The sequence below is a fragment of the Neomonachus schauinslandi genome, chromosome 11 (genome assembly GCF_002201575.2).
Source record: "Neomonachus schauinslandi chromosome 11, ASM220157v2, whole genome shotgun sequence".
Classification (NCBI taxonomy): domain Eukaryota; kingdom Metazoa; phylum Chordata; class Mammalia; order Carnivora; family Phocidae; genus Neomonachus; species Neomonachus schauinslandi.
Genome location: NC_058413.1, coordinates 46,958,653 through 47,102,831, shown reverse-complemented (window position 1 = coordinate 47,102,831; position 144,179 = coordinate 46,958,653). Strand labels below are relative to the sequence as shown.

The 144,179-nt window shown below is 41.1% G+C and overlaps 3 protein-coding genes and 2 non-coding genes across 8 annotated transcripts in view; all 5 read left to right on the top strand.

The window, feature by feature from the left end:
* Positions 1-15,112, top strand: part of IPO7 (importin 7) — a 57,183-nt gene extending 42,071 nt beyond the window's left edge. Inside the window, exons 14-25 of one of the 2 annotated variants that reach the window (XM_021685298.2) lie at positions 371-536; positions 718-878; positions 3,019-3,147; positions 5,081-5,147; positions 5,231-5,356; positions 5,804-5,901; positions 7,673-7,768; positions 8,480-8,700; positions 8,793-8,998; positions 10,177-10,383; positions 12,560-12,676; positions 13,530-15,112. In XM_021685298.2, the coding sequence (XP_021540973.1) occupies positions 371-536; positions 718-878; positions 3,019-3,147; positions 5,081-5,147; positions 5,231-5,356; positions 5,804-5,901; positions 7,673-7,768; positions 8,480-8,700; positions 8,793-8,998; positions 10,177-10,383; positions 12,560-12,676; positions 13,530-13,627 (1,692 nt within the window). In that variant the 3' untranslated portion in view covers positions 13,628-15,112. The remainder of the gene's footprint in view (positions 1-370; positions 537-717; positions 879-3,018; positions 3,148-5,080; positions 5,148-5,230; positions 5,357-5,803; positions 5,902-7,672; positions 7,769-8,479; positions 8,701-8,792; positions 8,999-10,176; positions 10,384-12,559; positions 12,677-13,529) is intronic. The other variant, XM_044919161.1, reaches the window with a different exon arrangement.
* Positions 105-288, top strand: LOC123326311. Its single transcript, XR_006541015.1, has one exon. It is a non-coding gene; the product is annotated as a small nucleolar RNA SNORA23 (small nucleolar RNA).
* Positions 15,113-24,110: 8,998 nt separating the features above from the next.
* On the top strand, positions 24,111-91,227 carry ZNF143 (zinc finger protein 143). Of its 3 annotated transcripts, none has more exons than XM_021685763.2 (16): positions 24,111-24,429; positions 47,954-48,072; positions 48,287-48,379; positions 49,218-49,301; positions 49,822-49,905; positions 51,554-51,750; positions 52,524-52,598; positions 63,311-63,430; positions 65,443-65,518; positions 66,208-66,333; positions 70,380-70,559; positions 75,869-76,096; positions 80,234-80,382; positions 83,022-83,183; positions 88,692-88,838; positions 90,089-91,227. In XM_021685763.2, the coding sequence occupies exons 2-16, from the start codon at positions 47,961-47,963 to the stop codon at positions 90,170-90,172; spliced, it is 1,917 nt and encodes a 638-aa protein (XP_021541438.1). In that variant the 5' UTR covers positions 24,111-24,429; positions 47,954-47,960; the 3' UTR covers positions 90,173-91,227. The 3 variants fall into 3 exon arrangements, with proteins under 3 accessions (XP_021541438.1, XP_044775747.1, XP_044775748.1); XM_044919812.1 differs by having other exon boundaries at positions 49,825-49,905; positions 90,089-91,084; XM_044919813.1 differs by having other exon boundaries at positions 24,367-24,429; positions 49,825-49,905; positions 66,208-66,250; positions 70,387-70,559; positions 90,089-91,084.
* A 14,026-nt stretch (positions 91,228-105,253) lies between these two features.
* Positions 105,254-105,417, top strand: LOC123326283. Its single transcript, XR_006540988.1, has one exon. It is a non-coding gene; the product is annotated as a U1 spliceosomal RNA (small nuclear RNA).
* Positions 105,418-114,340: 8,923 nt separating this feature from the next.
* Positions 114,341-129,566, top strand: WEE1 (WEE1 G2 checkpoint kinase). Its single transcript, XM_021685764.2, has 11 exons — positions 114,341-114,916; positions 116,367-116,572; positions 117,276-117,339; positions 117,541-117,713; positions 118,201-118,322; positions 122,775-122,921; positions 125,804-125,899; positions 125,988-126,073; positions 126,907-127,077; positions 127,173-127,318; positions 128,235-129,566. The coding sequence occupies exons 1-11, from the start codon at positions 114,341-114,343 to the stop codon at positions 128,386-128,388; spliced, it is 1,941 nt and encodes a 646-aa protein (XP_021541439.1). The 3' UTR covers positions 128,389-129,566.
* Positions 129,567-144,179: the final 14,613 nt, after the last annotated feature.

Genomic DNA, 144,179 nt, shown 5'->3' with positions numbered 1-144,179 from the left:
TGAATGACTGCTTATGTAAACTTTTATGTGGAACCTTTTTAATGCTCATCTTAATAAAAGACTTATTTCATTTTAGACTTTTTCATGTAAATATTTAAATGGCTGTTGTAATGTGTGCATAGTTTTCATCTGTGTCTGATAGCAGTGTCTGTCTGTGTTTTGCATTCAGATCTCGCTATCCACACAAACGTCATGCAGCCAAAGAATAAGTTGGGATCATAGTACTGGTCTAGTGTTGTCTCTTTGGACATATCTACCACTGGCCAGCCTCCAAATTCCCATACACAGAACTTTTGGAATAGATATACTGTAGCTTGGGGCAATTTAATGTAGGATATCTGTAGTAACTCACTGCATTTTTTAATAAAAGGCTTGCTGGGTCCTTCACTATTTTTGTGAAGTAAAGTTCAAAAGTGACCAGAACCTGCAAACGGCCTTAGAGCTGACACGAAGATGTCTGATTGATGATAGGGAAATGCCTGTGAAAGTGGAAGCTGCCATTGCACTTCAAGTGTTGATCAGCAATCAAGAAAAAGGTAAAGGATTTATATCTCATAAATAGTGTAGTGTTTTTACAAATAATTGTACAAGGCATAATCCTAGAAACTTGATACATTGTCTTCCCCTTTATGGGAAAGTATTTTTTATTTTTTGATGTACGTTATATCAGGTTTTAGGAGGTTTTGGCCAAATTTTTTTTCTCTCTTTTTCTTACAGCTAAAGAATATATTACACCATTCATCAGACCTGTAATGCAGGCTCTTCTTCATATAATAAGAGAAACAGAAAATGATGATCTTACCAATGTAATTCAGAAAATGATCTGCGAGTATAGTGAAGAAGTTACTCCTATTGCAGTAGAAATGACACAGCATTTGGTATGTTATTTGAACCAATCATTTATTCATTACTTAACCTTATGACAAGTATTTTCATAGAGCTTACTGTATATTGGGTACTGTTCTAAGCCCTATATATATATATATTTCACATATTTAGCTCATTTAATTCTCACACAGTCCTATATGAAGAATATTCATACACTGAGAGAAAATGTGAGCTATAAAAAGGTTAAGTAACTTGCCCAAGCTAGAATGGATGGAGCTGGGATTCGCACCTGAAGTATATGCCTCCACAACACACATTCTTAACTACTGTCTATGTTGATCATGACTGCTTTGTTTGTGTGGTTTTCTGGACTACTTTGGATGACCAACTTAAAGATGAAGTAGGGAAAAAAAAGATGAAGTAGAAATAATAGTTATAAATAGGTATTTTCAAAAAAAATTGAAATTTCTTTTTTTAAAGATTTTTTTTTTTTTTTTTAAGATTTTATTTATTTATTTGACACACAGCAAGGGAGCGAGAGGGCACAGGCAGGGGAGCAGCAGGCAGAGGGAGAGAGAGAAGCAGGCTCCCCACTGAGTGGAGAGCCTGATGCGGGGCTCAATCCCAGGACCCTGAGATCATGACCTGAGCCGAAGGCAGATACTTAACTGACTGAGCCACCCAGGTGCCACAAAGATTTTATTTTTTTAAGTAATCTGTACACCAATGTGGGACTCGAACTTACAACCCTGAGATCAAGAGTCACATGATTTGCTGACTGAGCCAGCCACGTGCCCTAAATAGTTTTTTTAAGAGAGAGAGTAGAGCACAAACGGGGCAGAGGGAGAGGAGAGAGAATCTTTTTTTTTTTTTTTTTTTTTTAAGATTGATTTATTTAAGGGCGCCTGGGTGGCTCAGTTGGTTAAGCGACTGCCTTCGGCTCAGGTCATGATCCTGGAGTCCCTGGATCGAGTCCTGCATCGGGCTCCCTGCTCGGCAGGGAGTCTGCTTCTCCCTCTGACCCTCCCCCCTCTCATGTGCTCTCTCTCATTCTCTCTCTCTCAAATAAATAAATAAAATCTTTAAAAAAAAAAAAAAAAAAAGATTGATTTATTTAAGAGAGAGAACACAAGCGGGGGGTGGGGGCAGAGGGAGCGGGAGAAGCAGACCCTCCCCATCCCCCGCTGAGCAGGGAGCTGGATGCGGGGCTCCATCCCAGGACCCTGGGATCATGACCTGAGCCAAAGGCAGAGGCTTAACAACTGAGCCACCCAGGTGCCCAGGGAGAGATTATCTTAAGCAGGCTCCATACCCAGCGTGGAGCCCCGATGCCAGGCTTCAGCTCACAACCCTGAGATCATAACCTGAGCTGAAATCAAGAGTGATATGCTTAACCAACTGAGCCATTTAGGCGCCCCTAGATAGTTTTTTGTTTTTTTTTTTTAATGAAATTTATAAACAGTAGTTATTCAGTAGTTGGCCTTTGTTTGCTGTACATAGCCCCAAACTTCTGAGAATTAATAATGTAAATTATTTAAGGGTAATAGAAAATATGAACATGTCCACAATTACCATTCATAATCCCTATACAGTGATTTATTTGATGCAGTTTATATTCCTCCTGAGTATTGAGGTTTCAGGAATCTAGCTCTTGGTATTTGCTTTGGATTTAAGCAAAAGCAAAGAGTTTTGTGAAAAACTGATTTTGAAATGGGGAAGGATATTTGAATAACTGTAACAGCATTCTTTAAATATGTATATTGCATTTATAATAAGCTGATTATTAGTTAAGACTCCATCCTTTACTTTTCACAAGTTTGAAAACAATTGAATTTTGTAACAAAAAATTGTGATTAATATACCTGTGTTTGGGCATTGTAAAATGTTAGCCAGTAATATTAATAAGAATATTGATAATATTAAACACTTTGTATGCCTTTCCTCATTTAATCCTCAAAGTATCTCTATGATAAAATTCTCAAATGAAATGTCAGGAAACAGATCAAATAACTTAAGGTCACCTAGTAAGTGGCAGTACCATTTGATTATAGAGCCCAGAGACTCTTAATTATTATTAATCAGTGGTGACATTGATTGGTTTTGCTGTCCCTGTGAGAACATTTTTAAAAATTAAGTTAATGTGTTTATACTGCTATAACGGCAAGTTTAAATTTATTCTCTTGAATCTAGGCAATGACATTTAATCAGGTAATCCAGACTGGGCCAGATGAAGAAGGAAGTGATGACAAAGCAGTTACTGCTATGGGAATCCTGAATACCATCGACACACTTCTTAGTGTAGTTGAAGATCATAAAGAGGTAAAATGATTCAGTGTTAGAAGGTTTTGATCCAGGTAATGATCCAAGTTTTAGGGAATTTAAAGCCATTTTTCAGCAACTGTTCTAATGCTTTTTTGGAAGGCTCTGGCTTATCTAATTCTCTGATTATCTTCGACATTCACCTTGATTATGCCAGCTTTTAACTAGTTCCCTTTTGTAAGGAAAGATTGGTATCTTATAAATATTTTAGGTTCTTTAGTACTAGAAGGAATGGAAGGAGGTAAGAAGGAATAGGAAGGAGGTATTTCTATTATACCGTATCTTACCTCAAGGCTCTGGATTTTGGCTGCCTCTTAGGTTACCTTTCTCAGATCCAGATCCAATAGTGTGGTGGTTCCTAGGAAAACCTTCCTAGTTTTCCTTTTTTTAAATGGAAGGTCAGAGGGAGAGAGAGAATCTTATGCAGGCTCCATGCCCAGCGCAGAGCACGATGCAGGGCTTGATCCCACAACCCTGAGATCTTTTTTTTTTAAGATTTTATTTATTTATTTGAGAGAAAGCATGAATGGAGGGAAGGGGCAGAGGGAGAAGCACACGGGGCTTGGTCTTGGGACTCCAGGATCATGACCTGAGCCAAAGGCAGACGCTTAACTGACTGAGCCACCTAGGTGCCTTTCTAGTTTTTCTTTTTAATTAAAAAAAATGTTTCTTAATGATAGTAAACTACACATAACATAAAGTTTATCATCTTAACCATTTTCAAGTGTACAGTTCAGTGGTGTTAGGTATACATTGTTGTGCTATCATTACTATCATCTTTCTAGTTTTCTCACAGTTGTCTTTCAGAAAGAGAATTGTAATCATGAATTTTTAAAAATGAAGTAATTTAAGACATACAAAAAAGGGTAAAGAACAGAAAACTATAACCAATACCCTTTAACTGCCACCTAAATTTATTGGGGTTTTAACATTTTATAGTATATCCTTTAGACTTTATTTCCAGTAAGAAAACAATTTCAGATACATGTAATTGAAGCCCTTGGAGGACCACTTCCTGATCTCATTTCCCTCCTTCTTTCCCTTAGAAGTGACCAGGGTCCTGAATTTGGTGTTTATAATTCCATGCAGATATTTATATCCATAAATCATATTTTCAGATTATCTGCAAATTGCCTTTGCCACAGGAGATTTTTGGTAAACTATTTGTATTCTGCATTATAATTGGAAATAGGTAGACACCATGAAGAATTCTGTAGCTGTCTGTGGTTAACAAATCAGTTGTTACTATATTTGAAGAGTTGAAAATGTTTTAAGTATATATAATTGAAGTGGATGTCCTGGTTCTATATCCAGTTAGTAAACTTTATCTTGTCTCTCCTCCCCACTCTTTAAACATTCTGATGGCTTCCAGGGATTTGGGATCTGATTGAGTATCATACTGACAATTAAAGAGGAATTTGTATTTTTGGGCTTGGGGTGTGGTTCACTATATCTAATAATTATATAAATAGAGGTGACTTAAGAATTAGTGGGAGTGGTAGGAATAATGCCTTCTTTCAAATAATTTTTCTGTAAGCCATTGACAGTGACTTTTCAATTACATCTGGGCTGAGTTGATCTATATTTAAACACAAAAAGGTCTGTAATCTGCAGAATGATGTGGCTCCTTTATTTTCATAATTATTTACATTTTTCCAAGATACTATTTTTTCCTTTACTTTTTAGGTAAACTGTGCAAGTGATTTCTTGTGTGTGTTTCATTGTAATAGTATTTCATTAAATTATAGTGGTATTTCATTAAATTTCAATTCCACATTGACCCACAATTTTATAGTGAGTCACTTCAAAACAAAGACTTAAAATGATTTAAGATATTGACCTTATATTTCAATAAGCAGTGAATTGCGTTATACATTATTAATTAATTCACTGGTGTACTGTAGTAACATACAACTTTTTTCTTCTCTTTTAGATAACCCAGCAGCTTGAGGGAATCTGCTTACAGGTCATTGGAACTGTTTTACAACAGCATGTCTTAGGTATATACCTCTAATTGTGCTTAGAATTTCCTGCTATTTCATATCAGCAAGCATTGTCCTAATGACTCCATACTCTCCTTTAGAATTCTATGAGGAGATCTTCTCTTTAGCACATAGTTTGACGTGTCAACAAGTGTCTCCGCAAATGTGGCAGTTGCTACCTCTAGTATTTGAGGTTTTTCAGCAGGATGGCTTTGATTACTTTACAGGTAAGTCAAGTCAACATAGAAATACTGAAGATTTCCCCCCGTTTTGATTTATTTTTAGTATACAGTTGAACATAATATTCTAAATGCTTCTTTATTTAGATGTTTTCACTTGTAGTTGATGCTCAAGGATGATACCATTGATTTCCATTATATATTTTGATTTAGTTACCCTTTTAGATTTGTTTCCTTTAACACATATTCTCACCCTCCTGCTCCTGTCAGTCTTTTTTGTACAATATATAATAATACCCTTTGCATTACACACACACACACACACTCTCTCTCTCTCTCTCTCTCTGTTACAGACCAATCTCACATTTGCTTTCATTTTCTAAGGAAATTTTTCAGAAACAGCATTTATATTAGTAAAGATATTTAACTTTTATTACTTTTTTATGTTTTAGTTTAATTCATTTTTTAATGTTTTTATGTTTTTTATTAATACAGATATGATGCCTCTGCTCCATAATTACGTAACAGTTGATACAGATACACTTCTGTCTGATACCAAGTATCTTGAAATGATATATAGTATGTGTAAGAAGGTAGGTCATTTTTAGTTAATATAAGGATATATGTCATGAGGCTGGTGCTGTGATAAGTATGAAATTGTGAAGAGTGAAGATACATGACACATTATAGTGAACATATTATATGGCTCTGACAGAATAAGGGCTTTAAAAGCTATAAACTAAAAGACTGATTCCTATATGCCACAGTAATGCCTTTGACAAATATTTGTCTTCTGTCTGCCCTGACATTTTTTTTTTTTTAAAGATTTTATTTATTTACTTCAGAGAGAGAGAGAGAGTGGGCATGAGAGGGGAGAGGGGCAGAGGGAGAAGCATACTCCCAGCTGAGCAGGGAGCCCGACATGGAATTTGATCCCAGGACCCTGAGATCATGACCTGAGCAGAAGGCAGATGCTTAACCAACTGAGCCACCTAGGTGCCCCTGTCTGCCCTGACATTTTATTATAGTTATAAATGTTTTTGATGTTTAGAGTGCCTGGAGCTTACCTTAGCCTACTAGTTCTTTGCTAGCCTTTGAATCAAAACAAGGAAAGAATCAAGAACTTATTTGAGAGATTATTTGAAAGGCTCAAAAATAAAGATGTTTTATAAAGAAAATTTTTGTAGGTTACAGGTTTATGGAGGCTTTACAGAAATTATTTAGTAAATAGCAAGATTGTAAAAACCAAGGGTTTACTTAAAATGAAAGTCAAAAGTACTGTGCCATTTCTTGGAAAATCACAAGTAAATGTATGCTGAATTTTTTTTTTTTAATGATTTTCTTACACAAGAGATAGGGGATACAGTTGTTGAATTGGGGTCCTTCAATATCAAAGTCAGTATAATTGGGTAATATTTGCATTTCTAACAGTGCTGAGAGACAGCTAGCTGTTTAACACCAGGCATTTTAGGGGGCGCCTGGGTGGCTCAGTTGGTTAAGTGGCTGCCTTCAGCTCAGGTCATGATCCCAGGTTCCTGGGATCGAGCCCCACATTGGGCTCCCTCCTTTTCCTTCTCCTCCCCACTCATGTTCTCTTTCTTTCTCATGCGCACGCTTACTTGTGCTCTATCTCAAATAAAATCTTTAAAAAAAAACATGGAATTTTTAGAAAGGCTTGTCTTCATTAATATCTTTTCTTTCTGAACACTTAGTCACAAAATAATCATCTGGTATACTATTCATTATTTATTGTCAATTATATAGTTTATGTTAATACTCTGGGAACGGTGATATCTGTCTATAAGATCTACTTTCTTTTCCAGAAGTTACCTATAACACTTAAGAGTACTCTAAGTAGCAGGGCGAGTCCATGTTTTTTATTTCTTGTTTGGGAATAGCATTTGCCATCAACAAGCTGCCTCTTCTTCCAGGGACACTATTTTTTATTTTATGAGACTTGTGTAGAGAAAGGGCTTTCCTAGCAATGTCAGCTTATTATTATTATTTATTTTTTCTTGTACTTCTTTACATAAGAGCCTTCCCTAAGAAAGGTAGGGTGCTTTAGCTATGATGGTCGTATGAGAAGATAGTGATTTTCAACATGGCTGTAGTTCAGAATGGCACTGCAGGGGAGGTGATTTGCTTATACTGTAGACCAAGATGTGCGATTGAGGAGATACAGCTAACCAGCGACTCCAGATCCTCATTGTTGCATTATAGTCTGTACAATGAATATTGTAATCATTTATATTAATTAACTATAATATTTTAAAAACTCCAAAGACTATAGACGGAGGACAGATATTCTCTGATTTAAAGGTTTCATGATGCCTCATTGCAGTTTTATATTTCCGTGTTGATCAGGTTCTTACAGGAGTTGCAGGAGAAGATGCAGAGTGTCATGCAGCAAAATTGTTAGAGGTCATCATTCTACAATGCAAAGGGCGTGGCATTGACCAGGTCAGTGAGGCTAACTATTAATAATTCCCGTTTGAGGCTTCATAGAGAGAATCTTTCCCTCCACCTTTTTTTTCTTTGGGGACAGCTGTGTATTTTGTATATTATTGTTTATTATGATACTAGATAACATTTTTAAATTATTGGTTTAAAATTTAACCAATATATAATGATCATTTGTTTAATGTGTATGAAAATACACATAAAACTGGCAAGTTTTATGGCTGTTATCATGCAAGGTAAGATTTTTTTATAGTAGGCTGTGAGAGTATTGTTTGTCACATAATCACTTTGCAGTAAGATAGATTTAGTTGTTAAATTTCCGTGGTCAGTTTCCAGCTTTATTGATATAATTGAAATACAACATTATAAGCTTAAGGTGTATAATATGAATTGATACAGATGTATATATTGTGAAATGATTACTACAATAAGGTTAGTCAATAAGAATATTGTGAATCCAGCTGGCTATTGTGAGGCTCTAATAGCCCCGTGAAGAAGAAGACTTCCTCTGCCTCTGGAGGGGCAGAGGAAGGGGCAGAAAGAATGTCTTCTCTAAAGTTAGATTTCTCAGTGAATGCCTCAACAGTAAAAACTATTAGGTCATCTGATGGAGAGAAAAAGAGGTTAGTTGAGGCAACAAGTTAATATGGGTAGGATGGTTAGACTGCTGTTACTTAAGGTTTTGGAATACTTTGCTGTCTTTCTTTCTAGTGCATTCCCTTATTTGTGGAAGCCGCTTTAGAGAGACTGACAAGAGAGGTGAAGACAAGTGAACTTCGGACAATGTGCCTGCAAGTTGCCATTGCAGCTTTGTATTATAACCCACACCTACTTCTCAACACCTTAGAAAATCTTCGCTTCCCTAATAATGTTGAACCAGTTACAAATCATTTTATTACACAGTGGCTTAATGATGTTGATTGTTTCTTGGGGTAAGTGACATATATTGGATCTTTGTTTATTTAACTTTGTGAGAAACTCTGCTTATTAAAAACAAGAAGAAAATCTTTATTTTATTTTTTAGGCTTCATGACAGAAAGATGTGTGTTCTGGGCCTTTGTGCTCTTATTGATATGGAACAAATACCACAAGTTTTAAATCAGGTTTCTGGACAGATTTTGCCAGCTTTTATCCTTTTATTTAATGGATTAAAAAGAGCATATGCCTGCCATGCAGAACACGAGAATGACAGTGATGATGATGATGAAGCTGAAGATGATGATGAAACAGGTAAGGGATTTGTGGTGGAGAAAGCCAAACTTACCTAGTTAGAAATCGGTGGACTTTTTTTTTTTTTTAAGATTGTATTTATTTATTTGACAGACAGTGAGAGAGGGAACACAAGCAGAGGGAGTGGGAGAGGGAGAAGCAGGCTTCCCGCGGAGCAGGGAGCCCGATGCGGGGCTCAATCCCAGGACCGTGGGATCATGACCTGAGCCGAAGGCAGATGCTTAATGACTGAGCCACCCAGGTGCCCCTGGACTTGTTTTTTTAACCCTTCTGAAGAAATGTGGAATCATACCCAAATGCTTTTGTGTTAATTCATTCATAGAAAGACTGCCTTACTTCCTGCTAGAGTGTAAGGTCTGCGAAGGCAGGAACTTTGGCTAGATCTCCCGACATGTAAAGCAGTTCTAGGCATTTATGGTTTTTGCTGTTGGCAAACATCTATCATCTGTTAGTGCTAAAACCTAAGTATACCTGCACTATAAAAATAATTTGATCAGCTATTGGCTAATACATTTCACCTGTAGGACACTATAGACTACAAGAGTATAAATTGATAGAATGTTGGTTAAGAGAAATTATTGTAATGGTTTCAGAATAAGATAGGTATTGCCATTTTTTTTTATGATTCACCAACTTAGCCTTAAAAAAAAAAAAACTCACAGAAAATGATATAACATAAACTATATTATTTTACTGTTGGTGTTTGGTTTGGTATATCCCATAAGGCCCAGAGCACAAGTGCTGAATCTCATATTATGTTCAAACCTCTGGTATTAGGAATTGTGGTTGGGTTTCTTGGATTTCTATGAGAATTTTTTACTCTATTTATTGCTTAATATTGTATTTATTTATTTAAATATTTATTAGAGAGAGAGAGCAGGAGTGGGAGGGGCAGAGGAAGGGGCAGAAAGAATCTCAAGCAGACTCTGCGCTGAGCACAGAGCCCAGCTTAGATCTTGATCTCATGATCCTGAGATCACGACCTGAGCCGAAACCAAGAGTCAGACGCTTAGCTAACTGCACCAGCCAAGTGCCCCGCTGAATATTGTATTTAAACACCAGTTCCTGGAACTTGAATTTATTCAGTTGTGATTTGTAATTTACTGACTGTGATCACTGTCAGTTTGTTGAGTAAGAGAATACTTCGGTTAACAAATGCACCTATTTATGGCTTGCAGAGGAACTGGGGAGTGATGAAGATGATATTGATGAAGATGGGCAAGAATATTTGGAGATTTTGGCTAAGCAAGCAGGTGAGGATGGAGATGATGAAGACTGGGAAGAGGATGATGCTGAGGAGACTGCTCTGGAAGGCTATTCCACAATCATTGATGATGAAGATAACCCTGTTGATGAGTATCAGATATTTAAAGCTATATTTCAAAGTAAGTCAACTTGTTATATGTAATTCATATAGCTCTATATGATCCATTTCCCTGAACCTTTCTGTTCTTACTTGTGTCTATCACTTAAAGAAGGCTTTTTAGGGATATCAAACCCAAACTCGACTGTGATTGAAGAGTTGGTAGCTAAAGTATCCAAAGTTACTACTGTTGCCATAGAGTCATAGAGTATTTCCTCATTTTATTATTTTATTTAGATTGTCATATTGAAATATGCACATTATAGGAAAATAGTAGTTCAAAATTTATACAATGACAATTCCTCTTTCCCACTTCTTTTTTTTTTTTTTTTTTTAAAGATTTTATTTATGTATTTGAGAGAGAGAATGAGATAGAGAGCATGAGAGGGGGGAAGGTCAGAGAGAGAGGCAGACTCCCTGCTGAGCAGGGAGCCCGACGTGGGACTCGATCCCGGGACTCCAGGATCATGACCTGAGCCGAAGGCAGTCGCTTAACCAACTGAGCCACCCAGGCGCCCTCCTCTTTCCCACTTCTGATTTCTAACCTTTCAGCATTCTCCAGAAGTATCCACTCTTAAATGTTTGTTGCATGTTTATGTATTTGTGTATCTTTTTTTTTCCCTCCGGCTAAAACCACAGTTAACTTCTGAGAATTTGACCATTTTGAACATTAATGGTCTTGGAATCCCTTTTGTTTTTTTCCTGTAACACATTGTATGTGGCTTTACCATCCTTTACTTGGACTTCAACAAAATAGAACATCTCTGTTCTATCCAACTTAAGAAATTAAAATTGGCACTATATTTGAAACACCCTTTTCTCCAGAGTTACAACTGTGCTATCATTTCTATGTATTATGAGAACTTTGTTGTAGAATAAATTCTCTGATAACCAAGGCATTAGTCTTCCAAACCCATGACAAAGCAATTATGATGCAAGGTTACAGAAACACAAAGGAGTGGTTTCTGAGCTACATGGCAGGCAGCAAGAATTGATGGAGGTGCCAAGAATTACTGACTTGTTTTTGTCTGTGACTTTGTATTTTATAGACTTAAATACATGTTAATCCCAAAGGATGGTTTATATTAGAGGGCCTGTGCATAGTAAATGCAATAAAATAGAAATAGAAAAGCATGTGATGGGTTGTCAGATCCCCGCCCCCCAATACCTCAAAATTACTGTGTTAAAAACTTCTTTTGTGGAAAGTCTTTATAGAGAACTTTTTTCTCTAACTCAGCACACACCTACCCCTTTGTATAGGTACTTAATTGAAATAGGGAAATACATGGTCGGACTCGATACCCTTATACGTCAGTTTATCTAGTGCATGTTTTTATGAAACACTGAGATTTTATTTTTTTATTTTTTAAGATTTTATTTATTTATTTGACAGAGAGAGACACAGCGAGAGAGGGAACACAAGCAGGGGGAGTGGGAGAGGGAGAAGCAGGCTTTCCGCCGAGCAGGGAGCCTGATGCGGGGCTTGATCCCAGGACCCTGGGATCATGACCTGAGCCGAAGGCAGACACTTAATGACTGAGCCACCTAGGCGCCCCAACACTGATATTTTAATACCTGGTCTTGTCACATGCTGGGAAAATTTGTTATCCACTTATTACAGATGGGGTTTGACCATTATTTTAGGCTGTGATATAAAACGTGAGCATTATAAGTACTGCAGAGCTACCATTGGAAAAAGACAGATGTTTTTAAGAAAGATTTTTGACGGGGCAGTACAGAACAAAATAAGGCATTTATTTTGTACCATTCACTTCTTTCTTGGTCTACTTAATGTTTCTGATTTTTGTTTTTTAATTTCGGGATTTGAGAATTCTAACCAAAGTAGCCTTGATCAATTGCTTTTAACTGTGAATCTTTTATACAGGTTGGGTTACTTTTTAAAGTTTCCCTACTTTGTTAATTATATAAGTACTGGTTTCAGCTCTTGATTTCTTGAAAGCTAGAGATATGAAGTATGAGAATGATTAGATTTTTTCAGCATAAAGCCAAACCAGAATTTTTTTCTCCCTATATCTTTTGTTTTCACAAATAACTTAAAGTAACTTAAATTATTTTTGGGAAAATATAAAGTAGATTAGAATTTCAGTACTGGAGGTGAAGTAGAAGGAACATATTAGAAAGGAACTACCAGGCCTCTCATATTATTGCCCTTTTCCCCCTTGTTTTCTTTTTGATAGCTATACAAAATCGTAATCCTGTGTGGTATCAGGCTTTGACTCATGGTCTTAATGAAGAACAAAGAAAACAGTTACAGGATATAGCAACTCTGGCTGATCAAAGAAGAGCAGCCCATGGTATGTCAGTTGACCACAACCCCTCTTTAATGCAATTGATGACTTGATACAGCTTTAACATTTTATATTAAATGATTCAAAATTATATAAAAGGTACAATTGTTGCAGGTGACAGGAATTATGAAGGAATAAAGGAATGAAATGAAGAAATGAGTTCTGTTTTTTGGCCATAGTTGACTGATTTTAAGTGTAGTCAAAGACTGCTTTCAGTGTGTAATAGCTTTGATAAAGTTGCTCAAGCTCATGGTGATGGCTTGTTAGTGGAAAATTCTATTAAAAGTATAAAAAAATTTTTAGGTTAGAAAAACTATGCTTTTTCTTAGAAATATTAAAGGAAATCCCAGACATCATCATATCTTACCATCTTTAAACATTTCAGTATGCATTTCAGGAAAGGACATTTTAGATAATACACAGCCTAACAATTTTCTATAGGTCTTAGTACCATTAGTCAGATTAGTTTAATATTCAAAAAAGTATCCTCCTTACAGAAGGCACAACTTTCTATTATATTTGGATTTCCCTGCACTAGATTCATTAGCTGTTACTCCCTTTGTTGAAGACTTGAGTTCTGATTCAGTATTTGACTCAGAAAGGTGTATTTAAAGATTTTTTTTGTAACATCAGAAAGTGAAAGTTGGCCAAGAAGTCTGCAGCATACAACATGAGGGTTTATCGTCTCTCTATAATGTACCCCTTCCCCTCTCTTACTCCTGTACAAGAGAAGGAGGGAGAGGACAACTTTGGAACTAGTGGGTTTAAGCTTTTGTTAATGTCTGTCAATTCCTTCTCTTCTCCAAAGTAGTAAAATGATCAAATACTCTATTAAACTTTCACTTACTTGTTTTTTTAGAATCCAAAATGATTGAGAAGCATGGAGGATACAAATTCAGTGCTCCAGTTGTGCCAAGTTCTTTCAATTTTGGAGGCCCGGCACCAGGGATGAATTGAGTTATCACTTTCTTTCCTGCTGTGTGATTGTAGTGAAGAGCTTGTGTTCCTCCTAGTAGTGGTTCCAGAACTGGTTCATGTTATCTACTCTAAACTAATTGATCAATAGATGGACAAAAAAAACCCAGGAGGTTGGACCTGATCATGCAACTTGGCACTGAAAAAGAAACCAGAGGGATTTCGGGGGGGAGGGTGGTAATTTGGGGGTGGTATTTTCTTTATTTTTTGAAGAAAGTAAGATTCTGACTGAAAGTTCAAGTGACACTGTGGAAATCTGAAACGAGGGGATGTCATGAAGGCAGCTTTTCTTTTTCTGAGGAAAAAATAGGCATGGGCTACAGGACTATTTAAAATGTCTCATTTACAGTATAAGCTCAAAGGTAGATGTAATTTTTACACCTATGAGTATTTGTCCGATTTCTGTCTCTTCCTCACCATTGGGTATCTATTCTTTATATGTAAATAAGATAAGGTAATCGATAGCCTTATTCAGTCTTCATCATTTTCATTCATCAAAGATTGTTCCTATGTAGATTATTGGACATTTATTGTAGCACTACATAACTAAAAAAAAAATCTGTAAATGAATTAGCACTTTCATATTGAAACAAGCCTGCTAGCCTATGTATAAAATAGCAAAATGTTTGCTGTTTATAAAAAGAAGGGATGTAATGGGGTGGGGGGCAGGGTAATTTCAGGTTATTAATTTAAAAATGAACTAGCAATTTTGTACCTGGTGACTTTGTGGTGCACTCACCTCTGATAGTGACTTGAATTCGGTATGTTAAAAGGGGTTAGTGATATTTCATTGCTGCTAAAAAATGGCAACTCCCTCTGTGTCCTGTTTTTCTTAAAGCTCTCAGTGTACAAGTGGAGACTTGGATACAAGACCTTACTGTATCAAATAAGAAAGGTGATATTTGAAGCATGTAAATTGGATATAAAGTTCTACTCTTAAAGAGTTGATCAAAGAGTATGGCTAAACATCTATATATGCAATCTATTAAAAGAACTTAATTCGGCTATTATGTCTTGATTTGATTGCAGTTTTTTCCTAATTATAAAACTTTTCCCTCATTGGCCTGTTTTTATCCTGTACCTAGAAAGAGTGCAAAATGCACACTTTTAAAATTTAACACCTGCCCATATTCCCCTCCCCCCATATCCCCTACCCCTCTTGTTGGTGGTATCTGATCTTAAATAGCTAGGCTGAAGGCACACGGTTCCCTCCAAAACCACTATTGATACCACTGCAAAAACAAGCCAGCAACAAAGACAATGTGGAGAGGTTGCCTTGCTTCTCTCCTAACTGCATGTTGAAAAATAAGCCTTTATTGATCTTAAACATCTGTCAGATGAGTCATACATTGGGTTATTTTTTTATATACATGTATACACACAATATTTCAAATTGAAAGCAACATCTCAATGGATTCAAAACTATTAAATGCTGTTGTCTATAACAGACTAGGAAATTTATAACTGTAAAAATGAAACAAATGCACATATTGATATTTAAAATGCATAATGAAGAAAACCCATTGGTGTTGTGTTTTTCTTGTATGCCAATAATTAAGCCACTACTGTTGGCACTGTTTGGTTTTCTATTTTAACACTGAAGGAGTGAAAGTATTTCCTATATTTATGAATTTACTATGAAAATCTTGGCAAAAAAAAAAAAGTTGTCTGTCTAAAATGTGTGGGTGAAAACTGTTAATCAAGTGTGTTTCTACTTTTTTTTCCCCCAAGTTGGACACCATCTGTATACCCTAGGTTGCTTAAGGGGATTTCACTATTATATAAAATCAATAAAATTAAAATGGAGTAGTTGTATATATGCAACATTGTGTACAGAGGGGATATATTGAATAGTATTAAACATTTTCGTCTTCCTTTACCTTTTATCCCTTAATATCTAGTCTACTTTTTTAAATTTCAGACTTCAATGCTCTTTGAATTGATAATTCCAATTTTCATATTGTTATTGGAAAACCATATCTAATAAAGGTTTTAGTTATTCCCATGCACAGTATGAAAATTCTCATTTGCTTAGCTTTTATTCTAAGGAAATGTATTGGTATGTCTTTGAGAATAAGTTTTATTGTCTCCTCTGTCATACAATCCAAACTAATCTCCATTTATAGATTTTAATTGAAATTAAAGACCTTAAAATTAGTTTTCAAGTGTTAGTTTTTAATGTATCATATATATATATATCAGTGGTTTACAGTATTCCCTTAAATTTAACATCAAATTATAGTTTCATACAGATTGTGCACCTTGATATTTGTCAGTGCTTCTGGATAAGGTTGTAGGACTTTGGATAAAAGTATTTACAGACTTGTAATTGGTTGCATGTAGATATTATTTAATATACAGCCTTTCCCACAGTTTCACTAACCTGTAACTTATTTAATTTATAGAAGTTAATTTTGATTTTGTTTGGGTTTCAGTTTTTGTTTTGTCAAACAAAGTGTAGAATCTTAACTTTTTGTTAAACTTAAGCCTTCTTTTTTTTTTTTTTTCAAAACATACTCATTTATCACCATTAAAGGAAGTTAATCTGTTTCTCTCCAGGTAATAAAATGGTGATTGCTAAGCTAACACACCTTATCAAGATAGTGACTGCTGTCCTCTCCTCTGGAAGAGACCAGAGTGTAGAGCAGGGGTGGCCAAACCACAGCCCTACGTGTAGGCCCTGAAGCAAGAATGAAGAAAAAGTCATTAAGAACTGTATTAGTATGACTAAACCATGTCTTTGGGAAGATCTAACACAATGCCTTAAGCATAGTAGTGTTTGTAAAATGAATGGCCTAAAATTACATTAAAACATCCATCACAAAAATGTCATTTCTGTTTTATATAATTTAAAATTTGGTGAAGATTGTGAGTTTTTTTTTTTTTAAGCATTCCTGAATTCTACGTTTTACCCTTGATGAGGTTGGCCACTCTTGCAGTAGCACTTTGGTGAATGTGGTTCTTACAAAGGGAAACTAGGTGTCCAGCTAGAAATCCAGGATTTTACTAATATGTAGGGAGAAACTGTCTTTTAAGTAACTTTTTTAGAAGTAACACACACACACCTCCCTTCCAGGTTTTTTTAAAGCATAGGTGACCACTTCTTTATATATGTCTAGATTCTGCTTTCATGTATAGATTGACATTTGTCAGTACTCATATTGTTATACTCAATATTTGGATCCTGTATTTAAATGCTTCCTATCTGAGTCTTAAGATTTCTTTTAAAATCCTTTAATAAACTCAAACTAGAAATACAAGGGAACTCCTCAAACTGAAAAAAAGCATTACCGAAAACCTAAAGCTAATTAATGGCCCATGATGATGAGAAACTAAAAACTTAACCCCTGCAATCAAGAACCAGACAAGCAAGTTCCCTGTTGCCACTTCTATTCAGCATTGTACATATAAGGCTCTAGCCAGGGCATTTAGGCAAGAAGAAATAAAAGGCTTCCTTCTAGATTAGAAAGGAAGAAGTGAAACTATTTGCAGATGATGTGATCTTGTAGAAAGCTTATAGGAATCCCCACACAAAAAAGCTGCTGACTTCATCATGATTGCAAGACACAAGGTTAATACTCAGTTGTATTCTATACAACAGCAGTGAAATTAAGGAAATTCCATTTATAACCCATCAAAAAGTTTAGCAAAACTGAAAACCTACTGTGAAAATTATAAACACTATTGAAAGAAGACCTAAATAGATGGAAAGACATCCCATATTCATGAATTGGAAGACAGTATCATGAAGATGGCCATCCTCCCCAAATTGATCTATGGTTCTGTGCAATCCCTATAAAAACAGCTACTTTTTTTTTTTTTGGAGGAAATGACAAACATAATTTGGATATGCAAGGGACTCAAACTAGTCAAAACAATCTTGAAAGCTGACATGATTTTGTAGTCATGACAGGGTCTTGGTGTAAGGATAGACATCTTACGCAGACTGATGGAATAAAATTGAGAGTCCAGAAATAAACCCTTAAGTTTATTTTTGACGAGGGTGCCAAGACCATTCAGTATAAGAAAGAATAATCTTTTCAACAAGTGGTTCTGAGACAGATATCTGAGGTATCTACCTTCACACCATACACACAAATTAACTCAAAGTGGTTCAAAGATTTAAATATTAAAACTCCAAAACTCTAAAAATATTGGCATAAATCTTTGTGACTGAATTAGGCAACAGTTTCTTGGATCTAACACCAAAACACAAGCAACAAAGGTTAAATGGGTAACTTGAATTTCATCAAAATTTTAAACTGCTTCAAAGGACCAGAAAGTGAAAGTTAAAAAACCCAGAGAATGTGAGAAAATATTTGCAAATCCTGAATATATAGAGGACTCTTAACACTCAACAACAAACCCCAATTTAAAAAGGAATCAAGGGGTACCTGGCGGGCTCAGTCAGTAGAGCATGTGATGATGGGTTCTGGCCCCATGTTGGGTGTAGAGCCTACTGAGAAAAAGAATTTCTCCAAAGATAAATGGCCAGTATCCTACAAAAAGATGTTGAACATCACTAGTCACTAGGGAAATCACAAGGAAATATATCACACCTACTAACATGTATGAAATAAAGGTGATCATTACAAGTTTGGTAAGGATGTGGAGAAATTGGAACCCTCATACATTACTGATAAGATGAAAATGCTTATCTGTCATAGAAAAGTTTGGCAGTTCCTCAGATTGAAAATAGTGTAACCCAGAAATTCTCCTAGATATACATAATGAAGAGAAATGAAACACATGTCTGCACAAAAACATGGACACAATTGTTCATAGTTGCATTATAGTCAAAAGGTAGAAACAACCCAAATAACCATTAACTGATGGATGGATAAATAAAACGTATGGCCATACAATCAGTTGGATATTAGGCAATAAAAAGTAATGAAGTATTGTTTGTTACATGCTACAATGTGGATGAGCCTTGAAACAGTGGAAGAAGTCAGACAAAACATTCCATTTATATGAAATGTCTAGAATTGTCAAGTCCAGAGACAGAGTGGTGGCTGTGGGGGTGGAGAAGGAATGAAGAATTACTGCTAATGGGTGGCACAGGGTTTCTTCTGGGGATGATATTTTGGATTAGACAGTGGTGATGGTTTGTACAGCCTTGTGAATATACTAAAAACTACTAAAGCGAACACTTTAAAATGGTGAATTTTATAGACTATCTCAATTTTCAGTTTTTTCTTAAAAGTCAAATTTGGTTAAAATTCTCTAAAAAGTAACCTGAAATGTTTCTAAATTAAAAAGTTTTACTCATGGTTATTCAGTTGTAAATGGTCTATAGAGTTTGGGAGTAAATAATTACAGAGATTGTATCTCCCCATATTTTGTTTTGCTACTAGTTCCTGTTTTTTTATTTTTATTATTAAGTAACTCTAAGCCCATTGTGGGGCTCAAACCCATGACCCCAAGATCAAGAGTCGCAAGCTCCACCAACTGAGTCAGCCAGGTGCCCCATTCATATTTTAAATCCCATCACCCTGTCAAACAGCCCTATTACTGTAATTGGTGCCAAAGTTTTGGAGGTGGATCCTTAAAATTTTTTTTTCCTGTAAATGTTGCATCACTGTTGTATCTTTTTTTTTAAGATTTTTATTTGTCAGAAAGAGCACAAGCAGGGGGAGTGGCAGGCAGAGGGAGAAGCAGGCTCCCCTCTGAGCAAGGAGCTGGCTTGGGACTCCATCCCAGGACTCTGGGATCATGACTTAAGCTGAAGGCAGACACTTAACCAACTGAGCCACCCAGGTGTCCCACTATCTTTTGATATAATACATAGTATTAGGAATTTAAGACTGAGCCAAACTTTTTTTCTCAAAAAAATTACAGCACTTAGTGTTTTTCTATAAAATAGTACCAATCTTACTGCTTATTTGGAGACATGAGCTTCACTTTAAAAAAAGTTCTTGGGGCACCTCGATGGCTCAGTTAAGCATCTGACTCTTGATTTTGGCTCAGGTCCTGATCTCAGGGTCATGAGATTGAGCCCCCTGTCAGACTCCACACTTATTGGGGAGTCGGCTTGTGATTCTCTCCCTCTCCCTTTGCCCCTCCCCCAGGCCCATGTGTGCATGCTCACTCACTCTCTAAAAAGTAAAAAAAAATTTTATTTTATTTTATTTATTTATTTGACAGAGACACAGTGAGAGAGGGAGCACAAGCAGGGGGAGTGGGAGAGGGAGAAGCAGGCTTCCCGCTGAGCAGGGAGCCCGATGCAGGGCTCGATTCCAGGACCCTGGGATCATGACCTGAGCCGAAGGCAGACGCTTAACAACTGAGCCACCCAGGCGCCCCTAAAGTGAGAATTTTTAAAAATTTTTATTTTTTAGGGGCGCCTGGGTGGCTCAATCGTTAAGCATCTGCCTTCGGCTCAGGTCATGATCCCAGGGTTCTGGGATTGAGTCCGCATCAGGTTCCCCGCCTTGCGGGAAGCCTGCTTCTCCCTCTCCCACTCCCCCTGCTTGTGTTCCCTCTCTCTCTGTGTCGCTCTCTGTCAAATAAATAAAATCTTAAAAAAAAAAATTGTCACTTTGTCCCAAGATTATGTTTTCCCAGGAGCACCCGGGGGGCTCAGTCCGTTGAGCATCTGACTTGTTTTGGCTCAGGTCATGATCTCAGGGTCCTGAGATCCAGCCCCATATCAGGCTCTCTATGGAATTCTGCTTCTCTCTCTCCCTCCCACTTGCGTACTCTCTCTAAAATAAATAAAATCTTTTTTTTTAAAGATTATTTTCCCAGAAAAATAAAATGATGTTAAAACCAGTGGTTTCATTCCTGGACTAACTACTTATTCTGCTGAAATCCTGCAGATTTATTATGCGTATTAAACTGGTTTTCCTTCTGTCTGTAATGCTCTACTTTAAATTTAAGTAAATGTTAATTAGAAGCCAAAATGATAGCTAGAACGTCATTGAGGTAGCCAGTTTCAAAGGAACACCTGAAATCTTAAGAGGCTTCAGAAGATTTATATTTTTTGAATGAAAAGTGTATTTTCTTTTTAGTTTGCCACTAAACAACACACACTAACCACAACTGGTAAACCTTGAAGCTATTTGGGTGATTTTTTTTCAAGTAGGGTTAATAAATTGGTCCAAGAATAGAGTTGGTAAAAAGAAAAAATTGCATTCATATTGCATAATATTGGCATTATTATTGATCAGCGTGAAGTAAGGGAAATCATGCAATTAGTCATAACATTACCAGTTTTATGATACCTATGCTTACGTCAGCATATATACTGAGAACTGAGATTGGAATGTTTTAAATAACCTAATCATACACTTCCTAAAATGTTCTAATTAAACCTTGATTAATGTGGAAGCTGAATGAGGTTAATTCAATGAGTTTATTACAGACCAAGGATTCAGCTCTGGGTCCATGAGCCCTATGGAATTTCAAACCTTTTTTTTTTTTTTTAGAGATTTATTTATTTATTTTAGAGAGTGTGAGCACGAAGGGGGGAGGGGCAGAGGGAGAGAGAATCTTGAGTGGACTCCCCACCGAGCAGAGCCCAAGGCTGGACTAGATACCAGGACCCTGAGATCATGACCTGAGCCAAAACCAAGAGTCGAACGCTTAACCAACTAAGCCACCCAAGTGCTCCAGAACTTCATTTTTAAAAAATTTTTATTTTCTTGGGACGCCTGGGTGGCTCAGTCGGTTAAGCGTCTGCCTTCAGCTCAGGTCATGATCCCAGGGTCCTGGGATCGAGTCCCGCATCGGGCTCCTTGTTCCGTGGGGAGCCTGCTTCTCCCTCTGCCTCTCTCTCTCTATCTCTCATGAATAAATAAATAAAATCTTTAAAAAAAAAAAAAAAATTTTTATTTTCTTTTTAAGATTTTCTTTGTCAGAGAGAGCACAAGCAGGGGGAGCTGGAGGCAGATGGAGAAGCAGGCTCCCCTGCTGAGCAAGAAGCCCAATGCAAGACTCGATCCCAGGGTCGTGGGATCGAGCCCCGCATCGGGCTCCCTGCTCGGCAGGAGGCCTGCTTCTCCCTCTCCCACTCCCCCCGCTTGTGTTCCCTCTCTCGCTGTCTCTCTGTCGAATAAATAAATAAAATCTTAAAAAAAAAAAAAGAACCACTGCTGTATACCATTAAGGTGAGAATTAGAGACAGGCTAACATTAAGTATGTGAGAAACATCTCTGATAAGCAGTGTGCTACATTTATCTACATTATCATAAACCTCCCAATTACACTGAAATTAAGTGGTTTTACCTTACAGATGAGTTAACAGGTTCTGAGACAAGTGACTCATCCATAACTACAACTCCTAATGGAGAGCAAGCTACTAGTTTGGTTTTAAATTCTTTAGTATTGAAAAAAAAAATCTACAAATTCATGATGAAAAAATCAAATTTATTACAGAAATAATTTAATAAATCAAAGTGACCTATAACATCTTCTCCCAGACATACTTTTAAGAGTTTAAGGCATCCTTTCTCTGTATCTTTTTTCTGTGCATGTAATACTTTAATGGTCATGTCATTATACAAATATGCCAAAACCGACCATTCCCTAGAAAGTTTTGAGGTACTGAATGTTTTTAAAAACCATGATGTAACAGTTTTTAAAGGGCGCTAGAAATGTTAGCCTATTTATAAAATTGAGGAAATGGTTCAGCCTTTATCTAAAAGCCTAGACCAGCACTGATTGGAAGTATTCAATAAGCCATTAATTTGACAAAATGTATTAAGATATGAGACAGGAAGTGATCTGGGGAAAATCTGAGGTTTATGAATGGCCCTGAATACTATGTACACTTCACTGTTCTATAGTCACTGGTAAATACTGTTTAACACAAAGTTCCATTACCTGTGACAAAATCAGAATTAAGGTTTCTCTGAATCATTAGAATTATAGCACCCTATCCACCACCATTCAATTTTTACAACCACTCAGAAGGTTCTGGGGACACAAAGATGTTCTGTAATTGCAATCTATAACTACAGGATAATTTTTAAATTCTTTTTGAGATTTTATATTTATAGTGTTTTAATAAGTAGACTAAAGGCATGGAACTCAGTAATAACTGGCTAAACTACATAAAAGTATTTTGATTAATGACATTTCTGTTTATAAAATGCAGATGGAAGGGACTGAAAGTAATAAATTAAAACACCTTGTTTTTCATCTGAACTTTACTTCTCTCTGACAGAAAATGTATCCATTGGGTACATATCTGTTTTGTAAGCCAATTACTTCAGCTTCAAGTAACCCTAATCCAGTTTTGTGTCACATTTTTCATCTTTATAAGGCGTAAAAAATAGAAACTACTTTAAACTCCTAAAGAATATGTATTCAAAAGAAATTCAAAGTCCTACTTGCCTTCCAATGGAGTTTGGGCACCAATTATGCAACTATGTTTTGGTTAGGGTTAGTCGACCCTCACTCCCCACCAAAAAGAAGGTAACGTTAAAATCTCAAACCAGACTGTTAGTAGGCTGGCTATTTTTAACATCCTTTTGCTTTAATCTTTTGGCAGTTCCATAATCACCTAAAATGCAAGTCACTAAATCAAACGCCATCCAGCTCTCCGGTTTTTCTAAGCAGGTCACAAATGTGTTGAAGCGATCAACCTCATTCTCTTACTGGAATGTCCTACTGAATCAATCTTGTCTCCACACTATCTCACCTTTACTCAGCCTGATGTCAAAGCAAATGAACAATGAATATTCCTGAAAAGACTAGTATTTCCAATAGTTTAGAAAAAGTCTGGGTGAGAGTTACAAGAAACTATTACCTAAACTTCACAACTAATTTGTAGCCATTCTTAATAGTTTTGGGGAGCCCAAGTCAATGCTTTTCCCGCCCTCTTCACTTTCCTTTAATTCGCAACACAAAGAATAGGGAAAGTAAAAAACGAAGGCAGCGACACCATTACAGCCCACTTCAAATTTAGAACCTAAGCAACATGAAAGCACGAAAATATCCGCAGAGTCTCCCAGCAGAGACTAAGACAGACGACCGCCCTGCTGCCAAGCTCCGTCGTTGTTTCGTTAGGGGCAGGAGGCCCACTCCCCCACCAAATGATGCCCTGGCGACTTGAAAAGCGCGGGCAGCCTTGGCAGCCAGTGACCGGCATACAGCAGCTCTTGGGAAAGCAGAGCCCTCTCCCCAAACCAAAGGCCTCGGCTGGCACCGGGAGCCCCCAGGGAGCGGTCAGGCGTCTTTTTCTGTCCTAGCCCTCCCTACCACTTTCCTCCCAACGGGGCGACACTCGGCAATCCCTAGGCAAAGCCCAACCAATCTCCAGAACGCGCTCCAGGAAGCCAACCGGGAGACCCAAGGCCAACTCCTAGCCCCTGTGGGGAAAATGGCGCCTGTCACTCCATCTCCCTCCCGGCTAGTCACAAGGACCAGCCTCCCTCCCTCACTACAAAATGGCGCCTCCCGCTGGGGCCCCAGAATCGGCATAAATCACTTGTCAGCGAGGCGGTATCTCTCTAGGATGAGCGGTTCTGCCAACCAGTCAGACAGAGGAACTTTGATTCCGCCCTTTGCACAAACCATTCAGGCGCTGGCTGCAAGGCCAAACGAGGCTAACGTCACGGAAAGGGGGCGTGAATGAGGCGGTCTCCTTTCGCGTCGCCTAAATTTGAGCCAATCGCAAGCAGGAAGCGTCTCGTGAGTGACGTAATGACCGCCCAATGGAGGCTGGGGGCGGGCCTCAGACTCGCTATGCGGGTTGCGGGGCCTGGGGGCCGGGCGGCTGTTTCCTGTCCTGGTGCATGGTGGTCGGACGAAGGAATTGTTGGAAAATTTTCTCGGAGGTTCGTATATAAATGTGTTTTTACCCAGTGTGCATTATTCTCCGCCCGGCCGCCGCCCTCAGCGCGGCGGCGCGGGCCCGCTCGGGCCCGGGCTCTGACTCCGGCTCCTCAGCCTTCGCCGCAGGCCCTGCCGATCCTACGGCCGGCCTCGGTAGCGGCGCCTGGGCAGAAGCGGAGTTTATTAATAACCCGCGGCCGCCACTCTGGGGCGGCGGAGCTTTTCTCGCTGAGGACGCACCCTCCCCCCCTTGTCTCTGCGCGTTGCGCCCCGCCTGTTCCCCTCAGGGGACCGCCGAGGGGAGGGAGTGAAAGAGGGGAGGGTGGAGCCCTCGGGAGCCTGGCGGCGCTTCTCGGCTTGACCTCCGCGCGGGGCGAGTCCCCAGACGCCGCCGAGGCAAAGCTCCTCCGGCCGGGACGCCGACGCCGGGCCACGGTCCGCACCAGGCCCCATCCCGACGTCGGCGGCAGGACTGGCCCAGGGCCCGCTCAGGATCCCGTCTGCAGATCGCACCCAGAATTTCCTCCCACCCATATCGTGCACAAATTTCTTGTTTCTCTCACTTTTTTTTTTTTTTTTTAATTTTTAGGTTACTGGGGCCTAACATCGAATATTAGAAGTTGTCAGTTTTATCATTGCCCCTTTTTCTCGGTTTTGGCCAGAGTTAACGAATCTTTCAGTTGCTTTGTACTATATTACTGTGGAACGTGAACCGATTTTTATTCCCTCCCCTGTTGCTTCTTTTAAAGCATTTTTTTTCCCCATTAACGAAGCTAAGCAAAAAATAGGAAGAATACCATTGGTAAACCCATTATTTGTTTAAAATACGCTTCAGCCTTTGAGGTGTTTAATCAGCTGGTATGATCAAGTAGGGGTGTGATGAAAAATTGTAGGTTCAAGGTTGTGGTCGTCTTTTTCCTGAGTGTTGCTAGAAGATACACGTTTTGCTGAGTTAAAAATCTGTGCAGTATTTAATGTTTGCTCTTACTGGATGCCTAGTTTAAGTTCATTATTAAAGTGTTTAGTAAGAGAACAGGTGATGAGATCATGAAGATAAGATGCATAACTAATTTTATCCAGGTGTATCTTGACTACTTTGGAAATTATTGGCGGTTTACAAATACTTGAGTGGCTATTTTTTCTATAGCACCCTTTTATTTTTTAAAAATAATATCTTTATTGATATAATTTACATACCTTACAATTCACCCATTTGAAGTATATAATTAGGTAGGTTTAATAAATTTTGTTGTGCCCCCATCACCACAGTCCATTTTAAAACATGTTCATCACCCCTAAAAGAAACTACCGGTTAAATTACTCCCCATTTACCCTTAAATCTGCCCCCTTCCCCAACCACTAATCTACAGATTTGCCTATTCTGAACATTTCATGTAAATGGAATCACACAGTATGTGGGCTTTGTGACTGGCTTTTTTCACAGCATATTTGCAAAGTTCATTAATGTTATAGCTTGTGTTAGTACCTCATTTCTTTTTATTGCCAAATAATAGTTCATTGTATGGACCTAAGTTTTATTTAAACATTCATCTATTGATGGACATTTGAGTTTTCACTTTTTGTCTGTTACGCTGCTGTGAACATTTGTGTACAAGCTTTTGTGTGGACATACGTTTTCTTCTCTCTGAGATATTTTTATATACCTAGGAGTAGAATTTCTTGGTCATACAATAACACTATGCTCAACCTTTTGAGGAACTGTCAAATTTTTCCAAAGTGGCCGCACCATTTTGCATGCCTCTCAGCAATGTGAGAGTTCTCATTTCTCCATTTCCTTGCCAACACTCGTTATTATCAGTCTTTCTGATGGTAGTCCTCCTAGTGGGTATGAAGTGGTATCTCTTGTGATTTTGACTTGCATTTCCCAATGTTGTTAAGCATGTTTTTCATGTGTTTGTTGGCCATTTGTATGTCCTTCTTTGGAGAAATGTCTATTTGGATCTTTTCCCCATTTTGAAATTGGATTGTTTGTCTATTATTGAGTTGTAAGCCTTCTTTGTGTAAAAGTCTTTATCAAATAGATGATTTGTAAAATGTCCATAGCCCTTTGCTGCAAGCTGGGATATTACAGTGGAATATGCATTCATCATGTTCTTCATGGAATGATGACCTAGCTAGATTGGGGAATTATGCCTCCACCATTACTTTAGCATTATTACTTATGATGCATATGCAGTTTATGATCATGTTAGGAGAACTTTCTTTCTTGGTTGACTGAATGATTGATTTTAAGGGGCACCTGGGTGGCTCAGATAGTTAAGCGTCTGCCTTCGGCTTGGGTCATGATCTCCAGGTCGTGGGATCGAGCCCTGTGTCGGGCTCCCAGCTCAGCAGGGAGTGTGCTTTTCCCTTTCCCTCTGACTCTCCCCATTTGTGCTCTCTCTGTATCTCTCTCTGTCTCTTAAATGAATAAATAAAACCTTTTAAAAAAATAAAGATTTATTTATTTGAGAGAGAGCATGAGAGAGCGCAAGCAAGGGGGAGAGCGAGAAACAGACTCCCCACTGAGCAGGGAGCCCCATGCTGGGCTCAGTCCCAGGACCCTGAGATCATGACCAGAGCCAAAGGCAGATGCTTAACGGACTGAGCCGCCCAGGTGCCTCAGGAGAACTTTCTGAGTCCTGAGGTTTTTGTGATTACTTAATTTTGAAGTTTTTATCTAGTTCTTGTTTTTGTTTAAATCTGAGGTTTTACTTAGTACTGAGTCTTTTTGCCCCTGGCTTGATTTCAGGACATAATGATTTCTTAAAGAGTTGTGTTGTGTCGCTGCTCCTTTCTGTGCTTAGTTTGCATTCATTTTATTTTTATTTATTTATTTACTTATTTTTAAAGATTTTATTTATTTGACAGAGAGAGATACAGTGAGAGAGGGAACACAAGCAGCGGGAGTGGGAGAGGGAGAAGCAGGCTTCCCGCGGAGCAGGGAGCCCGATGCGGGGCTCGATCCCAGGACCCTGGGACCATGACCTGAGCCAAAGGCAGACGCTTAACGACTGAGCCACCCAGGCGCCCTGTTTGCATTCATTTTAAAGGATGGCCTTTATAGGACAGTGTTTTAAACTTTATTGTACTGTCAATCAAAATGATTTTGTTTTTAAGATGGATTTAGACTGAGAAATCTCCCTCTCCCTCATAGAAAAAAAATTGAAAGCAGTGATACACTTTTGTGCACATTTTCCCATAAATCTAATCCCAGTTTAAAACTGTGCTGCAGGGGCACCTGGCTGGCTGTCAGTAGAGTATGCGACTCTTTTTTTTTTTTTTTTTTTTAAAGATTTTATTTATTTATTTGAGAGAGAGAGTGAGAGAGAGAGCACAAGAGGGGGGAGCGGGAGAGGGAGAAGCAGACTCCCTGCTGAGCAGGTAGCCCGATGCGGGACACGATCCTGGGACTCCAGGATCATGACCTGAGCGGAAGGCAGTCGCTTAACCAACTGAGCCACGCAGGCGCCCGAGTATGCGACTCTTGATCTCTAGGTCGTGAGTTCAAGCCCCACATTAGGTGTAGAGATTATAAATAAATAAACTTTAAAATCCCATTATCAACTATTTCATGAAATAAATTATATTAAAACTATGCAGCAGTGGGAACTCTACACTCTGGGGAAATAACTTGTCCATTAATGTGTAGACACAGGCATTTAATGCCACAAACTACTTTTTTTTTTTTCTTGTGCTTAAAATACCACTTTACTTAGCACTTAATTTCCACTGTTGAGTGGTTTACATATATACATAAAACTATTATCTTTGTTATGAACCTAAGTCAAGTACTAGCGTTATCCCTGTTTTACAGTAAGTCAACTGAAGTTTGGAGTAACTTGTCCATTTATTATACAGCAAAGGTATGACTTGAACCAATGATTGGCTCAAGCCTAGTCTCTTAGCTGAGTTATTCAGTAACATACCACATACCTAACTTCTTTAACTTCTTTAACTTTTAAAATATGAGTCTGTAGTTCCTAGAAAGATACAGTATTTTGAATCTGTACATAATATGGGATAGCAGGGAAGTTTTTGTGTTATTTATGCACATCTTTAAATAACAATGAATGCGTTTGGGCTTGTATTGCAAAATAGAGATTTTTTTTATATAGTGCAGATGTAATGGTCACAAGAAGTTGGAATCATTTAAATGAATGGCAGTTTATATATGCTATATACGCACAGTACAATAGCATATTATAAAAGGTGAGGCATGATGAAAAGAGCATTGGAATAAAAGAAGACCTAGTCTTAGACCTGTCTCAGGCAGTTAATTAGCCATGTCCTCTTTTTCTTTTTAAAGATTTTATTTATTTATTTGAGAGAGAGAGAGACAGCGAGAGAGGGAACACAGCAGGGGGAGTGGGAGAGAGAGAAGCAGGCTTCCCGGGGAGCAGGGAGCCTGATGCGGGGCTTGATCCCAGGACCCTGGGATCGGATCATGACCTGAGCAAAAGGCAGACACTTAATGACTGAGCCACCCAGGCGCCCCAATTAGCCATGTCTTTATACGAATTGTATTCATTTGTTCAACAAATATTTAGTAAGTATATACCATGCGTCAGGCATTCTTGTAGGCACTGAGAATTCAGGGGTGAACAACAGATGGGGGCCCAGCCATGATGGAACTTAGAGTTCACTTAGAAATTCTGATAAGTACTATGAAGGAGATAGAGTTCTGTGGTAAAGAATAAGGGAATGGTGGTAGAATGGATATTTTATTTATTTATTTGACACAGAGAGAGTGAGCACAAGTAGGTAGAGTGGCAGGCAGAGAGAGAGGGAGAAGCAGACGCCCCGCTGAGCAGGGAGCCCAATGCTGAGCAGGGAGCCCAATGCGGGGCTCGATCCTAGGACCCTGGGATCAGGACCTGAGTTGAAGGCAGACGTTTAACCGACTGAGCCACCCTAGAATGGATATTTTAGATAAGTGACACAGAACAGTATGTGCTAAAGCAGGAAAGTCAGCATGACTGGATGTATACAATGGAGGACATTTATAAAGCACTCTGCAACATGAGTTATGTTAAACTCATTAGATATTCACTGAGTATATAATCTTAGGTGTCGGGTGCCTGGGTGGCTCAGTTGGTTAAGCGACTGCCTTCGGCTCAGGTCATGATCCTGGAGTCCCGGGATCGAGTCCCGCATCGGGCTCCTTGCTCGGCGAGGAGTCTGCTTCTCCCTCTGACCCTCCCCACCTCATGCTTTCTCTCTCAAATAAATAAATAAAAATCTTAAAAAAAAAAAATCTTAGGTGTCAAAATTTTAAAGACCCATAGAACACAGTACCTACCTTAGAAGGCTTATAGTCTAATTGGGCAGACTGGACGTGGGATTTTAAGGACTGCTAAGAGGAGAGAGGAGCAGTAGATATCAAGAATCAAGCCATTCAGCCACAAACGAAGTTTGTAAACCTCACTTTCCTCACCTGCAGAAAGAAAACTGGCAGGTTTTGAGTACATCTTGAGTGCTAAGGTCTTTATGTATTTATTTCCTTTCTTACGATAGCCCTATCAGGTGGATATTCTCCCATTTTTTCAAAAGAGAAAACGGAAGCTCAGCAGCAGGTTAATTGCCCGGGAACTGAGCAAGATTCAAATGCGGAGCATACCAGCAAATTATTAAGCCATATACAGATGAAACCTATGATAATAAAAATGTGATTCGTAATTCCCGGTGACCTGGGCTACAAGCCAAATAGCAGCAAATACTGTAGGATTGAAATGATGACTGAGATCCAGCTAGTGAGGGCCAGAGGCACCATGGAAGAGCCAGTGAGAATTACAAGCTGTTCCCTGAGCCTAGACTGCCCTTTCTACTTCTCCTACCCCTAGGAATTGTTTACTTGTGTTTTTATGCCCAGATTTACATATCGTCATCTTTGCATCCCTGAGGCAAAGTTAGGTGCTCCTTACTCTGTTAATGCTTTTCTTTATAGTAACTTTTTAAAGTAGTTTTATTTATTTTTTATTTTTAGGATTTTATTTATTTGACAGAGACACAGCAAGAGAGGGAATACAAGCAGGGGGAGTGGGAGAGGGAGAAGCAGGGTTCCCGCTGAGCAGGGAGCCAGATGCGGGACTCGATTCCAGGACCCTGAGATCATGACCTGAGCCCAAGGCAGAAGCTTAACCGACTGAGCCACCCAGGCCTCCCACCACTTGAGTTTTTAAATGTAAATACTAGCATATACATATATTTATGTACATTTTTAAAAACAGTACAGTCATACCATAAATACTCTTCTGCAATTTGCTTTTCCCCCACTTGCAATATGTCTTGTATGTATTTCCTACCATTTCATATTTATCCCATTCTTTTTCATGTCTGCATGTTTCATTTATGGATGTCCTATAATTTATTCTTTTGGGTGCACTTTTATTTTTTTAAAGATTTTATTTATTTATTTGACAGAGAGAGACACAGCAAGAGAGGGAACACAAGCAGGGGAAGTGGGAGAGGGAGAAGCAGGCTTCCCGCTGAGCAGGGAGCCCGATGTGGGGCTCAAACCCAGGACCCTGGGATCATGACCTGAGCCGAAGGCAGACGCTTAACGACTGAGTCACCCAGGTGCCCCTGGGTGCACTTTTAGATTGTTGACTATTTTTTACTATTGTAAATAATACTACAATGAACTTTGCACACTTGAGAATGTCTAATAAGTCCCAAGAAGAATTACTTGGTTGAAGATTTGCATTTAAAATATTGATAGTTGTTCTAATTGTTGTGGGGTTCCCCCCCCACATTGTGTTTTAATGACCTTTTTTTTTTAATTTTATTTTTATTATTTATTTGAGAGAGAGCGCGAGTGAGAGAGCATGAGCAAGGGGAGGGGCAGAGGGAGAAGCACACTCCCTGCTGAGCAAGGAGCCTGACATAGGGCTTGATCCCAGGACCCTGGGATCATGACCTGAGCCGAAGGCAGACTTAGCAAAGCTTAACTGTCTGAGCCACCGAGGCGCCCCTAATGACCTGTTTTCACTTGTGTCCCACCATGGAATGAGTTTCTTAGAGTCAAACACCCCTTCTTTTTTACCTCTCTGTATCTCTAAAAGCTTGTGTGTGCACGCACACATACTTAATACATATACATGTGTGTATAACACAGTCACATGTATGTATAACACATACACGTGTACATGTATACATATACTACTCAAAATATCAGTCCTAGATATTTATCTAACATATTTTTTTTAGTACTTGATCATGGTAAATGTAAAGACCTAAAGGAAAATAATAGGAGATGAAATTCAAAAAGTACATGGGAGCCAGATTGGAAAGTAGCCTGAATGTCAGACCAAGGAACTGGACTTAGACCTATAAGTAGTACAACTATAAGCGATCATAGGGGAAAATGTTCAGATCTGGAGGATTCTGTCTCAGGATTCATTTGAAAGGATCTTAAGTTCTTGCTCTTCTTTAAAGTAACCCAGACTTGGGGCACCTGGATGGCTCAGTCGGTTAAGCGTCTGCCTTCAGCTCAGGTCCTCATCCCAGGGTCCTGGGATCGAGTCCCACAAAGGGCTCCTTGCTCCTCAGGGAGTCTCCTTCTCCCTCTCCCTCTGCCCCTCCTCTTGCTGCTTCTCTCTCTCTCTCAAATAAAATCTAAAAACGAAACAAAACCCTTTAAAAAAAAAAAAGTAACCCAAACTAGAATGCATCATGCTAGTGATTTTTGTAAAAAAGTTGATACTGAATAGATCCACACACCCAATTCTCAGAGAAAGGGCCTTGGCCTTCTATCAAAAATTGGTGAATGAATATGTTTATTTAAAATATTTAAAGTATGCATCATTTTATGCTTCCCTTTAGTCTTTTTGACTAATCATCCATCTGTTCTTGGAGCATCCAGTGTAATAGCCAGGGCCAATAAGATGTGGTAAAATGAGCATAGTCATTATGTTACTGGTGGCAGGGCAGTCAGTGCAACACTTATAAAAAGTAATGGCAGCAAATTTTAATAGTCATAAAAAGGCTCACAGTTTTTGATCCAGTAATCTTAAACCTAGAATTTAAGGATGTAATCTACTTCATACCCCTAGCCCAAAAAACTATATTTATTTATAAACACGTTAATTAAAAGAGTGCTTTTTAAAATATTATTTATTATCTTTTTAAGAGATTTTATTTATTTATTTGACAGAAACACAGCGAGAGAGGGAACACAAGCAGGGGGAGTGGGAGAGGGAGAAGCAGGCTTCCTGCTGAGCAGGGAGCCCGTCACGGGGCTTGATCCCAGGACCCTGGATCATGACCTCAGCCGAAGGCAGACGCCCAACGACTGAGCCACCCAGGCGCCCTAAGAGTGCTTTTTATGACAAAATGATATGTGCCTAGCATGTAATGAGAAAAATGCTAAATGTCTTGAGAGGAAAATTAATTTGTTAAATGTGAATTAAAAGTAATCACTGTGAGGATTATTTGGCAACTTGGAATACTTTACAGAAATGAAAAGAACTGAATACAAAATGTTATCTATACTATAATTACAATGCTATAAAAATTATGTATGCATATGGATAGCAAGAGTTAGAGTAGAAAACCAGTAAAAATGAAAAGATTTGATTTGTTAAGCTATTGGAAATAATTCTTTTTAACTTTTAAATTTATATTACAGTGTTGTATGCAATGAAAATTTTAATGGTGTACAAAAACAATATAAGACAGTTGGCAGTGTTATTAGACTGGAAGGATGAGATTGGAGCAAAGAGAGTGGTAAAGAGCTTATTGCAATAGTTAATGTGTGAGGAGATGGAAAAGAAAGGTTTGAAGTATAAAAGTCATGGAGTTAGCAATTGCCCTGTTGCAAATTTAAGAATGGGTTTAGGGGCACCTGGGTGGCTCAGTCAGTGAAGTGTCTGACTCTTGATTTCAGCTCAGGTCATGATCTCAGGGTCATGATCTTAGGGTCTTGAGATCGAGCCCCACATGGGCTTCATGCTCAGCACAGAGCCTGTTGGTCCCTCTCCCTCTCCCTGCTTGTGTGCACACACACTGTCTCTCCTGGTCTCTCGGTCTCTCTCTCTCTCTCTGTAAAACAAATAAATAAAATCTTAAAGAAAAGAGCAATCCCTTCTTACAAAATGAACTTAAATTTCTATTTTTTTAACATAAGGTTGTGGTGGTGGTGGTTGCTGTTTTGCTTTAAACTACTTTTAAACAAAAGAGATTGAAATAGGTACATAATTATTTTGTGAGAACAAATGTGTGTAGTTTCTTTAAGTTGGCATTTTTTTCTAGAGAAAGCACACAAGCAGGGGGAGCTGCAGGCAGAGGGAGAAGCAGGCTTCCTGCTGAGCAGGGAGCCCGATGCGGGACTCGATCCCAGGACCCTGGGATCATGACCTGAGCCAAAGGCAGACGCTTAACCGACTGAGCCACCCAGGCGTCCATGGCATTTTATTTTTTACAGAAATTAATGAAAGAGTCCTAAAATACATTTCTAGTATATCTAATCACTCCAGTAGGCTACAACTGGTAGGCTGTTTTTCTTCAACCCTAGTACCCTGAGGTTGTCTTCAGTTTTCCACTCTCAGGTTTGAATAGATAATATGAGACTAAGAAAATCTAAATATATATAGAAACGTCATGCCTTTTCTACTTATATGTTCAGTGAAAGTAGAGTTGTTTTCCACAAAAAGGATATACCTAAGGCCTCTATACTATATGTTCCCTCTATCTTTTACAACTAGTGATTCAACTTGAAACATTAACTGATACTGTTCTTTAACGCTGATAGATCAGTTAAATAACTGAAGCATAGTATGAGAATTTTAAAAACCTGGTTATCCTCTGAACTAATCTTGTGTGAATCATGATTGTCTTTCTGTTTCTTTTGGTTATTCAGTATGTTGGGTGCATAAACCTGCTATTGGCATCTATTACTTTGATTTGAAATTTTGAATTTAAGCAGTCTTATTCTCATTGAGTGAATAAAGTCAAAGGGTTGTACTTAAAAATGCATTTATAGGGACACCTGGGTGGCTCAGTCGGTTAAGCGTCTGCCTTCGGCTCAGGTCATGATCCCAGGACTGGGATTGAGTCCTGCATCGGGCTCCTTGCTCAACAGGGAGCCTGCTTCTCCCCCTGCTTGCCACTCCCTCTGCTTATACTCTCTCTTACTCTCTCTCTAGCAAACAAATAAAATCTTAAAAAACAAACAAACAAACAAAACATTTAATAGGGGCGCCTGGGTGGCTCAGTTTGTTAAGAGTCTGCCTTTGGCTCTAGTCGTGATTGCGGGGTTCTTGGATCCAGCTCCCTGTCAGGCTCTCTGCTCAGTGGAAGTCAGCTTCTCCTCTGCCTCTCCCCCTGGCTCGTGCTCTCTCCCTCTCTGTCAAATAAATAAATAAATAAATAAATAAATAAATAAATAAATAAAATCTTTTTTAAAAATGCATCTATAATAAAATGTCACTTTTAGCTGTTTCTTATATTTGGGTTCAAGATAATATTTAGTTTGAAAAAAAGACACTAACTGCTAATAAAAATTTAAAAGCTTCCATAATATGCACTGAATTTGAAAATGGAGTCTGTTTCCAGACTGAAATGGTGGTTTGGAAAATGAAGTATACCAAGAGTAGAAGTATATCCCTCAAAACTAAAAATCTAAAGATTCTTCAAGGTGAGCATCTCTTATTTTATCTCTTGTTGAAAGTGCATTTCTTGAGGCTAAATAGGAGGACAACCCACAGGATTGGAGAAAATATTTGCAAATCCTCTATCTGATAAAGGATTAATATACAGAATATATAAAGAACTCTTACAATTCAACAGTAAAAAGACAACCCATTTTAAAAAATAGAGGAGAGGCGCCTGGCTGGCTCAATTGGTAGAGCATGCACTCTTCATCTCGAGGTCTTGAGTTGAAGCTCCACATTGGGCATGGAGCCTACTTAAAATTTTTAAAAATTTTTAAAAATTTTAAAAAACAGGCAAAAATAGACAAAGATCTGAGTAGAATTTCTCCAAAGAAGATATACCAAATGTCAATAAGCACATGAAAATATGGTCAACATTATTAGCCATAAGGGAAATGCAAATCAAACCACAGTGAGATACCACTTCATACACACAAGAATGGCTATAATCAAAGACTGATAAACTGTTAGTTAAGACGAGAAATTGAGAAATTGGAACCTGATACGTTGCTAGTTGGGAATGTAATATAATGCAACTGCTTTGGAAAAGTTTGACAGTTCCTCACAATTTAAGCGTAGAGTTACCATATGACCCAGCAATTATATACATACATGCATACATATCCCCAAGAGAACTGAAACCTATGTCCACGCAAAAACTTGTACACCAGTATTTGTGGCATTATTCATGATGGCCAAAAATTGGAAAATGGCTCAAATATCTAGATACAAACAACTCAGATGATTGGATAAATAAAATGTGCTACATTCATACAATGAACCATTATTCAGCAATAAAAAGGAATGAAATACTCATCTATGCTACAACATGGATGAACCTTGAAAACATTTTAAGTGAAACAAGCCAGTCACAAGAGACCACATACTGTGTAATTCCATTTATATGAAATATCCAGAAGAAGATCTATGGAGATAGAAAGTAGCTTAGTGATTGCTTGCCTAGGGCTTTGGGGGGGGGGGGGGGAGATGAGGTTTTCTTTTTGGAAGTGATAAAAATATCCTGAATGTATGTTGTGGCAATGTTTGTACAACTTTGAATATACTAAAGCCATTGAATTGTGTATACCTTAAATGGGTAAATATTGTGGTATGTGGATTATGTCTCAGTAAAGAGATTTTTATTTTATTTTTTATTTTTTTAAAGATTTTATTTATTTATTTATTTGACAGAGAGAGACAGTGAGAGAGGGAACACAAGCAGGGGGAGCTGGAGAGGGAAAAGCAGGCTCCCCACTGAGGAGAGAGCTGGATCCCAGGACGCTGGGATCATGACCTGAGCCGAAGGCAGACCCTTAACGACTGAGCCACCCAGGCGCCCCTCAGTAAAGACATTTTTTTTTATTAAAGATTTTATTTATTTATTTGAGACAGAATGAGAGAGAGAGAGAGCACATGAGAGGGGGGAGGGTCAGAGGCAGAAGCAGGCTCCCTGCCGAGCAGGGAGCCCGATGCGGAACTCGATCCAGGGACTCCAGGATCATGACCTGAGCCGAAGGCAGTCGCTTAACCAACTGAGCCACCCAGGCGCCCTCAGTAAAGACATTTTTAAAGATTTCTTTATTAGAGAGAGAGAGTGAGTGCAGGGGGGGCGGTGGGTGCGGGGGCAGGGGCAGAGGGAGAGAGAAAGGGCTTGATTTCACAACACTGAGATCATGACCTTAGCCGAAATCAAGAGACAGATGCCCAACTGACTGCACCACCCAGGCACCCCTCAGTAAAGATATTTTTAAAGTGAAAAGAATAAGTAAGAGGAAAGTTCCTCTTGCATAATGCATCTCCAAAGCCTGTTTTTGCTTGCTTGCTTCTGCAGTACCCTTTTACAGTAGTAGGAGAAAAGAGTGAATAGACAGAGACATAGAGCTGTGTCATCTCTTCTCATTTAGCCTAAAACTACTGATAAGTAGTAGTAATGCCGGGTGCTGTTCTAAGCAATTTATATTTATCCTTATAGCAGCTCTGTTGAGTACCCTCCTTTTATAGATGGGAAAACTGTGGCACAGAGCTGTTAAGTACTTGCCCTTGGTCACATAGATAATATGTGGTACAATGATATTTTGAAGCAGGTTGTCTGGCTCCAGAGTCCTCATTCTTAAGTATGTTATACCACCTCTCATAAGCATTCCTTCTCAAGTACAACCCACACTTTCTTATCTACCTGTAGGGGTATCCTCCTTAGACATTTTGTTCTAGTAGCTCGTTACTGTAGATACACTGCTTCTGCTCTAGAGAAGAACAGGTAATTAAAGTATACTGTAATAAGTGTTATGTATAGACAGAGTATCATGGGAAATACATCTAAAGCATTCTGACCCAATTTGGGAAGTTCAGATAAAATTTTCTGGTGGAATCAGACTGGAAGAATTTAGCAAGGTAAAGAGAGGAGGAAGAGTTCTAGATGGTGGGAATAGCAATATATAGAGGCCTAGATGCAAGAGATACGTTAGGCTTTTCTGGGCGTGGCAAATAATCCACTAGCTCATGTAAGAGTTGTTGAGTCAAATGGTTAGAAGTTAGACTTTGCCACTTTGCGAAGTTAAGGATACCAGTTAACCTTTCTGAGCTTCATTTTCTTTATCTGCAAAATTGGGATAAAATGGTACTTTATTCAAAGGACTGCTAGAAGGATTAAATGAATTAGTAGTGATGCCTGGCATATAGTAAGTATTATGAAAGGGTTAGTTATTATCTTTATCATTTGCTGTTTAATATATATTTGTATTATTAATTTTTTTAAAGATTTTATTTATTTGAGAGAGAGAGGAAGAGCACAGGCAGGGGGGAAGGGGAGAGGGAGAAGCAGACTCCCCATTGAGCAGGGAGCCCGACTCGGGGTTCCATCCCAGGACCCTGGATCATGACCTGAGCCAAAGGCAGAAGCTTGATCGACTGAGCCACCCAGGTGCCTCTGTATTATTATTTTTATTAATATTATTAAATGGTAGTATCATTAACTACTAGAATTTTATTTTATCTTTTTTTAAAGATTTTATTTATTTCTTGACAGAGACAGCGTAGAAGGAACACAAGCAGGGGGAGTGGGAGAGGGAGAGAAGCAGGCTTCCCGCTGAGCAGGGAGCCTGATGTGGGGCTCGATCCCAGGACCGTGGGATCATGACCTGAGCTGAAGGCAGATGCTTAACCGACTAAGCCACCCAGGCGCCCCTAACTACTAGAATTTTAATCAAGATTGGGTGGATATAGAATGTGAGGAGGTTGTGACTAGAACAAGACTAGAGGATAGAGTGACTGACTTGTCCTCATTTGCCCAGGACTATCCCAGTTTTAAAACCAAGTCCATACCCCCCACCTCCTGCCCCTTAAAACAAAATGGAAAGCCCCGTATTCCGGGAACCTCCTCAGTCTTGGGCAAATTGGAATGGTTGTCCAACCTATTAGAGAAGTTTACTAGAGTCCAGATCATAATATCTGGACTCCGGGGAAATGGGAGAGTACTAAAGGTTTTGAGACAGAGAACTGCTATGATTGGGTTTGAAATCACTTGGACTGCACTATGGAGATTATATTGGAGGAACGTAGGAGTAGACTTTAAGGAGGCTGATATAATAATCCAAGTGTATGATGGTAGCCTCAATTAAGACAGTCTAATAGAAGTGAATTAATTTGATAGGTATTTAGGAGGTAGAGTGATAGTTATTAGTGATTGGCTGGAGAATAAGGGAGATTTCAGTTACTGGGTTGGTGATTGCATTTGTCACTGAGATAGAAAATGCAGAAGGAGAATTTCATGGGAATCTGTTGAGATGGAGGTGACTGTGGACCATGGAGGTCATTGAGGCCAGTAAGCAACTAGATAGATCAGTAACTCTTAAAGGACTAGATAGATTTTAGAGAGCTTATAAATTCCAGAAATCTTTGAAGCCATGGGAATGGATGTGATTGCTCAAGAGGAAAAGGGTATAAAATGAAAGAACAAACTAGGACAGAAACTTGAGGATCCTCAGTCTTTAGGAACCCACAGGAGAAACTGAAAAGGATTAGCTAGGAAGTTGGAGATAACCAGGAGCATGTGGATGCCGCAGAGCCAAGGCAAGAGAGTGTTCCAAATAGATAAAAGGTCAGTGGTATTAAATCAAGTATGATACAACTGAAAAATCTCCGTTACGTTTTTTTTTTTAATGTTTAACTATTGCCACATTAGGTCTTTTTTTAAACTTCTTAAAAATCTAAGGTATAGTCTTCAATGTTCCATTTGATGAATTTTGGCAGTTGTATCCACCCAAAATGATCATCACTCAAAAGAAGATCCCCCAGCCTTGTAACCACAGTTTAATTTCTATCACTGTAGATTAATTTTGCCTGTTCTTGGAAGTTATATTGATGGAATAATACAATATGTATTGTTTTGTATATGGCTTATTTCTCTCAACACGATATTTTTGAGATTCATCACTGTTATTGTATGTATAGTAGTAACTTGTTCCTCTTTATTGTTAATATCGCATTATATAGGGCGCCTGGGTGGCTCAGTCGGTTGGGCGACTGCCTTCGGCTCAGGTCATGATCCTGGAGTCCCGGGATCGAGTCCCGCATCGGGCTCCCTGCTCAGCGGGGAGTCTGCTTCTCCCTCTGACCCTCCTCCCTCTCATGCTCTCTGTCTCTCATTCTCTCTCTCGCAAAAAAAAAAAAAAAAAAAATACTGCATTATATAAATTTATCACAGCATCTTTAGCCATTCTTTAATTGATGGATACTTAGGTTCTTTTCAGTTTGGAATATTATGAATAAAACTGCTATGGACAATTCTTGTACAAGTTTTTTGTGGACATATATTTTCATTGGGTAAATAAATACCTAGGAATGGCTGTTGAACTTTATGTTAAATTGGAGATTAGTGACCAGCCAGGGCAGTTTCCATAGAGTTAGGGGCAGAAACCAGATAGATGGCAGTGGGAAATCAGGAAGTATTGTTAGTAACAACTGTTAAGGAAATCTAGCTAAGGGGCACCTGGGTGGTTCAGCCTTCAGCTCAGGTCATGATCCATGGGTCCTGGGATCAAGCCCTGTCGAATCCTCTGTTCAGCGGGGAGTCTTCTCTCCCTCTCCCTCTGCTGCTCCCCTTGCTTGTGCTCTTGCTCATGCTCTCTCTCTCAAATAAATAAATAAAATCTTTTTAAAAAAACAAAAGAAATCTAGCTAAAATTATCTAGTCTAGATAAGGAGGAAAGACAGAGACTAGTAGCTAAATCAGAGGTGAGATTTTGTTTATTTGATTTTATTTTTGTATTTTTAAAATTCTTGATGGGAATGAACTAGTAGAGAAAGAGAGGGATTGTTTGCAGAAGAAGTCCCTGAGATCCCCAAGGAAGAAAGACAAATGAAATGCAGGTTGGAGGAATTAGTTTTACCTTGTAGGAAGGTAATCTGGTAGGAGAGAAGGAGGAAGTGTGTGTAAATGCAGTCAAGTGATAGGTTTATTGGCAAAGAATTCCTCTCTAATGACTTCTATACTTTCTTTGAAGTTCGGAGCTCATTAATTTGCTGAAAATGAGGTGGCAGGGACAAGGGGTAGGGAGAGCAGGAAAGGGAGTAGAGAGGTTTGAGGCAAATGGAAAATATTTTAGGGGGGCCTGGCTGGCTCAGTCAGTAGAGTGTGTGACTCTTGGAATTGTGAGCTCGAGCCCCACGTTGAGGTACAGAATACTTAAAAATAAAAAAATCTTAAAAAAAAAAATATTTTAAGTAGTTACCATGAAGAAACAAACGTAAGTGTGCTGGACAGCTTTGGGGGTTCAGAGGAGGTTGGAAGAGCTCAAAGAACTTTTATGGCCCTGAAGAACTGTTCCATTTATTTATTTATTAAGATTTTATTTATTTGACACAGAGGGAGAGAGAGAGACAGCTGAGAGAGGGAACACAAGCAGGGGGAGTGGGAGAGGGAGAAGCAGGCTACCCACGGAGCAGGGAGCCTGATGTGGGACTCGATCCCAGGACCCTGAGATTATGACCTGAGCCAAAGGCAGACAATTAATGACTGAGCCACCCAGGTGCCCCTGTTCCATTTATTTTTATTTTATTTTTTTAAGATTTTATTTTTTTTAAGTAATCTCTATACCCAACATGGGGCTCAAACCTACAACCCTGAGATCAAGAGTCACACACTGTACCAACTGAGCCAGCCAGGTGCCCCAGGACTGTTCCATTTAACTGTCAAACAAGTTATTAGATCTGAAAAGTGCTTTGTAAATATGAGGCGTACATAAATAGTTATTTCTACCTAGAGGTGTATGTTTAAACTATCCGCGTTTAGTGTCCTATTCAATGCCTTTTTGGACAGAGGATCTGTTTTGTTTAGGAGTTGTGTATCAGGAATGCCCTGATACAGGATATACAGTGCTTATCTTGGGAAGTAAAGTACAACTTAGCATATATAATAGTCTTGAAATGACTGTATGCTTTTTTTCTTTTTAAGTAGGCTCCACACCCAGCACGGAGCCCAGTGAAGGGCTTGAACTCAGGATCCTGAGATCAAGATCTTAGCTGAAATCAGGAGTCGGATGCTTAACCGACTGAGGCAACCAGGCGCCTCCGACTTTGTGCCTTTTTAATAGAGCAATGTCAGAAATGGCTTTTGAATATGCCAGAAGCTCTCTTTCTCCTGCTGCTTCTATTCCTGAAACTCCCTAGTCTCCGTGAAAGCAAACCAGGGCATGCTTCGCAACCTGCTGTCTGCAGGCATGCCCTTATCAAGCCATGTTGTTAGTGGCTAATCTGTTGAGGTTTGAGAGAAAGAGTTTTTAAAGTTCTTTTTTATATCAATGATTCAGTTAATATTAAGCCATCACCAAAACTGACATTCCTGATGACTAGACCTAGATGTTCATTTCTAAATTCTTGTCTCTGCGCTCACCTCTTTTTCTCATAAGTATTTTTAGCGTTAAGCCTGGTAGACCTTATTGCAACCACCTTCCAGTCAGTGTCAAATATTCAGTTACTGGGTGCCTGGGTGGCTCAGTCGTTAAGCGTCTGCCTTCGGCTCAGGTCGTGATCCCAGGGTCCTGGGATCGGGTCCCGCATCGGGCTCCCTGTTCGGCAGGAAGCCTGCTTCTCCCTCTCCCACTCCCCCTGCTTGTGTTCCTGTTCTCGCTATCTCTCTGTCAAATAAATAAATAAAATCTTTAAAAAAAAAAAAAAATTCAGTTACTGAATGGTCCTAGAATTTGGCAAAGCCTTCAAATACCACCATTTCACCCATCCAGTAGAATATTCTACTGGATAAAATCGGTGGTATAAATTCTATCCCTGTATTTTACCCTTTAGCATCCTAGGGAGCGTGCAAAAACTCTACCTCATTTGCTAGTACATTCCAGCTGCTCTGTATTTAATTGAATTACATTTCATCAGTGGAACATACTAAGTCCCTGAGTGTATTTAAATAAAACTGAAGAGACTTGAAAGACCATTTTCTACAAATGCTAACCAAGGCAGTGTAAACTGAAAGTGCAGGCATCCACTGTACAGGATAGCCCACTGTTTTCATGTTGCTCTATGTACCAAGGAACTTCCTCATTCCAGGTTAGGAGATGTCCTAAAATGTTGCATGAATGCCCAATGTTAAATGGAAAAGCACCTTTTATAGTAGTGAATTTAGAAGGCAAATTTGGAATTGAAAACAGGTAATAGGAAGACCTAGCTTCTCTGTTGCGTTTAGGTGAAACTGACCTGAGGTTAGGACCTGAGTTTGACAGTTTCTGAAGGCCTGCCTTATGTGGCTGGCTCCATGCAAAGAGGACATCTAAAATGTGTTAATCTAGATTTCTTCTCTTCTCTTTTCTTTTCTTTTCCTTTCTTTCCTTCCTTCCTTCCTTCTTTCTTTTTTCCTTTTCTTCTTTCTTTCTTCCCTTCCTTCCTTCCTTCCTTCCTTCCTTCCAGTAGGCTCCAGGCCAGTGTGGAGCCCAACGTGCGGCTTGAACTCATGACCCTGAGATCAAGACCTGAGCTTGGGATCAGGAGTTGGGCACTTAACCAACCGAGCCACCCAAGCACTCCAGATTTCTTTTTATATCATCTTTTTTTTTTTTAAAGATTTTATTTATCAGAGAGAGAGAGAGAGAGAGAGCGTGCACACAAGCAGGGGGGAGTGGCAGGCAGAGGGAGAAGCAGACTCCCTGCTGAGCAAGGAGCCCGATGTGGGACTCGATCCCAGGACCCTTGGATCATGACCTGAGCCGAAGGCAGATGCTTAACCAACTGAGCCACCCAGGCATCCCTTTTTATATCATTTCTTATCATGATAAAGTTTACTTGCTTTTGGAGTTCTTGCTTTTATACCTAGACAGACTTATGTTTTCATAATAACTTGTGGTAATAATGGTCTTTAACAAATTTGCAATATCTGAGGTCTTTATATTTTATTTTATCATTTCTAAAGATTTTATTTTTAAGTAATCTCTCTACCCAACATGGGGCTCAAACTTACAACCCCAAGATCAAGAGTCACATGCTCCACCAACTGAGCCAGCAGGGTGCCCCAGGTCTTCACATTTTAAAATATTGGTATGATAAAGATTCAAATCAGTGAGGAAATACTGATTTCTTTTTTAAGAGTTGAAACCTAGTATTCAGTTACTAATTTTAACCAATTTTCAGACATTCTTTTTCTTCTTGCCGATAATTATAGATGTTTTTCACTTTTTTTAAAAGCTTATTATTATTTTTTTAGTAATCTCTACACCAATGTGGGGCTTTAACTCACGACCCCAAGATCAAGGGTCTCATGCTTTTCCAACTAAGATAGCCAGGTGCCCCGGATATTTTTCATTTCATTTATTTATTTATTTATTTAAATTATGAAATCTGTCAAACATAAGGAGGAGAATAAGTAATTGAATGAACACCCATGTACCCACCCAGCTTTTAACAGATCCTAACATTCTGCCATATGTGTTCAGCTCTTTTTTTTTAAAGATTTTATTTATTTGAGAAAGAGAGCATGTGTGAGCATGTGCAGGGGGAGGGGCAAAGAGAGGGAGACGCAGACTCCCCACTGAACAGGGAGCCTGACTCAGGGCTCCATCCCAGGACACTTAACTGACTGAGCCACCCAGTTCTTTTTTAAAAAATTATAGTAAAAAAGCACAACATAAAATTTACATTTTAACCATTTTTGAGTACAATACAGTAGTGTTAACTGTATACACAGGGTTGTGCTGCAGACCTCTAGAAAGTTTTCATCTTCCAAAAATGCGTCTCTAGGGCGCCTGGGTGGCTCAGTTGGTTAAGCGACTGCCTTCGGCTCAGGTCATGATCCCGGAGTCCTGGGATAATGACCCAAGCTGAAGGCAGATGCTTAACCGACTGAGCCATCCAGGTGCCCCATGGTATGTTTTTCGTAGGCTGACATGGATCATCATCTTCCAGAAAGGCAGGGACTTTATTTATTACACACTGTGTCTTCTTGGAGTTTCCTAGAGTGCTCCAGCATAGCCTCCTCTTTGTCTGATTTTGGCCCATGATTCATTATTAAAGCACATGAAATTGACTACCTTTCAGAAGGTGGCCCTTTCTAAAGATATCATATATATCTTACATGTTCATTTCCACACATCCCGAAAATGTCAGTGACAAATGATCAAGAAGACATGATGATGGATATGATGTGAGCAGCTGCAGAGTGTTTGGTCTGTGGCTCATTCATGCCTTTTCTTCACTGTCATATTTTCCCCCATGTGATCATTTTCTAACAAAGACCTTTGTATCCCACAGTCTTTTTTGAGAACTTTAAAAAGAAAATGTGCTGTATACCTGCCATCACTTACTATCTTTAGTAATTGTAGTGCCATTTGAACTCCTCTAAGCTCTTTCTCCCATCACTGCTTCATGTATTTGCCAGCAGTTTATGTCCAAGAAACAGTTGTCTCTTCATCGTTCAGTTAATGTAGCTTCCCCCCGCAATTAGGATCAAAACTATAGGTGCTGAAGCCTTCCTAAAGAAATTTAACAGTTGACCAGCTTTCAGGCAAGGGAGAACTTTTATTTATTGCAGATATGTCAGTTACCTGTTGATGCTATGTACTGTAGTTATTTGGAGATTTTAAGTAATTAAATGAAAATGACAATACTTGGGGTACCTGGATGGCTCAGCGGTTGAGCGTCTGCCTTTGGCTCGGGTCATGATCCCAGGGGTCTGGGGATCAGGCCCCGCATCATGCTCCCTGCTCGGCGGAGAGTCTGCTTCTTCCTTTCTCTCTCCCTTTGCCTCTCCCCCTGCTCGTGCTCTCTCTCTCTCAAATAAATAAATAAACCTTAAAAAAAAAAAAAAAAGACAAACCTTAGGGGCGCCTGGGTGGCTCAGGCGGTTAAGCATCTGCCTTCAACTCAGGTCATGTTCCCAGGGTTCTGGGATCGAGCCCCGCATAGGGCTCCTTGCTTAGCAGTGAGTCTGTTTCTCCCTCTCCCTCTCCCCCTCTGCCTGCTTGTTGTCTCTTTCTCTCTGTCAAATAAATAAATAAAATCTTTTTTTAATAAGATTTTATTTATTTATTTGACAGAGAGAGACACAGCGAGAGAGGGAACACAAGCAGGGGGAGTGGGAGAGGGAGAAGCAGGCTTCCCGCTGAGCAGGGAGCCCGATGCAGGGCTCGATCCCAGGACCCCGGGATCATGACCTGAGCCAAAGCCAGACGCCTAACGACTGAGCCACCCAGGCGCCCCTATTTATTTATTTTTAAGATTTTATTTATTTTTTTGGCAGAGAGAAATACAGTGAGAGAGGGAACACAAGCAGGGGGAGTGGGAGAGGGAGAACAGGCTTCCCGCGGAGCAGGGAGCCTGATGCAGGGCTCGATCCCAGGACCCTGCCACCATGACCTGAGCTGAAGGCAGACGCTTAACGACTGAGCCACCCAGGCGCCCCAATAAATAAAATCTTAAAAAAAAAAAATGACAAACCTTAAGACATTTCTTAACATCATGACCCAAATTACCTTGTAATCTGCCTTTTAAAAAATTCATCTCCTAGAATACTTCAGAAATTACAATGCTTACTACATCTTTATAGGTGTTTCCCTTCCATTTCCTTATCTTAATTTGTTTCCGTTACAGAGTGATAGAACTTGTTCTGAAAATTAACCTCTCCCAATCCTATTCTCATCAGGTGTCTTAACAGCAGAATACTAGTGTTACTTTGAGGCTTCTCTGTTAACCCTTAGAGGTAGCAAGGAAGTGTTGAAGTTTCAGTCTGCTCTATGAACAGTTGTGGATGTGAATCGTTCAGGACTCCCTGAAAAGTCAGCCCTTGATTGACTTCTATCACCGTGGTGATACTTTTCTGTGAGCTTAAACTACAGTTCCTGGCTTTAACCCAAAGGGTACAGTTTAGTGTTTCTAAAATAAAAATCTTCAAGTAGTCATAAATACAATTGCAAATTATTACTGTCTGCACATTGTTGTTTTAAATATTGACACTAAAATCAGATCTTTAGACCTGGAAAGTCCTCAAGAGATCCTCTGGTCCAGTTCCTTGGCTCAAGGCAGCTAAGTTATCCCAACTCCTATGTGAAGCAACTCAAGGCCCCCAGAGATAATGGGACCTGGAAGTAGGAAAAGAGAGGAAGGCGGTTGTGGTGGTGACTGGCAAAAGAGCCATTCATACATTTATTTAGCACCTGTTTTGTGTCTGTTATGTGTCTAGTACCTTTTAGACATGTGAGTCAGCAGTGAGCAAGCAAATAAAAATCCCAGTGCATTCTAGTGGAGGGAAAAATAGATAAGAAACAAACTAAATAGGGGCGCCTGGGTGTCTTAGTCAGTTAAGCATCAACTCTTGATTTTGGCTCAGGTCATGATCTCAGGGTCATGAGATTGAGCCCCGTATTGGCCTCTGCACTGGGTGTGGAGCCTGCTTAAGGTTCTCTCCTCCCTCTGCCCCTCGCCGCCCCTCCCCTTCTCCCTCTAAAACAAACAAACAGAAACTAAGTAAATACATATAATATGTCAAATCATAAGTGCTATGCAGAAATATAATAAAGGAGGGAAAAGGGATAGGGTATATCATGGTTGGGAGGTGGGAGGTGCAGTTTGAAATGAAGTGAACAAAGAAGCTCTCATTGGGGTAACAACATTAAGACTTGAAGAAAATGAGGGAATAACAGTGAAGAGACTGCAAAGCATGTTTCAGGCAGAAGGAACATCAACTGTAAAGGTCCTGAGGCTACATCACCCAGTGTGTTTGAGCAAAGGAGGGACACCAATGTGGCTGAAACAAAATGAATGAGATAGAGAGCAGTAGGAAGTGAGGGGCAAGATCATTGGCCTCAGAGGCCAGGGTAAAGACTTTTGGCTTTACTCTGATAAGTTATCAGAAGGTTTTGAGCAGAAGAGGGACATGATCTAACTTTTCCCTTCTCAAGGGCACAGTGCCTGTTGTGTTGAGAGGAGACTGTGGGGCGGTCACAGGGGCAGCAGGGAGACCCGTTAGGATGCTATATGGCAGTCATGTGGGCAAGAGGTGGCAGGGGCTTGAATCAGGGTAGGGCTGGCAGAGTGAGAAGTAAGACAAGACGGCCCTCTGCAGATCGAGGCAACAGGATTGTGGAAGTAAGTGGGAATCCACCGTGTTAAACCCAAAGAACTCTAATGAAGTGGAAGCTTTAGGACATGGGACAAAACTGATAGGCAAGAGTTGTCAGTGTGCTCAATAGTTTACTGATGAATTATGGAAAGCGTGCTTTGGACTTTGGGTTAATACTCTTACCCCGCATATTGAGTGAAATTTCAGCTTATTTCAAACACTGTTTATTTTTGTAGCAAATTTCTGTGGTTCATGAATATTCTTCGTAGCTTTTATTTTATTTGCATTGTTCCTTGTTCTCAAGTGCCTCTATTTTTCTTCAAGGTAGAAAATGTTGTTAGCCCAAATAAATCGAGATTCTCAGGGAATGACAGAGTTTCCTGGAGGAGGAATGGAGGCTCAACACGTTACCCTGTGCCTGACAGAGGCAGTAACAGTGGCAGGTGAGCAGTATTTATTTGAGGGGATCATGTGGGTTCCCTTGCTGTGGACACTGGGTGCAGGAGGACAGGGAGATATTTTTTGTAAATGCTAGAACTCCCATTTGAGTCTTAAGTTAGGCAGTCTGCCTTATGCCTAATTTTCATTTAAAAAACTTAATTTAGACAGCATGTGTGTGTGATAGTTATCTAAAGAAAATAACTTTTTTTATAATAGATGGTGACAATCTAGAAAATATGGAAGGTGTAAGCTTGCAAGCAGTAACACTTGCAGATGGTTCTACCGCTTATATACAACACAATTCTAAAGGTACGTGCCACTTACACAGCCCATGGGTTAATACCGGCAATTCATAACCTCAGAGTTGGAGCACCTAGCAACTCCAGCCCTTCCCAGCCCATTCTAAAGATGCTGTATTGCATATAGTAATTTTCAATAGTTTCAGGTTAATTTAAATTTGTTTTGATAATTTAGGGACACCCTTTGAGATATTTGGAATATACTCCGGGGTGTCAAAATTAGTGGGGAAGTGGGGGGAGTGTTGCCAACCTCTTTCTAGTAAGACCCTTCTTGCTTTTTTAGTTCAAGTTATTATTTAATGTTTTTACAAAACATGCATGGAAGTATAGACATTTGGTTTTGCTTATATAACATTATCTGTAAATCAGTGTTTACTTTGCTCAGAGAAACAGCTCTGTTCTTGTTTTTATGGGAACCTACTGAGCACATGTATACATAGTCAATGGACTTCTAGCACCTAGAAATGACAATGACATCTGGCCTCATATACACTGACGTATCTGTCAGTCTTCCCAGTTTCAGCTTCCCTATAGTCAGGGTCACTGTACCTAAGTGGCTCTGAAAGGTAAATAGATTTAGCGCACATAGCTTGCTGTGATGAGCCACTCTTCCTCTTAAACTTATTTAATTGAAAATTAGAGGGGAGGAAGAATGGCTGAGGGAGGATTTTCTGCTTTCTGTAGGATCACTGGATGTGTTTTTGAATTGCCTCAGAACATTGAGGGAAGAATCAAGATGAACATGATCTTAAGGAGTGTATGTTTTTATAGTTGATACCATTTTGAAATTGTATAAAGTTTAAAATGTTTGCTTGTGCTTATTTATTGGCTTAAATCTTTTGTTCCAGATGGAAAACTCATAGATGGCCAGGTCATTCAATTGGAGGATGGTTCTGCTGCCTATGTTCAACATGTACCCATACCTAAAAGTAGTAAGTATTTGACACTTACTTACCCTCCCGATTCTCAGACTTCAGTATTTGCTGCCTCCAGCTTACCTCTTACTGTGTAAACTTGTTTGGGGTCTCTAGTCTTCCTTTTGAAAGGGGAGATCAGTAGGTGTCAAAGAGAGGATCTAAAGACCATTGGGACTTCACTGAGACTTCGTCTCAAAGATAATGGAAAAGAAGTTACTGGACTACACTCTAGAGATATCCTACGTGAATATTTCTATCACTTGAGCTAACTCCTACATGTCTCTCATTTTCTTCCTTTTTTACCCCCCTTCTTTCAACTCTCCTTATTCCCTAGTATATATTCCTAAAACAAGTATTCTACTATGTTTTTGCTAAGCACTTGCTTAAAGCAGCTTTACTGAAAATACTTTAATGTTCAAGGACTCATAAAACACGTGTAGGTTTTTATAGTGTGTTTAATGGTTTATTGACTCTTATTGCTAAGTTATCAGATTGTTCGAAAACATGGGATCTAAATGTAAGCATTGTTCTTGAGCAGGGGACAGTTTGCGTTTAGAGGATGGCCAAGCAGTGCAGCTAGAAGATGGAACTACAGCGTTTATTCACCATACCTCCAAAGGTAAACTAACTTTGGAAATAGGAATAAAGGAGAAGTGGGGGTGTGGGAAAAATAAGACCTGCCTATGTTTGCTGAAATGCTGTCACGTAAAAGAAGATTTGTACTTGTTCTCTGAAATACAAGATGGCAGATTTGGGCACAGTCTAAGAGAAAACATTCTAATCATTTGAGCTGTCCAGTAACAGGTTGGAATAGCAAACAGCTGGTCCCTGGAAGACTTCAAATAGAGGCTACTATTCGAATATGGAAATTAAACATTTGAAAGTTAAATTGTTGATTTTTTTCCTCTTAAATATAATTTTTTTTTTTAAGATTTATTTATTCATTTGAGAGAGCGAGAATGAGAGAGAGTACATGAGAGGGGGGAGGGTCAGAGGGAGAAGCAGACTCCCCACCGAGCAGGGAGCCCGATGCGGGACTCGATCCCGGGACTCCGGGATCATGACCTGAGCCGAAGGCAGTCGCTTAACCAACTGAGCCACCCAGGCGCCCCCTCTTAAATATAATTTTTTAAAAGATTTTATTTATCTATTTGAGTGAGAGAGAGTACAAGCAGTGGGGAGAGGGAGAAGCAGGCTCTGAGCTGAGCAGGGAGCCTGACATGGGGCTCGATCCCAGGACCCTGGGATCATGACCTGAGCTGAAGGCAGACGCTCAACTGACTGAGCCACCCAGGCGCCCCCTGAATATCATTTTTAAGCAAGATCCTTTGCCTATTGTGTTGGTCTTTAAAACGAAATAAAAATTTAAAATTTATTTGAAGCAAATGTGGCAAAAATGTTAATGCTTATTAACTTCGTGTAGGGAGGCCCAGGGACTTGAGGTGGAGTGCATAGGAGTAATGAGCATAGCTCTGCAGCCAGACTATCTGGATTCAAATCCGGGCCTGCTGTCTTTTAGCTATGTGACCTTGTTCAAATTATTTAACCTCCCTGTGCTTCAGTTTCATCTTATGTAAAGTGAGTATTACAATAAGTATCCACATCATAGGGTAGTTATGAGGACAGAATGTGCAAACATATGTAAAGCACAATATTTGTCACATAGGAAAGGCTCAATAAATGTTTGCTATTATTACCTTATAGAATATTTTATGGAATGACATAACATGTTTTAGAAAGACTTTAGTTGTGAAACCAAAGGGAAATCTTTTAAAATTTAGAATACTTAAATTTGTAAGTAAATTTGTTTAATTAAAGTTGAGAAAAAGTAAACTCTGAATATTCTTCTTTAGCAGTGGGACTTAATCACAGGTTCATTGTGATTGGCTAGATTTATTATTTCATAATGCTGTCTATATCTTGGTATGCTTATTTAGAAGGAAAAAAAGCCCATGGACTTTGGAGTCACCCTGACATGAGTTTAGGTCCTGGTTCCTCCACATACTGATTTTGACTGTTAATTGTTAGTTTTCTCAATTTTCTGGTTCCTAAGGAAAGTGACTTTACTTCCCCCAAACCTCAGTTTCCCTTCTGTAGAGTGAGGGTGGTAAATATACCTACCTCACAGAATCGTTGTGAGGATTGAAGGAAATCATACCTGCAAGGCCCATGGACCCACTCGGTCGAAGTTCCTTCCCTTCTTCCTTTCAACCTGTAACTCTGTCAGACTGCCTTTAATTTCATACCCTTCTCTTCCCCTCCCCCAGACAGTTATGACCAGAGTGCATTGCAGGCGGTGCAGCTGGAAGACGGCACCACCGCGTACATCCATCATGCGGTGCAGGTCCCGCAGTCTGACACCATCTTGGCAATTCAGGCTGATGGGACAGTGGCAGGTCTGCACACTGGGGATGCCACGATTGACCCCGACACCATCAGTGCTTTGGAACAGTATGCAGCAAAGGTACAGCATTTTACCATGTCAAGAACGTCCCAGACACAGCTTCTTTACTTTTCATGAAAATAAAACAACAAAAAAGTGTACTTTATCGAATAAGAAACTAGCAATTCAAAGTCAAAATCAGACAGCCTTAAGGAGATCAGTATTTATCTCGAAAGAAGTGAAGTGTAGGAAGAAATAGTTGAATACAGATGGAATGGAATAAGAGCTTATAGAAAAGAAAATGGTGACAGATAAGTCACAGAAAGATATATTCAAGGATGAGTGCTGTAAAAGAAATTATCATAAAGTATAGATGGAACAGCTAATGATTTAAGAAGTAGAAATCAGAGATTGGAAAAAGTGAAGGAAAGTCTCAGTTAAGTTTTACATCAAAACGGCTGGGTTTTCTCCTTGCACAGAACATATATCTTTCATAAAATTTATTTATTTATTTATTTATTTTAAAGATTTTATTTATTCATTAGAGATAGAGCATGAGCAGGGGGAGAGGCAGAAGGAGAGGGAGAAGCAGGCTCCCCGCTGAGCCAAGAGCCCGACGTGGGGCTTGATCCCAGGACCTTGGGATCATGACCTGAGCCAAAGACAGTTGCTTAAACATCTGAGCCACCCAGGCTCCCCTCTTTCATATAATTTAAAAGGTTTCTTTTTGCCAGTTTTTATAGCAGAAAATTTCAAACAAACACAAAAATGAATGATAATGAATCCCTATATACTTATCGCCTAAAGAAATGTCAAAAGGGAAAACTTTTTTAAGCTTTATTTTATTCCTCTAGGTGTCCATTGATGGAAGTGAAAGTGTAACAGGTACTGGAATGATTGGAGAAAATGAGCAAGAGAAAAAAATGCAGGTATGTAAAGCTACTTTTTTTATAGAAGAATCTCTTTATCTTAGCATTTCAAGGCCCTTCTGTGAATGAAAGCAAGAATAGCCAACTCACTACCTCTGTAGGAAAATCTTTTCAGAGAAAGAGTGTACGTATTAGGCAGTAGCTTTCTCGAACTACCTCCGGGCTCAGGATTCACTATGGATGCAAAGTGGCACTAAAGAAATAGAAGTATCCCAGAAATCCAAATGAAGTCTGTGTTCTGGAATCTGAGGCAGTTGTGGAGACCAGAGGGTCTTCTGACTGCCTCCACCGAATGCAGTTTGTGGATCCTTCTTCTGGGGCCCCACCGTTACTTTGACTAACTCACCCTCCCTACTTTGCTCTTTATGTCTCTGTTTCTTCTGCTTCCACCTGATTCCCTACATATTTTCCTTTTCAACCTCGTAGAGAAGGTCCAGCCTTGCTGATCATCATGGTTCCTACTGGGCAAAGCTGTTTGTGCTTTTTATACCAGACTGCTTCCTAGCCTGCACATGAGTATCTGAATAGATACTCACCCCGGGTCCAGTCATTGGGCATCCATTACCCAAACAACAGCCCAAAGCAGCGGTGCCTCTAAAAGTTGTAGAGTAAATGCAAAATAATCACAGATGCTTTCTGGGAGATATACAAGTCAGAAATCCCAAACTCGCATAATTCAAGATTCTGTTTTGAATTACGTGTTTGTGTGGGGAGTGGGTGTTTGGGTGGGTGTTTGGGAGTTATATAATCATTATAGCATATTCTTGCTTTAATGCTGCTCCTTATTTTCTCAGCAGTTACCTCTAATAGTTTGTTGATTGTTCCCTCATGTCAGTTGTTTGCATTCTCTGAGAGTTTTATCGTACTTAACTCCGGTTCTAAAATTATTCCTTCAGGGCCACAATTTTAACTTGAGCATTATCATCACCACTTAATAACATGGAGTGATACTATTAGAAGTTATCGAGAAGATTTTACATTTATAATAGTAAATGATAAAATAACAGGAATCACTGAAATCACTGGTAGAAATGTGATACTTCTAAACATTGCTGAAGAGTCAGCATTTCTGTTTCCTCTCTGAAGTGGTATCATGAAGGGGCAGTAGTATAAACACAGTTTGCAATTCACCAAGCCCATCAGCTTTGATGCTGTGTGATTCTCGGTGAAATTTTCAAGTCTTTGAAGTCATAAAATGAGAAATATTTTTTGTACTGCAGTATGTCAAATCCACCGAGTCAAGCTCTACTAAAATGCAAATGTGGTATAAATATATTCAAGAGATGTAGGTCAGTGCCTTGGAGTCTATCTCTTATTAGTGACTAACAATGAAGTTTTTAAATAATGGAATATTTTTAAAAAGAGACAGTTGTAGCTACACTTGCAATAAACTAATATAGAATGGGTCTTACAAAAAATGAGTAAATTTATCACTGGGCTGTATAATGTTATACTGTTATCATAAAAGTCTATCTATTACTGGGGCACCTGGGTGGATCAGTCGGTTAAGTGTCTGCCTTCTGCTCAGGTCATGATCCCAAGGTTCTGGGATGGAGCCCTGTGTTGGGCTCCCTGCTCAGAGGGAAGTCTGCTTCTCCCTCTACCCCTCACCCTGCTCGTGCTCTCTCTCTCTCACTCTTTCTCTCTCTCTCTTGCTTCGCTCTCAAAAACATAAATAAAATCTTTAAAAAAAAGGTCTGTCTATTACCATCAATAATTATTTCTGAATCCAGAAATATAACTAGGAATTCAGTACTGCTGAAGGAAAATGTCATAAAAAGCCCTATTACTACAAACATATAACCATTTGGTGTTGGTGCCAATAGACAGAGAAACAGAAGGAAGTTGAATAGGATTTTTTTTTGTAACTGTAGCTTTTTCTCCTTTGCCTTTTGTACCTCTCCTTTACAGGCTAGATCTACGCTATCCAATATGGTAGCCACATGTGGCTACTGAGCCCTTGAAGTGTGGCCACTCAGAATCAAGATGTGCTGTGAGTGTAAAATACATACAGGATTTTGAAGACTTATTATGAGAAAAAGAATGTAAAATATCTCAATAATTTCTCATATTCATTACATGTTGAAATGATAATATTTTAGACATATTGGGTTAAATAAAAGAATTACTAAAATTAGTTTTACCTGTTTCTTTTTACTTTTTAAATGTGGCTACTAGAACATATATATATATATATATATATATATATATTATGTTCAGTTAGCCAACATATAGTACATCATTGTAGAACATATTTTTTTTATAGTAGGCTCCAGGCCCAATGTGGAGCGCAACACGGGGCTTGAACTCACAACCCTGAGATCAAGACCTGAGCTGAGATCAAGAGTTGGATGCTTAACTGACTTAGCCATGCAGGTGCCCCAGAACTTTTTTAATTATATACGTGGCTTGCACTTGTGACTTCTATTTCTCTTCATTAGTGTTGGACCGGAAGTTCATGAATCCTCCATCCTTTCATACAATTTAGTACCATACTTGAGGTTGAGAGCCCAGTACATAGTATTAAAAGGTCAAAATATCCCAAAAGAACCACTGCAAGTAAGCAGGACCTTCTCTTGGTACTCCTATTTCTGCCAGAATGCTTAAGAAGTTAGAACTCTGTGCCTGGCTGAACTTTAAATAAAGAGATCTGTAGCTAATGCAGTAGATTTTTTGTAAATAGTCTTGTCTCAGAGCTCTAGATTTTTTTTCATCTGAGGCTTACAGTTTAGAACTCTTTCTTTCATCTGTAACATAAACATACTAATTGTGCTGCTGAGTTGATCTCTTAACATGAAACCAGGTTTCATAAGACAAGACAGACCTAGAGTATCTAAAGCAGCTGTCCTTATGGGGGGACAGTTTTGCCACCCCCACCAGGAGACATTTAGCAATGTCTGGAGACAGTTTTGGTTGTCACAATTGGGGGAATATTACTGGCATGTAGTGGGTAGATGTCCTGCAAGCATATGACAGCCCCCACAACAAAGAATTATCCTGTTCAGAATGTCAGTAGAGCCAAATTTGAAAACCCTGATCTAAAGTACTCTATTTAAGGACGTCTGAGTGTTCATTTGTGAGAACTGTAAGGCTGATGGGGTGGGTATTTGGGGGAGGCTCTGACTGCTGTCGTTGCCCTCATGCTGTACCACCCTTAGTTAAGTAGAAAACAGCGTGGTATTAAAGTAGCACACATGTATAATCAAAAATCCACATAGTTTCTACTCTGCCATGTAGTAGCTGTGTGAATGAGCAAATTACGTGACTTCTCTGGATCTGGGCTTTCTCATCTGCTAAATGAGAGTAACAGTAATCTTGCCTTACCCATCTCATGAGGTTATGAAAACCAAATGAGATTTTCATTTGATGAATATTTTAAGGAACACATGAGAACATAATTTGCAACTGTGTAAGTATTATACAACGTTGTTCCTGCTTTACATGTTCTCGCTTTTTTTCATGGTAGCCATTGGTTTATTTTAACTTCATTTGAAACTAATTGTATTTACATTGGAGATCAAAGTTCTTTGGCTTGGTACTTTTATTTATTTATTTATTTTTAAGATTTTATTTATTTGAGAGAGAATGAGAGAGAGCACATGAGAGGGGTGAGGGTCAGAGGGAGAAGCAGACTCCCTGCCGAGCAGGGAGCCCGATGCGGGACTCGATCCAGTGACTCCAGGATCATGACCTGAGCCGAAGGCAGTCGCTTAACGAACTGAGCCACCCAGGCGCCCCAGGCTTGGTACTTTTATTATTTATTTATTTATTTATTTTTAAAGATTTTATTTATTTATTTGACAGAGAGAGACAGTGAGAGAGGGAACACAAGCAGGGGGAGTGGGAGAGGGAGAAACAGGCCTCCCGCTGAGCCGGGAGCCCGATGTGGGACTCGATCCCAGGACCCTGGGATCATGACCTGAGCCGAAGGCAGTCGCTTAACCAACTGAGCCACCCAGGCGCCCGGTACTTTTAATCAGTACTCTAATAGGAAGTACAGAAAGCCAGTCAAATCAGCTTAGGGAAAACAAGATATTGTAAGGGTATAGCAGAGCTTATAAGAAGCCAAGAACAGGAACTGCTGGACAGCCAGGCTTCACAGGAACCAGAATTGCAAAGAAGTCAGGATTGGAGGTTGATCTCATTCCTTTTTTTTTTTTTTAAGAGGTTTTTTTTTTTTTTAAGATTTTATTTATTTATTTGAGAGAGAGAATGACATAGAGAGCATGAGAGGGGGGAGGGTCAGAGGGAGAAGCAGACTCCCTATTGAGCAGGGAGCCCGGTGCGGGGCTCGATCCCGGGACTCCAGGATCATGACCTGAGCCGAAGGCAGTCGCTTAACCAACTGAGCCACCCAGGCGCCCCAGCCTCACTCCTTTTTCTTCCTCCTCCCCTCTTCCATGGCATCTCTGCTCTCTTCTCTGTAGACAGGTGTCCTCTTTGTCTTCATTGAATTTGCATATAGCTCATCACAGCCATGCTTGCTCAGGTTTACCACCCACAACCAACTCAAGATTTTCCTTTATTTCTTAGGTCAAATTCCAGGGAAGGAAATTTTGTGGACTTAGCTTGATTTTTAAGTTGAGCCCCATGAGGTGTAGGTTACTGGCCAGCCTATACACACCATCTGTTCTGGTTATCAGGCTCTGTGGCTGGCGTGGCAGATTCTCCCAGAACATGGGTTAGGTGATTACCCCCAAACCTGCCTGTATATATAGGCAGTTTGAATGTGGATCATATTTCATGCATATTTTCTGTACTTTTATCTAGCTATGTGATCTTGGGCAAACGAACCTTGCTTTTCTAAGCCTCTTCATCTCTAAAAGGCAGGTATTTGATCAGTGATTATTAATCAGGGGCAAACATGAGATTGAGCTACAGAGCTTTTTTTATTTTATTTTTTTATTTATTAATTTTTTTAAAGATTTTATTTATTTATTTGACAGAGAGAGACACAGCCAGAGAGGGAACACAAGCAGGGGGAGTGGGAGAGGGAGAAGCAGGCTTCCTGCAGAGCAGGGAGCCTGATGCGGGGCTCAATCCCAGGACCCTGGGACCATGACCTGAGCCAAAGGCAGACGCTTAACCAACTGAGCCACCCAGGTGCCCCTGAGCTACAGAACTTTAAAAAAATAACCCATGACGGGGCGCCTGGGTGGCTCAGTCGTTAAGCGTCTGCCTTCGGCTCAGGTCATGATCCCAGCGTCCTGGAATCGAGCCCCGCGTCAGGCTCTCTGCTCGGCGGGAAGCCTGCTTCTCCCTCTCCCACTCCCCCTGCTTGTGTTCCCTCTTTCGCTGTGTTTCTCTCTGTCAAATAAATAAAATCTTTAAAAAAAAAAAAAAATTTAACCCATGACTGGGGCGCCTGGGTGGCTCAGTCCGTTAAGCCTCCAACCCTTGGTTTTGGCTCAGGTCAAGATCTGAGGGTCAGCAGAGAGCCTGCCTCTGGTCTCCTTCTTTGCCACTCCCCCTACTCACACTTTCTCTCTCTCTAAACTAAATAAATATTAAAAAACAAAAAAAACAGGGGCGCCTGGGTGGCTCAGTTGGTTAAGCATCTGCCTTCGGCTCAGGTCATGATCCTGGAGTCCTGGGATCGAGCCCCATGTCCAGTTCCCTGCTGGGCGGGGAGCCTGCTTCTCTCCCTCTCCTCCCAGTTCCTGCTGTCTCTTGCTATCTCTGTCTCTCTCTCTCTCTCAAATAAATAAAATCTTTAAAAAAACAAAAACAAAAACTTACGACGAAGATCAGTTTTCCGAGATTTGATCAGTAGGTCTGAGATGGAACCCAGGATTTTTTCAAAAAATATTTTTAGTAGGGTTTTTTTCTTTTAAATCATTTCAAAGAAATACATTGAAAAAACCCAAAATGACTAATTATCTTACTATATAGATCGCTACTGTATACTTTCTTTTTTAAGATAATCATGTTTACTTTTAGAAAATCCATGTGTTGTCTAATCATCAAATTCTTTCATTAATGTTTTATAGTTTTCAGAGTACAGGTCTTCACCTCCTTGGTTAAGTTTATTCCTAGGTATTTTATTCTTCCTGGTACAATGGTAATGTACCTGTTTTCTTAATTTCTCTTTCTGCTATTTCATTGTTAGTGTATAGGAATACAACCAATTTCTGTGTATTAATTTTCTGTCTTCCTACTTTACTGAATTCATTTATTCTAATAGTTTTTTGGTGGAATCTTTAGGGTTTTCTATGTATAGTATCATGTCATCTGCAAATAGTAACAGTTTAACTTCTTTCTTCCTTATATAGATGTCTTTTATTTCTTTGCTTCTCTGACTGCTGTGGCTGGACCACTTTCTTACACCATACACAAAAATAAACTCAAAATGGATTAAAGACCTAAATGTGAGACCTGAAACCATAAAACCCCTAGAGGAGAACAAAGGCAGTAATTTCTCTGACATTGGCTATAGCAACATTTTTTGTAGACATGTCTCCTAAGGCAAGGCAAGGGAAACAGAAACAAAAATTAACTATTGGGACTACGTTAACATAAAAAGCTTTTGCACAGCAAAGGAAACCATCAATAAAACAAAAAAACAACCTACTGAATGGGAGAAGATATTTGCAAATGATATATCTAATAAGGGGTTAATATCCAAAATATATACATTTAAAAAAACCACAACACCAGAAAAACAAATAATTGGATTAAAATGGGTAGAGGACCTGAAAATACTAATTCAAAAAGATATATGCACTCCTATCTTTATTACAGCATTACATACAATAGTGAAGATACGGAAGCAGCCCAAGTGTCCGTTGATTGTGGAATAGATAAAGAAATTATGGTATATATAAAATGGAATATTTTGCAGCCATAAAAAAAAAATGAGATCTTGCCATTGGTGACAACTTGGATGGACCTAGAGGGTATGCCAAGTGAAACAAGTCAGAGAAAGACAAATACCATATGGTTTCATTTATATGTGGAATCTAAAAAATAAAACAAATAAATTAACAAACAAAAAGCAGAATCAGACCTATAAATGCAGAGAACAAAACAGTGGTTACCAGAGGAGAAGGGGTGTGGGGGGGATGGGCAAAATGGGCGAAGGGGAGGGGGAGATACAGACTTCCAGTTAGGGAATGAATACATTGAGGGGATAAAAGGCACAGCCCAGGGCGCCTGGGTGGCTCAGTTGGTTGAGCGACTGCCTTCGGCTCAGGTCATGGTCCTGGAGTCCCAGGATCGAGTCCCGCATCGGGCTCCCTGCTCGGCGGGGAGCCTGCTTCTCCCTCTGACCCTCCCCCCTCTCATGTACTCTCTCTCATTCTCGCTTTCTCAAATAAATAGATAAATCTTAAAAAATAATAATAATAAAATAAGTAAATAAATAAATAAAATCTTAAAAAAAAAAAAAAAAAAGGCACAGCCCAGGAATCTCGTCAGTGGTCTTGTAATAGTGTTGCATGGTGACAGGCGCTAGCCACACTGTGGTGAGGGTGGCATATCACACAGACATGCTGAACCACTATGCTGTAGACCCAAAACTAATACAACATTGTGTGTCAACTATACTCAAGTAAAAAAAATTAGATTAAGGGGCGCCTGGGTGGCTCAGTCATTAAGCGTCTGCCTTCAGCTCAGGTCGTGGTCCCAGGATCCTGGGATCAAGCCCGGCATCAGGCTCCCTGCTCAGTGGGGAGCCTGCTTCTCCCTCTCCCGCTCCCCCTGCTTGTGTTCCTTCTCTCACTGTGTCTCTCTCTGTCAAATAAATAAATAAAAATCTTTAAAAAAAAATTAGATTAAAAAAGAACTTATCTAATTGTACCCTTAAAAAAAATTCAAATGGTATAGAGAGGTAAAAATAAAAAGTGAAGGACCACTCGCTACCCAATGATAATCATTGTTAGAATATCTCTGGAGGATTTTTGTTTGTTTGTTTGTTTGTTTAAGTAGGCTCCACGCCCAGTGTGGGGTTCGAACTCATGACCCTGAGATCAAGAGTCACATGCTCTACCAACTGAGTCAGCCAGGCGCCCCTTTGTTTTTTAAATCTCCCTGGCAATTCTGATGTGTCCCATGTTCCCTCAAGGTCCCTCTGTTGCCACACTTCTTTGATTAATTCCTTTCTTGAAAGAGAACATACTTTTAAAAATTCTTCAGGTAGCTTGCATTTTATCCTTTCCCAAGAGTATAAATTACATCCTAATATACAGGTTTACGCACATCAGATAACAAAAGTTCTATATGCTGTGTGCATCAGACCTTTACAGTAAATGGAATTTCAAGTACTGAACTAGGCAGTAAAATCACCGGTTTTCCTCAACCCTGTCAGCTCTCACTCGACAGCTACAGAAACTCTGCCGGGTAGATACCGCTCTGCCGCACCCTGAAGCCTGGTGGGTGACTAGCATGAGCTCTAGAGCTAATCTGCTTCAAGTCCTACTTCCCAGCCTTTGACCTTGGGCAAGTGACATTACTTAACTACCTTGAGCCTCATTTTTCCTATTTGTAAATCATAGGAAATATTTAATTCACTGGATAGTCATGGAGGACCAACAAGACAGCACAGGCAAAGCACCCACCACGATGCATCACGTAAACGCACCTCCTCAGTAAATGATAGTGAACCTCTTTATTATTGAAGTCACTTTGGAATTCAGTCTTAGGCTCAGCGCTTTATTTACCAGTGGGATTTGCACCTCCTCAGAACCCTAGAATGTTAAAGCTAGAGGGGACTTAGCATTATCTTCTTGTACGGTGGTTTTCAAACTCTGATTTTTCAGTCGGGGGAGATCTTAGGGTTTCTTTGCGGTCCCTCAGGGACTAGCAGAGCTCTGAGCCACCCACACCTGCCTGGGCCAGCAGAGGCAGGAATGCTTTTATCTGTTTTGCACAATAGAATGCTATGTAAGATTTCATCTGGCAAAGGAATTTAACTCCTTGAAAAAAGTTTAAAAAAGAAAAAAAATCACTGATTTAGTACAGTATGTTCTTTATACAGACAAACAAGCCCTACTGACTTGCACAAGGTCACACAGTGAATTTATGGCAGGGCTAAGGTTCTCTCTTAATTCCCAGAACATACATTAAGCAAAATAGTAATGAAGTCATTTTCTGTAGATGGTTTTAGAAGATGATTAGTATTTCACTGGTATTAGCTTCTCTAACATTTCCCTTATGATAATATATCAGGTTTTTCTTTTGACAAAGACTGCATATGTCCTATACTGAAATAACTGATACAGCCCTGAAATACCTATTACAGCTTTAGCCTATTCATTTAGCTTTTGAAACTTGGACTCTGTCCACCTTCATCCTTAAAATATCTGCAGAATCATTTATTGCTTTCTGTTCCGTGGTCATTGTCCTAGGCTAGTTTTCACCACTTCTTCCCTGCATATTCATGATTACACAGACTTTAGGTTCCTTGCCTCTTTTGTCTTTCACTGTTTCATACCATTACCAGAGTTGTCTTTCTAAAACACAGAGCTGATCTTGGTCAATCCCTTACTTTAAAAATGTTGGGGCAGGGCTCCTGGGTGGCTCAGATGGTTAAGCGTCTGCCTTCGGCTCAGGTCATGATCCCAGGGTCCTGGGATCGAGTCCCACATCAGGCTCCCTGCTCCTTGGGAGCCTGCTTCTCCCTCTGCCTCTCTCTCTCTCTCTCTCTCTGTCTCTCATGAATAAATAAATAAAATCTTTAAAAAAAAAAAAAAAAAAAACAAATGTTGGGGCATCTGGAAGAGCATGTGACTCTTGATCTCGGAGTTGTGAGTTCAAGCCCCATGTTGGGTGTAGGGTTTACTCAAATAAATAAACTTAAAGAAGAATGTTAAGGCCTGTCTTTGCTTTCATTGTCTGGGTTAACTCTTCAGAATGGCTTCTAAAGCTCTTCCTGAATGTGGTCTTCAGCTTCCCTTTCTTTTTCATGTTACTCTGTCATATAGATAATAATCCTCTCGTACTAAGTTTCCAGTTCTTCCAGGCACACTTCCATACTTTTGGTCATACTCTTCCTTCTGTCTGGACTGCTCGCCCCACTCCTCATTTCCAGCCTTCAAATTTCACTTCGAAACAAGTCACCCTAACCTACAGCTCTGTCACCACAGGGCCCATAGAGTAGAAAGTCGTTCTTCCTTCCATTTTTATGGTATCTTAATTTCTAAAATAGGTGGTCATCTTTAAAAGCTTCTAAAATCAGGACAGTTGTTTGAAGTCTTGTGGTGTTGAGTCCCAGAAAAATGATCTACTGAATATAAGAACAGACTAGGATCATATGCATTGTACTATCTCCCACAGGTGACCACAGGGACATAAACCCCTCTTTTTCGTTGCTTTGAAATGCTTTTGAAATTGAAAATGCTCTTTACATTGTTTAGGACAGATGTCCTATGTATATATACATATATATATATATATATATATCCCTTGAGCATGTCATGGAATACCTGCATACAATGGTGATGCTACCTGGGTTGATTTTTCTAGAATGGGAATAGATCTGTGAGCTCTAGCTATGCCCCCTCGTGGATCTCATCTTTTGACTTCTTCCATAGCTGCTGACTTCAGCTATGGAACAGAAATAACCTAACTGGCTCAACACGATAGAATCTTTGTAAAATGATCATTTGAGTCTGGAAACCCACATTACAGTTTTATCTTTTTTATTCTGAAAACAGTAATTTCATCTACTTTACTTCTATATAAATAATTTAAATCCTACTTTTTGTTTCATCTAGATTGTCTTACAAGGACATGCGACAAGAGTAACTGCTAAATCCCAGCAGAGTGGAGAGAAGGCATTTCGATGTGAATATGATGGATGTGGAAAATTATATACGACAGCTCATCATCTTAAGGTATATTTAAAGGAAATGCTGTATCTAATTATGACAATACCTAGGACATTAAATGCCAACACAATATATTTATAGCATTCAAACACCATTATTTTCCCTCACTTACCAAGATAAAGACACACACTCACACTTACACACAGGTCATGTAAAACCCTGTGCAGATTTTAGAAGCTGTCACCTCTTCGAGAGCTTGGACTGTTCTTCATCTCTGTCTCCCTAATGTCTGGCATACTACCTGGCACATGATAGATACTCTATTTGAATATATTTTTGTCGGATGTGAAATTTATGTAAGTTTAGGAGAAATGTGTGTGTAATTATTCTGTTAAGAGTGATTTGCTGAAATCTAGCAGAAGTTTCTGTTAATGTGCCCTGTCTTCCAAGTATATGGACCAAATATTTCTATGGCAGCTACATACAACATACCGTGACTCAGTAGCTAACACTTAGTGAATAACTTACGGTGGGTCAGGAGGCAGGCATGTAACCTATTTAGAATAGCAGTCCCCATTACCCATCGGTGTGTGACCTTGACATGTTACATGGCATCTTAGGGCCTCATTTTCCTTGTTGTACAAGCACCCCCCTCATAGAGTGGTTGTGAGAAATAAACAAGCAGATACTGTATATGGAAAGTACCGAAAAGAATGGCCTGGTAGAGATTCAGTAAATGTTGGCCACTGTCGTGATTATGCGTTTGCCACGGCAGCCCTCTACGGTAGATGCAGTTACGTCTCGGCTTTACGGAGAGGATCTGAGGCTCAGAGAAGGCACATGCCATGGCCATCCCGCTAAAGTTAAAGCCTTGCCTCAGGGCAGGGCCCCTCTCGCAGCAGCCTCCACACTCTTTTTTTTTTTTTTTAATTTTTTAAAGATTTTATTTATTTGACCAGCCTCCAAACTCTTAACCTTACGTTGTGTAGCCTCTCCCTACGCTCTGCTCCTAGCTCTCACCGTGTCTGTGTTCTGTACGGACACCTTTGACCGCTGTAGAGGAACGCACACCTCCAGTACTCCTGTTCTGTATTTAAAATGAGTACTTCTTGGGGCACCTGCGTGGCTCAGTCGTTAAATGTCTGCCTTCGGCTCAGGTCATGATCCCAGGGTCCTGGGATCGAGCCCCGCATCGGGCTCCCTGCTCGGCGGGAGGCCTGTTTCTCCCTCTCCCTCTCCCCCTGCTTGTGTGCACTCCCTCTCTCTGTCAAATAAATACATAAAATCTTTAAAAAAATAATAATATAGGGCGCCTGGGTGGCTCAGTTGGTTAAGCGACTGCCTTCGGCTCAGGTCATGATCCTGGAGTCCCTGGATCGAGTCCCGCATCGGGCTCCCTGCTCGGCGGGGAGTCTGCTTCTCCCTCTGACCCTCCCCCTCTCATGTACTCGCTCTCTCTCATTCTCTCTCTCTCAAATAAATAAAATCTTAAAAAAATAATAATAATAATATAAATAAATAAATAAAATGAGTACTTCTTACCATACAGCATTTAGGTCTATATTGAGAATTGTTGGGCCGTAGTTTTTGAGGAAAGTTGTCTTTTGTTTTTCAAAAAAACCATACAAACAACAAAATACAGTTCACCCTTGAAAGCACAGGTTTGAGCTGCATGGTCTGCTTCTATGTGAATTTTTTCAATAAATACGTTATAGTACTGTAATTGTATTTTCTCTTATCTTCTTAATAACATTTTCTTTTTTGTGGCTTACTGTATTGTAAGAATACAGTATGTAAAGCATATAACATATGAAATAATGTGATAATCAGCTTTATGCTATTGGTAAGGCTACTGCTCAACAGTAGGCTATTAGTAGTTAACGTTTTTGGGGGGTTGAGAAGTTATACGCTGGTTTTCAACTGCACGAGAGGTGGGGGTCAGCACCCCTAACCCCTGCGTTGTTCAAAGGTCAACTGTAATTCAACAGAGGGGAAAAAAGAAAAATAGGTCTTTGTTGAGACCATCTACCTGAGAGATGCCTAAAGGAAATAGAATCATGCCTGCATTTTAATGACAGGTCCATGAGAGATCACACACGGGAGACCGGCCTTATCAGTGTGAGCATCTAGGCTGTGGGAAAGCATTTGCAACAGGTAAAAACATGAATTTTTTTTTGTTTCATTGTTCCACTTACGGGGCAAGCAGAGACTGGCCAGGGGGAGGAACTGACCCCTTGCCTTTGTCTGAATTAGTGGATGCATGATGACCAGTGTTTCAATCTCTCCCTTACCTTTCTCTTGTGCTGCTTGCTCTATTCTCTCTCTCTGTTTCCATTTTTCTCCTCAGGCCTATTTCTGCCTCCTGTGTTTGGTGTTTCACTCCACACTCTGCTTTCTTTTAGCAGAAAAGTAAAAGCTGAGCATTAGAAGTGGACAGAATTTAACGTTAGGACAGACCTGAGGGAACCATGGGCAACTGGGACTTCGCAGGGGTTGGGTCCTGCCTGGGGACACATCCAGCAGGGCCAGCACTGTTCCCTGTTCCTCATTTAATGTCTCGATTCCACCTGAAGCTTTTGGGGTATGAGTTGTGAACATCTAATAAGATTGGGGCACTTTAAAAAAAAAAACACATACAACCTCTTCTAGACAGAGATGAAACTATGGAATTTCCAGCATGACAGCCCTTAGCTGTCATACTCTTGTCCATTGTTAATAGCTGCTCTGTTGTGTTTGCCTAATATATATCTTTGCTGTTTACTATATTTTTCAATTGTTTAATCTCAATGGGCATGCTTAGAGGGGTCTCATATAATTAAATTCCTTTTAAATTTTTCTTAAAGGTTATGGATTAAAAAGTCATGTCAGAACTCATACAGGAGAAAAGCCATATCGGTGTTCAGAAGATAATTGTACTAAGTCTTTCAAAACTTCAGGAGATCTACAGAAACATATCAGAACTCATACAGGTACTGGAATGAACAAATACCATATGTAGGCCAGGATCTGATTGATTGATTGATTGATTGATTGATTTAAGGCCAGGAATTTTTTTTTTAATTTTATTCATTTATTTGAGAGAGACAGCATGTGTCCCCATGAGCTGGGGGGGGAGGGGCAGAGGGAGAGGGCGAGGGACAAGCAGACTAAGCACAGAGCCCGACGTGGGGCTTGATCCCAGGACCCCAAGATCATGACCCGAACCGAAGTCAGAAGCTTAACTGATTGAGCCACCCAGGCGCCCTGAGGCCAGGAATTCTTAATCTGTAGGGAAGGGATTTAGGGAAGGAGTCTCTGGAAGTTTCAGAGTTAGCTTCAAGGGTTTCTCTTTTCTTTTTTTTTTTTTTTTTTTTTTAAAGATTTTATTTATTTATTCATGAGAGAGAGAGAGGCAGAGGGAGAAGCAGACTTCCCACAGAGCGGGGAGCCCGATGCGGGACTCGATCCCAGGACTCCGGGACCATGACCTGAGCCGAAGGCAGACGCTTAACCATCTGAGCCACCCAGGCGCCCCAAGGGTTTCTCTTAAACTCCTGAAATTCCATGCACCTTGCCATTTACTTCTTTCCAGGATAAAGGCCCATAATTTTGTTAGATTCTCAAAGGGGTCCATGTCCCAAAAAAGATGAACAGTGGTCGTAGATCACCAACCCTCTCAGTTTACAGGTATTATTTGAGCAACAGGCTTATTTACCTAGGATTGCACATCTATTTAGTAGCCCAGCTGAGACCAGAACCTAAGGCACCCAGTTCCTTCTCAGTTCAGCACTGCTTCTCCTGTGTTTAGCTGCTGCTAAAGAAAATGAACCCTAACAGCCCCACAGAAAGGAAGACTTGTCACTTCCTTGTGATCATCTCTCGCCCCCTTTAAATTTCCTCCTCTCCTTTTCCTAAAGGGTACTTTGTTTTTATCTCCCCTCCCCTCCCTTTCTTGTACTTAATTATTTGTAGAATTGGAATACCAATTATAAAAGTAATTATTTGCTTTGGATGAGAGCTGGAAGAATTTCAGAAACTGTTGATAAGAGATGCTGTTATAGCTATTGACTAAGCTTATTTATAGCTTAATAATTTAGTTTGAAATTTTACCACAGATGTTTTAAACATAGTGTGATAACTTTGTCCCCAGATACTTCTAAGTATTCTGAAATAGTTTAGCAAATTTCCATTGAGGACTTGTCTAGTCATTAAAGTTTAGCTTTTAATTCAAATATGATCCCAGATAGGCTTTGCTTTACAGTGTTCAGGAACAAAGCTGCAGATCTCTGCTTCTATTTTATTCAGGTACTTATTTTTATCCATTGTTATCAGACGAAAGTGTTTCCAAATTCCTGCAAATTCTATTAGGATTTGCTATATAATACCAACCTGTTATATAAAAGTTACATAAAAACATAATCTAGTTCCATTAATATTTGGTCAAAACATTGGAATTGTGATTCCTTTGTTAGTACTCATTTAGCAAACCACATATTCATGCATCAGATTTTAAATGGTGAGTATTTTCATTGGTAAAATGTTGGATTGAGTAAGGGGGCTTCGGGGATGTCTATTACAAACACAAGTTGTTTCAGTGAAAAAACAAAATAAGGTGCTACAGAGTCCGAGGAGTAATATATTAGCACCATGGGAATTGTTGGAACGCTGGATTCCTTATCACAGCATGCCAGAGCTGGGAAAATGTTAAGGTCATCTAGATCCAGAGAGAAGGGACTTACCCGAGACAACCTATTTTCCTTAGGTTAACATATTGAAAAAAACAAAACACCTTTCTCTAAAGAAAGGATCAGAGGTTCCTACTCCTTTTTAAATGATTTCATACTTGAGGGCAGAAATCTTTTGGAATGGTTTTTAAGCAGGTAAATCGTAATTTCACTTGGCCAAAAGAAAAATAACAAACTGGGCGCCTGGGTGGCTCAGTCGTTAAGCGTCTGCCTTCGGCTCAGGGCATGATCCCAGGGTCCTGGGATCGAGTCCCACATCGGGCTCCCTGTTCAGCAGGAGGCCTGCTTCTCCCTCTCCCACTCGCCCTGCTTGTGTTCCTGCTCTCGCTGTCTCTCTCTCTGTCAAATAAATAAATAAAATCTTAAAAAAAAAGAAAAAGAAAAGAAAAATAACAGACTTATATATATATATAGGTAAATATCTATTTATTTATCTACACATATAGAGATTTTTTTTTTTAACCACAGAAGTTGTTTGCCTAATTTGAACTCATTCTAAAGAAGGGCACACGGGAATCAAAACCAAAGACTACTTCCTGCCTAACAGTTTAAAGGCCCTTTGGGTTCTGAGGTTATATAAAGCAAGTATGAAGAAAAGGAATATAATTGGCAGAATAAACTTTTTCATAAGTTTAGATTATGAGCATAGTAATATATTCAGCAAGTGTATGTAATGTGTATTATATACTAGACACCAGATTTTTTTTTTTTAAGGTTTTATTTATTTATTTATTTATTTTTTTTTTTTAAGGTTTTATTTATTTATTTGACAGAGAGAGACACAGCGAGAGAGGGAACACAAGCAGGGGGAGTGGGAGAGGGAGAAGCAGGCTTCCCGCAGAGCAGGGAACCCAATGTGGGACTCGATCCCAGGACCCTGGGATCATGACCTGAGCTGAAGGCAGTCACTTAACCAACTGAGCCACCCAGGCGCCCTAGACACCAGATTTTTAAAAAATTTTTTTCAAGGTATTATAGAATAAATAAAGTTAGGAGATAAGCTTTTGGGGGATTCTGGGGTTGTTCAGATATAATTAATTTTTTTCCCATTTATCAATTTTTGTTTTGTTTTAAAGATTTATTTATTTGAGAGAGAAAGCACACAAGAGAGGGGGAGGGGCAGAGAGAGAGGGAGAAGCAGACTCCCCACCGAGCAGGGAGCCTGAAGCGGGGCTCGATCCCAGGGCCCTGGGACCATGACCCAAGCTGAAGGCAGACACTTAACAACTGAGCCACCCAGGCGCCCCAGCCATTTATCAATTTTTAATTTAATTTTTATTTTTTATTGTTCAAATATAATTCTTATTCTTTTAAAAAAATTTTTTAAAGATTTTATTTATTTGTCAGAGAAAGAGAGAGCGAGAGAGAGAACAAGTACGCATACATAAGCAGGGGGAGTGGCAGGCAGAGGGAGAAGCAGGCTCCCCACTGAGCAAGGAGCCCATGTGGGACTCCATCCCAGGACCCTGGGATCATGACCCGAGCCGAAGGCAGATGCTTAACCAACTGAGCCACCCAGGCATCCCTATAATTCTTATTCTTGACTCATTTTTCTTTTGTATTTCTTTATGATATTTTTTTCTTTGCTTTTCTCAGCTCTTTTTTTTTTTTTTTAAGATTTTATTTATTTATTTGACAGAGACACAGCGGGAGAGGGAACACAAGCAGGGGGAGTGGGAAAGGGAGAAGCAAGCTTCCCGGCTGAGCAGGGAGCCCAAAGCGGGGCTCGATCCCAGGACCCTGGGATCACGACCTGAGCCGAAGGCAGAGGCTTAACAACTGAGCCACCCAGGCGTCCTTCTTAGCTCATTTTTTAATATGCCCATCTGGATAACTCCATCTTGGAAAGTCATGTAGTCAGTGATAAGTTTTGATCAATCTTCAGATTTCCTATAGAAATTTAAATTTGGAGTAGAAGATGCTATTTACAGGGCAAAAAACCCCAGAAAGCCAAAGCCCTGAAAGGGAAGCCCCATACGGGAAGGCTAGAGTCTTGAGCATGATCCTAGACAGAATTGAAGGATAAGACATTTCAGTTTTCAGGGTGCCTGGGTGGCTCAGTCGGTTAAGCATCTGCCTTCAGCTCAGGTCATGATCCCAGGGTCCTGGGATCTAGTCTCGCATCGGGCTCCCTACTCAGTGGGGAGCCTGCTTCTCCCTCTCCCTCAACCCCTCCCCCTGCTCATGCTCTCTCTCTCTCTCTCAAATAAATAAATAAAATCTTTAAAAAATTTTTTTCCATTTTCTAAGTATTTTTGCACCATTTAATTTATTCCTTTTTGTATTTTCAGGAGAAAGGCCTTTTAAATGTCCCTTTGAAGGCTGTGGTCGGTCTTTTACAACATCAAATATCAGAAAAGTGCATATTAGGACACATACAGGAGAAAGACCGTATTACTGCACAGAACCAGGATGTGGGAGGGCATTTGCCAGTGCAACCAATTATAAAAATCACGTGAGGATACACACAGGTAACAGTCTCTGATTTCTTTGTCTTCTGTTTTTCTTCCATAAACCTTTTTCCAGTCATTCGCATCCTCCTTCTACCACTTAGCGTGGTGGAGGGGGATTAAGCAACTTAAAAAACCCTTCACATTAGCATTTATACATTCATTTATTCAACAGTTACTGAACATCTGTTGTGTGTTCCCCTGCCAGGCATCAGACATACAGAGACAGATATGACATGGTCAAGGGCAGTTGAACTGGGGAGAGTTGACAGACCTCTAATTGTTACGGAGTGCAGAGTGTCTCCCATTCCTTGAACGAGATGCTGTGGGAGTAGAGAGGGGAGCAACCTCCTCTGTGGAAAGGGAGAAGTATTCAGGGAAGGCTGTCCAGAGGGAGTTGACTTTTAGACTGAGTCCTAAAGTTTGCTAGCTAGAAGGCGGGGGGCAGGTTATTCCTGACTGGGGAAACGGCACGGTTAAAGGCACAAAGGTATGAAAAACACGATTTATTTGGAGGATATGGCAGGCATAGGGCACATGTGGAAGACTAGTACGAAGTGAAGTTGGAGGGGTAGGCAGGGGCCTTGTGTCTGCGCTATCATGGTAAGGGTGTTTCTTAAACTGGGCTTTTGTGCTGTTTGTGGGGCAGAGGGGGAGGGGCGGTCCATGGCTATATTCTTTTTTAAAAAACAGCTTTATTGAGATATAATTCACATACTATATAATTCATCCATTTAAAATATATGATTCATTGTGTGCCAACTATACTTCAGTAAAAATGAATAAATTCATTAAAGTATATGATTCACTGTTATTTAATATATTCACACAGTTGTACGACCATGAGCATGATCCAATTTTAGAGCATTTTCATTCCACCTAAAAGAAACTCCATACTTATTAGCTGTTTCCTCCCACCCCCACCCCTCAGCCCTACGCAATCATCATTCTGTCCTTATGGATTTGCCCATTCTGGACATTTCATACACATGGAATCATGTAACATAGGGTGTTTTTCATCTGGCTTCTTTCACTTCGCGTAGTGTTTTGAGGCTCGAGTTCTTTCCTTTTAATTACTGAATAGTATTCCATTATATGCATATACCACATTTTATTTATCCATTCACCAGTGGCTTTCACTTTGGCTGTTACGAATCATGCTGCTCTGAGCATTCATGTGCAAGTTTTTGTGTGGAATTATGTTTTCATTTCTCTTGGGTGTATACTTAGGAGTGGAATTGCTGGTTCATATGGTAACTCTGTGTTTAACATTCTGAGGAACTGCCAAACTGTTTTTTTCACAGTGGCCGCACCATTTTACAGTCTCTCCAGCAATGTTTGAGGGTTCCAGTTCTCCACAATGCAGCTAACAATTATTATCTTTTTGATGATAGCCATCCTAGCAGGTGTGAAATGGTATCTATCTCATTGTGCTTTTGATTTGCATTTTCCTGCATCCTAAAGATGTTGAGCATCTTTTTCTGTGCTTATTGACCATATGTAGGTCTTCTTTGGGGAAATGTCTACTCAGATCCTTTGCCCATTTTTCAGATTTGGTTCTTTTTATTGTTGAGTTGTAAAAATACTTTATTATATTCTGGATACAAGTCCCTTATCAGATATATGATTTACAGATATTTTCTCCCACTTTGTGGGTTGTCTTTTCACTTCCTTGATGGTACCATTTGCAGTACAAAGGTTTTTAATTTTGATGCCGCACTTTGTGAATGTATTTTTAGTCGTTGGGAGGGGAAAGGCAAATGGGAGGCAAAGGCAGAATGTGCATTCGTTTTTTAAGAAGTTGTTTAATACATTGTCTTGATTACTGGTATTAAGAGTAACTTTGCAATAATTTAAAATTAAAAGACATTTTTACAGAATGGAACTTTCTGCAGTGTTTCTCTGGCTGCATTGTTTCTCTGGCTGCATTCCTCGGATCCCTGAGTATCTCTGGAAATCTTTTCAGGGATCCACAACAATCCCTTCCCTTTGAAGAGAGTACATTAACGAATCTGAATATCACTATGGGCAGAGAGGAAACCTTAAGAGGATTTAAAGAATGTTTGCTTTTTTTTTTTTAAGATTTTATTTATTTGAGAGAGTGAGAGAGAGAGCACAAGCTGGGGTGGGGGATGGGAGGGAGAAGCAGGCTCCGTGCTGAGCAGGGATCCCTATGCAGGTTTCAATCCCAGGACCCGGGGATTATGACCTGAGCCGAAGGCAGACACTTAACCGACTGAGCCACCCAGACATCCAGACGTTTGCTTTTTTTTTTTTTTTAAGAAAAAAATCAGTCCATATTATAGAAAGATGTTAAAGGGAAATGAGACTAATGGTGAGGAAACTGAGGGCTGTTAGAATATTCAAAGTGAGTGAGATAGAGGATACAAATGAAAAGACATTGAAGAGGTATTGGCAGAGGACTTGGTGACTGACTAAGTTAGTCACGAGGTATAAAGAAAAACCTATCAGTCTAGTTTGTGTGATGGGTTAGATGATAATCGTTAAATGGGGGAGAGCAGGTTGGAAAGGGAAGATAACGCTGTCAGTTTGGAATCTTTAGGTCTCTGGGTATCCTTCCCCACTTGAACTCTTACCATCTGTATATTTGCTATAATGATTTGCAAAATTTTTACCCAAAATTTATGATCCAAACTGAAAACCCACTATAATGAATCTACTTGTGATGCATTTTTTTTTAAAGATTTTATTTATTTATTTGACAGAAAGAGACACAGCGAGAGAGGGAACACAAGCAGGGGGAGTGGGAGAGGGAGAAGCAGGCTTCCCGCAGAGCAGGGAGCCCGATGTGGGGCTCGATCCCAGGACCCTGGGATCATGACCTGACCTGAAGGCAGACGCTTAACGCCTGAGCCACCCAGGCGCCCCATGTGATGCATTTTTCTATAAAAGAAAAAATTTTTAAGTTGCATGTGAGTCTAAGTGAGAGAACATAGGACACACTGAAGTCATATTTCTGATACAGTCGTATCTTATGCTTACATTGTGTAATATGCATTATTGCCATCATGTTCCCTACTATTAAAGTGTTCTCTAAGAAAATGGAAATGCCTGTGAAAACCTAGGAGGCCTGGAAAAGAAAACCATAGATTAGAAGAAAAATTATATTTTCCTAATATAATTTGTACTTCTTTTATATCTTTAAGATACTTGATTTTTAGATTGTAGTACGTTTGTGGTGTAGAAGGAAAACAGAATTCCTGTCTGATATTATACTGTATCATTGTGTATTACACACCAATGTATACCCACTACTGAATGTTAAATAATTAGATAATTGGTGTTTGAAGTGCTTCATATTATGTAGACAGTCTTGGTGGATTATAACACAGTGCTTAAGAGCCTTTGTGTGATATTTGGGGAAATTGGCTGGGTTTTTTATTTTTTTATTTTTAAAAGATTTTATTTATTTATTTCAGCGAGAGAGAGAGTGCACAAGTGGGGGGAGACAGGCCTAGGGAGAGGGAGAAGCAGACTCCCCGCCCACTGAGCAGGGACCCTGGGATCATGACCTGAGCCGAAGGCAGACGCTTACCCAACTGAGCCACCCAGGCGCCCATTGGCTGGGATTTTTAGATGGGCTGGGAAAACATTATTTTTCCCATTTAAAGCAAGTGGAATATAGACTCATTACCTAAAAGTTTACTGTTCCACATGTTTAATGGGCAAATTAGATTCCAGTAAGAGGGATGCCTACATTAAATTTAGCCATACTGATCTTTGGAACATTTAAATAAAGCAGTGCTCTTATTTTTTTTTTTTTTTAAAGATTTTATTTATTTATTTGAGAGAGAGAGTGAGAGAGAGAAAGAGCACAAGAGGGGGGAGCGGGAGAGGGAGAAGCAGACTCCCCGCCGAGCAGGGAGCCCGATGCGGGACTCGATCCCGGGACTCCAGGATCATGACCCGAGCCGAAGGCAGTCGCTTAACCAACTGAGCCACCCAGGCGCCCAAAGCAGTGCTCTTAAATGTGATGCACATTGGATTCACTTTTTAAAAATAGGCTTATTCCCCATATTCTGTCTGCACAATTCTGACATAATTTTATGGAATGAGGCCCAGGCATCGGTTATCTTTAAAAAGCTCCATGTGTGTGTGTGTGTGTGTGTGTGTGTGTAAAAATATATAAAGAAATAACCCACCCACCCTGGTCTTTTACGTGATTGAGAATCATTGAAGTAGAGAGATGCAGTACATAGTTACAATTTTTGGTCTGACCCAAGAGGGAGGTCTGGACTGGAAGAAAAGATTGGCTAATGATCATCAAGTAGATGATACAGTAAATGCCCACATTATGCTATGAGTGGAGTGCAAATATTCAGCCATGTAAAATGCAATCCATTCTTGCAAGTTTGATTAGAGGACCCAGTTTGAGGCTGTGCAGATAGCCGGTAGGGAGCTCCAAAGCTCAATTCAAATCCACTTCTGTCTTGACTGTGGTTTGGTGCCATCTAGTGGCTTTTTCTGCTTCAGCCTAAATATCAATGGGGCAGGTTTTCTGTTGGAATTGCCTGCCATTTCCCTGCCTGGCCTTGCCCTCACCAGGTCTGTCCCACAATCATTTACCAAAATAAGAACATTAACCTGCCCTGCTTTGAGAACGCAGACTGGGCAGAGGAAGGAAGCAATTTCCAATTACTTTATGCTCAAGACTTATGTTACAGATTACATTAGGGTGAGATTTTACTATTTATGGGTGGTTATACAGTGTTTAGAACCATGCAAGAAAATGTGATTACTCAAGGAAGGGTGCAAAATGAGAATAAAGTAAGACATGCACGTGTATGCACACATGCATATGCACATTTTAGAAATTATATGGGTATGTCCTTTTAGATTTGTAAGTGTCCAGACCATGTCTAGTAGACTTTTTAGACAATCCTTTTTTATTGTCCTTATAAAACCCTTAGGGAAAGCTGTATTTGTTATAGTAATAATTGCATTTATTATTTTTAGTATACTGTTATTAATATCTAGCTTGTCTAGTTGTAGTTAACAATAAATGAGTTTTATCAAAGCTTAGAGTTAAACTGGGCAACATCTTCATCCTTTTCTCGTCCCTTGAAATTAAGGGAAAAGTGGTATTCAGGCACAAGATAAGACTCAGAATGCAGACTACCTTCTGAGCCAAGACAAAACCATAGTTAGGGGAGTCTTTTCTTGTGTTCTGCCTCATGGCGATATAGAAAGAGATCTGACAACTATCTATTTTTGCTATTAGAGGTTTTTTTCCCCCATGGGAGGAATGGAATGATTATGCCTTCATATGTAAAAACTGATTTGTGTGTGTGTGTGTGTTCTTTACTTAGGTGAAAAGCCATATGTTTGTACAGTCCCTGGGTGTGACAAAAGGTTTACAGAATATTCCAGTTTGTACAAACATCATGTTGTTCACACTCATTCCAAACCATATAACTGTAACCACTGTGGGAAGACCTACAAGCAGATCTCCACACTGGCCATGCACAAACGGACGGCCCACAATGACACTGAGCCCATCGAGGAGGAGCAGGAAGCCTTCTTTGAGCCTCCCCCAGGTGAGTGTTCTTTCCAGTAAACCTCTCTCTGTGTTGGGGAATCAACAGCTGTCATAATTTGTGATTCATAGCATTTTCTCAGATAACAAAGTTTCATTCACGTAATCACACAGATACAGAATTTACAACTGAAATAAGTGCTATCAGAGAAAGGGACTTGGTGCTCTGGGATGTCTAAGAAGGGAAATTAGTCTAGTCTGGGAGGTGTTTTTTTGTTTTTTTTCCCTGTTTAGTTCTCCACTTGTTAAACAGAAGGATGGCAATAAAGTGGATTTAGGACACGCAGCTCGAATTGCAGTTTTTCTTCTGTCAGACCTGGTTGCACTTACCTATATGCTGGAGGGTTTTCGCTCTTGACTGTGGCTTCTGTTCGTCAAGGAAAGCTGTAATTGTCACTAAAGAAGCCCTGGAACCTGCCAACTTTGAGATCAAGCTTATTTCAAGTGCCAGTGGTCCGAGTGGTAGGAGCAGAGGAGTCTGACATGCTGGGAAGCAGAGGAGGGACCCGCAGTCTCCGCCTTGCTTTGAGCTGAGTTTGAGTGATGTGAATTCTTGTGCTGCTTAATAAAGTGATCTCTAGGTATAATAGAATGCAAAGGCAAAGAGTTGCAGTAAGTCTCTTGCACAAGCCATGTGAGCTTTCTGGTTTTGTAAAGTTCATTACAGGTTAACGAGACACACTTCTTAAATAAGTTAAAGTAACAGCTACTAGGAGAGATGGTAGAGGGTGGATAGGGGTTAATTTGGTGGAGAGGCAGGGATTCGGCAGAAGGGGAAATAAGGAGCAAAGTCAAGAGGACACTCAAGTGGAGGGAAGGGCACATACAGAAAGCCCTGAGGTTGGAGAGAGCAAAGTAAATTGGAGAGGCTAAAAGAAATCTGGCCAGTGGGGCACTTCTGCCTGGGATGGCGGTGTGAAATGGGGCCAGAGAGCAAGGGAGGAGCAGCTGGGCTATTTGGGTGCATGCACTAAGGATGTTGATTGTAAGCATTAGAGCGGTTTGGCACTCCTAAATAACTCTTCGCCGATTCATGTGCTGTTCAGTAGTGTAGGAGACAAAAACATTCATTTCGATAAGAATAAACTCTTGGGAAAAAATGTTAGAGGATTACATTCTGTGATTTCAGTTAAATAACATAGGTAAGTCAGTAAAGTAGGTGAAGGTTTTCTAAAAAAACAAAACAAAACCCAGGTTGTCCTGCTGTTGCACCGAGGACCTCCTAAACGGAAGTAGATTTGAAAATGAAAAGAAATCCTCTTTTCCCGTTCTTACGTTGAAGTGTTGAAAAACCTTTAGGTGAAAAAAGTTGGTTGGAAAATAAGGGAAAGAGTACATCATTCACTACCTGCTACAGTTCTCATTTGTCTTTTCGGACGTCTGTCATGTGATAGAAGTAACAGCTCCTTCCATCCTGGATGCTGTGTTTTTTGGCGAAGCACCCTGAGTGCGGACAGTCAGATATTCCTGCAACTGCTGGGTCCTTGCAGTTAGAAAGCAGGCTTTGTTTTGTTTTTGTTTTGTTTTGTTTTTTCTAAACAGGCTTTAATGATGACAAGCTCAGGTTTCAAAATTCTTTTTTTAAGCTTCTTCAGTCTCTTCCTTCAAAGTCGATCTTTCAGATTGTCTGAATTTCTTGTATTCTAGAAAATAGTCCGTAATATGATAATGCACATTTTGTTAAAAAAAATAATAATAAACTATGATTGTTTTTCTAAGAATAGGGATGGGTTTGCAATCCTTTCCTCTCCTATGATTCTCGAGGTTCTGTAGCCCTTTGGGATAATAGTATCTAAATGGCTGTGACACAGAACAGTCAGACGTGAAGTAATGGCCGCCGTGGAGATTACACCACCATGGCCAGAGGCGTATGCGTGCGTGCGTCAGCCACTAACTTGGAGAAGCACTCCTAAATTAGCATAAGTCCTTCCTTGAAGGAAAAAACCCCCCATATTTACCCTCTTTCTGGCTTTGTGGGAGGTGGAAAGCAATAGAAGAGAGGGAACAGCAGGCTTCCTGGTTGCCAAGTATAGCAGTAATGGACTGTTGAAAGTGCTGTTTACTTGCTGGTTCTTTATGAAATAAAGAAGTGGATGGTGGTTCCTGTTCTGTCCCTTATTAAATGATTAACCTTACCCCAGATAATATGCCATTACATTGTCTTTACACAATGTGGTCATTGTGTACTGATGACTTGCAATCAATCACTTGTGTTAAAGAGTAAGTAATTTAGTATTAGAAGTAGGTTCTGTTTACACACCATTCTGGTTTTGTGGTTAATGTTTATGAAGATTGTCTTATCATTTTTAACAGCTTCTTAAGTGACTGCAAGAACTTCATGCATACTTGCTATGTTGGAAGGGTTATTTGCCAGGCAGTCTTCCTGTCCAGTACCTCCCCACCATGCCCCAGCACACATGCACAGTATCACATAATGACTCCAATTAAGAATAAAAGGGGTCGCCTAAAATTAGAACTTTTTTTTTTAAGATTTTATTTATTTATTTGAGAGGGAGAAAGAGAGAGCATGAGCAGGGGGAGGGATAGAGGGAGAGGGAGAAGCAGACTCCCCGCTGAGCAGGGAGCCCACCGTGGGGCGGATCCCAGGACCAATCATGACTCGAGCGGAAGTCTGACGCTTTACCCACTGAGCCACCCGGGAGCCCTCAAAATTAGAACATTTAAATTTGATGTGGAAAGGTTTGGTTTGGTTTGGCTTTATAAAAGTGGAGGTGGAAGAATCGGAAAGAGGTGCTGGAAGCCATTTTTATGATTTGGAATATAATACATATACACTTTATACAAGTATTTCGGTTGTACTTAAAATATTCTCTTCGAAATGCAAATCAGAACTACACTGTGACATCACCTCACACCTGTCGGAATGGCTAAAATCACACAGGTGTTGGTGAGGACATGGAGAGAAAAGAACCCTTGTTCACTGTTGGTGGGAATGCAAACTGGTGTAGATACTGTGGAAAACAGTATGGAGGTTCCTCAAAAAAGTTAAAAATAGAACTACCCTATGATCCAGTAATCGAATTACTGGGTATTTACCTAAAGAATACAAAAACACAAGGGGCGCCTGGGCGGCTCTGTTGGTTGAGTGTCTGACTCTTGGTTTCAGCTCAGGTCATGATCTCAGGGTTGTAAGATTGAGCCCCGCATCGGGCTCCATGCTCAGTGCAGAGTCTGCTTGAGATTCTTTCTGTCTCCTTCCCTCTGCCCCTCCCGCTTATGCTCTCTCTCTCTCTCTCAAATAAATAAATAAAATCTTTTTAAAAAAGAATACAAAAATACTAATTCAAAAGGATACATTCACCCTTATGTTTATAGCAGCATTATTTACAATAACCAAGGTATGGAAGCAGCCCAAGTGTCCACTGATAGATGAATGGATAAAGAAAATGTACACACACACACACACACACGATGGAATGTTATTCAGCTATAAAAAGGAATGAAATCTTGCCATTTGCAACGACATGGGTGGAGGCAGAAAGTATTATGCTAAGTGAAATAAGTCAGAAAAAGACAAATACCATATGATTTCACTCATGTGGAATTTAAGAAACAAAACAAAGGAGCAAAGGGAAAAAAAGAGAGACAAACCAAGAAACAGACTCTTAACTATGCCTACCAAACTGATGGTTACCAGAAGGGAGGTAGGCGGGAGGGGATGGGTGAAATAGGTGATCGGGGGCGCCTGGGTGGCTCAGTTGGTTGGGTGACTGCCTTCGGCTCAGGTCATGATCCTGGAGTCCCGGGATCGGGTCCCGCATCGGGCTCCCTGCTCGGCGGGGAGTCTGCTTCTCCCTCTGACCCTCCTCCCTCTCATGCTCTCTGTCTCTCATTCTCTCTCTCTCAAATAAAGAAATAAAATCTTTAAAAAAAAAAAAAGGAAATAGGTGATCGGGATTAAAGAGGATTGTGATGAGCACCAGGTGATGTATGGAAGTGATGAATCTCTATACTGTACACCTGAAACTAATATTACACTGTATGTTAACTATACTGGAATTAAAATAAAAATTTGGGAAAAAAATAAATATTCAAAGTGATTAAAAAAAAATGTATCCTCTGTTTTCTAAACAGCTTCATTCGTTGGTCAAATAAATGATTCATTTGTTTTAAATAGGTCAAAGTGAAGATGTTCTTAAAGGGTCCCAGATCACGTATGTTACAGGTGTGGAAGGGGACGATGTTGTGTCTACACAAGTAGCCACGGTAACCCAGTCTGGGCTGAGTCAGCAAGTTACACTCATATCCCAGGATGGGACTCAGCATGTGAGTATCCACCAAAAGCCAAACAAGTTAAATAATATTTCTCTGACTATGGACATGGAAGGCAGGTTGGGCCCCAGCTGAGGAAAGCCTTGAATATCAGCTCACAGGCAGTGCTAGAGCTGAAGGTTTTCCCGTAGGCTGCTGAAAGAGACTGCATACAGGGACATTAGGAGAGAGGATGCTTTTGACTCTAGCATTCGCCTGGTGTTATTGGTGTAGTTCAAAGGTGAGGTGATAAAGGTCGGTACCACCGTAAAATTGAGGGCTTGAAAAGTAAAGGATCCATGAGAAAACATAAATCAGAGAAGCTAGGATTTAGTAGCTGATTAGATCCAGGAGGTGAGAGTGAGAAACCGGCAGAGCCTTGCCTGAGGGGATGAGGATATGATGACATCATTAAAAGATCGTGGGAGGGGCGCCTGGCTGGCTCAGTCAGTGGAGCATAGGACTCTTGATCTTGGGGTTGTGAGTTCAAGCCCCACGTTGAGTGTAGAGAGGACTTAAAAATAAAATCTTTAAAAAAATAAAAAGATCCTGGGAAGTCAGCAATGGGCAAAACTGTAAAATGTCCAGAGTGCAGCTCTCTCCCTACCTGGAGTTAATGGGAGTTCACTTAACTTACCTCCCAGAATTAATAGACCAAGTCTCTTGATTTCCCCAGGAAAAGCAAGTAATGGTTATTCTCCAAACCATTGTTTTGTAGATGCCACTAGCCTAAAGTAATCCAGACTTGATTTCATTTTTAAGCTCCAAGTAAGGTTGTCTCTACCTGGTAGAAATAGGCATATGGGGCTCTTTATCCTCCTATAACTGTCTCTTCCATGGAGAACTCTCTCCTTCCCTGTTTCTCTCAGAGCTTCCCTCTCATGATGAACCCGCCCTTTGTGTTGATAACTGTTACTGTGCTGGTGTTAATTAGGAGACACAACACATTTGGGATTGGCAATTTCAAGGTGCTTGTGCTATCCAGTTCATTCCCTTCCCCCTCACAGCACTACTTCCTCACAGTATTCTTTGTCCACTGATTGCCATGCAAGATTAAACATATTTACTAAGGCAGTTTTAATTTAGCATCAAGCCTAAGACGTTTTTTTGAATTAGATCAACACAGACACAGACCCTCTTGAAGTCATGCGATGTAACCTCCCTCCCTCCTGATACAGGAGGATTTCCCGCCACAGCAGCCCCCAGACAGATAAGGCAGTTTCTTTCGTAAGAGGCAGCCTGTTCCATTGTTGGATAATTCTGTTGTTTATCAGACTGGGACCTACTGCTATGTCAACCACTCCTGGCTCTTCTCTGACCAGATAAAATGAGCCTCATCCCCCTTCATGTGTTCCAGAACAGCTCTTTCCCTTATCCTGATGTATTTTCTCCAGATGTAACATTCCTTTTTCCTTCAGGGATTAGATTTCTCTTCCATTCCTTTAGTCAATTAAATAGTAAAGAGTTACTGAATTCTACCCAATGCCAGATATTTTGGTAGGCTTAGTGTGGGGAGTACAGAAAGTGGGGGTGGGTATCATAGTCTAGTAGGAGGGAGATATTCCTAAATGAACAATAACTTCTTATAATGATGGGTATATAATTGAGGGATGTGTAAAGTGCAGTGTCAGCCTGGAGGAAGGAGTAAATGATTCTTCCTGAAGGAATCTTAGAAACCCTTATAGAGAGTGGCCATTTATTTATTTGAGAGAGAGCATGAGTGGGGGAGGGGCAGAGGGAGAGGGAGAAGCAGACTCCCTGCGGAACAGGGAGCCCAATGTGGGGCTGATCCCAGGACCCAGAGATCACAACCTGAGCTGAAGTCAGACACTTAACCGATTGAGCCACGGAGAGTGGCCATTTAGTTGGATCTTGAAGAATTTTCATGAGTTTGGTAGGCAGAGTGAAGGGAAGGGGAAAGTCACGAAGATATAACAGAATATGACATTCTGGAACTGCGAACGATTAGTTGTGGTTGGGAGTGCCAGATGCTGGTTTAGAAGTAGTAGAAGATGAGTCTGGAGAAGCTGTTAAAGCCAGATTGCGAAAGGTCACAAATGCCATGTAAAAAGTCTGAACTCTGGTGATGGGGGGTCACTGGTGATGTAAGCAGGAAGCATAATGAAATTTGTTTTCTTAAAAAGGTGTCAAGGTAGGGTGCTGGGTGGCTCAGTCGGTTAGGCATCTGCCGTCGGCTCAGGTCGTGGTCCTGGAGTCCTGGGATTAAGTCTGACATCAGGCTCCCTGCTCTGCAGGGAATCTGCTTCTCCCTCTGCCCTTCACCCTGCTTGTGCTCTCTCTCGCTCACTCTCTCTCTCTCAATAAATAAAATCTTAAAAAAAAAAAAGTGTCAAGGTAGAGGATGGTTTAGGTAAGGGTTAGATTGGATACCTAGAAAGAAGTTGTATTGCAGGAAGTCAGACGAGAGGAAAATAAGGGTCTAAATTGGCAGTAGAGATGGAGAGGAGGAAATGCGTTTAAGAAATAGTTTTGGGGTGCCTGTTGGGCTCAGCCAGTGGAACATGTGACTCTTGATCTCGGGGTTGTGAGTTCAAGCTGCACGTTGAGTGTAGAGATTACTTAAAAAAATTTTTTTTTAAAATTGCCAAATACAACAAGAAACAGACTGATTTGTAAAATGCGTTGTATTGCAGGTCAACATATCTCAGGCTGACATGCAAGCCATTGGCAATACCATCACAATGGTAACGCAGGATGGCACGCCCATCACAGTCCCGGCTCATGATGCGGTCATCTCCTCAGGAGGAACCCACTCTGTTGCTATGGTTACGGCAGAGGGCACAGAAGGACAGCAGGTAATTGCTATTTTCTTTTTATATGAATCAGCACACATACCAGTATCATAACCGTTACATAGATACACAGTGTGATATGGTGGTGGTAAGCACACAAACTTTGGACTGAATCCCAGCTTTATAGCATTAGCCACACAACCCTCTGAGTCTGTTTCTCCTCCTCTGTAAAATAGCAGTGATTGTTGCATCCACACCATAAGGTTGACAAAAGGATTGAATGAGATAATGCATATAAAGTACTTAATATAAAGCCCGTTAATGGTAGCCCCTCCTATGATCATCATCAGATAGTTAGGAATAGTTCATTTGGGAAATTTTCTTTATTTAATATTTTGAATATGTAATATATTCACGTAGTTCAGAAATCAAAAAGTATATACAGGTATGCAGTGAAAAGTCTTCCTCCTACCACTGCCTCCATCAACCTAGTTCTTGCCCCTCGCAGAGAGAATCCATTGTTACTAGTTTCTTGCGTAATCTTCCAGCAATTCATGAAGCATATACAAACAAATATAAATAGTCATCTTCCCCCCTTCCTTTTTTTCTTATTGTAGTAAACAATACTGTTCTTCACCTTGTTTTTTTTTTTAACTTAATTATACATCTAAAAAATACTTCTGTTTCATTATATAGAGAGCAACTATATGATATTTCACTGTATGAACACCATAATTAAAGACTCTTGCTGTTTCAAACAGCATGTAACCTTGTGGTCATGTGCTTTTGCACGTGTGTGAGTCAGTCTGCTAGGCAGATCCTAGAGTGCATTTGTAATTGTGATAAGTAGCGCCAAGCTTCCCTTCTAGGGCCGTGCCCATCCACGTGACCATCAGCAGCATTCGAGACCTCCTCTTTCCCTTCTGTAGAGTCAACATTGTGGTATCAAACTTTTAAATTTTTGCCAATCTGATGTATCTCTTTGTAGTTTTAATTTTTCATTTCCCTTAAAATACATGATATTAATACATTTTAACAATTGTTCTTGTGCTATGCTGAAAGCAATGTTGAGATTCACTACAGCTACTTTACCATGTTCAATGAAAGAGTCTGTCAAAATTAGTAGCTCACATTCTTCATAAATTCATTTATAAATTCCATACCATCACAATCAAAATTCCAGCAGGTTCTTTTGAAGATATTACATAATCTCATTTTAAAATTTACATGAAAATGAAAGGACCTATGATAAATAAAACAACCTTGAAAAAAGAACAAAGTTGGAAGTCTTTACACCTTGAAATACAAAATTCAGAATCATAAAGCTTCTGGAAGAAAAGTGAATATTTTTGTAACCTTAGGGTAAAGATTTCTTAGGATAAAAAAATGCACTACCAGTAAAAGAAAAAAAATGATAAATTGGACTTCATGAAAATTAATTCTGCTCACCAAAAGACACCATTAAGAAAAAGATTAGATAAGCCTCAGACTGGGAAAAATATATTCACACTATTATATATATCTGACACTGGATTTGTATTGAAAATACATAACAAACTTCTACAAATCAACAGTAAAAAGACAAATAGCCCATTAAAAATGAGTAAAATAAATACAATTTTTTTTAAATGTGCAAATCATTTGACTGCTCATTTGAACAGACCTCTCACAAAAGAAGATACAAGAATGGCCAATAACATAAAAAAGTGCTCAAATCTGTAGTTATTAAAGAAAAGCAAGTTAAAATCACAATGAGATACCACCATTTCAGACACAGGAAAATTACTAAAACAGAAAAGACTAACAACATTTGGTAAAGATATGAAGCAACTAGAACATTCGTACACACTAGTGGGAGTGTAAAATGATATAACCACTTTGAAGAACTGTTTGGTGGTTTCTTATATCCCATGACCAAGCAATTCCACTAGAATACGTATTGTATGATTTCACTTACACGGAATCCAAGAACAGACAAAACAAGTCCATGGTGATAGAAATCAGAAAATGCTGCTTGACTGGGGGAAGGAAACTGATGGGATGGAACATGAAGGAACTGTTCTCTATTTTGTTTTAGGTGGTGGTTCCACAGATGTATCTAACTGTCAGAACTCAACAGAACACCTAAAGATTTGTGCATTTTTATTGTTTGTTAATTATACTCTATGCAAAAACAGAAACAAAAAGCAAAACCCAACCACTAGCTTTCAGGCTGTCTTACAGGGTGGTGCCAGGCATTTCCGTGGCTGTAGGATCCCTGGATGGGTGCATGGCACAGCTTGGGTAAATACACCTTATGCCAGTTACAGTTGCAGGTCTGGAAGGATAGTGACCCTAAGGCAAACATTCTTTTTTAGTTTAGTTTATCTGTAGCCTGGGGTATAGGAAAATTTTCAGGAGAGACAGTTTTGAGGGCTGGAATGAAGCCAGGCAGCTTCCAGCAACCAGGGATATTACAACAGGAGTGGGGGTTTCATTTGAGGACCAGATGCTGCCATTGCTCCTTCTTCTGCAACTGTAGGCCATCGGGCAAATGTTGGCTATCCACTTGGGGTGTCCAGACACCACCTGTGAATTATCTGTAATGCTTAAATTGCCTGTTCTTTACATGCATGAGAAGAAAGCAGTTGGTCCTTCACTGGCCTTTTTTTTGTTGTTAAGGTAATTGGATTTCGTAGACTTGGTTTTCCAGGTGCCTCTGGAAGCCTAGTTAGCAGGTATATAAAGAAGAGTCTGTGCTCTCCATCTATTTTAATTTGAGATTACGAAAGTAATGTATATTCCCAGTGTAATAGAATAGAAAGTCTAGAAACAAACCCTTACATATATAGTCAGTTAAATTTCAACAATTAAAATTTGACCATTCAGTGGGAAAGGATGGTCCTTTAAACAAATGGTGCTGGGAAAACTATATCCACATGAGAAGGAATGAAGTTGGACCTTTACCTTATACCATATATAAAAATTAACTCAAAATGTATTAAAGACCTAAATTTAAGAACTAAATCTATATAATGCTTAGAAGAAAATATAGATGAAAATCTTCATGACCCAGATTAGGGAATTATTTCTTATGTATGATACCAAAAGCAGAGGCAATGAAGGAAAGAAAGAAATTAAACTTGTTCAAAATTAAAAACTTTGTTCACTAACTAGAATTAAAAAATTTGGAAAGAAAAAAAAAACAAAATAAAATAAAAAATTAAATTAAAAACTTTGTGCCTCAAAGGCCAGGACCAGGAGAGTGAAAAGACAATCTACATAATGAGAGGAAATATTTGCAAATTATATATGTGATAAGGGATGAATGCTTAGAATAGATAAAAACTTCCTATAACTCAGCAACAAAAAAACCAAGCAACCCAATTTGAGCAAGAACAAAGGACTTGAATAGACATTTCTCCAACAAGATTTAGAGATGGCCAGATAGCATGTGAAAAGATGTTCAACATCATTAGTCATCAGGGAGATACAAATCAAAACCACACTGACATACCACTTCACCCCCATGAGGTTAGGCTATTATCCAAAAGACAGACAGTAACAAGTGTTGCCGAGGATGCAGAAAAATTGGAACTCTGGTGCATTGCTCATTGGAATGGAAAATGGTGCAAGTACTGTGGAAAACAGTATAGCAGTTCCTCAAAAAGTTGAACATATGGGCACCTGAATGGCTCAGTTGGTTAAGTGTCTGACTCTTGGTTTTGGCTCAGGTTGTGATCTCAGGGTTGTGAGATCGAGCCCCATGTCGGGCTCTGTGCTGGGCGTAGAGTCTGCTTGGAATTCTCTCTCTCCCTCTGCCCTTCCCCCTGCTCGCACTTTCTATCTCTCTCTAAAATAAATAAATAAAATCTTTAACAAAAAAAGTTGAACATAGCGGGGTGCCTGGCTGGCTCAGTTGGTAGAGTGTGTGACTCTTGATCTTGGGATCATGAGTTCAAGCCCCATGTTGGGCATAGAGCCTACTTAAAAGAAGTTGAACATAGAATTACATATGATCCTATAATTCCGCTTGTAGCGATATATCCAAAAGAATTAAAAATAGAGACTCAAACTAAAAATCTGCTATAATCGGGGCACCTGACAGGTTCAGTCAGTGACTCTTAATCTCAAGGTTGTGATTTCGAGCCCCACATTGGGTTTAGAGATTACTTAAAAATAACATCTTTTTAAAAACCTGCTATACTCTTTTGATGTTAAAATAACTAGTCTCAACATTTAGGACTACTTACTTTGTGTGTGTGTATGTATGTGTGGTGTGTAGAGTTAGGATTATAATTTTGTGCTTATTATCTAACACTGTATTCTGAGCACTTTCTCATACCTTAATTAAGTGTTCTTATAAAAGGATTTTTATCATTTGTAAAGTAATCCATCAAATGGAACTTACTCATTCCACATACATAAATTGTTGTACAAGCTTCTGATTATATTCATAGGAACAAATTCTAGACATGGAATTATTGAATTAACGGTATAAAGTATTTTAAGCTGTTTGCTACATACTGCCAAATTGTTATCCAAAAATTTTAACAATTACGCCATGGATCTAAAAGCTTCCTTGTTTTTCTGTACTCTTCTTGCTAGTATTGAGGATTTTTTTAATATTTGCATAATTGACAAGCAAAAGTTGAATTCTGTTTTTATTATCATTTGTCTGACCACTAATGCAGTTTTTCATATCAGCTCACAATCTGTTTTTTCTTAATTGAGGTAAAATTTACATACAATGAAACGTACAGATCTTAAACTTACAATTCAGTGAGTTGTTAAATATGTACACCCATATAACCACCATCCCAAACAAGTTATAGAACATTTCTGTCACCCCGGAAAGTTCCTTTGTGACCCCCTCCAGTCAATCCCCAGCCCTTTCAGTTTTCCTACTGAAATGGAAATCTAATTTTAAATGCAACAGGTAAATAGGAGAAAATAGTATATTACCTACCATTTATCCCCACTCAGGAGTAAATAGGCCGTTGAGATATGAATTAGTCCACATGTGTAACCCTCCAAGCAGCCACTTAGAGTAATAGAACCTATAGGCACAGTCACGTCTCCCCTGGTTAGTGGAGCCTGGTGTAGCAGATCCCCTTGTCCGGTGTCCTCTAACCTGTTATGTCATTGGTTCACTAAGCTTGGATAAGTCCCTTCTTTCTGAGCCTCAGCTTCTTCAAGTAAAAAAGAAGAGTCCAGGGCCGCCTGCATGGCTCAGTCCGGTTGAACGTCCGACTCTTGATTTCGGCTCATGTCATGATCCAGGGTCGTGGGATCGAGCCCTGTGTGGGGCTCCATGCTCAGTGGGGAGTCTGCTGGAGATTCTCTGCCTCTCCCTCTGCTCCTCCCCCTGCTCACACTCTCTATATAAAATAAATAAATAAATCTTAAAAAAAGAAGCAGCAGCAGAAGAGTCTAGAATAGACAATATATAAGTTCTCCTCCAGCTCTAGGCTTCTGCAAGTCTGTGGTCAAAAGGGAGTTTTTCCTTTCAGATCCGAAGACAGTCCCTCGCATTAAATGGAGTTTGATGTACTTAATCATAGCTTTCCTTGTGTGTACTTTTGGTTGAAGGTTGCAATTGTGGCTCAGGACCTGGCAGCATTCCATGCTGCCTCATCAGAGATGGGGCACCAGCAGCACAGCCATCACTTAGTAACCACAGAAACCAGGCCTCTGACCCTAGTGGCCACATCCAACGGCACCCAGATTGCAGTTCAGGTGAGTGCGGTGATAGCCGGACTCCTTCAGGGCTCTCGGCCTTGTGCTCTGTCCTTTATTCACAACCTTCACAGGAGGCCAGGCACAGAATAATCTATGGCACTTAGCTCCTTGAAGACAACTGCTGTTTGCGGGGGACTCAAAGAGACTGGCACTTTGTTCTGTATTAGCTTTGCTTGTTTTAGGGGAATTTATTTATTTATTTATTTATTTATTTATTTATTTATTTATTTAAAGATTTTATTTATTCATTTGACAGAGAGAGACACGGGGGGGGGGACACAAGCAGGGGGAGCGGGAGAGGGAGAAGCAGGCTTCCCGCCGAGGAGGAAGCCCAATGCGGGGCTCGATCCCAGGACCCCGGGATCATGACCTGAGCCGAAGGCAGACCCCTGAGGACCGAGTCACCCGCGTCCCCCTAGGGGAATTTATAGCAAGAAAAAGAAAAGCTTCTGGTAAACATCCCAGCATGCCCCAGCCAGCCATCTTTACTTTCAAAATAAGTCTCATTAGGTAGGATTCTAGAAAGCACTTAAGAGCTACTCCTTGCAAATGAACCTAGTGTAAACAGAGACCCTAAGTTAGTCCCCTGAGAATCCCTGCACAGCTGTGTTTTATGTTGGGGGAACATCAGAAGACAGAAAAGACTATTCTCAGGGAAGTCACTGGATTGAAGCAGAGAGTCTAGAATGCTAGGTGCAGATTATTTTTCCTTGGGAAGAGTTGTTTTTCATGTATTTACTTGGAAAAGAGAACACATTTAGGAAAATGCCAACCAATAGTTTTAATTTAGTTTATGGGCATGGAAGCTAATGGCTCAGGATAAAAGATGAGCATCTTTTGTCTGTTGCCCGAGTGAAGGTTTATCAAAATCCTAAAGAAAGAAAATATACTCCTGCAAGGATTTTTTTTATGCATTTATGATTGGATCAGCGGTAGTATCTTAAGTCCAGCTGTCAGAATTACAGAGAGAAATTTTACTTCTGGGGGGGCACCTGGGTGGCTCAGTCAGTTAAGCCTCTGCCTTCAGCTCAGGCCATGATTCCAGGGTCCTGGGATGGAGCCCGACATCCGGCTCTCTGCCCAGCGGGGAGCCTGCTTCTCCCTCTCTGTCTGCCTGCAGCTCCCCCTGCTTGTGCTCTCTCTCTCTCAAATAAATAAATAAAACTCTTAAAAAAAATTTTACTTCTGGCATATACTATTTCTTTGGTATTCTCTTTGGTATGCCTTTGTGTTTATTCCTGTTTCAGCTTGGAGAACAGCCATCTCTGGAAGAAGCCATCAGAATAGCATCTAGGATCCAACAAGGAGAAACGCCAGGGTTGGATGATTAATCCTCGAAACAGTGGGGCACTACATCAGAAGGAGCCTTTCAAATCTTCAGGCAGCAGACATCCATGAGCCCGGGCCCAGGAAAATTAGAATGTTTCCATTCCTGATATACTGTACACATTTTTATGCAAGAGTGGAGAACAGTTTATTCTTGACACTTTTGTGTATATAACCCTTGGAATAGATTCCCAAATGGATTCATTGTGTACAAGGATGTATGAAATTAGGGCAATACAGTTAATTTTCACGCTACTCTTTTATCAGTTTGCAAACTCCTAGCGTCTACATGCAAGATCAGTGGAGTCTTATGATGGATTTTTAACTTACTGTGAAAAGATAAAATAAAGGCTGTATCTAAAACGGCAAAGGTTCTATATTTCAAACAATCAATTCCAAAAGCCATCATGGATAATAAAGGATGTAAAGCCTTCGAATATTTCCCCAAGTTAATAGAGTGTCTGCAGTTTTTGTTCTACTGTATACTTGTATGTTTTTATTTGTACCTCACGGTTTGAAGACTATTCATTATAGTTTTCCATCCCTGTTAAAATACCACCTCTTCAAGCTGAGATGCTAATTATATTGAATTGGATCCATGACATTGGATTATGTATAAAATGACAAAGTTTGGTTATTTAAAATTAAAAAGTTAAATCCAGTGCTTTGGTTTTGTTAAAGATTTTACTTAGCGTTCAATTTTTTGTTACTGTTTTTTAAAAATAATGAACTATCAAAGTTTGACCACAGGCTGGAGCCCGGGATAACAGTGCTGTAATTGAAAATGGCTTTACTCTGAAAATTAGGTTAGTGGGTCAGTGTAAATTATTTATTTTTGCTTATGTACTTTTGTTTTAAAGCTTATTTACCCTAAAGTTTATTATTAATTTTGAATACAGCAATTTTTAAAATGTTACCTTTACCTTTGTTTTATTAAATTGGTATGGGGGGCGGGGAGTGCTGCAGAAAACACCACCAATGATTACAACCCAGCACATGTATATCGAGAGTATATTGTTTATCAAGCACAGAGTAAGTATTTTTTCATACATTTTTACGTACTTAAAACAGTTTTGTGAGATATAGGGGATTTATTATCCCCATTCATACAAGGGGAAACAGCTTCCTAAGAAGTTAAATGTCTCACCCGGGGCCTCTGGCTGTGCAGAGGCAGGGCAAACACAGGGCAAAACCCAGACTTTGTGAGCCCCACGTCCCGCGAGCTATTCCACCACACCGCGACTGTGCCTTCTCGGATGACAATTTGTGGCAGAGATGATCGAGATGCTCTGGTATTTTCTGATTGCCTAATGACCTGAGCCCTTGAAAAACCATGCCTAATGTCAGAAATTCAGCTTAGGGTCCACCAAGGTCCAAAGAAAAAAAAAAGGTGGGAGGGGGAGGGAAGGTTTGTCTTTCAATAACCACTCCTTCGCTGTGGTTCACTATGCTTTGTTTGCCAGAGAGCTGAAATGAGGCGCTCGTGTTTCATTTCAAGCTTTACAGTAAAAAGGGGAAAACTGTTGTACTGTTTTATTCAATATAAATGTTATCTTTGATGAGGTTTCTTTGAAGTCTTGTTAAAAAGGGTCATGACTTAGTCATCTGAAAAGGGGGTTGGGCAGGGGACTGGTTGCTTTCCCTTCAAAGCTCCTCACAGATACTTAACATCAGAAAAGGTCTTAGTCACACACAGATCCAGTCTTCACTCTTGACTGAGACATTTAAACACACATAGAAGAACTCCCAGCTGAGGCCTGCTAAGGCTCAGAAAGGGCTGGCATGGGAAGAGAGAGGAAGAAGAGGATCTGCAAAATCACAGGGTGGTGCTCTGGCCTCCCAGTGAAGGTCGTGGCCACTGCCCGGGGGCTCCTCTGCGGGGCCCACCCAGGCCTGCTGTGCTTCCCAGGACCAAGCCCAGGCTGTCAGCCTCCCTGCTCCCCTGACAGCTGCCTTTGCTCAGATCACAGGCTTTCTCCCTCAGCCCAGCCCCTTTGCCAGGTAGACTGGATGGGGCTGAGCTGGACTCCGCTCGGAGGCCGGCCCAATTGTCCCTCGGCTCAAGAGAAAATGCCTTCTTACCAGCACCAGAGAAGAGGGCAGAGGGATGCTGCTGGTGTGTCCCCTGCCTGCCGGCCTTCCCGGGAACAGGACCTCCGGGGCCCAAGGGAAGACCAGCTGATGGGCAGAGAGTTGCTAGGAAAGCGGGTGCGTGGTTTCTTCCCAGTGTGGGATGCAGAGAGGGGCCCTCCAGAGTTGAAAATTCCCCAAAGACACTTGATGAAACAAGAGTACGCTTTACAAACGGAGCCGGATGGAGCATAACTCTGCAACGTGATCCAGACGAGGCTCAAGGCAACACTTAGTCCAAGAAAAAACCCCACTCTCCCAGACACAACTTGAGGCCACTACAAAGACAAAGGATATTGCCCACAGTCTGCAGTTGTAAGAATTTAGGGAACAGAGTCAGAGAAGGGCTTGGCTTCCTCAACCCTCCAAAGGTGGCAGTTGCCCAGAGGGCCAGACAGCGGCCTGTGCCCCAGCCCCCACGCCCCCAGGCCAGCAGGGGCCAACCGGCTTTGGAGGGTCTCCCGTGCTGCCTGTCGTCCTGCATGGCAGCCCTGGGCCTACGGAAGTAACTTGGGAAACCACGCACTCAGCACTGAAATGGATGGATTCTAGGAACTTCGGTCCAGTATTTCCTAGCTCGGTTAAGACTGTAGACCAGTCAACAGTTGGCAGATCCCAACAGTGAGCAGGGAGGGAGAGGGCGAAAAGGACAGGGCCCAGCTGAAGTCTGTTGGCAAGTGAGGAAAGGGAGCCCAGGGAAGTGGAGAAAGGCTGCCTCAGCCCCCTCTGCCGTAAGCACTTTCTAGATTTAGGCTTTCTTAAGGATGAGGAGATCTTACAAAGAAGACTCCAGCCAAATCCCGTCTTCTCTTTGCTTGAGGAACATGGCTGGCTCATGGACATGTGACCAGTGCAGTTGAACAAGACCCTGCACTTGCGATTTAATGCACTGAGGTTGCAAGTCTTGGAATTCTTAATAGTTTTACCTTTGAGTTTGTGTCCTGTGAGGTCTCATGGAGCAATGGGACACAATGCCAACCTCTGCGGCCTCCCTGGATGGGTTCTCTGTCACTCCCCTACCTGACCTCCTGTTCTCTCCCCAACCCCGCCCCTGCCACCATGCCCTCTGCTTTTGGCAGGTCGGTGTCGGGCGCATGCACCCCGTGGAGTCCGGCGAGGCGGTGGCCATGCCCACCCCCGGCTGGCAGCACCACAGTGCTTGAGGTGGGCCGCTGACCGCAGCCAAGAAGCTCACCCCTCTCCTGAGTGCTTCCCAGTTCTGAATTTTGACGATACCTGGGAGCAGCCTGTTTGTTGTGGGCTGGAGGGGTAGGCCTGTGGGAAGGGGGACCCGGCAGCTGTCAGGCCCAAGATGTACCCTCCTCAGGCATCTGTGAAGTCCCAGGCCCTGGCTGACTCTTTCTACGGGCTCTGCGCCCGGGCCATCCTTGCTTCCTCCTTCCACCTTTCCTGAGCCTGGCTTGTATTTGTCTCTTCTAGCCAGCGTGAGGTACATACACTCTGGGAGCCACAAAATTCGAATTGTGTAATTTCAGTGATTTCAAATACAAGTTAAATACTATGATATTTTAATTTAAAACTAGCATTGCACTTGGGGCACCTGTGTGGCTCGCAGTCGGTTGAGCATTCGCCTTCAGCTCAAGTCATGGCCCCAGGGTCCTGAGATCGAGTTCCACATCGGGCTCCCTGCTCTGCGGGGAGCCTGCTTCTCTCTCTCCCTCTGCCTGCCGCTCCCCCTGCTTGTGCTCTCTCCCTCCCGCCCCTCGCTCTCTCTGTCAAGTACATAAATAAAATCCTAAAAAAAAACTAGCATTGCACAATATAAAGATAAAGGGCAAAATTCATGCTAAAAATTTGAGATTAATTTTTCTTTGCTTAGAACAATATTAGATAGCAAATAAAATAACACCAAGACAAGTCGAGAGAGAGACCTCCAAAGAAGGAAAAAACTCATGTTTTCCTGTCTGTGTATGGGGGGGGGGGGGGTTGTAAAATATATATAACATAAAATTTACCATTTTAACCATTTTTGAGTGTAAAGTTCAGTGTCATTAAGTACCTTCAAATCGTTGCGCAAACATTCCCACTATCCATCTCCAGAATTTTTTCATCTTCCCAAACTGAAACTCTACCCATTAAACGATACCTCCCATCCCCCAACCTCCCAGCCCCTGGCAACCACCCTTACTTTCGCTTTCTATGAATTTGACTATTTTCAGGACCCCATATAAGTGGAGTCACTGTTTGTCTTTTTTTTTTTTTTTAAGATTTTATTTATTTTTGCGAGCGAGCAAGAGAGAGCACGTGAGCCCGATGCGGGGCTCGATTCCAGGACCCGGAGATCTTGACCTGAGCCGAAGGCAGACGCTTAACCGACCCAGCCACCCAGCTGCCTGCTATTTGTCCTTTTGTGTCTGGCTTTATATGTACCTTTAACAGAATTTTTTTCCTGTGTTTTGACCAAGGGGCTCGCACTTTCTTTTTGCCCTGAGTCCCACAGATTCTGTAGCCTGCCTGGCTGAGGGAAGCTCTTCTCTCAGCCCCTCTCTTTTCACTGTCACACAGAGGTATGACTTGTGTTTTGGAAATACATTATCTGCTTCTCTTTTTAGAGCACGGGCTCTCTTGGCATAACTGGGAACTTCAGCTGCCGCCTCCCTCTCTAAACTCACCTGGCTCCAGAGGTACAGAGAATCCTCTGGTCCCCATGCAAGGGTTTCATTTTGCTTCCTAAGCACGTCTAAAATTGAAGGGCAGAAGGTCACGCTGAGAGCAAAGAATGCTCAAGATCCGGGAAAATCGCGTGAATAATTAAAATGAAAACTATCCAGCAAAAGCTTTTTCTTGTTACTTTTCTGCATTGAAGTGAAGGACGGTGGCACTCCTGCTCTAATGTCAGTCGCAAATGTCTCCCTGGTTTGCCTCACCTCCACAGGGTTCCCGTGGGCCCACGGGAGGCAGCCACAAGCTCTCCACAACACCTTCGCTAATCTGTCCCAAAGCCCCACCTGCCTAAGAAAGGGCTGTGGAAAACAGCTCTAATCTCAGTTACTGACTCAGTCCCAGTGGCCTCCAGACAAATTCTGCAATTTCTATGGAAAAAGCAAAGGGGTAAAATCTCTGCTGCTGTGAGGGGGTTGTCTTATCTTTTTCAGTGGGAAACTTTCTCCAAGCCAGTGGCGGGCTTTTGAGGCGATGAGGGCCCTGGGAGCAACTCTTAACACTCACCAGATCTTTTACTCAGATAAAGTTGTGTTTGTTTTTTTTTTAAGATTTTATTTATTTATTTTGACAGAGAGAGAGCACACAAGCAGGGGGAGTGGGAGAGGGAGAAGCAGGCTTCCCGCGGAGCAGGGAGCCCGATGCGGGGCTCGATCCCAGGACCCTGGGATCACGACCCCAGCCAAAGGCAGACGCTTAAGGACTGAGCCACCCAGGTGCCCCTACCCAGATAAAGTTGATCAGGCAAGCCGCCTCTCCATGATCTTAGGGCTTTCCTAACATCCTGAAATTGCTTAATGTTCCTTTCAAAAGAAAATCAGGAAAAGTAGAAAACTGGACCATTTTTTTTCGTGCAAAAGTGATCTTCCCTATAGCGAAGCTCCTGAAACTTCGAAGTCAAAAAGAAAGGAACTAGTTAATGAATGAAAGCCTCCACGGTAAGCCTTGGGGTCAGTCACCAGCAGGAGGTGCTATGTGGGTTCAGGGAGCAATCCCCAACCATAGGCTGCTTGCTTCACCACCTCCTTCTGGAACAAATCAACCAGCTGTGCCTGGGCCAGAGTGGGGTCGGGGGAGGTGGTCTCTTCTCTACCGGGAAGGAAGTTATTTCATACTGGGAGAAAACAGTTTGAGTGATGGGAAGAGAAGGACCCTGAACGCCTCCTCAGGTTGCTGGGGTGATACTAAGGAGGACATGCCCACATCAGACCTGGGAGATTAGCTTTGTCTCCTTGCCCAATCTGACAGCCACTTTTGGCTTTATAATCATATTGACTAAGGAAATATTTCTGAGGGCATCTCAGATTCAGTCCTGAGATGCCCATGGCGATCTTTGTGACTTGGACGTGCTGAGGACTGAATATCACTCTCACACGCTCACTGACAGGGCAAATCTCTGCCAGAGCTGAGGAGTCCCAACCCCAGTCATTTCTTCCTAGCAACCTTCAACACTGCTAAGGCCAGTCCTAATGGATGGGCAGGTTGCTGGCAGTATTTGGCATTCCGTATTACCTTACAGTGTCAGGGGAAGTTCTATAAGGCCGCTGTCCTCCATCTCCAGAGTCACTTGCTCACCCAAAGACAGAGCTCAGCCCAGGGCCCCAGTGTCTACCATGACTGGAGGCAACAGGATGCCAACAGCTCCTATTCCATGTTCTTGGACAGCAACTATTGGGATGAATGCCCTTTGCTGCCCTGAGCTTGGATCCAAGTCTAATAAGTGGGCTCTGGCCTTGTTCCTGAGGATTAACTCTGTCTTGGTCACCTCTCCTGGTCCCCAGACTTGCTAAACTGTGACTATGGTTATCCAGCAGAATTGCAAGGGACCCTCTTGCTATTGAACGAAACCTAGTGTTAAAAATATGCCTAAATTACTTCAGGGGCACCTGGGGGCTCAGTTGTTAGGCATCTGCCTTCGGTTCAGGTCATGATCCCAGGGTCCTGGGATCAAGCCCCACATCGGGCTCCCTGCTCAGCGGGAAGCCTGCTTCTCTCTCACCCACTCCCCCTGCTTGTGTTCCTTCTCTTGCTGTGTCTCTCTCTGTCAAATAAATAAAATCTTTTTTTAAAAATAAATTATTTTAAAATAAAGAAAAAGCTATACTGAGACCCCATATTTCACCTATCAAGTTGGTAAATATATATATTAAAAAGTTGATCTGGGCGCCTGCGTGGTTCAGATGGTTAAGCGTTTGCCTTCGGCTCAGGTCATGATCCCAGGGTCCTGGGATCGAGTCCCGCGTCGGGCTCTCTGCTCCTTGGGAGCCTGCTTCTCCCTCTGCCTCTCTCTCTCTCTGTCTCTCATGAATAAATAAATAAAATCTTTAAAAAAAAAAAAAGTTGATCTGTTGTCAGCAAGAACATAGGGAAATAGGTTAAAGTGCCCATATTCTTTGACCCAGCAATTCTACTCCTAATAATGTATCCTAAGGATATACTCACATATGGAGAAGTGATGTCAAGAATACTCAAAGCAACATTGCTCATAACAGGAAAAATTTGAAAACAGCTTAATGGAGAGCTACTTAGATAAATTATGGGAGAGTCTTGCTCTATTAGGCTCCTCCAAGCCTCAGCATTGAGTGGGATGCTTCTGAGCAGGAGGTCCTGGGGTGGACTGGTCACAGGTATTGGTAGGCTAACTAATGGCCCCCAAATATATCCATGTCTTAATCCTCAGAATCTGTGTTATTTTTTTTATGGCGAAAGGGATTTTTCAGATGTGATTAAATTAAGGATTTTTTTTTTAAGGTTTTATTTATTTGACAGAGAGAGACACAGTGAGAGAGGGAACACAAGCAGGGTGAGTGGGAAAGGGAGAAGCAGGCTTCCCGCAGAGCAGGGAGCCTGATGTGGGGCTCGATCCCAGGACCCTGGGATCCTGACCCGAGCTGAAGGCAGACGCTTAACGACTGAGTCACCCAGGTGCCCCATGCTCCTCTCTTTTAAAGAGTAGCAATTCTCCTTTTCATTCAAGGCCGCTGTGAATTTGGAGAGTGAGATGTAGGAGATCCTGAACACTTTGCCAGTGAGCTGCTTGCTTTCACTCTTTCTTCACCAAAAATGAGTAATCTTTTTTTTTAAGTGTATTTATTTTTAAGTAATCTCTACACCCAACATGGGGCTCGAACTCACAACTGTGAGATCAAGAGTCGTAAGCTCTTCCAACTGAGCCAGCCAGGTGCACCCAAAATGAGTAGTCTCAAGAACAATAGATGGGTTGGCGGTGCCTGGGTGGCTCAGTCAGTTAAGCGTCTGCCTTCGGTTCCGGTCATGATCCCAGGGTCCTGGGATTGAGTCCCGCGTCGGGCTCCCTGCTCAGCGGGGAGCCTGCTTCTCCCTCTGCCCCTCCCCCTGCTCGTGCTCTCTCTCTCTCTGATAAAATAAATAAATAAAGTCTTTAAAAAAAAAAAGAACAATAGATGGGTTGGAGACAACGGGCAAGCATCACTCCCTCCAGAAGGTGGCCGGTCACGATAACCAGTAGCTAAGTTATAGTGGCTACAGACCGCCCTGAGAGAAGTGCACAGAGGTCAGGTGTTTACTAACACACTGTCTTGGGCGGGTCCCCTGCATCTAGCTGATTGTCACCAGGGCAGATCAGAGCGTGTGTGTGTCTTGTTCCACTCATAGCCCACAGTCAGCATACATACGTGCAATGGAAGATGGTGGCAGGAGGATACTTACCTGCAGGAGAACAGGCCGTAGCACTGTCATCACGTGGTCCAGAGTGTGAAAATATCACCAGATGGTCCGTGGCTGTGGTTCTGCATCTTTCCTCCATTCTACTTGGTACTCTCTTGCTTCAGATGTAAGGCTGTCCATAGCTCATGCCCCAGAATGGAAAATATCACACTAGAATATACAGCGCAAACAAAACTTCTATTTCCTGGGGTGCCCTCTCCCACTCCCCCTGCTTGTGTTCCCTCTCTCACTGTGTCTCTCTCTGTCAAATAAATAAAATCTAAAAAAATAAAAAATGAAAAAAAATAAAAGAGGAGCAATACTATGTAAGGTTTGAAATGCTCTCCTAACACATCGTCACCATTCCAAATCCTCTCCAGTGTTGTAAAACAAAAGATCATGACCCCAGTAAATGTTAAAATGAATTACTGAGAAGGAAAAACAAAGTTTAATTAAATGATTAAAAGATAAATTATGGGCATAAGGAAACTTTTTGGGGTGATAGAAATGTTCTAAAACTGGATTGTGATGAGGATCACATAACTATAAATTCACTAAAAATCATTGAATTGTATACTTTCTTTCTTTTTTTTTTTGAATTGTATACTTTCAATAGATGAATGTTATGGTATGTAAATTTACTTCAATAAAGTTGTTAAAAGAAACTTTTTTAGGGGCGCCTGGGTGGCTCAGTCGTTAAGCATCTGCCTTCGGCTCAGGTCATGATCTCAGGGTCCTGGGATCGAGCTCCGCATCGGGCTCCCCGCTCTGCGGGAAGCCTGCTTCTCCTTCTCCCCCTCCCCCTGCTTGTGTTCCCTCTCTCGCTGTGTCTCTCTCTGTCAAATAAATAAATAAAATCTTTAAAAAAAAAAAAAGAAAAACTTTAAAAAAAAATTATGCTTCATCTAGACAATGGAATACTATGCAGGCTTTAAAAAGAATGGGGGGGGGCACCTGGCTAGCTCAGTGGAACGAGTGACTCTTGATCTCGGAGTCGTGAGTTCGAGCCCCATGTGGGGTGTAGGATTACTAAAAAAATAATAATAAACTTAAAAAACCAAAAGAATGAGCGGACTAGTCCTATATGTATTAACATGAAACAACATCCAAGAAACAGTAAGTGAAAAAGCAAGGTGCAGAACAGTATGCATAATATGCTACAAGTTCTTATACAAATATTTAAAAGATTACGTATATTTGTTTTTTATTTTTTAAAGATTTTATTTATTTATTTGAGAGAGAGAGAATGAGAGACAGAGAGCATGAGAGGGAGGAGGGTCAGAGGGAGAAGCAGGCTCCCCGCCGAGCAGGGAGCCCGATGCGGGACTCGATCCCGGGACTCCAGGATCATGACCTGAGCCAAAGGCAGTCGCTTAACCAACTGAGTCACCCAGGCGCCCCCCAAGATTACGTATATTTGCATAGGCCACTTCTGAAAGGAGATACAAGAAAACAATAATGTTGGTTGCCCCTGAGGAACAGGCTAGAAGCTGGGGGTGAAAGGGAGGCTCACCTTTGACCATATACCTTTCTGTGCCTTTTGAATTTTGTATTACGAGCTTTTTATTATCTAAAAATAAATAAAATTGTTCGCTTGCAAGAAAGAATCTCAACGACAGGCCTTCCACCTATAGCACTTTGTTAAAAAGATTGTCTATGTTTGGTCACCAAATTTGAGCTATAGGCCTTCGTTAAATATAAGGTTGGCTGGTGCAAGTTGATTATAGTAAAATAGTTTGAATTTAGCCTTCAACATTAGGTTTGAAATGTAAAAGTGTGACTGGCTTTTAGCAATACATTTTTATTTATTTATTTGAGAGAGAGAGAGAGCGGGAAGGGGGAGAGGCAGAGGAGGAATGAGACAGAGTCTTAAGCAGACTCCCTGCTCAGTGCAGAGCCTGACCCAGGGCTCCATCTCACGACCCTGAGATCACGACCTGAGCTGAAACCAAGAGCTGGATGTTTAGCTGCCTGCGCCCCCCAGGTGCCCCTAGCGATACATCTTTTTTTTTTTTTTTTTTAAGATTTTATTTATTTATTTGACAGAAAGAGAGACAGCAAGAGAGGGAACACAAGCAGGGGGAGCGGGAGAGGGAGAAGCAGGCTTCCCGCTGAGCAGGGAGCCCGATGCGGGGCTCGATCCCAGGACCCTGGGATCATGACCTGAGCCGAAGGCAGACGCTTAACGACTGAGCCACCCAGGCGCCCCTAGTGATACATCTTTTAAGGACCAGTGGACTACTTATCTGGTCTCATCCCTGAATATCCAGCCATTCTCAATGTCAGAACTGTAGCCAGTTGCCCCCATATACAGAAAGGGCCCAGTGGTCACTGCTCCAGGATAGCCTGAGGTAATGGCCATGCACACGGCCTTACTGTTTGGATCCGTGAGAGAAACACGGTGCTTTCCCTGACCTGACAAAGAAGGACCAAATTTCTTTCCAGTTTCCTTGGCAACTCACAGGCTGACAACACGACCTCAGTCCCTTTGTCTACAATCCGTGTGTGCTACTACTCTGGCGAAATTTAAAAAAAAAAAACCTCTGCCTGGACAGGTTAAAAAAGCTGTTGCCTTAAACTCTGGTTAACTTCTTCTTTCTTCTTCATTGTGTATCAGAAGAACATGAGGAAGGAATAAAGCTCACTGTTTCTTACTCATACTATATGTTTTTTTAATTAATTAATTAATTTTGAGAGAGCAAGAGTATGAGCAGGGAGAGGAATATAGGGAGAGGGAGAGAATCTCAAGGAGACTGAGCGTGAAGTCTGATAAGGGTTTCGATCCTAGGACCCTGAGATCATGACCTGAGCCGAAATCAAGAGTCGGATGTTTAACTGACTGAGCCACCCAGGTGCCCCTCTTACTCATACAGTATGTTCTGTGAGTCAGGACCCACTCATTTAGAAGAAAAAGAGCCTGAAACTAGGCAGTTGGTCCTTAGTCAGCCTGATGTACTCAAACTAGGAAAAGTTTTCAAGTTCTCCTAAACAATTCTTCAATCACTGATAGATCAAAACTGAATTACAGACTCGTTTTAACCATATAGCAGTGAAAATGTATGGACTTCAACTACATGTGAAAATATGGATGATCCTCACAAAGATAATGCTGAGCAGCAGGAGCTGGATGCAGAAGAGTACAGGCAAAGCTATTCTTGCTGCCTGAAGTCAGGAGAGTGGACACCCTTGGCAGGGAGGTGGGTCAGGGATGGGTGGAGAGCCCAGACGCATGCTGGCAGGGCCAGCTTCGTGAGTGTGAGCACAGGACCCTGCATTTAGAAAGATCCCAAGGTGAGGGACGCCTGGGTGGCTCAGTCAGTTAAGGTGCTGCCTTTGGCTCGGGTCATGATCGCAGGGTCCTGGGATCTAGTCCCGCATTGGGCTCCTTGCTCAGCGGGAAGCCTGCTTCTCCCTCTCCCACTCCCCCTGCTTGTGCTCTCTCTCTCTCTGACGAATAAGTAAAATCTTTAAAAAAAAAAAAAGAAAGAAAGATCCCACAGTGGCTTTAATGTTCTGCTGTCACACATCTTACAGTTCTTAATAAATGTGAACATTACATTCCCATTTCTCACCGGGCCCTGTAAATTATATAGTGGTCCTGGGTACTGTTAATATTCTGTTTCTTAATCTGGGTGTTGAATTTGTGAATATTCACTAAACTTTACATATGTCGGTATGTTTGCCTTTCTGTATGTATATGATACTTCAACACAAAATGTTAAAAACTGAATTATAGACTATTTTAAAAATAACTCAGTGAAACTATTTACTAAATGCCGCCAGAGTTGTATTCACAAGAAAATGGATGGCCTTAAACCTTAACCTTATCACCTTAAACACTTCTGTTACTAAATAAGAAAAAAGAAAAGTTCATTAAGAAAGCAGACAACACAGGAAATTAGAAGGGGGAAAAAAAAGCCACAGCACAAAGCGAAATGCAAAGAAAGTGAAAGGAGTTAACAAAGACACAAGCAGAGTGAACGATTTCAAAATCAGAAAAATGACATAACTGATGAATAAATCTAAGATCTAGAGTTCTTTGGGTTGGGAGGAAGCAAACAACAAAACTGATAAGCCACCAGCTAACATAATAAAAAAGACAGACAAAACAGAAATGCACAAATTAGGAATGAGAACGGGTTTACAGATGGGTACAGAAGAAATGATGAGAAATACAAGGGAGAGGAGGATTCAGTCAGCATTTGTCCGATCTTATGCTAATGTAATTTAAAATCTGAGTGAGGGGTGTCTGGGTGGCTCAGATGGTTGAGTGTCTGCCTATGGCTCAGGTCATGATCTCCAGGATCCGGGATGAAGCCCCGGGCTCCCAGCTCAGTGGGGAGTCTGCTTCTCCCTCCCCCTCTCCCCCTGCTCATATGCGCTCTCTCTCTCTTTGTATCTCTCTGTCTCAAATGAATAAATAAAATCTTTAAAGAATAAAAATAAAAAATAAAATATAAAATCTGAATGAAATGGGTAATAGTCAGGAAATATAAATTACCAATATGGACTCAAAGAAAGGAGAAAATCTAAACATAAATAATCACAGGCAAAAGCTGTCAAAAGCTATACACCTCCAAAAAAAAAGAAGAAAAAAAAAAAGCAGAACCTAGATACGTTCATTAACAACTTCTTTCAAACTTTCAGGAAATCAATGATTCTTACTATTAAAGCTATTCCAAAACATAGAGAAAGAAGTAAACAGCCCAGTGTTTCGTGAAGCCAAAATCTTGTAAAGATTGTACAATAGAAAAACTAGGGACCAGTCCTATTTATAAATACAGATGTAAAATGCCTAAAGAAATATATGAACATAACTTTGCAGGATATTTTGAAAATGACTAAACATCTCTATCTCTGTCTCTCTCAAATAAATTAAAAAAATAAAAAATAAAAAAAAAAAGGGCGCCTGGGTGGCTCAGTCGGTTAAGCGTCTGCCTTCGGCTCAGGTCATGATCCCAGGGTCCTGGGATCGAGTCCCGCATCGGGCTCCCTGCTCTGTGGGGAGCCTGCGTCTCCCTCTCCTCCCAACTTGTGCTCTCTCTCTATCTCTGTCTCTCTCAAATAAATTTAAAAAAAAAAAAAAAAGAAAGAAAATGACTAAACACATTTATTTATTTCAGGAAGGATAGAGTGGTATAAGGAAATCCATTAATCCAATTCACAATATAGATATATCAAAAGTGGAAAAAGCAGAATAATTAAGAGATGCTAAAAATTTGATATCATTTAATATTCATTCCTCACAAATATTCTGATAAAAGGAAAAGTATACTTCTTTAACATAACACAGGTAGAAATCCGTGCATGTGTACTCACATACATGTATACATTAATCAACCAGTATTACTTTTTTTGATATGTATGTATGTATTTATTTATTTATTTAAGGTAAGCTCTACACCCAGCATGGTACTTGAACTCACAGCTCTGGATCAAGGGTTGCATGCTCTACTGACTGAGACAGCCAGACGCCCCCAGCGGTATTACTCTTAATATTCCCATTAAAGTCAGGAGCAAGACAAGGCTACTCACCACCTCTCCGATTATTAGCACCGTGCTCTAACCAACTGAGCCAACTGTCCACTGAGCACTTCTCCTATGATTTAATGTTGTTCTGGAAGTGCTACTTAATACAATTAGACAATACAACAAAATAAGTCATAAATACTAGAAGAATTATTAATTATATGATTATTTACCTAGAAATCCAAAATAATCAACAGAAAAATTGTTAGAAACTGTGTAAGGCCATAGAACATTTTTTTGAGTATTTATTTTATCCTGGTCATTTTTCTGTGCTCTTGTGTTGTTTCTAACAATTGGTTGACAAGCATACGGAGGGCCCGGGGAAGTCAGTGGAGTTTGGTAGTGGTAGGTGGGAGTAAGGGTGGGCACCAAACACTTAAGGCTTAACTACTTCAGAAACCTTGATGGTGGGGCGCCTGGGTGGCTTAGTCGTTAAGTGTCTGCCTTCGGCTCAGGTCATGATCCTGGAGTCCCAGGACTGAGTCCCAGGATCGAGTCCCAGGATCGAGTCCCACATCATCAGGCTCCCTGCTCAGCAGGAAGCCTGCTTCTCCCTCTCCCACTGCCCCTGCTTTTGTTTCCTCTCTTGCTGTCTGTCAAATAAATAAATAAAATAAACAAAACAAAACAACAACGACAGAAACCCTGATGGCCACGCAGGTGGTTTGGTCAACACTGGTAGGAGTGTGTGTGAGCAACCCCATCCCACAAACTGAGCTCCTGGCTCAGTTAGATTCTGAAGCTGGTAACCATGGATGAAGCCTTTTTATTCTGCCCTTAGAAATGACGCAATACTAAATCAGAGGGATCCTGGAAGCCCTCTTCCTTATCGGCACCTCAGCACAGACTGCAGCCCGAGCACAAGGTTGCTTGTCTGAGAGGAGAAGGAAGACCAGTCCAGACGGAGTAACTGGGCTAAGAAAACAGAAGCACAGGCTCCATTCTCAAGAGCAAAATGAGAGGAGGGGGATAGGGATGTGGGGAAGCAAGGAGAGGGAAGAAGGGCTCAGACATCAGCGACCTGAGAGGAGAGTTCCCAGTACATCAGAAAAGGCAAGGGTGTACTTACCTGGCAGGGGAGGTACCATGATCACGAAGGTCATTGTCCCAGGGCAAGGCTTATCTATTGCACTCCGGTTGTGCCGACCCCTGTGATTTCCCCAGATGTGGGAAACTCCACTGCATAATTTGTGGTAGTGGGGGACTGCAGTCACGCTCTCCCCGGATTAAAAAAAAAAAAAAAGCAAAGGTATGGGTCTTCAGGACTTGTGTGCCCCATCCTGTTTTAGAGATAGTACTAAGAACTTCGGTTAGGCTCTCTTTAGTTGGCACCTCGGCACTTCGACCTGTTCTCTCATTCAATCCATACAACAACTCTTAACAGGTTTTGGGTTTTTTTTTTTTTTTTTTGACACTTTTGTGTATTTCCCTAGATGTCTTCCCTGTGATAAATATATTTGCTCAGGATACTTTTTAAAAAATGGCATCATTATACAGTGTTTGTAACATTTTTTTCATTTTATCTTATCTTTTCATTCTGTACATATAGCTCTCTCATTATTTTGCAGACTGTGGTTACTCAGTATTTGGCAGACATTTGGGTGACCTCCAATCTGTGGTATTATAAACAATGCCTAGAATATACGTCCTCCAGATGTCATTTGGCTGATTCCCTCACTTCATGCAGGTTCCTGCTCAAATACTGCCTCCTCAGAAAGCCTTTCCCAGATCACACGATATAAAATAGCATTTCCCTCCAACCCTCTACCACTTCTTAATCCCTTGATATTTTTTTGTATGTTTGTTTACTTATGCATTGTGTATCTCCACCAGAGGCCTCAAAAGTTTCATGAAAGTAAGGACTTTGTTTTGTTTCACTGCTGTGTGCCCAGAGATGTGCCAAGCTCATAGGAGAATCTCCCCAGGTATTCACTGAATGAACTAATACAGCGATAAACATTCTTTTACATATTTTTTGCAAATCTATGTGAACATTTCAGTAGAATTGCTAGGTCAAAGAGTACAAATACTTAAATTATAACAGAAATCATCCAAACAATCTTTTTTTAAAGATTGATTGATTGATTGATTATTTGGGAGAGAGGGTGGGGAGAGGCAGAGAGAGAGAGAAAACCTCAGACGGACTCTCCACTGAGTGTGGAGCCCAAGGCGGGGCTCCATCTCACGACCCTGAGCAGAAATCAAGAGTTGGATGTTTAGGGGCAGCTGGGTGGTTCAGTCATTAAGCGTCTGCCTTCAGCTCAGGTCATGATCCCAGGGTCCTGGGATGGAGCCCCACATCAGGCTTCCTGTTCAGCGGAGAGCCTGCTTCCTCCTCCCCAACCCCCTCCCCGTCCTCCTTCCCTTGCTCACCCCCTCCCCACCCCCCTCCCCTCCTCTGTCCCCCACCTTGCTCATGCGTGTGCTCTCTCTCTCTCTAAATAAAATCTTAAAAAAAAAAAAAGAGTTGGATGCTTAACTGAACCACCCAGGCACCCCCAAAACAATCTTCTAAAAATGGTGCCAATTTGGGGCACCTACGTGGCTGGCTCAGTTGTTAAGTATCTACCTTCGTCTCAAGTCATGATCCCCGGGGTCCTGGGATCAAGAGCCCCATGTTGGGCTCCCTGCTCAGCGGGAAGCCTGCTTCTCCCTCTCCCACTCCCCCTGCTTGTGTTCCTGCTCTCACTATCTCTCTGCGTCAGATGAATAAATAAAATCTTAAAAAATAAATAAATAAAAATGGTGCCAATTTACACCCACCCTCCATAGTAGACAAGAATGCATTTCCCTACACACTCCACAACATAAGATAATATTAATCTTTGTAATGTTTCCTCTTGATTTTAGAATTTAAAACACATGTGGGTTTTACGGTAAAACAAAAAATTAAAAGGTGCAAGTCTAACTCTCTCCAGATCCCACTTCCTTCATTCACACCAGACGAGGTGCATGCCCTGCTGTCCGGATTTTAGCATCACACTGCATAACTGTCTGGCGCACCAGCTGGGTCCAGCGACCTTGCCTTCATCAAGTCTTCCAATTAGTTCTCACCCTCACCTTACCCCACACTTGCTGGGGTAGAAAGAGCTAGTCCTTAAGCCAGTAGTAATACAGTCTCAGGAATATAGTCTCAGTAGTCCTAGCCCTATGGCTGTATATGTAGGCATTGAACCTATCTGGCTTTCATTTTCTTCTGTAAAATGTGAATAAAATATCTCTTTCAAAGGTTTCCTTTAAAGATTAAATAAGATAAACATGTAAAGCATCTGGCTCAGTGCCTACCATGTAGCTGGCAACATACCTACCTTTCCCAGCTCCTTCAGGCCTCCCAGATCTTTGTAGCACTTAACACACTTCTCATATTCTAACATTTATAAAGGTAATGGGGTATGGGTAGGACATGGATGGTGCTTGAACATAGTAGGCACTCAATAGATGCCAAGGACAGTTGATTTCTGCATTCAGGAACTAGTTTCATCCTTGCTAGTATGTTTTTTCCAAGTACATATTTACACCACCCATCAGCTGATTGGATCACACACCACCCAGTCGTCACCCAATGAGCTACCAAATGAGCTCATCTTAATCCTGTCTGAGCTGAACAAGGCCTTTTACAGAACTTTAAAACTGACTCACTACTGAGTCATCAAAACAGCAATACCCAAACACACTCCTGTTGCTACACAAAAGAGCAGCATGGGATGTCTGCCTTATCTCCTTTCCCTCTCCTAATGGGACTGAACCCCTTGACTCCCTGAAGAAGAGTCATCACATCTTTTGTGCTGCAGTAATAAGAACAAAGCTGGCTTAAATAATCACAGTGTGGTCAGCAAACAACAGCAGTCCTTGTGGTCATCCAGGTCATTTCCTGAGAATGTCACTAACCCAAGAGGAGAGGCAATTAATTACTCAAATGTGTATTGAGCGCCAGCATTCTGTTGTGTACCCATGATTCCTCCTGTTTATAAAATTTCTGTGAAGTGACCTTTTCAGTTATTGAAACTCACTGAGAATGTAGGGGAAAAACAGCCCTTTGTACTTCTGTAAAGGGAAAAAAAGTATTATTGGAGAAAACGTGACTACTCGGTTCCATCACAGTAGAAAGGATTTTTAAAATATCAAAGAGGAAGCGTGATGTTTTGGCTAACTGCTTTACAGAACTATAGTTTTAAATATGTTAACTGAGAACTCCTTTCTCATCTAGGAATGATATAGTCAGTGGTCAGTATTTTCTCTTGGGAAAAGTCTTGAAGTTAGTATCATTGCCACAGGCCTGGCTGATTGCCGTGGACTATCAAGTCTTTCAAGATTCTGAGGCCTGGGTAAGGGCTAAGATAACTGGTAGCCCTTTAATAGGGCTGGTTACAGCCAAGATTTTGTACATGTGCAGATACAACTTTTGAGTACCCCAGCATGGTCTCTCGTAGCTGAAGACCCTAAGCAAAAACTGAATGAGAATCTTAGGTCCTCAGACTTTTTGTATGCAGCCCATATAACTGATATAATCCGTACCTAAAGGATATAATGATATGTGCCCTTGATCTACCTGATATAAACGTTAAAAGGATAAATAGAAATAGTATGCTAGTAGTCTTTAAAGATTAATTAGGCATGACAAGAAATAATGTTTATTTAATTAAAATACAAGCTTTCAACTGGCCACTTTTCCTGAACTACACTTCTCAAGTTCTTATTATATCAATACAGTTGACCCTTGAACCACATAGGTTTGAATTGGGCAGGTCCACGAATACATGGATTTTTTCTATTAATACAGGACACTACTGGAAATGTATTTCCCCTTATAATTTTTCTCTTTTTTTAAAGGTTTTATTTATTTATTTGACAGAAAGAGCACAAGCAGCGGGGAGTGGCAGGCAGAGGGAGAGGGAGAAGCAGGCTCCCCGAAGAGCAGGGAGCCCGATGCGGGGCTCGATTCCAGGACCCTGGGATCATGACCTCAGCTGAAGGCAGACACTTCACCGACTAAGCCACCCAGGCACCCCTACAATTTTCTTTTTTTTTTTTTTAAAGATTTATTTATTTTAGAGATAGAGTACAAGCGGGGGGAGGAGCAGATGTAGAGGGACAAGTAGACTCCATGCCCAGCAAAGAGCCCAGGGCAGAGCCCAACACAGGGCTAGATCCCTCGGATTACCACGAGATTATGACCTGAGCCCGATATCAGGAGTCTGACGCTCAACCAATTGAGCCACCCAGGCGTCCCTCCCTTACACTTTTCTTATAACATTTTCTTTACTCCAGCTTACTTTATTGTAAGAAGATGATATACAATACACATAGCATACAAAATATGAGTTAATTGTTTATGTTATCAGTAAGGCTTCTAGTCAACAGTAGGTTATTAGTATTAAGTTTTGGGGGAGTCAAAAGTTACCTGATTCTTAACTGCGAGGGTCAGCGCCTCTCACCCCCATGTTGTTCAAGGGTCAACTGTACTATTTCTGTCCTGATTTGATTATCCTCACTGGTTGTACACAATCTCAACTGTCTATCCATATTAAGCAAACTTATTTTGGGGACATCAGGAGTTACATGTTGCATTTACTGACTATAAAGCCATTGACAAGTATGGATTATTCTCAAAACAACATTGCTATAATTAAAAGCAACATATAACATTTATTGAGCACTATTTGTAAGGGACAACATTAGTCTCACATTTAAGATTTTATTTTTTATTTATTTGAGACAGAGAGAGTGAGAGAGAGAGAGCACAAGTTGGGGGCAGGGGGAGAGGGAGAAGCAGACTCCCCGCTGAGCAGGGAGCCCGACACAGGGCTCCATCTCAGGACCCTGAGATCATGACCTGAGCCGAAGGCAGACACCTAACCAACTGAGTCACCTGGTAGCCCCTGGCTTCTTTAAAAAAAAAAAAAAAATTTAGAAATCTAGGGATCCCTGGATGGCTCAGTTAGTTGAGTGTCTGATTCTTGGTTTTGGCTCAGGTCATGATCTCAGGGTTGTGAGATCGAGCCCCAGGTCGGGATCCACGCTCAGCACTCAGAGCCTACTTGAGATTCTCTCTCCCCCCATGTGCCCCTTCTCCCAGCTCCCACATACTCTCTCTTTCTCTCTAGAATAAATAAATACAATCTTAAAAAAAATTAGAAATCTATCAGAGCAGGCTCTTGTTTAGAGAGAGTTATTATTCCTCCAGAATCAAAAGCATAAACTAGAAAAAATTCAGCTTTGGGTAAAGCCTAGCTATTCTTATGAAATACTCCTCCAGACTGACAAATTAGTTACTAGTTCTGAAGTATCTTTCATTCAAAAGTACAGGCTTATGTTAATAAGAATATGCATATGTATTTATGTGCTTGTATGTATTAAAAGTATTTGAGAGGGTGATTTAGGAATCTCAATTATAAATCTTCAGTGCAGGAATCTTATTTTGCTGCTAAGGAAGGTGAATGAGCCAACAATAGTGGTATTAAAGCCTTATACTTGCTAAGTCATCGGTCTAAAGCGATAAACTAGTTAAGTTTGTTCTCCCAACACCTAGAGGCAAGATTTTTACTCAGTTATTACAACATTACCACAAACTTGTGGATTCTGCAGAAGTTGCCTAGCAACATTACAGTTAGGAACAACACTGGGTAGAGAAAGAACAGGAAATTTGAATTAGATATGCCCTGGGGCAGGTGGGCGTAACCCCATCCCTCCAGTACAGTGAGTCCTGTACTTGGAGGAGCATGAAATTCAAAAAATCAGAACAATCATTTAGAATTTCAGTTAGGACACTGCTGCAGTTAAACCATAACACTGTGGGGGCGCCTGGGTGGCTCAGTTGGTTAAGCGACTGCCTTCGGCTCAGGTCATGATCCTGGAGTCCTGGGATCGAGTCCCGCATCGGGCTCCCTGCTCGGCAGGGGGTCTGCTTCTCCCTCTGACCCTCTTCCCTCTCGTGCTCTCTGTCTCTCATTCTCTCTCTGTCAAATAAATAAATAAAAAATCTTTAAAAAAAAAAACAAAAACCATAACACTGTGCCATGTTGTCAGCTGGAGGAGGTAGGGCCTGGGTTTCTTACTCATTTTGGTACCTTTTTTTTAAAGAACATGGAGATTTTTATTCCAGAAACATTTATTTAAGTACCTTCTCAGGGGCCAAGGCACATTGCTGGTTGCGGGAGCTCTAAAGACAAATAAAACGTGATCTCAGCCCTGGGTGGAAAGGAAGCCAGACAAGTAAAGAAAGAGTGTTTACATAGTCCATTACAGGTGTGGTGGAAAACCTGGTGCACAGAGTGTCTCTTTTACCTAGAAGTGGAGAAAGTTAAGGAAAGGCTTTACAGAAGAAATGGTTCTCCCACTAAGTCTTGTTTCCAACTTTCAAAGAAATTGCTTCTTTCCTCCAGTCATTCTATACATTCAGTGGAAATTTACCTCTCCCATTCTGGGGGTGGACCTGGGTGCCAAGAATTCGAAGTACTAGGGCTGTGTACCAAGAACTCTTCCCTTCCCGTTCAGAAGCCAGGCCCTTCTGCTCCAGCCTAGCCTACTTCAAGGACCTCCCAGTTCAGGGAAGCAGACAGGTGGCATAGTTAAGAGTTGAAAAAAAAAAAAACGTTAAAAGACTGTTTACCTCCAAGAACAGACTATACAGGGGTGGCTAGGAGGCTTCTGTACCATTTGAATTTATACTGAGAGAGAAAAATAAACCAATCAACAAATATTTAAATAAGAGCTCTATTATCATTCAGAAGATATTGAGGGCCTAAGCCACGTTAGAACACTGCAATAAATGAAATAGAAAAGGTCCCTACACTCAGGGAACTCATTTTCTAGAAGGGGATAGTAGTGAACAAACAATCAACATACTTTGAGATAGATATAAGCCTGTTAGGGGAATAAAGCAGGGTATTATGAAAGAGTGAAGGGGGAGAGGATGTGAGGATACAGAATTCCTATATAGGAGGGGCTTAGGAACAACATTCTAGTTGGGGAGAGGTTATCTACAGGACTTTAAAGTTTACTTAGGAAACACACTATTTTTACATACAACTCATGTTAAAGATCAATAATAAGTCCTTTTCTCAAGTTATTTTTATTTACACTCACATGAAATTGAGAAAATCAACTCAATGTGGCCAACTATGCATATCAAAGAATTATATTTGCCATCAGGAGTGGAGAGGTGGTGTTGGAGGGAGAGTGCTAAAAACCATTCCTTGGCTTTGGCCACCAGGGACCAGAGAATGCCTCTCCTTGAAACATACAAAAGGGTAGAGTTCCTGTCTTGCAAGAGCTTAACATTGGATTTGGATTAACATGCAAGAAAGACACATATATTAGCAAATGTCTGGAGAAGACAGCTGTTTACCCTTCACTGCATCTTCAGTTATATGATCTCAGGGAATTTCCCATGTGGTAAGTGTTAAAATGTGGTTCCATTATTAAAAATCCAGCTTGAGTTTAGCCTTTGAAAAGTGTTAGAACAACATATATGGCAAAGTGTTAATATTCATAAAGTGCTACAATAAGAAAAATACAATAGAAAAATATAAGTGGCCACTGGCACATGAAAATTGTCGGACGATATGTATCAAAACAACAAAATTACATTAACAAACATTAAATATCCACTTACGTCCAGAATTCATGAGCAGTGTACTCTAACCCAATGCTAATGAGAATGTAAATTGTTTTTTTTCTGGAGGTCAGTTTGGCAGTTTATATTCTTTGACCCAGTAATTCTCACTTTTAGGAATCTCTTTAAAAAAAAAAAACACCCCAAACCCTCAAACAACACAGGGAAAAAACACGAGAAGTTAGAATATTCATCACGGGGTTATTTATAACTGAAAAATTACAAGAAACTTGTCTGTGCGACGATAAAGGGCAGATAAAATCGCTATTTGACGGAGTACTGGAGGAATTTTTTTCTCAATTTGCGTTTAAAGTTTGCCGTGAGGTATGCCAATCTCTTTTGCCAACGCTTGCCCACGTGCTGGCAAACAAATATAAACACCGTGGCTGCGTGGTGGGCACTTGGGTTTCGTGCTGGGGCCGATTGTGGTGCTGCTGCTGTTTACTCTGGGCAGGGGGGGGGGGGGGGGGGGGGGCCTGCAAAGGGGGCCACGGCCTAGGCGAAGCTCACCTCGCAGGGGGCACACCCGACCCTAACAGCCACCCTGGGGGGAAACTGAGGCTCCAGAGGCCTTCCCCAAGGCCGGTGTCCCCGCCGCGAGTTCTCGTGTGTTGGCCTTGCTGATTTCGGTGTCCACCCTAAGCAACCCGCTCAGATCGCAAAGCTCCTCAGGCCCGAGTCACCATTTCCGGCTCAAACCTCTACGGGAGAACGTGACTGCCCACAGCCACGCCCACAACGCCCCAGTGGCCCGCACCAAAGGGACGCGGGACCGGAGGTCGCACTCCCGGGGCTGAGCCCGAGGGCCACGGTGGTTCCCCGCTCGTTCCGACCCGGAGGGGACCAGAAGCATTCCCCAGCCCCCACTTCAGATCCCAGAGCGCCTGAGGGACCGCGAGCAAGTCGCCTCCAGGCTGGCGTTCGGCTGGGCCCAGCCGAGCCCGGCCCCCCTCGCCCCTCCCCCCCTCGCCCCTCCCAGAAGGCCGCCTCGGCTCTCCCGCCCGGCCCCGACCGGGCGGTGCCCGGCTCGGCTACCAGAAGTCCGGCTCCCTCATAGGCCCGCGGCGCCGCGCCCGCCCAAGCCTGGCTGCGGAGGGCGGGGGGTTGGGGGGGCGGAGCCAGCGGGTTCGCGCCAAAATCGCGTAGTTGATCCCTCCCCCGCGGGCTACGTCGCGCCCTCCTTTTTTTTCAAACCCGGGGCTGGGCGGGGATTGGTGGGTTGGGCACTCACGTGGTTAACGGTCGCGGGAAGCCGCGGAGCCCGAACCTGCGGGTGGATCTGCGGAGACCCCAGCCTCGGTGCCTACGCCGCCCCGCCTCTGCTGGACAGTCCACGCCGCCGCCGCCGCCGCCACCGCCGCCCGCAGCCCCGAGCGCTCCAGAGCCGCAGCCCGCCACCGCGCAGGTCCGCCGCCGCGGCGACCAGGCGCGCCCAGTCGCACGTGGCGGACCCGCCCCCTGGGCCGTCCGCGTCCTGGACTCCGCGGGCTCCGGCTCTCCGGTCCTCGGCCTCGGCCCCGGCCCCAGGGGCGCGATGAGCTTCCTGAGCCGGCAGCAGCCGCCGCCGCCCCGCCGTCCTGGGGCTTCCTGCACTTTGAGGCAGAAGCTGATCTTCTCGCCCTGCAGCGACTGTGAGGAGGAGGAGGAGGAGGAAGAGGAGGAGGGCAGTGGCCACAGTACGGGAGAGGACTCGGCCTTTCAAGAGCCCGACTCGCCGCTGCCGCCTGCGCGTAGCCCCACAGAGCCCGGGCCCGAGCGCCGCCGCTCGCCCGGCCCGGCCCCCGGCAGCCCCGGGGAGCTGGAGGAGGACATGTTGCTGCGGGGCGCCTGTCCCAGCGCCGACGTGCAGGGCGGCGGGGCCGAGGGCGACTCGTGGGAGGAGGAGGGTTTCGGCTCCTCGTCGCCGGTGAAGTCGCCGGCAGCCGCCTACTTCCTGGGCAGCTCGTTCTCGCCGGTGCGCTGCGGCGGCGCGGGGGACGCGTCCCCGCGCCGCTGCGGGGCGCGCCGGGCTAGCGAGGGCCCCTGTTCGCCGCTGCCGGATCACCCCGGCACCCCGCCGCACAAGACCTTCCGCAAGCTGCGGCTCTTCGACACGCCGCACACGCCCAAGGTGAGAGGACGCGGGGCCCGGGCGCCCCGAGCCCGCGCCCGCCCAGCCTTTTAAAAAGGCCGCGGCGCCGGGAGCCGAGCGCGGCGCTGCCCGGGTTCGGTTACATAACCGCCCGGCCGCACCCCCACTCGTTCCCCGGAGCCGCAACAAAAAGTTGGCAGCCCCTCTTTTTGGCCCTGCCCAGAAGTTGTCCGTTAAGATTATGTAACTGAACAATGGGCCTCTTCTGGAACTTCTTCATCTTTCAAAGGGGCTGATCGGCGCCGTCCAGGTGGCTGGTGATTTCACGCCCGTCGAGTCGGGGCCTTCCCGACCGTGTCAGCCCGGAGTGTGGCACTGATAACGTGGTTTGGAAGGATGCTTGGAGTGGGCTGGCCCGGCCACCTGACACTCTTGAGCCCCGCAGCCATATGGTGCCTTTTAAACGCAGTAATGGGCCCTGTAATTTGGGCGGCGCACGCAGGAGTTCGGTTAAAAAAAAAAACTTCATGCGCTTATCGTTTCGTGTCATATGGCCTTAAGGGGTTAAGTTTGAGGTATGGAGGAGGACTGCGCTTCGACTTGGGAGAAAAGGCTGGCCTTCCAAGCGTTTCCAGTCTTAAACACTCCTTAACTCAGAGTAGCATTTAAGCTACTGTCCGTACATGCTATTTATTGGGTAAGCGTTTGTTTACACCCTTGGGTTTGCAGTGCCCATGTGTGGTCAGCCTAAGTGTAACGATTAGGGACATCCAACGGTTAAAAGCCAGCATTGGTGGGGTTTCTTGGACCCTTGTGCTTTCATATTGCTGATAACAGATCACAATGAAGGAGGTGTTCAGCACCTGTTTGTTGAGTAGCAAGTGAGTACGCAGATTACTACTTCTGGAACGTTAGATGTAGCCAGATTTTAAAAACAGACCCGTCACGAAATTGAGACAAGTATCGCGTTTATAAAACTAATACAGAAAATGCACCTTTCTGAGTCCCTTTCAGTGCCATTGGTCGTAAACCTCACGAAGAAGTGTTTTTTGAGCGTTACTGTTTATTAGGGACTTGCCCAAGGCATGATCCCTCTGGAAGTGAGGGGAGGAGTCCGCCGGAGGTGGTTTTCAAAGCCCTATTTGGATGGGGGGAAGGGAGCTTTTATGGGGCTCCCTGACTGCTTTCTATTTTTAGATGGAATGAAAGGTTTTTGTTAACTTCTGGACTCCAGAATAAACTTAATTTTAGTCTGCATTCCTACTCTTTTTAGGGTCAGAGACCTATTTTATGTGGCTTTTTCAGAAAAGGTGGTTGGTATCCACTTTTCAGACTGCTATAGTTAACCACTGTTTTGCTGGAGATGTGACAGAGGCTTGTGTGTTGCTTTGATCTGCACTATCAGACCTGTGAAAGGCTTGTTGAAGGTTGGGTTGATAAGGCTGTCTATAGGACTTGGATACTAAAAATTTTATTTTTCCTGTCCTAGAGTTTGCTCTCCAAAGCTCGAGGAATTGATTCCAGCTCTGTTAAACTCCGAGGTGGTTCTCTATTCATGGATACAGAAAAATCAGGAAAAAGGGAATTTGACATGCGACAGACTCCTCAAGTGAATATTAATCCTTTTACCCCAGATTCTGTGTTACTTCATTCCTCAGGACAATGTCGTAGAAGAAAGCGAACACATTGGAACGAGTAAGTTATTTAGTACTCCACAGTTTGGTCCCCAACCACTCAAGATTGGTTTGTGGTACTTATCAAAATTTAATTTCATCTGAATGACATGGAAGTTTATGCTCTGAAATTTTTCTGTTGCTAGCACCCACCTCCCAGGAGAGGTAGGTGGAAAGTAATCAGCTGTAGAAAAGTAGTGGTGTGAAAAAGGAAGGAATAAAAAGCCTAGATAGCTTGTAGGAAATCTGCTGGTGTCAAAAATGAGGCAGGCAGAGAGAGTTGATTTAGAAAGACTTTAATTTTGATATGTGTGGTGGTGTTGGCTTGTAGTTAATAAGCATATTTCAGCAGGGACAGCATTTTCATCAGCTGAGCTATATCTCGTGATTATATAATTGTTTTCTTACCTGTTTTTTTTTAAGATTTTATTTGTTTTTGTGTGGCACGAGAGAGAGCACACAAGCACAAGTGGGGAGAGGGGCAGAAGGAGAATCAGACTCCCTCTCCACTGAGCAGGGAGCTGGACACGGGACTGAATCCCAGGACCTTGGGATCATGACCCAAGCTGAAGGCAGATGTTTAACTGAGCCACCCAGGCGCCCTTTCTTGTCTGTTTTTATTCATTAAAATGCAATTTCACTGTACACCTATCAGATAAAGTTTTGGATCTCTAGTTGATGTGTCTGTCAGATCTGTTGATGGGAAAATACATAATATTTTTCAGTTCTTGTGGTGAAGACATGGAAGCCAGTGATTATGAGTTCGAAGATGAAACAAGACCTGCTAAAGTAAATAGCTTTTCATTTTCTTTTTATTGTTTCTGAAATTTCATTTTCTACTTCTTAACAAGTTACCATATATACATATTAAATATCCATTAAAACATAAGATATAATGATTTTTAAATTTCACACATAGTGCTAGCATCATAGCAAAAAATCATTTTCATATCTTTGTATTATGTATATGGATACACTTTTTTATTACAGAGAATTACAATTACTGAAAGCAATATGAAGTCACGGTATACAACAGAATTTCATGAGCTAGAGAAAATTGGCTCTGGAGAATTTGGTTCTGTGTTTAAGTGTGTGAAGAGGCTGGATGGATGCATTTATGCCATTAAGCGATCAAAAAAGCCATTGGCTGGCTCTGTCGATGAGTATGTATTAAAAATTTTGTCTTTTGCTCTTTTATTCCCTATGGTGTTGCAAGCATTAAGGTTTTACATAATCAAGCACTGAAATTCTCTCACTTTTGAGAAGCTATAATAATTTAATCAGATCCTTTTCATTTTGTGCCATTAATTCTTACTGGATTTGGTAAAGTTATGAGTAGTCTGATTTTGGAACCTAACTTAAATTTCTTTTTTTGGTAGCATCCATGAATTCACAGTAAAATGGAGTTTCATTTTTCCCAAGTCCTAGGGCCAGCAAGGTTCCTTCTTTGTAACTAACATTCTTCTTTAATGGAAGCCTTTAGAAAAATCTGGTACAGAGTCTTAACTCCCTCTTTCTTAAGCAAGTTATCCTTCAGCATAATGATAGATAAAGAAGTCAAGTTTCTCTTATGAAGTTTCACATAAATTAGTTCAAGTTAGGCTTGGATAAAAATGATTTACCATTCTGTCAATGTCAAATCTCTCCTAGGCAGAACGCTTTGAGGGAAGTATATGCTCATGCAGTGCTTGGACAGCATTCTCATGTAGTTCGTTATTTCTCTGCATGGGCAGAAGATGATCATATGCTTATACAGAATGAATATTGTAATGGTGAGTAATATGTTGGTTCTCTTACAAACTTTTGAGCTCAAAAAAATGAACACTGAGGAAATAGTTTTTATCTGAAATCCTGCTGTAATTCTATGTCTCTTTTATCTCTTACATAAATACAAAGAGAGTATATCTCTTATAAATTCAAGAAGCTTAACATGAGTTTTAAGTTCATTGCTTACCTGGATATTAAGTAAAGATTGAAAACCTTGTCCCTTTTACTTCAATAGTAGAATTGTGCATGGTAGTGTGCCTATTAGTCAAACTGATCATGCAAGGACAGTGGTCTTGCCATATATATATTTTGGTATCCCTAGCACGCAGCATAGTGTATGTGGGGTATGGTAGTTCATAATGTAGGTTCAATGCATCTAGCCTTCCCTTTCCATTTCATTTTTTATGCTGTTAAAACTGATACTGGTTACTCATAAAGTGACAGTGACTCTCCATTGTTCTAACTTCAGCCATTTGTTCAAAGTATTCTATAATCTTGCCCCCATTCCCATTTTTCCAACCTAGTTTACCACTGGAATCCACTCACACTTTTCTATTAAGTTATGCTTTTAGTTCTCTAGCTATGCCTCTCTCCCTCATTTCTCCCCAAAACCAACAAAACAAGCATGTGTAGAGGTTCAACTTTGGACCTCTGGAGAGCTTTCAATTTCAAAAAGTCCCTCAAGGACCAACTTGGTTCCCCCCTTCTTCATTAAACCTTTATCAAAACCCTGGTCTCAATTCTTTTTTTTTTTTTTTTTTTTTTTAAGATTTTATTTATTTATTTGAGAGAGAGAGTGAGAGAGAGAAAGAGCACAAGAGGGGGGAGCGGGAGAGGGAGAAGCAGACTCCCTGCCGAGCAGGGAGCCCGATGCGGGACTCGATCCCGGGACTCCAGGATCATGACCTGAGCCGAAGGCAGTCGCTTAACCAACTGAGCCACCCAGGCGCCCCTCAATTCTGATTCTTATAAATACCTGTTATTAAATAGGTAAATCTTTATATATACTGGGTTTCCATTTCTGTATATCTTCTGTGAATATTAGAGAATTTAGAATTTAGTGAGCAGTTGGGAGGTGATAGCAAGGATTTGTTTGTTACTTATTTTTTTTGATTCTCATTTTTTCTTTCAACAAGACCAGCCTTCTCATAGCTTGTGAATAAATAAGTGGTGTAGGTAGTGGGTTCAGGTTTTCAGTATTTAAAAACTGAACAAAAAAGAAGTAAAAGATCCATTTCTCACACCTACTTTTTTTTTGAGTTGTCATTATATTAATCTCTATACTTGAAAGAACTAAGTGCTCAGTATACAGCATTGCTGCTAATTTGTTTCACACGTCTCTTGAAATGTTTCTATTCATATCAGAATATTTATGTAGCTATTTCTCCTGACCTTGTGGACTAATCTGTTTCTTCTGTTTCTTAACCTTCATTTTTCAGTTACTGCACTTAATATAGGACAATATATATATATATATATTTTTTTAGATTTTATTTATTTATTTGACACAGAGAGAGACAGCAAGAGAGGGAACACTAGCCGGGGGAGTGGGAGAGGGAGAAGCAGGCTTCCCGCGGAGCAGGGAGCCTGATGCAGGGCTCGATCCCAGGACCCTGGGACCATGACCTGAGCCAAAGGCAGACGCCCAACGACTGAGGCACCCCAATATAGGACAGTTTGACCATGTCTTTTCCACTCGATGTTTGCTAGATGTCATCTTCCAGTTTCTTTCTCCCTTTCACCTTGTTGATGTGGTTGGTCCTCTTAACAGGTATTTCAGTAGCACTTCAGGGATCACACATTTGTAATGATCAACCAAATAAATATGTGGTTGTATAATTCAGATGATTTTGAGAAAACTTTGGGCCTGGAGGGATAGGGAGGAGTGAGTTGACTTGCTACCCTCTCATTATAAAGACCTTGTCCTAAAAAACAAAACAAAACCCTGTCTTGTAATACAGTTAGATTATAAAATAATATTTTGAAACAGTTTATTATCTTGGAACAGTATAAAACACTTAAAGAATATACAGATTTTTTTTTTTGTTTAAAGATTTTATTTATTTATTTGATAAGAGAGAGACACAGAGAGAGAGGGAACACAAGTAGGGGGAGTGGGAGAAGGAGAAGCAGGCTTCCCGCTGAGCAGGGAGCCCGATGGAGGGCTCAATCCCAGGACCCTGGGACTAATGACGTGAGCCGAAGGCAGACGCTTAACGACTGAGCCACCCAGGCACCCCAAGAATATACAGATCTTTAAAGAATAAATAGACCTGTGTGAAACAGGGTTGCCTCTTAGAATAGTTGTCTGTTCTGTTAGATGAAATGAGGCTATCTAGATACATTCGTGAGCTCTTCTATTTCCTTTTCCACCATTCTTCTCTCCAGATGAAGCTTTGAATGTCCTAATAATAGGCCTGATCTTCACATCCTTTTCCACAGTTTCACAGGGAAATGATTCTATTATTTCATTTATACATGGTGATTAACTAACGTCCTTTATCGTGACTAAGTTTCCTTATTATCTCAAACCAGTCATTTGCATTTTAAGCCTTTTGTCTTGGTTTGGTGATAGATTGAAATTTTTACCCCTGGTAAACAAGTGTGGGAAAATGTTGATGGATAGGGGAAGAGAACATGAAATATCAGATGAGTGTCTTGCCCTTCTCACTTCTGTTTGCCTTTCAGCAGTGAAATAGAAGGAACTGGCCTCGCTATAGTTGGTAGATCCACTAAAATGCTTATTAAACTTGGACTAGGCCTTCAAGCCCATTTATTGACCTCCCTTCTAGAGCCCTCTTTTTCCTGCAGTTCAAGATTTGTACAAGTATGGAGAACATACTTAAGTCTAAAATATTGAGATGTGTGATTTATATTTATTTTTAAAACACATTGGACATTTTGCTACCTAGTCTTATTCAAATTGTAGGACTTCCTTTCCTGACTAATATATATCAATATACCTTCCTGATTTTATTACTCTGGCTCTGATTTCATTATTCCTAACTAAGCTTTAAACAGAAGTGGTTTGTTTTGGTTTTTGATTTTTGTTTTGTTTTACGTAACTCCTCTTTTCCTGAGATATAAGTTATAAACTTACAGTGTTTTAAATAAAACTTATGAAGTATAAACTTAAAAAGTTTTTTAAAGTATAAACAAATGAGCTGGTTGCTTTGACTGCTCCTATAAAAGCAGGTTTTATTCTCATTCAGAGCAAAAGTAGTATAAGTTAAAACTACTAAAACACTGGTTTTTACCTATAAAATTTATAGACTGCTGTCGAGGGTGTGGGAAAAGTTATTCTCATACATTAATGATGGGAGTATAAATTGGTACAGCCTTCTCTATGGGGAACTCTGTGTGTGTGTGTGTGTGTGTGTAAGTGTAAGTAAAATGGCCCCAGATGTGTCTTCCAAAGCTCCAGATTCACATAAGGTACATGCTAGCAGAGTTTAAATACCAGCCATTTTGAAATCAGAAACCAAATACACTGTTACTTCTTTTATGTGAATTTTCACAGGCAATGAAGGTTTGGCACTGATGGTGTGAATACCAACCCTAAGCTGTTTTGTAGAAGGATAAATAGAGAAATGTCCCTCTCAGCTATAAAAATATATTCTATATATAAGATAGTATTTCACACACATACTAGAGCCACATATTAGTACTGTTCTATGACTGAACATATTCTTTATTTTTTAAAAAACGATTTTATTTATTTGAGTGTGTGCATGAGCATGAGGGCAGGGTGCCGAGAGGAACAGAGTGAGAGGGACAAGCAGACCCCGCACTGAGTGCTAGCCCAAGGGAGGGCTCGATTCCACGACCCCAAGATCATGAGCTGAGCCAAAACCAAGAGTCAGACTCTGAATCAAGTGTCACCCAGGCGCCCCTGTATAACCCTTTAAACCAGCAATTTGTTTCTATGAGATATGTTAAATGCGTGTGAAATGACCAATGTACAAAGTTATTCCTTAGACTATAGTATATAGTAGCAAAGGCTTGGAAATTATTTTAAAATGTTCATCAATTAGGAGATTGGTTAATGCATCACCATTCAATTATACAATGGAATTCTGTAGACACACGAGAGAACAAGGTAGTCTTTGTATGTTAGTAAAGACTAATCTTCAAGATAATGAAAATATGTTATCATTTGTATGAAAAGGAGTTGAAAAAATATGTAAGAAACCAGTAACATTGGTTTATTCTGGGGAAAAAGAACCAGGTGGGATGCTGGGGTATATGGATGAACCAGACTTTATATTTTGTACCCATGTGAGTATAGTATTTATTGAAAGAATAAATAAACTTTAGATTTCACAAGCAGGAAAAAGAGAATAGGTCGTACAAAATGCTACTTTCTTTGTTGAGTTTGTGGCCACAAACTCAAGATGGAGGGAAAAGAAATAAGATCTCACGAAGAGGAAATTGCTAATTTTTCCCATGTTTGTTAGGTGGAAGTTTAGCTGATGCCATAAGTGAAAACTATAGAAGCATGAGTTACTTCACAGAAGCAGAGTTGAAGGATCTCCTTTTGCAAGTTGGCCGGGGCTTGAGGTATATTCATTCAATGTCTTTGGTTCATATGGATATAAAGCCTAGTAAGTATTACAAATTCTCTGACCTGTGTTCTTTAGTGTTATAGAGAATAAATGATTTCATTAAAACATCTTACTCTGTTTTTTCATTGTTAATTTTAAAAGACCTTTGAGCCACATGTTTATATTGTTTTATGATTTCCATTCACCTCTTGTTATTCCAAAATATTTGAGACAATTCATTTTTATTAAAAGTTGGAAAAATTTGCTGCATCTTATGGAAACCATATAGTCATGAAGTAGGACTCTGATGGGGAGACTAACAACCTGTTGTTTAAAGCCCCTCTCTTCTACTAGGTTATAGAATCATAATTACAAAATAATGCTGGTCCTGCTAACAGGGTGGATAGAATAAAATGAGATATGTGAACACATTTTTGGAAACATAAGTGCTATGTAACATGGTATTTCTAGCCTATATACCATGAAGGTGTTACCGCATTATTCAGAAAACAAATGGCACATGCAGTATGACTACCTTTTTTTTTTTAAATATATATTTTTAAGATTTTTATTTGTCAGAGAGAACACAAGCAGGGGGAGCAGCAGAGGGAGAAGCAGGCTCCCTGCTGAGCAAGGAGCCCAATGTGGGGCTCGATCCCAGGACTGTGGGATCATGACCTGAGCTGAAGGCAGATGCTTAACCCACTGAGCCACCGAGGTGCCCCGCAGTATGATTATCTTGCATTAAAAAAGGGTGCCAGTGAATGCTGCAGTAACATCTTAGTGCACATCCCTCTCATTTTATTAAAATAACCTCATAATGTACACACTATTTTAAAACTTTTTGTAAGTCAACTCTACTTTTTTTTAGATTTTATTTATATATTAATTAATTAATTAATTAATTAATTAATGAGAGAAACAGCATGAGAGGGGAGAGGGTCAAAGGGAGAAGCAGGCTCCCCGCTGAGCTGGGAGCCCAATGTGGGATTCAATCCCAGCACTCTGGGATCATGACCTGAGCTGAAGGCAGTCGCATGACCAACTGAGCCACCCAGGAGCCCCTACCTTTTTGTTTCAGTACATTTTCATCTATTCTAATAGCTAGATCATTTTAAAAATTATCCCAGGTAACCAAGTTCTTTTGGTTTACTTGTCCAAACTAGTATCCATTTTCAGGACCATGCATCCCATCTACTTCTATTCTTTTTCTTTTTTCCTTCAGGTTTTACCCTTCCTCTACCTTAAAAAAAATAATACTAATATGGACTTTGTCTTGTCCTTTCTTCTGGATTTGACTGGTTGCTCCCTTGCATCATTTATCATACTCCTTTTTCCCCTGTGTTTCCTATAAATTGGAAGTTAAAACTAACAGGTTGATGAATTCAAGTGTGAATTTTAGGCTAGGTGTTTCTAAGTTGAATTTAATGAAGGTTTTTTTTTGTCTATGGAAATGTGTGATTCATGAGAATTTAAATCATTTTACACAACTTACTTGAATCTTATAAGTTATGTGAAGAATTTATCTGTATGTTAATAACTCATTAAAATTTTTATTTTCCAAAAGGGGAAAAATAATATTTGGGCTGATGGCAGTAAATAGGAATTAGTAAGGTTTGCCTGTACTCATTCATATCTTGTTTTAAGTGTCAGACAAACATAGTAGACCCTTATAAGTACAAAAGTTGAAAATATTAAGGCATATGAAGTTTTAAAAATTCAATTTTTTTTTATTTGAGACAGAGAGAATGAGATACAGAGAGCATGAGAGGGAGGAGGGTCAGAGGGAGAAGCAGACTCCCTGCCGAGCAGGGAGCCCGATGCGGGACTCGATCCCGGGACTCCAGGATCATGACCTGAGCCGAAGGCAGTCGCTTAACCAACTGAGCCACCCAGGCGCCCTCAATTTTTTTTTTAAAGATTTTTATTTATTTATTTGACAGAGACACAGCGAGAGAAGGAACACAGCAGGGGGAGTGGGAGAGGGAGAAGCAGGCCTCCCGTGGAGCAGGGAGCCCAATGCGGGGCTGGATCCCAGGACCCTGGGATCACGACCCGAGCCGAAGGCAGACGCTTAACGACTGAGCTTCCCAGGGGCCCTAAAATTTCAAATTTGTAAATAACATAGAAAAATAAATTATCCTGGGGCTCCTGGGTGGCTCAGTCGTTAAGCGTCTGCGGTCGGCTCGGGTCATGATCCCAGGGTCCTGGGATCGAGTCCCGCATCGGGCTTCCTGCTCCGCGGGGCGCCTGCTTCTCCCTCTCCCACTCCCCCTGCTTGTGTTTCCTCTCTTGCTGTGTCTCTCTCTGTCGAATAAATAAAATCTTAAAAAAAAAAAAAAATTATCCTATAAATAAAGTGAAATTGGAAAGATGACTTAATTGAATGTAACATTTATAAACTCAGTATTACATTGGTAAAACTATTAAAATGAAATCTGTCACTGAAACTTAACGTTAATCAGGAACTTACCTGAATTTGAAGAAGAAAAGTATGTGTACAGCAGAGATGAACCACAAAGCCACATTGGGATGTAGATACAGCCAAACTCAAAAGTTACATTACTTGTACTTTTCATACCAGCCCATAGTATTAGCTTAAAATTTATGATTTAGAAGCACCACAGATTACTACATTATTGCGTTTTTTGTATTGTTTCTATATAGTTAAAACCAGAGATCAGTGTGTAGATGACAAGGGTCTAATGAAGTGGTTTCCAAGTGTTCAAAGATCAGTATTAGTCCAGAAAATACGTTCCTTAGAAAATACAACCCCATTTCCTGTCCCCTGAGATTCTTACTCTCATTTGGTTTGGGGGTAGAACATATGAAAATCTATACATTTGAAAGCTTTTGGGATGATTCTGATGTACGGCCTTGTTTATGAATTTTTGTTACACCATTAATTGTTAGTGTAGCTGACAAAAATAACTGTTTGACAGGTAATATTTTCATATCTCGAACCTCAATCCCAAATGCTGCCTCTGAAGAAGGAGATGAAGATGACTGGGCATCCAACAAAGTTATGTTTAAAATAGGTAAGAAAGAAAGATAACCAGCTTATTGCCTTAAAATAAAGTAGGAGGCTGTTTAACTCTTGACTCTTATTTTTTTCAATACTTACAGGTGATCTTGGACATGTAACAAGAATCTCTAGTCCACAAGTTGAAGAGGGTGATAGCCGTTTTCTTGCAAATGAAGTTTTGCAGGAGGTAGTTTTTTTCCTTTAATAATGCAATTTGCTTTATAACAATGCAAACATATTAAAATTTTAAGCTAATAACTAGTAAAATAAAAAAAGCCTAAACCATCAGCTGGGGATATTTAATCTAGGAAAGTTGAGTAAAGGTAAAGATTTATAGTATTACAATGATGGAGCTATAAAAGAAATTCTCATAAACTACTGATGGAACTGTAAAATGGCATAGCCTTTTAGGAGATCAACATTTGTATCTATCAACGTTTTAAAATCCTGTACCCTTTGACCCAGAATTTCCATTTCTAGGAAATTCTTGCCTACAGAAATGTTCGTATACAAATAAATTGAGAATAATATAAACGTTTAGCAATAGAGGAACGATTAAATAAATTACAGCATATAGTTAATAGTACTGTTTGAAAAAATGTGACCCAAAAAAAGTGTGACAAAATATTTTTTTGATAAGAGTTTAGAATGAAAGTAGAACAAATAAATTGCGCGATCCCATTGTTCTTTTTATATGTGTACATGTATTTGTAACTTGTCAATGTATGCATGTTTCCTGTATGCATATGAATGCCCCAGGATGGGAGTTATTCTGAGAGTTGAAATGGACTAGTGAAAAAGAGAAGGCATTTACTTTTAGAAATGTATTTACCATTCCCCTCCCAGAGTATATATGTATTTGTGATTTTAAAAAGCTCCTCAAATTTAACTTAGTCTCTGAATAGGTTTTAAAGGTTAAATGTAGCATTGGATATTTTAATCTAGTCTTATTTCTCACCTGTCATCACTTATTTTGGCCATTTTTATAGTCCCTTAAAAATTTTTTTTTTAATTTTACAGAACTATACCCATCTACCAAAAGCGGATATTTTTGCCCTTGCCCTCACGGTAGTATGTGCTGCTGGTGCTGAACCTCTTCCCAGAAATGGAGACCAATGGCATGAAATCAGACAGGGTAGATTACCCCGGATTCCCCAAGTGCTTTCCCAAGAGTTTACAGAGTTGCTAAAAGTGAGCATTTTTTGTATATAAGCACTTTTTATTGACATGGTTTTATATTTTATTAAATTGCATGCCTTTATCTTAATTTCATTTCTCTTTCTAAGGTTATGATTCATCCAGATCCAGAGAGAAGACCTTCAGCAATGGCACTGGTAAAGCATTCAGTATTGCTGTCTGCTTCTAGAAAAAGTGCAGAACAATTACGGATAGAATTGAATGCTGAAAAATTCAAAAATTCACTTTTGCAGAAGTAAGTGAGAGTTTCTTTGGAATGTTTTGTTTTAACTTTCTTATTTTCATTCTTAAATTTTAATGAGCGATGATTTAGGTTTTTTGTCAGTGAAGGCTGTAGTGGTTTGGTATGTTATACAGTTAAAATTAGGGGATTTCTGCCTTTAATTAGTTATTTGTGACCTATTACTTGGTATTGTTCCTAAACTTTTAAATTATGGACTTAAAAATGTTTAAGACCAGCATGTATTTGCAAGTGGTGATAATCCCCAATCCCTAAATTGTAGCAAAAGCTAAGTGAGCCTGTACAGGCTTTTCTTTCCCCTTAAACTCTCACCATAAATTAACAGTTTCCTTCATTCTGTTTATTTTTTATGGAAGGATAAAATTAACATCAATTACGTTGGTAGATGTGTCTCCTATTTTGTCTGAATGACCTTTGACATTTCAGAAAATTGATTGGAATGATATTATTTGCTTTATTGCTGATTTTAATCTAATAAAACTGACTTGAAATACAAAAGGTTTATTTGCCACTAGTTTGATAGCCATCGTAGTTCAGACAAGTAGGAAGTAGAAGTTTCCTTTCATCTCTATTATGTAAAGATATTTTCACAATACGAATTAGAGTTCTGTTTGAAATTATTTTGTATTACAACTCAAAGTCATTACTAGCATCTTTATTATTTGGGTCCAAGTGTATATGATGTTTTAATTCTGAGAGCACAAAATAAAATCATTTCATAAATTTAAGTTGTTTGAGCACAAGCTAAAGTTTCATACTGTAATTTTTTTTCCTCAGTTGTATTTTAGAATAATGATGGCATGCTAAGATCTCCCAGCTGATAACATAGTTTGTGTTTGGCCTCTTAGGATCCCTTCCTAGGATTAATACAATAGGTGAAAAGTCTTGTTTCCTATTTTTATGTTCTTAGAGAACTCAAGAAAGCTCAGATGGCAAAAGCTGCAGCTGAGGAAAGAGCACTCTTCACTGATCGGATGACCACTAGGTCCACCACCCAGAGTAATAGAACATCTCGACTTATTGGAAAGAAAATGAACCGCTCTGTCAGCCTTACCATATACTGAACTACTCATTTCCCACCTCCCCCAAAAAACTGTGACAAGAGGAAGCTAGGTTGAAATCACTGCTAGAATCCAGCTTGCAATTACTTTCTCAATCGGTGTCAGTAGTTTTACTGAAATACCTTTTAGGACTTTTGTTTGTGAATTACAGTTGAAAGCTGTATTTTGACCAGTGCTATATCAGGCTTTCATCTAGTGTTACTAGTCTGTCTTCTGTAGGCCGTCAGTCACTGTTGGATGTTACACCAGACTTTCTAGGGTTAACCACTGTGGTGGTGTGCTGCTTATAGTTTGCTGTTGCATTGTAATAAAAGGTGTCTTTCCTTGTAGTGACCTGTAAAAGGGACTCAAGGGCTTTATTGCAAACATATTCTCCCTTTGAAAAGGGAAATGCTAAGAGACTCAGTACTACTCAGCCTTCAATGTACCTGTGTGTCAATCTTACATTTCTTTTTTTTAAATTGTGAATTATACTTGTATATCCAACTGGGAGCACTTTGTAGGCATTGCATGAACCATGGAATGATAATTCTGTGGAAGTATTGCCTTGTGAATTTGCTGCTATTCTAGTTTTGTCTTTGCTGTAAAATTGTAGCATTAAACAATCATTGTTGTTAATAGGCTTTTTTGGAAAACAATTATGTGAAATATATAGCTGCTCTTGATGGCAAGCAGCTATTTGCCTTTTTTTCTTTGAACTTTGAAGCTAGTGCATTGGAGTAATGCACCTTTTTTTTTCCCTTTTGGATTGCTGTATTAATGTAGTATAATTGTTATTGGTTTTGTAATTTTTCCTGGTAATGCCCTTCCCTGACTCTTTTTTAAAATGTTCCCTCCCTCTACCCAAGTTTTGTACTTGATTGTATTGTTAGTCTGTTTTTAAATGTTTTGCCCGGTTTCTCTTCAATATTTGTGTATATAAACTAATCTTGGTGATAGTGTACATAGCTGTTTGAAATGCCAGAATGACTTCTGACTATTCCAAGCTTTTCACAAAATATGTTTTATCAATGATAAGCCATTTGACTAATAATACTGGCTAACCAGACATTGCAAAAAACAAAAACACAGAATTTGTCTATTGTTTGCTTTCCTATTAATTTTGGTTTACAGCATGTTTGCACTTGTCTGTTTGACTTGTGTTTTATTAACATCGATTGGCATATTAAAAGTCACTCTGAGCTTACCTTAATTGTCTAAATCTTTGTGATGCCTGTTTTCTACCATTTTATCTCTAGTATCCCTACATTTTAACATTTAGAGTATAATGTATATAAAGTACTAAAAGAGGGCACATTTTTCAATAGAATATGAAACAGTATTTAATGATGAGCTTTAGGCTACATCAGTTACATTTTGTAATTGGAAAAAAATTTGTCCATCAACCATAAATGTTTTTTGTCACTATAAGTATTTAATATTTGTACATCACATTGCATATTATGCATTTGACCTGCTAGAAATGTAAGATAATGTAGTTTAAAATGGCTTTAGATTATTAAGTGGATATAATGACTCAACTTTCTAACTTAAGCTGAGTCACACAAGAGCTTTATGCATTTGACCTGCTAGAAATGTAAGATAATGTAGTTTAAAATGGCTTTAGATTATTAAGTGGATATAATGACTCAACTTTCTAACTTAAGCTGAGTCACACAAGAGCTTTAAAGTGAGGTTGTAACAACTAGGCTGGATTTTTTTAAGAGTCGAGAGTGCAAATTTAAGTGATTAAACAGTGCTAATTCTATGTGACATCTTTTTCTGATATAGATTAGAAGCAGAGTAAGCAGCAAAGGCCTTAGAGCTTAAAAATGAATGTTCCCCACCCCCCAGCCCCCCCAAAAAACCAAAAAGGATTTCGCAAGATCCTTGTGCTTTTTGATCATGGGTACATAATTTCTGTTGATTAGGGTCTGTATCTTCCCACTATAAACATTTCTAATAAGCTTAATTACTTTAGCTTTTAAACCTAAGGCATGTTAAAAAGCACATTCTAGAGGAGTGAGAGGAATTAGTGCAGACAGGTAAATTAGATAAAAAAGCTGATGCGGGGGGCTGAGAGAAAACAAGCTGCAGAGACTGGAGTAGGTAACATTTCAGTAGTCACTGGAGACAAAACTATAAAAAGTATAATTGGTGTACATTAGGGTCACTCAAAGTTATTGAGGTGCATTTTTCTAGTGCACTAGCTTCAAAGAAAAAAATCAGGCATTTTTCAAGTTGATATTTGCAGTAAATTTTTCACATATTATTTAAGAATATTAGATTAAGTAGGAAAAAAATCTGGTTTTTTAGAAGGAATTCTTAAGCCCATCTAAAAGCTGACAGAGTTGGGCTCATATTCACCACAGGATAATTAGGTTGAATGCCTTCTATGTACTAACCGGTAGACCAAAGACCGGTAAGAAATAGTCTTTGCCCCTCAGTACTCAGGATAAAATAGAGGAGACCCATGTAAACATAAAATGACAATAAAATGTGATTAAGTGCTGTGTTGGGATTCTGCAGGTAGAGTGATAGCTCAAAGGACAATTACATAGCTTGCGAAGATGCTGGAGGTAGAGCAGTGAGTAGATCCAGGGAATTACATTTAGACTGATTTCAAAGCCATTGTACTGACTCAGGGTAAGAGTAAAGAGGGCCTGAACTAGGACCCCTGTGGATAGACACAGGAGAATAGGGATTTCATTGGGAGCACTGTACACGGAACAGTTTTTGTTTTTATACAATAGAATGAGAACTTGTTAGCATAACATCAGGAGGATGCTACAAGTGCTAATATGGAAGCATTGAAGGATTTTCCAGAAAAGTTAACTAAAATGCAAGGGCCTGTTATTGTTTGAGACAGAGACCTAAGATTGATAAAACTGCTTTGAAAAGCTGACTTTAGTAAGGAAGAAAAATTTTAAGTATTGACTATGCAGGCAGGTAGGAGGAATCATACATTGCAGTTGACTGCAAAATGAAATTGTTGCCTTACCTTTAACTTGCCATGAATCCAAGGCATCCTGCTTTAACTAGGGAGCTAATGTCTTTTGAAGAGCCAGTTCTGAAGCTTTGGTTTTCACTCTGTTCCACAGGTCAAGAAATAATGGCATTTAAAATATTGCTAACAGCTGGATTTGGGTACTGCTTTCAGCTGTCTCCTAATTCTTAAAACAGCAGCATCCTGACATTAGTTTTCTTTCTCCCCAATTCATCTCCACAAAGCATCTCCCTGACTTTAGCCAACAGATCAAATAAGTGATTGCATCCCTAAGGTATTTTTATGTGTGAAATTTTTGAAGGCCAATTAAAGCAATCAACAAGGAGGATGGATCAAAAAAGAATTTTGGATGTGTTTTGGATATTGTGAAAATCATAAATGAAGCCTGGAACTAGGAATTGGAGGAAACTGCCTCGTTCAGTTTTTTGAGGCATTTGTATAACTATAAAAAGCATCACTGAAACTGATTTGACATTGCAGATTGAGTGGATCTAGAAGTGTCTCCTGCAAACCCGGTTGTATTGTTAGAAATTTCTCAGAAGCTCAGCAAGGTAGATTTTTATAAAAATGGAGGAGTAAGACATCATTGAAACTGCCCCTTTCCCAGCACTTAGCTTTTAAAAACTTTGAGAAGCATTCATCTGAACATCATTGAACTTTTTTTTTCTTTGTGGCAGATGACCCTAATTTTCAATGCAGTTCAAAGGTCTCTGGAATAAGGAAAAATATCTATGTATGCTCTAGGAAGATTTACCAGGAAAAGATGGCATGTTCTGTCCAAACTTCATTAAACTAAGAGTCTAAGAAACCTCGGCCAGTCCAGCCCGTGAAGAAAAATACCTCAAGGAACGTTTATATCATAGTTCATATTGTTTAGTTTTATATGGTTAATAAATATTTTGAAGATCATCTTACTTGTTTTGAGTTTTTTTTTTTTTTTTTTTTTTTAAGATTTTATTTATTTATTCATGAGAGACAGAGGCAGAGGGAGAAGCAGGCTCCCAAGGAGCAGAGAGCCCGATGCGGGACTCGATCCCAGGACCCTGGGATCATGACCTGAGCCGAAGGCAGACGCCCAACCATCTGAGCCACCCAGGCGCCCTTGTTTTGAGTTTTGACATTCTTATGGCATTTAAAATATTGCTAACAATACTTTATATGAAATGTGAAATGGGTTTCCGGGCCTGGAATTCCAATTTATGCCTGCCAATGCATAATGCCAATGGGAAGCACAGGTTTAGTGTACAATGGCTCCATTTTGGATGATTATCCAGAGAGAGGTCCCCTTTTCGCCGATGAGACTATAGAGGCTGAGGTAAGTCAAATAACTTAGGAGCTCAGTTTGGTGAGTAGGAAAGCCAGAATTCCAACTCAGATGTTATGGCAAAGAATCTTGCTTTTTCCAGACATGTGAAAGTTGAGGACAAATACTAGTTAATGGAAAGAGTGCAGGCAACCAAGGAGAGTTAAGAAGGGGCAGTCTGAATATTAGGAAAATTGGGAAGACTAGTGTCGCAGAAATCAAGAGAGAAGTCTGAAAGAGAAATTAAGTGTGACTATATACAGAAAAGTTGAAGAAGTGACTCAAAGCTCCATGAAGGCATCTAGAGTGGAGCTCTTTGGTGAGCAGTCTTGGGGGGAACAAAGGCCAGATTACAGTGAGTTGGGGTAAAAATGGGAGATGAGTGAATAGAGACAGCATGTAAAAATCATTTTCAAGAAACATGGCTGAGGGGCGCCTGGGTGGCTCAGTCGTTAAGCGTCTGCCTTCAGCTTAGGTCATGATCTCAGGGTCCTGGGATCGAGTCCCGCCTCGGGCTCCCTGCTTGGCTGGGAGTCTGCTTCTCCCTCTCCTGCACCCCTGCTGGTGAGCGCGCTCTCTCTCAAATAAATAAATAATCTTTAAAAAAAAAAAAAGAAAGAAAGAAACACGGCTGAAAGAGAAGGGCAAGGGAGAAGAGGGCTGGCTATAGCTAGAGGGGAATCTGGGTTTTTCTGTTTTCACTACCACTTATTGATCACCTAGTATGTGCTAAGTGTTTTACATACAGAATATAATTTAATCTTCAGAAGGGCTCTGTGAAAAAAATCCCCATTTTACATATGGTATTTGGAGAAGTAAAAGGAATTTCCCACATCATATCACTACAAAGTATCGGGATTCAAACCTGAACTGTTTGCACCACTAGCCGAACTCATAGCAAATCCTCTGAGCCTGGAGCAGAGAAAGGATGAGCGAGGAGGAGAAAAGTTTGTAAGTGTTTAGAGGAATGCAGGAAGTGGGGGAGGGGAACTCCAGTATGATGGCCCCTTTTCTGTAGCTGGAATTGAGTCCCGTGACCTGCTGTGCCTGAGGACTGAGCACATGTATGGGAAGAATGCTGACTCACTCCACCGCCTTCTTTCCTTCTGAACGAGGTTTTAGTAAAAAAGTTTTCAGAGTATACTATATAGCTATTTAAAGCAATGTTTTAAGGAGTTAAATGACATGGGGAAATGCATGTTATATTGAAGAATCAGGAAGCAAAATTACATATGTGGGATTTTTTTTTTTTAATATTTATTTGACACAGAGAGAGACCCAGTGAGAAAGGGAACACAGCAGGGGGAGTGGGAGAGGGAGAAGCAGGCTTCCCGCTGAGCAGGGAGCCCGATGCGGGGCTCGATCCCAGGACCCTGGGATCATGACCCGAGCCAAAAGCAGACACTTAACAATTGAGCCACCCAGATGCCCCTATGAGATTTTTTTTTAAGCATTAAACAAAACAGAAGGCTAACAATGGCTGTCGTTTGAGTGGTGGAATTATGGGGTATTTCCCACTCCTTTTTCCTTTCCAAACTTTCTATATTTTATTTTATTTTACATTTTTTAAGATTTTGTTTATTTTTACGTAATCTCTACACCCAACGTGGGGCTTGAACTCACAAGCCTGAGATCAAGAGTCACATGCTCTTCCTACTGAGCCAGCCTGGTATCCCTGAACTTTCTGTATTTTGAACAATAAGAGGCACCTGGCTGGCTCAGTCGGTTAAGCGACTGCCTTTGGCTCAGGTCATGATCTCGGGGTCCTGGGATGGAGCTGCATGTGGGGCTCTGGGCTCAGCTCAGGGTCTGTTTCCCTCTCCTTACGCTTCTGCTGCTCCCCTCCCCACCAGCACACCCACAAGCCCCCCGTGTTTGCGCGCGCTCTCTCTCCCAAATAAAATCTTTAAAAAAAGAAAAGATATCTGCCATTATTAACGTGCAGTCAACAAAATTGTCAAGTCACCTAACTGGCAAAGATTTATCCAGTGATCATGCTTATACTCCCCCAAATTCCTGGTAATGGAGACCACTCCCTTGAATACAGGGGCACTCATATGATCTGGCCTGGGCCAAATGGAGTTTTTCCTGGAACCTTGTAGATGCTCCAATTGCTACGTTGGCCAAGCTTTCCACTGCTTGCCTATCTGTAGGAGAAGAGAGTGAACCAACACAGAAGCAGAACAGAGAAAGGAGGAAAGCAAGATCTGACAGTGTATCAGTCCCGAAGCTAATCTTGGTTTGATTCCATAACTTTGTATATTCCTCTTTTTGGCCTAAGTTATTTTGAGGTGAGTTTGCAATTTTGCAAAATAGTAAGCTGTTTTGAGGTGAGTCTGAGGCGTTGCTTGCAATTAACAGCTTGACTGGTGCAACCTATTTCTCTAAACTGGCAGCCATAAATATTCTAGATGTTGTATGACTGAGAAATGTATGCCAAAGATCCTAAGGTTCCTCAATTAATCCCTTTGTTGAGGCTTCTGCTGTGTCAAGACTAGAGTGTGACAGGGGCGGACTCCCCAGCGTCTCCTCCTGGCCTGCCTCATTTTCCTGGTTACATATGGCGAGAACACACATTTTCTTTTTCTTTTTTTAATGTATTTATTTGAGAGAGAGAGAGTGAGAGAGAGCACGAGAGTGGAGTGAGGGGCAGAAGGAGAAGCAGACCCCCCACTGAGCAGGGAGCCCAATGCAGGGCTCGATCCCGGGACTCCAGGACCACGGAAGCCGAAGGCAGACGCCCAACCAACCGAGCCACCCAGGCACCCCGAAAACATAAATTTTCTAATGACTACTTTGTGCAAAGCACCACTACTGCAGTTCCAGAAAGAGCTCTGCTGGTAGAACTTGACCTCTGCTGAACAGCATGAGACATCACACGGTTCCATTAACAGCTAAAGGGACTTACGCAGCCCCGTGATTTGGACAATGAGGATAATGTGGTTTGTTAGCCTGTCTACCACACACTCCTGCTCTGTCAAAGAGGCTGTTCTTAAAGAAAGAAGCTGGAGATAAAAGCCAATGAAGAGTCTTGAATTCGTATTTGTATTTGACATATGAAGTTGAAGAAAGGTGCTATTTTAAGCCTCTTCTTTCTGAGGAGTGGTGGGAGTAGCGGAAAGGCAGAGGACTTAGTGCTTCCCAAACAGATTCCGGGCTCCAACATTGAATGGATTGAGAAGTAGAGCGGAATCGCACCCATGTTCGCTGTGTTGATTTTATTCTTTGGTTCATTTTTTCAATCAAATATGTTTTAAGGGGGCGCCTGGATGGCTCAGTCGTTAAGCGTCTGCCTTCGGCTCAGGTCATGATCCCAGGGTCCTGGGATCGAGCCCCGCATCGGGCTCCCGGCTCAGCGGGAAGCCTGCTTCTCTCTCTCCCACTCCCCCTGCTTGTGTTCCTGCTCTCGCTCTCTCTCTCTCTCTGTCAAATAAATAAATAAAAATCTATAAAAAATACATATTAAAAAAAAAAACAAAACCAAAAACAAAACCAAAAACCAAGTATGTTTTAAGAACCTGCCCTGGACTGGGGATTAGCAGCTGGTGCTGGGCACTAAGATACAAATGCAAACAAGATAATCCCCCACCTTCTCCATTACATGGAGGTAGTAGGCAGAAACAACTAACTACATAAAGTAAGTGCTTTTTGAGGCTTCGCCTAGGTCCCTTTGGGAACCAAATGATAAGCAATTAATCCAGTGGACAAAGGGGTGGATATTGCTGTTCCCAGGAGAGGCGACACTTCATCTAGGTCTTAAAAGACGAGTAGGAGTTTGCAAAGTGATAAAGTAGAAGGATTTCCTAGGTCGAGGGATTAGCATGAACAAGGCACAAAGAGTGAAACTGCATGGGGTACAGCATGCTGAGGGCACATTGTGTCTGTTAGAGGAGAGGTAAGCTGGTTTTGCACAGTGATACTAGGAACCCAATTTCATTTTGCCAGGTTCATGCTTCCATTTCTAGATGTCAGTTCTGTGATAAACTGCTGAGAAATATGGATTTCTGTCCATTCTTGTTCAGAGAAGAGTTGAAAATAATGATGAATGGAGCAAATGAAAGAAAAGTATGTCAGAGGTCCTAGGCCTTGCAACCAAGGAACATGAGTCCTAACAGTTCTAAGAGGAAAAGGAGAGAAGAGCTTCCATCACCATGGCAACTTTGGCCTCTTCCAAGCCCCATCCTCTCCTGCACTGGGCCCAGAATCTGGTCCTACCACAGTATCGGCCCCACTGTCTGCTCCTTCAGCAGGCCAACTCTGGGCACTGTCCCTCCTGTCCCCCGTGTTCCTGGTGCTGTCTGCCCTGTGTCTGGGCCCTTGTGCCTGAGCCTTGGGTGTTGCCACCCCCATGCCCCTTCCTATCTGCTAGTCTCTGAATGCTGAGCAGCCCTAGCAGAGATAGGACTGGCGGCTGGTGGTGGCGGGCAGGGCTGTGCTTCGGAGCTGAGCATCTCTTCGTGGTTGGCGGGGGCAGCTACCTCTCCTTTCTTCTTCCTCAGTGCCCAGAAAGAAGCAAGAATCTAGCTGCCTCCCCCATCTAAAGACAGCATATCCGCTTATGAGCCTCCATGCTGTTGCTTCTGTGAGCTTGGCTGGAGTGCTTGCCAAGTCGGCTGGGTTGGGGGTTTCTGTGTAAAGGCTGAAATGAGAGAGACAGATCCTAACCAAAGTGGCCAGAGGGTGAAGAAGAGCTAAAATCTTCGGGGGCAACAAGAGCCAGTGCAGAAAACCAAATTCAGTTGCAAGCGCACCAGCACAAGGCTCGGGTCCTGCCAGCGATCCAGAGTAAGTGAGGGGGGTTGGCACAATCCCCATCTGCTCTTTCTCAGGTTGTCAGCCGTGTACAGCTAATGAAGCATCCTGGCTCACCCACTGGCTCGCACACATTGACTCACATCTGGGGGGCCAGGGAATACCTTGGTTTCGCCCAGAGAGAGACCCAGACCCATTTGGGGAGTCTGCAACACTAGTGCTCCTTCCTTTACTCTTTCTTCTGCACCCGGCCTTGGGAGGAAATCCTTCTGTTACAGAACCTAGGCTGGATCGCCGGATGGAAGAACCAAGCGGCATCCGGAGATCTTGGATGATAAGCGGTTTATTGAACGCCAGATGGTTCCGAAGAAAGTGGTCTCGGAAAGTCTGAGCCCTGAGCACGAAGGGGGCAATTTATACACTTCTACTTCCGCATGCTTGGCACTTTTGGCGCGTGCGCGAAGCGGGGCAGGGAGAAGAACCCAGATTGGTGCGCGCGGGAAGCAGAGCAGGGAGAAGAACCCGGAAGAGCCAGGGGCAAGGACTGGGACTCTCTCGCTGGCTCCGTCGGCCATCTTAGGACACAGGGTTTCCTTATCACTTCCTCAACCACCAGGCTCCATATGTGAAATCGGAGCGCGTGCAGATTTATATCTATATGCATTTTTCCTTCTCAGGAGGATGTCAAGGCTCTCCCTTTGGGCATAACAAAGAGAGTAACTCAGAGACAGTCGGTGAGAGGGAGGGAAACACAGAGGGCAGCCTGAGCGGCCGCTCAGGCAGCTTGGGAGAGAGGCCATGGGCTGAAGCCTTAAAAGTACAGCAGAGGGAGGGCGGGCCAAGGGGCCTACGAGGGAGGAGGACAGAGCAAGGAGACCTTAACCCTGTCCCCTTGTGCTTTGACAGGCAAACTTAGTATGGGCAACACCGGTCAGGCTGTTTGACTGTTTGCGGGGAGGATTAAGAAATACTTCTTTGGCAATGATGTAGTAATCCCTACTAGGGGTGGCTGCCTGCATTCCAATTCCAACATTCTAACACTTCTTTCTGCCCTGGAAAGTGTCTTCTTAGACAGGGGCCTAACAGCCAGGTTTGTACTATGTGACCCTATCCCCTTGGCATAGCTGATTGGTCTGGTGGCAGACCCTCGACTCTAGACCACTAATAAGATCTCTTCACAGCCCAACCACTGATGGTATGGGAGTCAACCCCCAACCCAAGCCAGGCCAGAATCCCTCCTCAGAACAAAGGGAGAAAAGGCCAGTCCCTCTTTGCTGGGGGACAGGTGGGTTGTGAGAGAGGCCAGGGAGCTATTGGCACTCAGCCACACCAAGGAGTCCTGTCTGTCGCAAGGAAAACTGACCCAGAATATGAAGAGAACCAGACGTTAAATCTTCAGGTCCAGTTGGACCTGACTAAAGTCAAACTTGGGGTTTCCTCCCCATTCTCTAGTTTAGTTGATACTTGAAACACTCAATTATCCTTCCAATAAGCCCCACTCTCTGTTTTTTTTTCTTAAAGCAGCTGGTTCCCTCTTAGTTCTTGCATCACACACCAAGAGTTTTCACACAGATGACAAAATAGGTAGATTAAATTAATGCTATCTAAAACTTGGCTCGGGGAGCCTGGGTGGCTCAGTCGGTTAAGTGCCTGCCTTTGGCTCAGGTCCTGATCTCAGAGTCCTGGGATCGAGCCCCACATCGGGCTCCCTGCTCGGCAGGGAGCCTGCTTTTCCCTCTGACCCTCCCCCCTCTCATGTGCTCTCTCTCTCTCATTCTCTGTCTCAAATAAATAAATAAAAATCTTAAAAAAAAATAAAACTTAGCTCATCCTCAGACCTCAGATTACTCTGCATCTGTCAGAGGAACTGTGTCAATTGGGATTGTTTTGCCCCTAGCCATTTTTGGAATGCTCCGTTACCACAGCTAGCGTTTGCCTTTCTAGGAAACGTCACTTATGTAAGAGCTGGTTTACCTGCTCCCTGACTCTGAGAGCCCACAGTTCAGGAGAGGATATGAAACCCAGAAACCTAGGCACCTTCCTGGCGTGTCCATCTGTTTTTAGCGTTATGTGTGACCCAGTCTCTTCTCATAGAAAGCTTAATATCTGCTATAAAGCAAAACTCACTTCTGAACATGCAGACAAATGCACTGCACCTGCTTACCTAGACCCTGTTCCGTACTCCATGACTTGGGTAAACTGCTACGTTTGGAGAACGGGATTTTGTCAGAGAGTGTAGCCCTTCTAAATGATGACAAGGCTCGGCGTGTGGCCAAGGGAGATAAGTGGCCCAAGTGGAAAGAAGGGCCATTGAAGATGAGGGAGTCAGAGACTTCAGAATTAAGATGTAGAATGTATCACCCACAGAAACACTAAGTCATCTAAGATGATGGCAATATTTCCCCTGGGAACCCTGAGAACCAGGGGCCCAAGTCCTGGTGAATGTTGGGAGGTAGGTAGATGGTAGTGCCAAGGGTGAAGGTCCAAGAGAGGCAGTGAGGGATGGAAGGATGCCGACCACCCTCCTCCTCGTCCCATGGTAGGTGGGCTGTAGGAATGAGTTAGCATCTCTCAAGATGGCAGCGAGGGAAGCCGTGTCCTCAGCGAAATTTCAGTTAAGGCAGAAAATGGAAGAAGCTTCTTTCTATAGGTGAACAAAAGTTCCAGGTGATAGGCTCAGGAGTCTGGGTGTAGTGGCTGGCAGGGCGGAAAGCAGCATCCGCCCAAGAGTGCAGAAGAAGTCAGGTTACTGGACTCACTTGCATTTGGGGAGTTAGACTGGGATGACAGGGAGGGAGGGAGCACAGTGGGACTGACTGACCAGGAGCCAAAAGAGACCATGATTGAAATGGCCTCCATGCTGTGCTGTTTAGGGAGCTGTGACAGATTCCCAACAGAAACTTGGTGACATTATTTGGAGGCCTCTGCCGGGCCTGGCCCTGGTGAAGGGTTGGGTAATTAGACCTGAGTAAGAACAGGAATAGACAGAGGTCCTCCAGCATCTCCAGCCCTGGGCAGATATGCCTTTGTTGTGGATCCTGTGGCAGGTCCCTCATCCATGCTACCCTTTCCTCTCTATGGACGGGCCATGCTCTTTAGGTAGGATTGACTTCACCTCCAGCCCCAGTGGTGTGTCCTTAACCACTTAGCGAAACCCCATCCTCCTGGCCCAGTGACTGGTTCAGGGAGGGACCTAAGCCAGCTCTGCCCTCCTCGGCATGTTGGCTTTTCCCTGGCCATGGGGCTTGCTCTGGGGTGGTCACATGACAGACATTGGCCCAAACAGATTGAAGCCCACTAGTCTGCACGGATGGTATAGCATAAGGATGTACAACCTGAAAAAAAACTACAGCCATTTCTGCACCAATAAGGAGAAACAGAGTAAGACCAAGGCCAATACACAGAGGAGGGCAGAGCTGAGGGAGTCCCGAGAGAGTCCAAGATCCTGAAGATGTTGGGAATTTCTGGATCGAACCGTTACTCAAGTTCTCATTGCTTCTGAGACAATAAAGGCCTTTTAGTATTTAAAATAATTTGAGTCGAGCTTTCTGTGTCATATCTTAGGCATCCTTTTCTCCCATCAGGTCTGCCACATCACATTTCAGGGCCAACGTGTGTCTGTGGGGCAGGGCATGGTGTGGATTCTAGTGTTCTTACCCCTCAGAGGACTGTGATTCTGAAGATGGAGCTGGATGTAAATAAACTATGAGCTAGGGAGGGAGCCAGTCAGTCTTTGTCAGAGAAGACCTGGCCTCCAGCCTCTATCTTGGTGACCCGGACGCTTATTTCTATTTTACAGAATCTTCTGCACTGTTAACCTGTATTCTTAGCAATCTCCCTAAGTTACTCTTCTGTTATTGTTTCTCCTTGTCTCTTATCTTTACCACATTGTTGTTATCTGCTTTCCCTCCCCCCTCTCATTCAATCAATGAATATTTATTAAGTGCCTACCACGTGGCAGGCACTGTTCGGGGCACTGGGGGGTACGTCAGTAAACAAAACAGATATATACCTGTACACTTAGATTTAGATAAAGTGGAAAATCCAACGCAGGGATTTTTTTTTTTTTAAGATTTTGTATATTTATTTATTTATTTTAGAGAGAGAGAGAGAGCAAGGGGGGAGGAGCAGAGGTGGAGGGAGAAAGGGAGAAGGAAAGAATCTCAAGCAGACTCTGCACACTGAACGCTGAGCCCAACTCAAGGCTCGATCTCACATCCCTGAGATCATGACCTGAGCCGAAACCAAGAGTCCAACACTTAAGTGACTGAGCCACCCAGGCACCCCAAAGCAGGGAGTTTTTTGGATGCTTGCCTCACTGAAAAAGTTGCTTTGTTGCTTTGGCTTCTGAGTAAAGATCTGAAGGAAGGGAGGCATCCATCACATGAGATTCTGGAGGGAAAAAACATTCCTGGTAGAGGGAACAAGTCCAAAGGCCTTGAGGTGGGCATGTGCCTGGTGTGTTTGAGGAGCAGCAAGGAGGCTGGTCTGACAGGAGTGATGGAAAGGCCAAAGGAGTAAGTGAAGAGGTCAGAAAGTTTGGGCCATTAGGGCATAGTGAGCTCTTCAGCTTTTACATCTGATAGGTGGTGAGACAAGAACAGGTTTAAATAGAGGACTGACATGGCTTCACTTAATTTTAAAGGAAAGAGAAGTCAAGGATGACTCCATGCTTTTGGTCTGGGCAAATGAAAGAACTGACTTGCTATTAGCTGAGATGAAGACTGTTAGAGCCTTCTTTGTGGTGTGTGTTGAGGGGGTATGCGTGATGGAGGGATGGAGAACAGGTGGTCACTTTTGGACATTTAAGTCTGGCAGCCATTTGGAGAGGTCAAGTGGACAGATGGATGCTTGAGTCTGGATGGAGTTCAAGGCTGAGGATCAGGTTAGGGATCTGTTTGAGAATGGTTAGGCTAGTTGATCCACAAAACTGGATAAACCTACTAAAAAACAACCACTTGTTTCGCCTTTACTTTGAATACCCTTTCTCTAAACAGTGGCAATACTTTAACTCATACTTCTGGATACTTTCATTTAGAGAACGGCTGAGTTTACCGGAAATGAGTAGCATTTTGTGGAAGACGATGGGGTGGAGCAATCTTTTTGTAATGTCACCTACCATAGGGACTAAGGTTTTGTTAGTTTAGTGAAGATAAAATAACAGATATTTGGCAATACTATATCATTTCAGCTTAATGAATTCATCATTGTTGTAATATGTATATAAAGTAAACCAATTTTTAAAATATTCCAAGTATTTTATTTTATTTTTTAGCTTCAGAGGTAGAGTTTAGAGTTTAGTGATTCATCAGTTGCATATAACACCCAGTGCTCATTACACCAAGTGCCCTCCTTAATGCTCGTCACCCAGTTACCCCATCCCCCCACCCACCTCCTAAAATATTCCAAGTACTACTGCATGATTAAAAAGGAATCAAATGGTGCTCTACTAGTCACATGCTCTTGCCTCAGGGTCATTGTACTTTCTGTTCCTTATAACCTGGAGCACTCTTCCCACAAATATGAACAAGATTTGTTCCCTTGCTTTGTTCATGTCTCCATTCAGATGTTATCTTATCAGAGAAGCCTACCCTACCCAGATTCAAATAGCACATCCCATCACTAACTGTTCTATTTTTCTCCTTTAAGTGATCACCACCTCCTACAGTGTTTATCTATTTCTTGTCTGTTCTCCTCCATGATGATGGACCCCTCAATAGCTATTTGCTGAATGAATGTAGATCAGCATATTGCTGTTCAAAAGAACTGTATGAAGCTATGGTGACTTTATTATTTTACCACTTTGCTAACATTATGCATTACAGTCTTACAACATTTTTGCTACCCTAGTAGATGTAAGGTACTGGGTCAAGTTTGTTTTAAGTTAAAAAAATTTTTTTTTTACGATTTTATTTATTTATTTTGTCAGAGAGAGAAAGAGCACGAGCAGGGCGAGCACTAGAGGCAAAAAGAGAAGCAGGCTCCCTGAGGAACAGGGAGCCCAACATGAGACTCCATCCCAGGACCCTGAGATCATGACCTGGGCCAAAGGCAGACGCTTCACCGACTGCACCAGCCAGGCATCCCTTAAGTTAAAAAAATTTTTTTTTTAAAGATTTTATTTATTAATTTGACAGAGAGAGAGATAGCGAGAGCAGGAACACAAGCAGCGGGAGTGGGAGAGGGAGAAGCAGGCTTCCCGCAGAGCAGGGAGCCCGATGTGGGACTCGATCCCAGGACCCTGGGATCACGACCTGAGCCGAAGGCAGACGCTCAACGACTGAGCCACCCAGGCGCCCTTAAGTTTAAAATTTTTGATTGTCAAGGACAACAAACATTTCCCCATGCATTCGTGTCCTAATTTTATGTCTCTTTGTGAATTACATTATTTACTACCTTCTTTGTCTATTTGGTTATTGTTATCTGGATTATTTTTACATATTTAAATAAGCTTTTATACATTTTTGGCATTTTCTGATTATATTTTGGTGCAAACATGTTTTTTCCTCAAGCTTTTATCTTTTTAAAATCCAGTTTAAAAAATATTTTTAAAGATTTTTATTTATTTATTTGACAGAGAGAGACACACACACACAGAGGGAACACAAGCAGGGGGAGTGGGAGAGGGAGAAGCAGGCTTCCTGCTGAGCAGGGAGACCGATGCGGGGTTCGATCCCAGGACACTGGGATCATGACCTGATCCGAAGGCAGACGATTAAGGACTGAGCCACCCAGGCGCCCCTAAAAAATTTT

Bases quoted from the DNA above. Each gene is read 5' to 3' on its own strand.
- ZNF143 (XM_021685763.2), top strand. From the start codon at position 47,961: ATGTTGTTAGCCCAAATAAATCGAGATTCTCAGGGAATGACAGAGTTT. The intron at 49,906-51,553 runs GTAAACTAACTT...CCCCTCCCCCAG, and splicing joins TATTCACCATACCTCCAAAG to ACAGTTATGACCAGAGTGCA. The intron at 80,383-83,021 runs GTGAGTATCCAC...GTTGTATTGCAG, and splicing joins CCCAGGATGGGACTCAGCAT to GTCAACATATCTCAGGCTGA.
- WEE1 (XM_021685764.2), top strand. From the start codon at position 114,341: ATGAGCTTCCTGAGCCGGCAGCAGCCGCCGCCGCCCCGCCGTCCTGGG. The intron at 125,900-125,987 runs GTAAGAAAGAAA...CAATACTTACAG, and splicing joins CAAAGTTATGTTTAAAATAG to GTGATCTTGGACATGTAACA. The intron at 126,074-126,906 runs GTAGTTTTTTTC...TTAATTTTACAG, and splicing joins CAAATGAAGTTTTGCAGGAG to AACTATACCCATCTACCAAA.